Source organism: Cupressus sempervirens, chromosome 10, assembly GCF_028749045.1.
Source record: "Cupressus sempervirens isolate cs-2001-9-10 chromosome 10, ASM2874904v1, whole genome shotgun sequence".
In the NCBI taxonomy this organism is placed as follows: domain Eukaryota; kingdom Viridiplantae; phylum Streptophyta; class Pinopsida; order Cupressales; family Cupressaceae; genus Cupressus; species Cupressus sempervirens.
In genome coordinates, this window is record NC_143127.1 from 396,246,833 (window position 1) to 396,388,393 (window position 141,561).

At 35.5% G+C, this 141,561-nt stretch overlaps 1 protein-coding gene across 1 annotated transcript; it reads left to right on the forward strand.

Annotated features, from left to right (window-relative positions):
* The first annotated feature begins 60,956 nt into the window (after positions 1-60,956).
* LOC149534344 (uncharacterized) lies at positions 60,957-120,936 on the forward strand. The gene is made up of 16 exons (XM_089804703.1): positions 60,957-61,491; positions 75,813-76,016; positions 76,134-76,315; positions 79,561-79,687; positions 79,827-80,039; positions 88,096-88,182; positions 88,357-89,709; positions 89,825-89,944; positions 103,928-104,010; positions 107,721-107,772; positions 107,882-107,968; positions 108,053-108,093; positions 119,094-119,168; positions 119,256-119,392; positions 120,214-120,377; positions 120,458-120,936. The coding sequence occupies exons 1-16, from the start codon at positions 61,387-61,389 to the stop codon at positions 120,488-120,490; spliced, it is 3,063 nt and encodes a 1,020-aa protein (XP_089660829.1). The 5' UTR covers positions 60,957-61,386; the 3' UTR covers positions 120,491-120,936.
* The last annotated feature ends 20,625 nt before the right edge of the window (positions 120,937-141,561 follow it).

Below are 141,561 nucleotides of genomic sequence, written 5' to 3' on the forward strand. Positions count from 1 at the left end.
GGAAAAATGACCCTTAAGATAGGTTTAGATTGACATTGTCCCCAACAACGACGTCAAAAATGCTTGGTCAAATGATTGGTCTAGAAACTAGAGCTTTGTGCTAATAGATTTGACATCCTAAGTAGCATCCAAGTACCCCATCAAACTCATTTAATTTATCAACCACAGATGTAGACTTGAAATGGTATTTGCAAAGTATATGCTTTAAACCCTCCTAGTTACCATTACTAATCTATGAGAGTGGAAATGCTCTAGACTTATTGGAAATGAAAGTACTAAACATATTTATAGAATTAATCAATTAATCTAGAGTGCATAAATTGAAATACAAATAGGATTCTACTATGTTTGCCTTTGTTGCAGGGACAACCAATAGTTTCTATTACCAAGGGTTGTAGGAGCAACAAAGCTCTATCCATTCTAAGAACAATGAAAACTACTCCTACTAACTAAATTCACTCACAAAGTGGGGAACCCTTGGATAAGTGAATGAATATAAACTCAAGATAAAATGCTAATAAATAACAATTTCATCTTTGTTGATATATAAACATCAATAGTACAAACTAAAAATAACAAACTATATATTGAATGTTGTTATGAATACAATCAGTTCTAAACTCCCAGAGGTTCGAACCAACAACTTATTTATAACATCAAAGGAAAACCATCTTCCCTAAATCTAGGATCCTTCAACAACAAGGATTTAACAACATCATTAATGAAATACAACAACATAGAACATGTTCTTCCTAATTGAACAAGTCTTCATCAAATGTAGCATGTCATAAATATGGATTTGTGCTTCAGCAGTTGATAGTCACATTGACCTAATCTTCAATTAAACCATTGGCATAGGGAAACTACATGATTTTTTCATTACTTCCCTTGATTGTGCTCATTTTAATTCCCCTTGACTTGTTCTTACAAGATATTAGTACACATGTCAAATATTGAAACATATATCTATCTCAATAACTCATAGAAAGTATTAAATGCACAAATAGACTAATCCTTGCTCACAACATATGGCTATGGGACCAGGTGGATGTTCAAAACTAGGACCAAGAGGATGCAGACGATAGGAAGACCAATGAAGTTGTAGAGACCCTACAGGTTCTTGATAGAGAGAACTGATAGTTAGTGCTACTTTGTTGTCTTCCTTGTGTAGTTGGTTCTTTCATGTTCTAGTGTAGCTAGTTTTTTGTTTCCTAGCCATGTGCCTGTTGTTTATGGTTGGCTTTTGTTAAGCAGTTTCTCTATAGCTTGACTTTTCTTAATATTTCTATTTCAGATATGTTGTAAAAACTTTCAGGTTTCAGGATCCCTATAAAACCTATTTTACTTAATCAAAAACATATGCCTACGGGAACCTATCCCATAAAAGTTGAAATGAAGGAAGTATTTTATCTGCCAATATATATACTCATATGATCCTATTTACCACATGTAAGTTTTAATAGTAGCATTATATTTATGAAACCATATGATGTCTTCAAAACCATAGAAAAGCATACTAATTACAAGATTATTCAAAGTATATAATAAAAAGTATTTTGAACTTAAAAGGAAAAGACCCTTAAAATTACCATAAAACCTATAAAGCTATACTATTTCATAGCCCCATCAACTAGTCATGTCTTTAGAACCTCCCCTTCCTCCATCACTCCTTCTGGTCTACATGTCATGCTTTCTACGGTTGTTGTAATGTTTAATTTCTATTGATGAAATTGCTATAGGTTTATTTGATATATCCATTTGTTTTGATGAATGCTCTATTTTTTTTTTCATATTTAACTTTGCAAGTTTTGGAAAAATCTTCCTTATATATGAATTCTTTTCAAATGTCTAAACTTTTGATTTTTTGAATCTCTCTTATTTTCTGATTCAAAAGTATAATTTGATGAATCTGTTTATCATACTTTTCACATTTCAAGTTGTAAATGGATCTCTTGGTGATAATTTTAATTTTGTTAGATTCTTTTTGTTCTAGTTTTAAGTTTATTAATAAATTGATTTCATTAGTATATTTATAGTCAGCCTCAATTCTTAGGAATTTGCCTACACATTATCCTATTCTTTTTAAAATTTGAAAGTTTAAAAGCTCTATAGGAACGTCCTTAATTCCTACCCAAGTTGGCATAGTTAATGATTTTTCCATATCTATATCAAAGTTTGGTCTCCATTTCAAAAAAAATTACATTGTATCCATCTAAGAAACATATTGAACCGAAAAGAAGACAATATTTAATATCTATGCTCTTGCAGTGTAAATAAATTAAGTGAGATGCTAAGATAGAGATACTTACATGTTCATCGCAAAATTCATCTATCCATTTTGCCAATTTTGATTTCTTAGCTTCCCGCCCATTCTAGAAGGCAAAAACAACTATATAGTTGCATTTGCTCCATCAATTTTCACTAAAATTATTGTTGCTTATTATTGTATTTTGGTTATTTCAACTATTATCCCTTAAGTTCTTTTTAGCCAATTGGGGTTTCCCTTCTATTGCATTATCATCACAGGTGATAGTCAAGTTGTCCTTGGCTTTTTCTTGTTGATTTGCTAGGGAATCTGTATGAAAACCTTCGACCTTAATTTCTCTTGTCCTCACTTTTGGTGTTGAAATAGGGTTTTGTTTCTTAGATGATAATCTTTATTTTTACTTAGGTTGGCTAATAGTCAATGTGGTGTAATGTAAACCTCGTTAGATCTATTTTCCCTCAATAGATTTGGTTGCTTATCCAATGTAGCATTGTTTAACGAATGTGTCCTTGTGTTCATTCTTTTATTTCCCCCTTTTGGAATTTTTTTATGGTCTATATTTGACATGGTCACATATTGTTCCTATTCCAAGATCTCGAAGATTCTCTTTGTTTATAACCCCTAACCTGAAAATTCTTTTGCTGCATAGATTTTGATCATGCTTGTACAAAAGGTTGTTACTTTTTGTTGACATTTACACATGCATCTTTGACAACATTTTTATTCAATTTATTTTTCCCAACTTTTATCCAGCCATCTTAGATTGAATTTGATACATCATTTTGTGGATGGTATTCATTTGTATTATGTATTTGGTCATCATTTTTTTCCTTTGGAATCCCATGAATCCCTCAAGCGTAGGAATTATCTTCCTTATCTAGGAGACTAAAACTATTTTGGCAAAGGAGAAGAGAGTTTTGATTAAAAAATGTCTTTCCATATTTTGTTTGCACAAAATGTGCTACTTGTTTAGCGAATCGCAAGTCAGTACTATGAGTATCTTCATAATTTTTCATTTTCATGAGTAGAGCTATTTTTTTTATTCCCTTCTAAAGGACTATCTAATCCAAATGTTTCAACCTCATTTTCCACGATAATACCTTCTAATATGCCTTCTCAACTATCTAATTTCTTGTGATTTTGATTTATTTCAATTTTAAACCACCCCCCTCCCCTTCCTCATTTAATGTAACTAAAATACCTTCTAAAAGCTTATTATTATTATTTCCTACCTCTTTTCCATCTAGGAAATTTGTCATACCAAATTCCTTATCTTCCACAATCTCCCTTGCATCTATATCTAAAACATGATTCCTTGGGCCTTCTTCTTATTGTAATATATTCCCCTAATAGCTTCAAATATTAACCTTTTTTTCTCTCCTTTTTCCTTCCAAATCTGCTATTAAATATGATTTAAGTAATTATGCTCTAATTTCATAAACTTCATGTAGACTCTTAAGAAAGACCAGGTTTAAGAATTTGATATTAATATCCATGTTTACTATTATTATGCTATCAAATAAAGGAAAATTTTTTTCTAGCATTCCTACATGCTGGCCTAAGTGATTCCTAATTTCCTTGAAGAATTCTAAGTTTATTAATTCTACTCAAGTGTTCAGGATAAGGATCGCTCAAACTACTTTATCTTTTTCTAAATTCCTATGGTCAATTTTTATTTGCCAGTTTAAGAATGTAAAATTGCAACCTTTAAAATTAGGGTTTTCATCCTTAAGAAAAAAATTCTTAATCTCAATAGAGTTGCATTTAACAAAAAAAAATCCATCTGAAATAATCATGATAGTTAACTTATCCTTATATTCAAATACAAACCATTTGACTATTTCCTTCATAATAATTCCAAAACCATTCCATCTTGCAAAAATGTTAAATTTCTTGCATAACTCCATTGTTCTTTCAATTTTGTTGAATCTCAATCTTATCATTAACTCCTCTGCTAGACTTGCTTGCTTTCCTATATTACAACTATTAAGAGCTTGATGTGGAGAAGTGATACCATCAAAAAAATTATTAGCCAAGACATTGAAGGAAATTTTGGACTAGATGCAAAGTTGTTGATTCTTTCTTGGTTAAACATTGTTTTCTTCCTTTTCTTTTGGTTTCACCATAGCCCATTCCTTATGGCTTGTCTCAACTTGACATGATTTAGGGACATGAAGATCATGTTCATAATATTTCTTAACATATTTTGTGCAATTAAATATGAATAACTAAGCATTTAGTCTTTCCACCAAGAAAGCTCCATTTTGCAATTGTGAACCCTCCCCTAATGGATAATTTTTAGCGTGTTCCTTTTGATAAGGTTTGTGGAAGTAGAAATTGCCTAGTCTACCTCTCCCTATTTCAAAACTAATGGCAGATGTAGTTTTGTTTTTGTTGTGTTTTCTACAGGTCGGAGAGAAGAAAACCCTAGGATGTTCTTCTTCCATATCTGTAAGGAAATCCAACCCTAGAACACCTGGTGGTTGTGAGGGTGGAAACCTTGATTTCCATCTAGGGATATTCTAAATATTTGCCCAAAAATGTGAAGCCACTCATTTTATTATTATTATTAAAAATTATTTATTTTATTGTAAGACTAGTCTAATTATTACTCTTAAACCTTAAACATGAAATTGGAAAATTTTCCTTATATCATTGATAAATATATTAATCAATATATTGTTGAATTGTCACAGTAGATCACTTACTAATATGAATGCAGTCATCTTTAATTAAATTGGATGAACTTATGATTAGATTTTCTAAGGTCTCATAGGAACTCACCTTAATTGATTTTAACCCTAGGTGTTTTTAATCACCATTTTTGTTAATCAGTATCTATAAATTCATATCTTATATTATTTGCAGTTCATAATTGAAATAATCTCTAACTAGAGCTAGGACTAAACATTTGGTTTAAAGGGTTAATAGCTTACAAGCTAGCACACTCTGCTCTTTACCTACATTCTCGACACAGGCTTGTTGGTTTAACTTTTGCCCCTTCGGCTCCTCCAAATGGTTTCTCTTCTTCTAGCCTTAATGGTAGTTTTTATATGAAATCCAAGGAACCATTTCCAACTTGGAACTCTTTTTTTGCTTTGATGGAGGATCATATGGCTTCAACAAAGAGGAAAGTGATTTCATTTTATATCCTAATAACTCAAAAGTTGCTCCAATTGGTCACTTTGCTAAAAAGAGGAGAATTGAGGGAGAATTTTCTCAAAAAGATGAAGTTTCAAACCCTAATTCCAAACCTAGGAATGATCAAATATGGGTTTTTCATGTTAGCTCTTCCTATAAGGCTTATGGGGCTAATGTTGTTCCACTAGGTATGAGAAATTGGGCTCCTCACTCAGTTCAACCCTTTCCAAGAAACCATAGCGAGGATAAAAATTTTGTGATTGAGGATCAAAATCTAGTGTCAAAGGTAGGGATTTGACCAAAGCCCCTTAAGGTTTCTTAGGCCCTGCTTCCCAAGGAGCCCTAAACACTCGTTATTAGTTTGATATATATACATATATACACACACTAATGGGTTATGGGATTACCATCATTCAAATGGAATTTTTATTAAATGGAGCAGTGAGGGTCCATCTAGAACCCTCATTTAGGATTGGCTTGACTCATCCTATGATGACCAGGTAAGAATTTCTTCTCTTAAGAAAGATGTTTGTTTTATTGATTGTTCTTCTTTAGATTTAAGAAAGAAATTACTACATGGAGATCTAATCTTTCTAAAAGGTTTCCATTTAAAATTTATAAAATGGGAACCAAACTTTAACCCATACTCTTTTAACAATGTTAAATTACTGAAACAAATTCTTCTTAGAGATATCCCGATAGAATTATTACGAAGTGACATTCTCTGTCGAATAAGAAAATCCCTGGGATCCTTTAGAGGTTTAAAAAATGATTTTGTCTCGTCAAATAATGTTAAATTGCTATTTGAAATGGAATTTTCAACTCTGAATTTTGAGCAAATAAGGTTAATTATAAATAATTCTCTTTATTACCTAAAACCTGAAATCTATAGAGGCAGAATTTCAGACACTATCATTTGGAAACCACCCCCATGCAAGAAATACAATAAATCTAAGGATTTTAAGACTCTAGATTCATCAGGGATTCTAGTAGCCATCCAAGACCTCAATATCTCCTTCAATCCCTTGGGTGGAGGAATTATTATTTCCAATAAATCATCCCTTCCTACAGAGGTTGATCAGGGCTCACCTCTAGATCCCATTACAAAAGAAGGGGAAATTGTTGAGGATCAAGGTTTGTGGAAGTGGCCCCCTCAACCCTCTCTCCATGGTTTAGGTTGACATAGGGACTTCTAAAGCAATAAATTATTTGCCCCCTATCCCAGATCAGTCCCAAGGGTATAAGGAAGGTTTAGAAAGAGAACCTTTGGCCATTCCTTCCCTTAGATTTAGAATAATGAGGAACCTTTCTTAGTAATGACCACTCATTCACCTTTTGGAGTAAGGGCTTGTTTATCTGAAAATAGTAATAGATCCTCCATCCATGAGTTAAGTGAGGTATAAAAAGAGGGCTTTTGTGAGAAACTCACATAAGATCTTTTCAACACATTTACTGTGGAATCTGTCTAGGATGGTCTCACTATTGAAAAGAAAAAAACTAATCGAGGAACTCCTTAAGTTGGGAGGAGAAGGATAATCTCGTGAAGATCTCAAAAATAATTTAATAAGCATGGAAGAAGTAGATAATTTGAGAAGACTGGAAAAATCCTAGGAACCTCTGTCCTCTCCAAACTTAGCAAGGATCCCAAAAAAGGTAGAAAATCCTTCAACGAGCTAAGAACTCAAGATACAAAGGTTGAAGGCCTAACCAAATTAACCTAACTATTTGATGCAAGGAAAGGGAAGCTCATTCCCAAGGATAAATGAAGGTCTTAACATGGAATGTTAGGGGCCTTAATGCCTCTAACAAACAATGCTCTCTTAACTATTGTCTAAGTGAGTATAAACCTGATTTAATGACTATCTAGGAAACTAAAATTGTAAGAATTTGACTTAGGCCAGAATTCACCCAAGAACCAAAGAACTCAATACAAGCACACAATAGACCAAAAGATAGAGAGTATGATCAAAATGATGATGTTCATTCAATATGCTAGGTTGAGAGTACACAAGGAGTGCTTGTATATAAAGGCCTCAAGAGAGCTTCTAGAATGCATAGAAGTCAGCAACATGATAAGTCATACAACCAGGCACATGTCCACCAGATATGGGTTATCCTCCATTAAGCATGGAATTAAGTGTGATGATGTGAGGATAAGCCTACAATGGTGTAGCATGCAAATCAGTGGTTTAGGCAACATGTGCTAAATGAGGAGTGCAAATAATTGTGTTGTCAACTTGACAACTCAGTGAATGATGCAAACTCCTGTGTTGTAGACACCATGTGCATAATTAGAATTGCATAACTCATGAGAGTACACAAACTCCTGAGTGTCTCACCTAATAAAATAATGCAAAATAATTAAATAATGCATTAACCTAAGTAAACTTAAGTAAGTGGAATAAGTAAATACGTATTTACACCAACACCCCCCCTTAAGTGCAACTTAGGGGAATGCCCTTAAGCTTGCGAAATCTAGGATGCAATGCAGAATGGGTCCCGACTACTAGGCCATTTTAGGTACCCATGTACATAATGCTATGCAATCTCTCATAAAGAGGAGAAAGAGGGAAAACCTCATGGGAAAAACCCTCCCTCAAAAAGATAGATGAATAGGGATGCATGGATTGATGGAGTAATCAAGACCCCCCCATTACAACATACATCTAGTATATACATAAGAGAATGATGAGAAGAGGAAGAGAGATAGGATAGGCTCCACCCCTAAAGAAGAATGTTGAATAGTGACTGCTTCGATGAAGAATTTAATCCAAGACTCCAAAATGGTGTTCCTCCCCTTAGGAAGAAACAATGCCAAGGGTACAAATGAGATGCTTTCGTTGTGCGTGGAAAGAATCCCATGGATAAGTGATGTCTCTAAAACTTGCTCAACTAGTTGAAGAACTTGTCCCAAAGAACTTTCTGACTCTGCAACTGATGAAGAACCCTGTTGCAACTGTTGATCATACGTATCCACAATCACTTCAACCTGTGATAATCAATCATGTAGAGAATGAATAAGAGAGTCAGATGGAGCCCTTCTGACAACTGAAGAAGGTGTTGCTGCATCAAGAAGAAGAGGAATATCATCAATACTGTCACTAAATCTGTACCTAGAAGACTAGAAGTACCCTGTTGTGTTGGACCTATCATTGTGGCTATATATGCATGTGGACTAAATTGATGTAATGACCTCTCACTGCAACTATCGATTGAACTCCACATGTCTAAATCTATTGAAGCATTATCACTGGTGTTACTATCAATTTCCACATTGTATGATGTGCAAAGAGTAGAGAACAAGCTTGGTGAAATTTCCTCAAAGTATACATCCTTTTCCACAAAAAATTGATGTGTCTTTGGATCTAGAAGTTTGTATGCCTTCACACTGTCTTCATAACCAATGAAAGTACAAGGCCATGGTGACTATGCCTTGCATCCCCTGGAAGATGTGTTTGCGCATGCAAGACAACCGAAGACTCTGAAGTGTGTCAAAATAGGTTTTCTGCCACACCATGCCTCAAAAGGAGTTTTGCCATCTAAGGTTGGATGAGGAGAATGATTAAGAATGCGAGTGGCACTAGAGATTGCTTCGACTTCTAATGATGGATCTAGAGACTTGACATGAATCATGCAACTTTCCATAGACTTAAGAGTTTGAATCCTTAAAGATGCAACATATGTCTTATGCGGACTGAATGCTAGTGGAGTTTGAAGATCAATTCCCTTGAGTTTGCAAAAGTCCATAAGTCTTTTGTTCACATACATGCTTCCATTATCCATTTGGAGAACTTTGATGCCTTTCCTAGATTTCCTTTTCACAAGAGACTTGAAGGCTAGAAATTTGTCCAACACTTCATTCTTATTATGAAGAAAGTAGACCCAAGTGAACCTTGAAAATTCATCAACAAAGGTAAGTATGTAGTGACCCTAATTGAATGCAAAAGGTCCTGCTAATACCATGCGAACCATCTATAGAACACCTACTACTTTAGAAGACTTCACTCTCTATAACTTCCCTTCTGGATGCATATCCACTGAATTTGTTGAACATTCACCCTTAGAAAAGTTGATTTGAGGTAGACCTTTGACCATTCTATTTGTGCAAAGTTGTTGAAGATAGTGGAAGTCAAGATGACCATACTGCTCATGCCATAATTGCATGTTTGAATTTGATTGTGATAACAAGGCCTTTGAAGGAGACTTGGGCACAAAATGGGAGAAAGAGTATAACCTTTTGTTATGATTCACTTTCCCCACTACAGCCAAGGAATCATCTTTATGACTATGCACTTTTACTAAGTCTGGAAGAAATTCAACTCTATGTCCATCTCCGAGGTGAGTGATTTGGTAGATTGATAGGAGATTTGAACTTAGGTTTTGAACATAGAGAATATTTTGAAACTCTCCATGTTCCATTTCCATGTTTCCTTTTCCTTCAACTTCAATTTTACTATCATTTCCCATGAAGACGTGTGGTACCTTTGAGTGCTACATTGAAGAAAAATCCTCCTTCAAAGAACCCATATGATATGAGGCACCTAAGTCAAATATCCATTCCTTTGAAGAGTTTGAATTAGCCATGAGTGCTTGCCCTTTGCCCTTTGAATATGAAGAAGACCCTTTCTCCTTGAGAGCATTAGGCAATGGAACATTATGTTTTTTCATGATGTTGGTCAACTCATAAATCTTTTTTAGATAACACTCATGCTCTTCATGACCTAATTTCTTACAATAAGCATACTTCTTCTTCTCCTTATTGTTATCCCCCTTCTTATTGGAATTCGAGGACTTGCCTTGTTGATTTGATTGTGGTGTTGTCTTTTCTGCTCCTCTGATTTGTTCTTCCATTTTTTGTTACCCTTTCCTTTATGTGAAGATTGTTCAACTAAATTTTAAGAACCCTAATTGGTCACCAATGCTTTAGACTAAGGTGATTTGAGAATCCCCATTGATTTCAACTTCTTTTCTTCATCATCCAACAGTTTAGCATATTCATCAAAAGTGACTTTCTTGTAGGCAGACCCTAAGGTAGTCTTTGAGGTGTTAAAAGAAGATACAAATGTGGAATACTCCGATGACATCTTGTTATGAATAAGATAGATCAGTCTATCATTTTTGATAGAACTCCCACAATCAGTAAGCTTTGTCCTTATTTTATTCACCTTGATGATGAAATCCTGTATTGAGTCATATGACTTAGGATCTAAGGAAACAAGCTCATCTTCAATTTTGAAAACATCCTCTTTAGACACTTTACCATAAAGGTTTTCGAGGGTATCCCAAGCTTCCTTGGATGTAGAACACTTCTTAATTTGATACATGATCTTATCATCAACCCCAAACATATATCACCTAGTGCTTTCCTATCCATTGCTACCCAAGCTGAAATATCACTTTCTAAAACTTTATCACCTGCTGGTTTAGGAAGAGTACCATCTACATAGTGTGAAACTCCATTATGCATTAAGTGATACCACATTTTGATTGACCATAAAGCATAGTTATGAGGAGTTAATTCAGGAAACTTAAAGTTGCCCATAATTCAAAAAATGAAAGAAAAGTGTAGAAAAGAGAGAACACAACACCAAGAACACCCCCCCTTTTCACTAAATCACGAGACCCCCCCCCCAAAAATAGATACTTTGGGCACTTTATCAGTAGTGCGATTACAATGGGCCACTTGCCAATTTTGGCCTTCATGGACTCCAACCTCTTAATGGATTACAAATCTGGAACTTTATAATGTGCTACAATTTTGAAGCATTACAAAGTAAAGAAAGTCCCTATTGCTAAAAGTGACACTTCTGTCCACACAACACTACAATTTGACTGTAGATCTGGAAAGTAAACAATAAATAATGCACTTTCAAAAAAAATGGAACCTATTTTGACTCCAGATGTGCCTGTACGAAACGTTTGAAGTTGCAAAATATAGGACTATCCAGGTATAGTCGACAAAAAATGCAATTTCTAAACAATCTGTGCACCAAAACTAGAAAAGAGCTACACCACTAAAAAATTTAGAAAATTCTACCTAATTTCAAATAAAAGTGCACCTGATTTCGAGTTTGGATGTCTGAGTTATGGCCTCCCAAAAGTCAAACTGCAAAAACTAAAATCAATCTAGAGAGGGGTTGTATCAGTGAATGACGGGGTTAAATTTGATGGTCATACAGTCATCCTAGCAGTTCTAATTTGGCATGTTTTGATGGTCAGACAATCATCAATTTTAAGCTAGTAGATTGATGACATTAGCATCCCCTTGGTCTATGATGATGTTAGTGTTGACATCATCTATACAGATGGTGACATCAGCAGTATGATCCATATGGACTATGCAAAAAGAATTGGCGTGGCTGGGTACATGGCATAAAAAACTATAAAGATGTTGACTGTGTTGATCCAGTCAGATGCTGACTAGGTTGATGACTGGTGTCCACATGTCAAATGGTTAACGTGGCCTACAAATGAGTCTGCAAAGTTGATTTGGCAACCTTGTCGTGTGGCAAGGAGCAAGCCACTGAATTCACGCCTTGTGTTTGAATTTACATTGTAGAGTTCTTGCACAGGAAGCAAACTTCGACCACTGGAGTGTTACAATGATTGTCGGAAGTATATTGTTGTGGCCAAGAAACTTTGAAAAGGTTGTCAAATTTAAGTTTTCACTTGTTGAAGGGTTCAAAGGGTTAATCCCACATTTGTGGGGTAAGCACCTAATGCACTTGTTAAATTGTAACCTCCACTTAATGTAAAACAAAAACAAGCACGCCAGTGGATTGTTTTAGGCCGCTCACTTCGGTGTTTGGCTAGATTTTGCAGAGGTGTGCAAAGTCTAGATTTAATATGGAATGACCCACAGTAATAATGCTCAAGGATTATAATAAAACCCCACAATAATAAATATAAAATCCATTAAAAATAGAAAAGCCAAGCTGGGGTGTCATTGCCCGGTTCGGCTAAAAAAAAAATCTCTGCCTATGCTATAAAAAAATCTGAAAATACCAAAATCAGAAAATAAATTGTAGAGAAGAAAATTAATTCATATCTTAAATACGATAATCAGATCAATTAAATAACCATACCCGTACTATAAATAGGGGCCTCTGAGTTCTGATTTGCAAAAAAAATTTGCCTCACGATCAAATTTCACCCAGTATAGGCAAATTTATAGTTGATCTTCATCGAATCGACGCTTTGAACACAACGGTGAGGTCAGATCTAGCTCTAGACATTTCCAATTTTTGCAGATCCTTTGGATTCGAGTCAAGGTGCTGAAGCATGAACGGTCTCAAACGGCTATGTGTAGAGAATCTCCCTTAGTCTGATACCATGTAAGAATTTGGCTTAGGCCAGAATTCACCCAAGAACTAAAGAACTCAACACAAGCACACAGTAGACCAAAAGATAGAGAGTATGATTAGAATGTCGATATTCATTCAATATGCCAACTTGAGAGTACATTAGGAGTGCTTGTATATAAAGGCCTCAAGAGAGCTTCTAGAATGCATAGAAGTTAGCAACATGATAAGTCATACAAGTAGGCACATGTCCACCAGATATGGGTTATCCTCCATTAAGCATGGAATTAAGTGTGATGATGTGAGGATAAGCCTACAATGGTGTAGCATGCAAATCAGTGGTGTAGACAACATGTGCTAAATGAGGAGTGTGGATAACTATGTTGTCAACATGACAACTCGGTGAATGATTCAAACTCCTGTGCTGTAGACACCATGTGCATAATTAGAGTTGCATAACTCATGAGAGCACACAAACTCCTAAGTGTCTCACCTAATAAAATAGTGCAAAATAATTAAATAATACATTAACTTAACTAAATTTAAGTAAGTGTAATAATTTAATACTTATTTACACCAACAAAAATGAATCAAGATGAGTTAGAAGCATTTCAAAGAAGGCTAGTCTTTAGAAATATCTTTCTAATCTCGACATCCTTGGTTGTCTAGCTATCCTTCATATTGGAATGTTCTGGCTTTGGAGTCAAAGGACTCGGTTAGTGAAGAAATGGTACTCGATCATTACTGGTTAGTTTGTTGTTGTTGCGTTAACCAAGTGACTCAGTTAATGGAGGTGCTTGATGATGCTTTTGGTACTCGACATACACTGGGAGCTCAGTTATATGTGGTTGTAGTGTTGACTGAGTAGCTAGGTCAATGAAGGAGCTTAGTTGCTTCTGGAGGACTCGGCACATGCTAGTGCTCGAGCTCAGTTATGACTAGTGGGATACTGATACTCAATGTGGTTTTCTCTGATGCTCAGTTTGGTCTTGGTTCTATGTTAACCAAGTTATCTGTGGTCAACTGACTTATGAATTTAATTTGGGTTATATGTATTTAATTTCTATTGTGAGTCGACTTGTGGCTTGAAGGGTGTATTTAATGTAAGGGTTTATTTAATTTGTAATTGGTTAGGCTAGCTTGTGGCTTAGTTGGGTATAAGTGGAGGTGTTTTGTGGAGTCTTAAGTCATTATTCATCTAGCTTGGAGAAGAGGATTTGATAGAAGAGAAATTTTTTAGAAGGGCTAGTAGCTGAGGCTTGGGAAACAAGGAGATTGCTTGATGGGCTTGCGAGCACAAGTTGAGATCTTCCTTAGAAGTTTCTATGAGAGTGTGGATCTTGACTGGCTAGTGTTGGGAATTGGATCTCGAGGGATCTTGTAGAACTATTTTTGGTAATCGCTATTGTATCTAGCCCTAACCCATAAGGCCTTACAACCGGGCACATTACATGGAAATAGTTGTTATATGAATAAAGTATTACATTTGTTATCATATTGTGTATCTTGTGTTGTATTTATGTTGTGTGGTTATTTTTAGGGATCTAGATTACCTCCAGTAGGGGTACCCTTAGATTATCACTACATCAAATGGTATCAAAGCTCAATTGTTCTTGAGTGTGTAGATCGAGCACCGAACTAGAGGTTGTTTGCACTAGGACTTGGGTAAAGGCTGGAATTGAAGGTTGATCTTATGGAGTTGATTGATCTTCTAGATTTGTGGAATTATTGCTTTGGGTTTGCAAAGGATCTTGGAAGATTCCTACAAGAAGATTGGACCCTAGGGTGATTGATGATCTTTATGATGTTATGGAGCAAGGCTCTCGGAGAAGATGGAGTTGATGAAGAGTGATATGATTGCTTAAATTTTGAGTGCTTTGGGTGGTGTACCTCGGTGTGTAAGTACTGAAGATGGTTATGAGGAAGTTGTTGAAGATTTTGAAGTTGTTGGATTGAGTGGTCAGGATAAGATTGATCATGTGGAAAAACCTACTAGAACTAGGGCTAGTTAGTTTGCCAGACCTAGATCTTAGTTGAAGTTGAAGCATAACATGGAGGTTTCTATTTTCTCAGGTACTTTGAATCTTGAAGACCTGATTGATTAGATTGGTGAATTGGAATACTACTTTGAGCATGAGAATATTGAGGATCCACTTAGAGTAAGGTTAATGCAAACTAAGTTGAAAGGACATGCTTCTCTTTGGTGGAATGAACTACAAAGAGACAAAGAGGAAGAAGGTGAAATGAAGATCACTAGATTGAGGTTGATGGTAACTAAGTTGAAGGCTAAGTTCATTCTTGTTGATTATGAACTTTAGTTGTTCAAAAGTTTGCAAAAATTGAAACAGAAAGATATGACTATGAAATATTACATCGAGGAATTCTATAACTTGACTATTTGGCCTAGGCATAGAGAATTGTCAAAGAAGAAGGTAGCTCGATACATTAATGGTTTGCAATTCAATATCCAAGATGTCATTAGTATGTTAGAGATTGATTCGGTTGAGGATGCTTATATGTATGCCCTGAAGGCAGAAAAGAAGTTGAAGAGGAAAAGTCAAGGTAATTCCAGAGGGAAGGAGAAGTAGGACTACTTGGCAAAAGCTAAATTAAGTGCAAAAGATGAACCAAAACCTGTTGATCAAAAGAGAAGAATAGGTAGAGGTGAGTTTAAGAGTATTTTTTTTAGATGTCATGAAGAGGGACATAGAGCTTATGAGTGTCCACAAAAGGCTGGCGATAAGAGAGTTGCTATTGTGAATGAGGTTGAAGACCATGAAAGTCAAACTTAGCAGGAGAGAAATTGCTAGCTCGACAAATACTGGTTGGTCAGAAGACATTGGAATCTTGTCAAATAAGTACTTTTTTCAAGATTTGTTGTAAGTATGGTGGTAAAGTCTGCAAGGTGATTGTGGATGGTAGTAGTATTGATAACCTTGTTGGTGAGGAGATGGTTCATAAACTTGGTTTGAAGAGAGTGAGACATCCTTATCCTCACGAGATTGGTTGGTTGCAAGGTGAACATGCTTTGGAAGTGAGGGAGTAGTGCCTTATTGATTTCTAGTTTGGGCAATCTAAGGATCAAGTGTTGTGTGATATTGTGGACATGGATAATTGTCATTTTTTGCTTGGTAGATCTTAGTAGTATGATTGTAGGGTTGTGCATGATTGTGTCAAGAATGTGTTTACAATTGTGAAAGGTGGAGGAAGCATTCCCTGATTCCTTTATAGAATGAAGAGCTCGATGGAAGGAACCTAAGTATTGGTAGCCGAGTGGGATTTATGTGTTAAATCCCATAAGATTCTCTTCTAGTGATTAAGAACATATTTTCAAATCTAGGATGTCTAATGCAGGAGCATCCTTGGTTGTGTAGCTATTCTGCATGTTGGGGTGTTCTAGCTTTGGAGTTGGAGGACTTAGTCAGTGAAGAAAAGGTACTTAGTCATTACTAGGTAGTTTGTGGTTGTTGCGTTAACTGAATGACTCAGTTAATGAAGGCGTTCAATGATGCTTTTGGTACTCAGTGTACGCTAAGATCTCAGTTATGCTTGGATGCAATGTTGACCAAGTAGCTCGGTCAATGAAGGGGCTCAGTTGCTTCTGGAGGATTCAACACATACTAGTGCTTGAGCTTACTTATGACTAGTGGAATGCTAACACTCAACGTGGTTTTCTCTGATGCTTAGTTTGGTCATGGTTCTGTGTTAATCAAGTTGTCTATATTTAGCTGACTTATGAATTTAACTTGGGTTATATGTATTTAATTTTTGTTGTGAGTTGACTTGTAGCCTAAGGGCTGTATTTAATATAAGGGTTTATTTAATTTGTAATTGGTTAGGTCAACTTGTGGATTAGTTGGGTATAAGTAGGGATGTTTTGTGGAGTCTAAAGTCATTATTCATCTAGCTTTGAGAAAAGGATGTGGCAAAAGAGCACATTTTGAGAAGGGCTAGTAGCTGAGGCTTGGGAAACAAGGAGATTTCTTGGTGAGGAGCTAGTAGCTGAGGCTTGGGAAACAAGGATATTTCTTGGTGAGCTTGCAAGCACAAGTTGAGATCTTCCTTAGAAGTTTCTATTGAATACAATTATTTAATTTTATGTTGTCTTTGATGTTACACAAATGTTAAGTCTTTTACTAAGCAATCATTGTCAGCCAAGCTCACTCAGGCGTTGAAGGAAGTTTCATGTGTATGTCAAGCATTCTAGGAAAGACATTACACAACTAGTGTTAACTGAGTGCACTCAGTTATCAAAGGAAAGTTGGCATGGAACCAGTGTTAACCAAGCTCACTCGATTACCAAAGGAAATTTGAAGGAAAATCTTTTCTTAGTGTTGACTGAGTTGGATCAGCTAAAAAGGATTTTCCTGTATCAACATATTAGATCTAAAAGTTTTCTTGGTTAGTTCTCTATTTGTTTGAAAGTGTATTCAAACCAACTTGACAAGGCAAACCATATAAATATAATGTCAAGTTGAGGATTGAATATGAAGAAGCATGAAATTGAAAAAGATAAATTAAGGAAATGAATTAGAAGGATATCAAAGTATCTATGTTGATTGAGTTGCAAAGAACATTCTGATCAAAGAGGATCAAGTATTCAAGCTAGAACAGAGATCTAGAATCACCAAAGGTAGTTGCATCAGCAATCAGGTCAAGTCATTGTTACTCTCTAATAATTGGAGTAGTGAATCAAATCTCTTAATACAGTTAGCCTAACAACTATTTGCCAAATCCTTTAACAAGGTGACATTTCTAGATTGAAGTGTTTGAAGACCTCCAACAAGGCCACTCCTAACAAGGTGAGCTAAATCCTTTAATAGGGTCATAGCTAGCAGTGTGTTTTGTAACCTTTAACAAGGTTGGCTCCTAATAGGACTTACTTCAGAAGAGTGAAAAATAGTAACTAGTTGCAACTGGTGGTTTTCCCAAATTGGGTTTCCATGTTCAATCTTGGTGTGTCTTGTGTCCATGTTATTTTCTTTATGATTCTACAACTAAGTTAATTAAGGTTAAACACACTAAACATCTTAAAAAGTGATTATTTTAGTGTTTACCAAGTGACAATAATTCTTAGTGTAAACCGAGTGTTCTTGTGTTAACCAAGTTACAACAATATTTCAGTTTCAGCAGAGTTTTGGTTTTGTATTGTATTGACATCTTAAGGGATCTTGGATTTATTTTTTGTGGTAACTAATTCACCCCTCCCCTCTCAGTTGCTCCTCTTATATTTCTAATAATTGGTATCAAAGATTTTGGTGCTTATAGAGAAGGTTTCAAGGACCTAAGCTAAAGATCAAGACATCTTACAGAAGGGAGATTCCTAAGTTGAACAGAGATAACTTCCAAGCATGGTAGGAACTCATGAAGCTCCATTTGGCAACAATTGGTGACACAGGCCTAAAATATCTAGAGAAAAATTATGTGGCACCTACTAGAACTTTGACCGTGGATCAGATAGTAAAAAGAATAATCATAACATAACAATGATTGACATTGCTTCCATTCTCAGTTATGTTGAATTTGATGAAGTCAAAGATTGTGCTATTGCTCATGAAATATGGAACAAGCTAAAAGATATCTATGGAGGTGATGACAACGTGAGAAGAGCTAAGGTAGAAAGTCTTAGAGGTTAGTTTGATCAAATATAGATGAAAGAAGATGAGAACATTGCACAATTTAGTGAAAGAAACAAAGCTAGTGTGAGTGCTGTCAAAGCCTTGGGTGGGAAAATTGATGATGTAATAGTGGTCAACAAGGTACTCAGAACTCTTGTTCCTATTTATGCAGTTAGAGTTTTAGTTGCTCAATAAATGAGATGTGATCCTAAGAATGATATAACTTTGGATGCACTAGTGGGAAGGTTGACAACCTTTAAGTTAGATAACTTTGATAATTATGTTCCTAACTCTAGTAACTTTGAGTTTGCATTTCAAGCCAAACTATCACTCAAAAAGAAAGTTGCAAAATCTAAAAGCAAGAAGTCTGATAGTGAAGATGAAGATGGTTTTGATGGTGATATTGAATTCATTGAAGCATTGCTTGCAATAAGATTTCCTAAAGGTAAAGGAAATTCAAAAGGAAAAATTCCCTTGATCTACTTTTCTTGTGAAGAAGTTGGTCACATTGTTGCAAGGTGTCCAAACAAAGAAGGCAAATAAGAAAAGAAACATGACAAGTACAAAGGCAAGAAAGATTTCAAAAGCTAGAAAGACTACAAGGATAAAGGTAAGAAATATTGTTACATGGCTAAAGATTCTAACAATAGTGATGAAGATGAAATGGTTTACATTGTTGTCAAGGATGAATTAGATGATGAGAATGATAAGATGACCCTCATTTCTCATGTTAGTAAGAATGATACATGGAGCATAGATAGTGCCTATTCTCACCACATGATTAGTGATAAATCTAAATTTGAGTATTCGAAACACTATGATGGTGGGAGTGTCAGATTTGGAAATTATGAACCTTGTTATGTGAAAGGAAAAAGGTTGTATTGCACTAACCAATGAACTCATATGTGATAATGCTTATTGGGTTGAAGGACTAAAACATAATCTACTTAGTGTGGCACGATTGCATAACATTGGATTCAAGGTAGAATTCATGAATAGGAAAGCCAAATTGTTGGATGGAAAAAGAAATCTAGTTGGGACTGGCAATCAAACAAGAGGTAATATGTTTGACCTAAATCTAACTGAAAATTCATGTTTCATAGCTCAAGTAGAAGAAAGTTAATTATGGCATAAAAAGTCATGTCATGTGAATTTTGATAAACTAGTCAACATAAGCAAGAATAAAAGGGTTAGAGGCATTCCAAGGCTAAAGAAACTTGATATGGGCATGTGCAAAAATTGTCAAATTGAAAAACTTCAATATGTAGTACACACAAGACCTAATATTGCATTAGTAGTTGGTATGGTGGCTAGATTCTCTGCTAATCCTAAAGAAAATCATATGATGAGAAGAGTAAGGTCAGTGGTATAAGAAAGGAGGCAACTTTAAATTGAAAGCATTCACTAATGGTGATTGGGTACAAAGTGTTGATGACAGGAAGAGCACTAGTGGTGGAGAATTATTTCTTGGAAAGAGGCTAGTATCTTGGACAAGAAAGAAGAAGAATTGTATCTCTCAGTCTACAACAGAAGCAAAATATGTTGCAACAACAATCAATTGTTCCAACATTGTTTAGTTCAAACAACTGTTGTTAGGTATAAAGGAGGAGATCAAGGACCCATTTTTTATCTTTTGTGATAACACCAGTGAAATCAACATATCCAAGAATCCAGTGATACATACCAAGACCAAGCACATTGCAATAAAATATCATTTTTTGAGACAATTGGAGCAAGACAAGGAGGTGAGATTGGAATATGTGAATACAAAAGAACAGATTGCAGACATATTCATCAAGCCATTTCCTAAGGATTCATTTTTGTATCTAAGAGGTAAGCTAGGGGTCATTCCCCTATATAAATCTCACTAATCAGATTTTAGTGATGCATCAATCGAGCACGTTGAAGATAAGACAAGTTGATGCAGTATTGACAGAGGAAATTGCATGTGAATCAGTACATCAAGTACATGGAAAATACATTGATTGTTATATATGGCATAAGATGTTAAAGAGGGAGAGTTTTTCATAAAGAGAATTTTTTAAATTTTTGGTATCAGTAAAGAGAGAGATTTTGTCTATCAGAAATCAAAAATTTTGAGTCAAATGTCAAAGAGGAGAGTTTGTTGTCAAAAGGAGAAATCAGAGAAATCAAAGAGATTGTTGTCAGAGGGAGTTCACATTGATAGAGGGAGCTCTCATGGATGAGAATCTAAATGAACCTAAGGATATTATCCTTACTTTTATTTTTTATCTAAAAATTTCTTTGTATCATGACATGTTGTGTTGTCATCAATGGTAAAGAGGGAGATTGTTGAATATAATTATTTAATTGTATTTTGTCTTTGATGTTACACAAATACCAAGTCTTTTACCGAGAAATCAATGTCAACCAAGCTCACTCAGGTATCGAAGGAAGTTTGTTGTGTATGCGAAGTGTTCCAAGAAAGACAACACAAAACTAGTGTTAACCAAGTTCACTCAGTTATCAAAAGAAAGTTGGCATGGAACCATGTTAATTGAGCTCACTTGGTTACCAAAGGAAGTTTGAAGGAAAGTTTTTTATGAGTTAGTGTTGACTGAGTTGGATTGACTAACAAAGAATTTTCTTATATCAACATATTGGATTTGACAATTTTGTTGGTTAGTTCTCTAGCCGACTCAAGGGATGAATACTATTTGTTTGAAAGTGTATTCAAGACAACTTTACAAGGTAAATCATATAAATATAAGGCCAAGTTGAAGATTGAATATGAAGAAGCATGGAATTGAAAAAGATAAATTAAGAAAGCGAATTGGAAGGATATCAAAGCATCTGAGTTGGCCGAGCTACAAAGAACACTCTGATCAAGGAGGATCAAGTATTCAATCCAGAACAAATTTCTAAAATCAACAAAGACAATTGCATTAGTAATCAAAACAAGTCATTGTTACTCTCTAATAATTATAGTAGTGAATCAAATCTCAAGTAACAAAGTTAGCCTAACAAGGTGGCATTTCTAGATTGAAGTGTCTGAAGACCTCTAACAAGGTGAACTAAATCCTTGATTAGGCTCACACCTAATAAAGTGTTTTGAAACCTTTGACAAGGTTAGCTCCTAACAAGGCTCACTTCAAAAGAGTGAAAAATAGTAACTAGTTGCAATTGGTGGTTTTCCCAAATTAGAATTCCACATTAAATCTTGGTGTCTCTTATGTCCATGTTATTTGCTTTATGATTCTACAATTAAGTTAATTAAGGTTAAACACACTAAGCATCTTAAGAAGTGATTATTTTAGTGTTTAACAAGTGACAATAATTCTTAGTATAAACTGAGAGTTCCTATGTTAATCGAGTTACAATAGTATTTCAATTTCAACAAAGTTTTGGTTTTGTATTGTATTGACATCTTAAGGGATCTTGAATTTATTTTCTGTGGTAACTGATTCACCCCTCCCCTCTTAGTTACTCCTCTTATATTTTCAATAGTTTCTACTAGAGTGTGGATCTGGACTAGCTAATGTTGGGGATATGGTCTCGAGGGATCTTGTAGAACTATTTTTGGTAATTGTTATTATATTTGGCCCTAACCCAAAAGGCCTTAGAGCCAGGCACATTAAATGTAAGCATTTTTTATATGAATAAAGTTTTGCATTTGGTATCATATTATGTATCTTATTTTGTGTTTATGTTGTGTGGTTATTTACAGGGATCCAAATTACCTCCAATAGGGGTACCCTCAGATTCTCGTTGCATCATACTAATGCAGGAGCATCCTTGGTTGTCTAGCTATCCTGCATGTTGGGGTGTTCTGGCTTCGGAGTTGGAGGACTCAGTCAGTAAAGAGATGGTACTCAATCATCACTAGGTAGTGTTGGTGTTTGAAACTACTGAGCAACACTATACTCAATATCACAATGGAATTACTCGCACAATCTAAGGATTAGCCAATTCCTAGTAGCAATTATATGAATAAACCACTTTGACCCAACTTCAACAAAACCATAACGGTTTGGTTTCCTACTCTTTAGGCTCTGCTAAACCAAGGTGGGTATACCTAGGGATGATTCTAATGCAAACTGCTATGTAGAGATTCTTTTAGTTTCATTACGATTCTCATCTATTACCCACTAATACATGAGCAGTTTACTTCACTTCTTTTAATGTTCTCAAACTTGTATGCATCCCTTATTAGCAAATCTGGTCATAATCCTCCTAGGATTTACAAATATTCCTGGAAATAGCAGCTACCTAAGATTCAAAGAATAGATATAAATGAGTAGTGACCAGCATTTAAAACTTTGAACAAAATGGAATGAAAAATGATTTTGATTTTATAATTGGTTTGATATGCAACAACAGAATTCATCCTTGTTCACTTCTGACTTATGTGACCAGTGCCTTATCCATTGGGCAAAAAATTGACTATTGACGAGAGATCTAATTCAAATAACTTATAAATGAATTGATCAATTGTAATCACCCATTCCCATTCTTATGAAGTATTCCTCTCATAAACTTGTAAACCCTACTAATTCATTGAAGCATTTCTACAATTCTTTGAATTAAAAGCAACAGTGACATCAGTATACAACCCATCCAGATTGCATTTAGCTAAGTTAAACCTTATTTAAATGACTTCAAAGTAGACAAATCCACAAAATGGAGACAAAAATTGATGACACAAATATAGTGTAAGTACCCCTTTGTATTATCCTTTCAGATGACTAATACAATGACCAATAGAAATAAATTGGAAGCCCAGAACAGATTGCTATTTCTGTCATTTCAATATATCATCAGAAAGTAAAACTAGAAATAAACTCAAAAAAACTACACACTATTGGACCGACTGTATTCTCTCAGAAGGCTAAAAATTATACAAAATTCAGACCCTCACATTGCCTTGAAAACTCATTTATATAGGCATGAGTTGCAACAAGCAAAGGGTAGATGTGATTGACAGGTGTCCTTCAAAAGATTTTTTACATACACCTGTAACAAAAAGACAAAATGCAAATAAAAAAAAGGCTAATACATCGAACATTCCTTTGTGGGTTCACTTTTGTTATTTCCTTTGGAAAGGAAAAAATACTTTGATCGGATTCCTTTAGCGTTCTGGTTCCTCGGGATAGGTGGCCATCAAATGTGACAGTGATGAGTCATCTCTTGCTACTTGAGGGTCCTCTTTGTCTTTATCATTAGTAGCAGAGGTGGCTTCTACTTTTGTACCCTCTTCTTTACCATCATCCTCCACCTCATCATCTCCTTCTGTTTGTTTTGTAGACATAAATTCTTCCTTCCACTTATTGTAGGTAGTGTCCTCCGGCCAGTCAAAATTTAGAACTTCTCTTTGTATAGTTACTAAAGAATTTGCATTTGCCTCTAAATCAGCAAAATCTTTTCTGATGATATTGTAGAATAAGTATACTTTTACCAACTCCTCATTTGTCATTGCCCATACCAAATGGCTCGTTTCATTTATAACCTTATTTATTCTTTCACAAAAGACTTCATCTAGCTCCCTCTTCCAATCTTCCTTTTCCTTTATTTTATCAATTGTTTTTAGAGCACAAGGGAATAAATCAAATTTTTTCGCAAAATACTTGGAAAAGCAAATAGTTAATCTTTTGTAGAAAGAATCTTGCTTATCATCAAAACCTTGAAACATATTTAGTAAATAAAAAATTTCTTCTATCTGATGATATATTTGTTGAATAACAAATATACACATAGCAGTGATATCTTCATTTTTTCTCTATCCATTTCTGTAGAATGGGTTTGAATATAGATTAATTTCTTTTCAATTCATCCCTAATAGCTAAAATCCCTACTAATTGATCAAAAAATGTGGGCCATTCTATCCTGTCAATTAAATACATGATACCTTGCCTCAATTTTTCTTCATACTGATTATTAAGTTCTACATGCATTGCATATAACTTATTTTTCTCCTCTTCAAAATCCTCTACAGTATAGAACTGAGGCCTTTCTGGAGTATCAGGTACCTCAATAATTGGTTTTGATTTAAAAGGCTCAACAGGTGGCCGTGGGGGGTATGCAATCCTGGGTTTACTAGTCTCTCCTATTTTCTTTTCCCAAGAATCTTCTCCATCTGAGTTACTTTATTTTCTAATGATTGTATTTGCATACCCCTCTCCTCATATGCTTTCAAAATTTCTTCAAACCTAGCATTGAGTTGGGAAAATTTATCTTCCTCTTGGCTAGACACCATGCTACCACATTTTAGCATCTCTGATGCCATCCCAATCATTTGTTTACTACCTATCTCTCTAGCCCTAAACATTTTCAATGCACCAGTATGCTCTACAGTGGGAATCTCATGCATTCTAGTATTTTCCCTTTTTTCCATGGACCATATAACAAGAGCTTGGTGGTCATCACTAAATTTGACACCTCTATGAGCCTGTAGTATTTCTTCAACAGTCCTTAGTTGAACATCTCTCTGTTTCCTTACTGAATAAAAAACAATGGCATTTGATATATCCCATTCTGGCAGAAGGAGGACTCCTGACTGTCTAACTATCTGCCTCCCAGCTTTAGGAGTAAATTGAGCAAAATCATTCAAAAATTTAGATTTCACCTCTTCCTTAATATCTGAATCAAGTTTACCTGGTTGCTCAGTCTTGATCTTCTCACAGGTTTTCTCAAAATTTCCCATGTTTAATCTCCACAAAAATTGAGAAAAAGTCCTAGATTTTACAAAATTCTCATCATTAATAAAACTTTTAGAGGCTTGGGCAACTATCGAATCAATTTCCTTATCTTGGCAATCAGCAACAGTTAAATCCAAGGAAGGCATAGGAGGTTCTTGTGGTTCTCCAATTTCCAAATCTGTGGATGTAACAATTACATCCCCTTCTCCACCAATTTGTCTAAGTTGTTCCTTTAGAGATGAGCAAAAGTCCTAGATTTTACAAAATTCTCATCATTAATAAAACTTTCAGAGGCTTGGGCAACTATCAGATCAATTTCCTTACCTTCGTAATCAGCAACAGTTAAATCCAAGGAAGGCATAGGAGGTTCTTGTGGTTCTCCAATCTCCAAATCTGTGGATGTAACAATTACATCCCCTTCTCCACCAATTTGTCTAAGTTTCTCCTTTAGAGATGCTTCATCATCTATCTAGATTGGGGACTGGCTTGGGGAGTATTGTTCTTTTTTAGAAGAAGAAGACCCCTACTCTAATTTTTGCCTTTTTGGACAGCTAGCTGTAGATGGACTTCCTGACCTTGGCCTCTGATGAAGGGGTGCCTGTTGCACACTCTGAACCATGACATAACCTGCCCTTCTCTGTAATCTATATTGCTCAGGAGCTACTATATTTTTGCTGCTTATCTTCCTTTGTACTTCTGCAGCCTTATCTGGATATGTCTCAATATACATGGCTTTCTTTTCATTCATAGTTTGGATGATCATAGCAAAATTATTCATTAATGCTTACATTTTGGCTCCCCAATATTTTTTGTCTTTCAATGGGTCATACTGGGGGTCAAAATCATTAATAAATTCTAGGGTCTTGTTGAATACTATCCATTTTTCTTTCCTTAGTTCTTGTTCTTGCAAAGTAAAAATATTTCTGATTATATCCTTCAAATAATAAACTTGTTGTACCATGCGAGAAGGTTTCACCCTCTCTCTTAAGAGGTCATAGAATCCTTCAGGATCAATAAATCTGGCATGAGATTCTGCCATGTTATATCTATCTAAAAACAAATTCAGGTGCTTCCACCCCTTCCTGACAAAGACAAAATCATGTACCACAGTAACAATTGGAAAAAAGGTACCCTTCTTAGACAATTCCCTCTCATTTATAGTGCCTATTTGCCATAGGAGCTCAGTTATCCCTATCTTCAAGGACACATGAAAAGGCAACACATGTGGCTTCCCCACAAAACCATATACTCTTATTACAGTTGAAACATTATCAGGGATTATATCCCCCCAATTATGACTAACCAATAGTCCTTGTGCATGGTCCTTGGGTCTGACCAATTCTAACAATGCTTGTGGAATTCTGGGGCTGTCCCCTTTCAAAAGCAACCTGAGATTTGATGCAAAGTATCTATCAAATCTCACATAATTGGCATCTGTAGCTTCTGAAGTCATATCTATACTCCATAGTTGCACTGAATTCCTCTCTCCCTCCCTGGTCACTTCTAGCTCCATACCCTTGGAGAAAAAGGTAAATCCCTTGTACAAGCATACATGCATAAGCAATGCATACCAACATAATGGTTTGTCCACTTTTCCCCGTGCTACCCCCACCAGGCCATTGTGAATTTCTTTCACAAGAAAAGTAGCAAAATCCAAAATAGTGCTCATCCCAAATTGAAGAGTTTGAGCCATGATAAGGACAATAGAGCTTAGGATTTGATCAACTTCATCCATCCCAAAAATCTTGCAAAGAGAAAAATATAATGCTTGAGCTCTCAGGTTGAAATGCCTTCTTAGCAATGGCTCTGGGGTGCTGGTTGTAATCACAGGCAAGGTGCCAATTTTAGCAACATGCTCCTGCAATGGTCCTATTCTTAGGTAAATCCTTTTGTGCATCATACCTTGCTTGAAAGTCATCCATATCAATAGTTTCATGCATAGCATGGTTAGGATTGAGGTTAAAAACCTCACTAATTAATTCAAAGAAAACCCTAAAGAGATTCACTCCAGCATGGTTCTTTACCCACCCTGTAATCAGATCATATTTCTTGGCCAAATCCATCAACAAATTACTATCAAAGAAAACTATGGGAACTATTAATTTACCAATGTCAAATTCCCATACATTGCTCATAGGAGTGTCCAGTTTTCGCTCTAAAAACCATTTCTTAAACAACTCCAGACCCCCATGGAAACTTGGGCATCTCTTATCTAATTTGCTTTGTCATAAAAACCTTCTGCTACAACTACTCTCGGGTGTTCTGGAATGAGTTTCCTCCCCTTAGTTATTTCATGTACCGATAAGGGGAATTGTTCAAGAAAATCATCGTGCACAGAACGCTTCAAATAATCCGTTTGTCTGGTGAACTCTTTTCAGGGAGGCATTTTGAATAAAACCCTAGAAATTTTATAATAGCAGATACTTGAATTTTTTAAAGAGTCATAGAGTACTTACCCGCTAGAATTCGCACCTCTACATTGTGTGATTTCTTCTGCAATTTTACTGGATTGCTATCTAAAATTTCTATGCCTTAGCTCTAAGAATTTTGTATGCCCTGATGTTCTTTCTGTGCTTTGGTGATTCATTAATGGTGAGACCGTGAGTTCTTTGCATACATTGAAATTGCATGAAGGAATTCTGAACCATATTTACTCTCAGTAATGGTTACCTCCAAATTGCAACCAAATTTGAATCCTATCCGTAGATTTTCACCAGATCAAATGACTTTGATTTAAAAGGCAACAAGCTTTATGGCTTTAAAAAACAAGGCTACGTGTCACAATACCGCTTGCCCACATTTCTTAAATTTCTTGCACCTTAGAATTGTGGGGAAGCACCACTTGTTGATAAAGACAAGATCAACGATCATATCAATTCACATTTGAACAAAATCTAGTTAGCTATACTGACCAATAGGAAGCCTTTATATGAGTTTGTGCCTTCTGACAACTTCCACGCCAGTGAGTCCCATATCTTCTTCTGAGTGAGTAGGTGCTTGATGTCATTATTTCCACGTGTCAAGCTGGTGCATTTCTGCTTTCCTTATTGATTGAGCATTTCCTTATTGTGGGATTGCACCAGCCATTGATTTTTGAAAGATCAACGGGGACACTAATTATACCCTGCAGAGCTTCTGAGTTAAAATTTTAGACATTACCATGGACACGTGTCTGCATGGCGCATACCTGCTTTACTTAAACTTCATTCAAGTTCTTAATGCAGGCAAGCGCCCCTTGTTGATCAGGACAAGATTAATGGTGTGAAATAACTCTGCATTTTGTGCTTACATCATCCACTTGGGCCAATGAAATGACTGCTTTCAATCTGCGTGCTCTGACTCATCTGACTATTACATTAATTTTTGAAACTTTCCGCACCCACATCATAAGTATTTCCAGCTAAGCACAAGTGGCAAACCACATGGCATGACTCAACATTCTTCCATATTTTGGCCCCACTGTGACATGCGTTGCAAAGGTGCATACCCACATTCCTTATTTGACTAGCAGCTTCATAATGCGAGTGTGCGCCAGCCCTTGATCTTTAAAGGATCTACGATCTAACAAAACTTTAGGTGATCTAGCAAATGAAACACTCTATTTGCATAACTGGTAGTACATATCAGCAATTGTTTTACAGCTTGGCACACCACAACGCACACTGACAATTTTTGACCCCACCTTGCCATATGTCAAAAAATCACTTGCCTGCATTATTTATCTCTTGTGCAGCTTCAAAATGAGGGCATGTGCTGGCCTTTGATCTTTGAAGGATCTACGGTTATAGAATCAGGTACCTTAAACACCACATTGGCTGGAGTGACGAATACAAAATTTCCAACCATCCCAACTTGTCTAACACTTGCCACGGAAGACATCTCAACATCATCCTTGAGAACGACGAGCCCATCTTGTCAGGCTATGCCACTTGTCCTATTGACACTTCCCCGCGTCATTTATTTCATGAGCATCTCCTTCTTACAAGAAAGCGCTAGCCCTTGATTCAAATGAAATCAATGGTTGACACTTCTTGGTGATAAAGGCATATCTTTGTTAGTAACTCAACCAATGATATCACAGGAAATCTAGAACGTGCACAAAAAGTACTGACAAACTTGAAATTTTTTTTGACAACTTATGACTCCCCACAAACTTTACGGTTCACTAAAACTTTAAAAAAAAGCAAGGGCTACGTGTCACCGAGTCACATGCCCGTATTTTTTAAAAACCTTGCATCTCAAAATTGTGGGAATGCAACACTCGTTGATCGGAACAAGATCGATGATTATAAAGACTTTGTGTCATCAGAGGTACTTCCTAATAGAATGATCAAACAATTTACAGGCCAAGCACGACCGTGCAAAGTTTAGACAAAATTATAATGAATTCATGCTTGCGCAAGCCCTTCCTTGGGGTAAAAACAATAAAAAAAATTTGAGGGTTTTTTAAACTAGGGAAATCTAAGGGTTTGAAAAATACAAGGAACAAAACCCTAATTTACAAGACTTTAAGACTCAAATGTTTTTTCACTAGAATTTTCCATAATTTTTGCATTGTGAAAAATCAGACCAACAGTTAGTTTGTGGTTGCCATGATAACCAAGTGACTCAGTTAATGAAGGTGTTCAACGATGCTTTTGGTACTTAGCATACACTAGGAGCTTGGTTCATACTACTAGGAGCTCAATTATGCTTGGTTACAGTATTGACCGAGTAGCTCGATCAATGAAGGGGCTTGGTTACTTCTAGAGGACTCGACACATACTAGTGCTTGAGCTAAGTTATGATTGATGCAATGCTGACACTCGGTGTGGTTTTCTCTTATGCTCGATTTGGTCTTGGTTTTGTGTTAACTGAGTTGTTTATGGTCAATCAATTTATGAATTTAATTTCTATTGTGAGTCGACTTGTGGCTTGATGGGCATATTTAATGTAAGGGTTTATTTAATTTGTAATTGGCTAGACCAACTTGTGGCTTAGTTGGGTATAAGTGGGAGTGTTTTGTGGAGTTCGAAGGGATTATCATCTAGCTTGGAGAAGAGGATGTGGAAAAAGAGAGAATTTTGGGAAGGGCTAGTAGTTGAGGCTTGGGAAACAAGAAGATTGCTCGGTGGGCTTGCGAGTACAAGTTGAGATCTTCCTTAGAAGTTTCTGCCAAAGTGTGGATCTAAACTAGTTAGTGTTGGGGATTGGATCTTGAGGGATCTTGTTGATTTTTTTTGGTAATTGCTATTATATTTGGCCCTAACTTGAAAGGCCTTACATTTGGGCACATTACATGTAAACAATTGTTATATGAATAAAGTGTTGCATTTGGTATTAGATTGTGTATCATGTGTTGTGTTTCCATTGTATGGTTATTTGCAGGGATCCAAATTACCTCTAGTAGGGGTACCCTTGGATTCTTGCTGCATCAGATGGTATCAAAGCTCATTTGTTCCTGAGTGTATAGATCAAGCATCGAACCAAAGGGTGTTTGCACAAGGACTTGGGTAAAGGTTGGAAGTGAAGGTTGATCTTGTGGAGCTGATTGATCTTCTAGATTTGTGGAATTATTGCTTTGGGTTTACAAAGTACCTTGGAAGATGCCTCCAAGAAGATTGGACCCTAGGGTGATTGATGATCTCTATGGTGTTGTGGAAGCAAGGCTCTTATAGAAGATAGCATTGATGAAGAGTGACATGATTGCTGAAAGTATGAGTGCTTTAAGTGATGTACCTGGACATGCAAGTATTGAAGATGGTTATGAGGAAGTTGTTGAAGATTTTGAAGTTGTTGGATCGAGTGGTGAGGACATAATTGATCATGTGGAGAGACCTATTGGAACTAGGGTTGGTCAGTTTGCTAGACCTGGATCTCAGTTGAAGTTGAAGTATAAGATGGAGGTTTCTAATTTCTCAAGTACTTTATATGTTGAAGACCTTATTGATTGGATTCATGAGTTAGAAGATTACTTTGAGCTTGAGGATCCACTCATAGTAAGGTTGGCACAAACTAAGTTGAAAGGACATGATGCTCTTTGGTGGAAAGAACTACAAAGAGACAAAGAGGAGGAAGGTGGAATTAAGATCACTAGATGGAGGTTGATGGTAACTAAGTTGAAGGCTAAGTTTATTCCTGCTAATTATGAACTTGAGTTGTTCAGAAGGTTACAAAATTTGAAACAAAAAGATATGCCTATGAAAGATTATACCGAGGAGTTCTACAAGTTGACTATTTGGTATGGGCATAGAGAATTGTCAAAGGAGAAGGTAAGCTTGGTACATTAATGGTTTGAGATTCAATATCCAAGATGAAGTTGGTATGTCGAAGATTGATTCAGTTGAGGATGCTTATCAATATGCCTTGAAGGCAGAAGAGAAGTTAAAGAGGAAAAGTCAAGGTAATTCCAGAGGGAAGGAGAAGTAGGACTACTCGACAAAAGTTAAACCAAGTGCAAAAGATGAACCAAAACATGTTGATCAAAAGAGAAGGATAGGTAGAGTTGAGTTTAGGGGTACTTCTTTCAGATGTCATGAAGAGGGACAAAGAGCTTATGAGTGTCTGTAGAAGGCTGGTGATAGGAGAGTTGTTGTTGTGAATGAGGTTGAAGACCATGACAGTCAACCTGAGCAAGGAGAGAATTTGCTAGCTTGACAATTATTGGTTGGCCAAAAGATACTGGAATCTTGTCAGAGAAGTAGTTTGTTTAGGACTTATTGTAAGTCTAGTGGTAAAGTATGCAAGGTGATTGTGGATGGTGGTAATATTGATAACCTTGTTGCTAAGGAGATGGTTCAGAAACTTGGTTTGAAGATAGTGAGACACCCTTATCCTCATTGGATTGACTAGTTGCAAGGTGAACATGCTTTGGAAGTGAGGGAGCAGTACCTTGTTGATTTTTAGATTGGGCAGTATAATGATCAAGTGTTGTGTGATATTGTGGACATGAACAATTGTCATTTGTTGCTTGGTAGACCTTGGTAGTATGATTGCAGGGTTGTTCATGATTATGTAGAGAATGTGTTTACAATTGTGAAAGGTGACAAGAAGCATTCCCTAATTCCTTTGCAAAATGAAGAGCTTGATAGAAGGAACCTAAGTATTGGTAGCCAAGTTGAGTTGGCAGATTCTAAGAGGATTAGAGATCATTATGGAAAGCAAACCCATGGAACACTGAGGATCGATGTGAAGAAACACAAAAACAAGGGGAAGAGTGTATAAATTGAGGACTTGGAGGACATGTATGTGAAGAACCAATTTGGGATTTATGTGTTGAATCCCATAAGATTTTCTTCTTGTTATTAAGAACATCTTTTTTGAACCTAAGGTGTCTGATGTAGGAGCATCCTTGGCTGTCTAATTATCCTGCATGTTGGGGTGTTTAGACTTTGGAATTGGTGGACTCAGTCAGTGAAGAGATGGTACTCGATCATTACTAGGTAGCTTGTGGTTGTTGTGTTAAGTGAGTGACTCGATTAATGAAGGCATTCGACAATGCTTTTGGTACTTGGTGTACACTAGGAGCTCAGTTATGCTTGGTTGCAATGTTGACCGAGTAGCTCCATCAATGAAGGGGCCCAGTTGCTTTTGGAGGACTCAACACATATTGGTGCTCGAGCTCAGTTATGACTGGTGGAATGCTGAAACTTGGCATGGTTTTCTCTAATGCTCAGTTTAGTCTTGATTTTGTGTTTAACTAAGTTGTCTATGGTCAGCTGACTTGTGGCTTGAGGGGCATATTTAATGTAAGGGTTTATTTAATTTTTTATTGGCTAGACTGACTTGTGGCTTAGTTGGGTGTAAGTAGTGGTGTTTTGTGGAGTCTAAAGCTATTATCATCTAGCTTGGAGAAGAGGATGCGATAAAAGAGTGAATCTTGAGAAGGGCTAGTAGCTGAGGCTTGGGAAACAAGGATATTGCTTTGTGGACTTGTAAGCACAAGTTGAGATCTTCCTTAGATGTTTCTACCAGAGTGTGGATCTGGACTAGCTAGTGTTGGGGATTGGATCTTGAGGGATCTTTCATACCTATTTTTGGTAATTGCCATTGTATTTGGCCCTAACCCGGAAGGCCTTACAGTCAGGCACATTACATGTAAACAATTGTTATATGAATAAAGTGTTGCATTTGGTATTAGATAATGTATCTTGTGTTGTGTTTTTGTTGTATGGTTATTTGCAAGGATCTAGATTACCTCTGATAAGGGTACCCTCAGATTCTCACCACGTCAACTTATCAAGGATCCCAAAAAAGGGGTATAAAATTCCTCAATGAGCTAAGAACTCAAGATGCAAATGCTGAAGGCCTAACAAAATTAACTTGACTATTTGATGTAGGGAAGGGGAATTTCCTTCCTTAGGATAAATGAAGGTCTTAACATGGAATGTTAGGGGCCTCAGCACTCCTAACAAACAACACTTTCTTAGGTGTTGTCTAAGTGAGTATAAACCCAATATAGTGATTATCTAGGAAACTAAAATGAATCGAGATGAGTTAGAAGCATTTCAAAAAATGCTAGTACTTAGAAATATCTTTCAAAGCCTGGCTTTGGGAGCTTCTGAGGGCTAGAAATTATCTGGAACTCTCAGATGATCAACATCACTCCCTTAAGGAGTGAGAGAAACTAGATATCTTCCGAAATCAAGTCTCTTAATTCCATCCTCCACTTCACTATAATTAACATCTATGCACCACTCCCATAGTAGATAAAAGAAATCTATGGTCTGAAATAGGTTGTTATATGCTAACCTTACAAACCCTTTGTATATTAGGAGGGGATTTCAATGCAATAACCTCACCTTCCGAGAAGAGGGGTGGTTTAATAAAATAAATGGATTTTAACAATTGGATAACATGGAATGCCTTATTAGATATTAAATCCAAGGATAATTCTTTCACGTGGAATAGTAGAAGGTAGAATTTTAGTCAAACTACAGAAAAACTAGATAGGTTTTTTATATTGGGAAATATTCCCAATGATATCTCTCATTTGGATGTTGAACTCTTCCTTTCTTTTGATCTAATCATTGTTCTCTTAAATCTGGAACTTAATTGCACTCCAGGAAGGAACTTATTTAAATTTGAATCGTTATGGTTTAAGGATGAATCCTCACTTCAAATACTAGAAGAATGGTGGGTTAGCTCGAAGGTTTTTGGGTAAAAAATGTATAAGGTTGTTAATGAGCTTAAAATTATTAAGCAAAAACTCATTCAATGGAATAAAACTAAATTTGGCAATATCTTCTCTACCAAGGCCGAGATTGAATTAGATCTAGCCAAGGTTAATCTAGAAGTCATGAAACGAGGGATGTATGAAGGTTCATATATCAAAGAAAAGAGCCTAAGATTGAGATTAGAGGATATTTTAGCTAAAGAATAAATCTTCTAGAAATATAAATATTGAGAAACATGGCTAAAACAAGAAGATAGAAACCCTAATTTTTTCATAATAGTATGAAAGTGAAATGAGCCAGTAATAAAATCTCAAAGATAAAAACCAAGGAAAATGTTATGCTAGAAAAGCCTAATGATATTTCCCATGAGACAATACCCTTTTATGAAGGAATGTTAAACAATCTTGAAGGATCATCTTTAGCATTTCAAAATTATTTCCAAGGCAATATTCTTAAACTAATCATAGACGATTGGAACAAAATTATACTTAATAAAATTTCCAAGGAAGAGTTTACAACAATCCTCTTTCAAATGGACCTTGATACTTCCAAAAGTGCAAGAACATTTTGTTGAATGGAGTCACTAAGGCCCTAGAAGGGTTCAAAAACTCAGAGGGACTTCTCAGAGAAGTTAACCATACTTTTCTTGCTCTTATTCTTAAGAAGGACTTTGTGGAGATTTTTAAGGATTTCAGACCAATTGGATTATGTAATACTTTATACAAATTAATATCCAAAACATTGGAAAATCGTATGATAGAAATATTTCCTCTCCTTATCAGTGAGGAACAAATTGGTTTCCTCTTGGGGAGATCTATTTATGATAGGATAATCATGGCCCAAGAAGCCATCCACTCTCTTTAGTATAATGACTCTCGTAGTATGCTCATCAAACTAGATATAAGAAAAGCTTATGACAAGGTGGATTGGATATTCCTATGTAAATGTTTGGAAGCCTTTGGCTTCTCCAAGAAATGGATGAATCTAATTTTTTAATGTATTTTCACTCCCAATTTTTTTGTTTTGGTCAATGGAACCCCAAAAGGCTTCTTCTCACTTTCTAGGGGAATAAGGCATGGGGACCCTGTTTCCCCTTCATTTTCATCCTTGTGTTAGAAGCCCCAGGGAGAGCTTTTGACAGTTTCAAATATAAACATTCCCTTAAGGAAATTCAATTATCCAACGAGGAAGAGATAACTATTCACTATCAATTTTTTGGCAACACTATGTTGTATGGGGAAGCTAGTATCAAGGAAGCTAAGGCTTTCAATTAAAAGAATACTTCAGACCTATATGCTAGCATCTAGTCAAGAACTAAATCTAAGTCTATAATTTTCTTCTTTAACACCAGGGAAGCCCTGGAAACTAAGATTAGTAGAATTTTGAGCATAAAAGGGGATATTTCTCTTGTAGATATTTGGGCATACAATTAGAAAAAGGGAAAAGAATATCCACTAGTTGGTATACTCTTATTAGTAAAATCAAAGCCAAGATCCAATCCTAGAAATGAAAATGGCTCTCTTTGGCAAAAAGAATTACCGTGCTCAAATCTATTCTATCTAGTATCTTGATTTTTCAACTATTAATTGTAAGTTTGCTGACCCCAAAAAGGAATAATATCAACAAAATACAAAAATATTTCATATGAAAAGGATTAGAGAGCAAGAATAAAATATCCCTCTTGGCTTGGAACAAGGTTTTTCATCCTAGAATGGAAGAAAATTTTGGCATTAGAAACCTGAAGGATCGAGTCATGGGCCCAGAGGCCAAGCTAATCTGGAGAATGAGCTGTTACCCAAATCTAAAATGGGCTAGAGTGATTTTCAATAAATATATCAATCCAAATGGTCCACTTAGTATTCTTAGAACAAAAAATCCACTAAAGAGGTCAAACTTGTAGAATTTTATGCTCAACTATAGATTCTCAATAAAGTAACCTAGAAAATTGGCAAAGGAAACCAAGTTTGATTCTAAACAGACTGCTCAGGAGGGTATCAGATAATTATTGACATGGCAAATCTACAATCCTGGAGAAGGATCCTAGAAAATGGTCTATGCTCATACCTAATAAATTATGTGGAAAAAGATGATAGCTTATTGGAAGGGTCAAAATGGAAGTCATTCTCATGTTACAATATCCCTCATAAGGAAGTTGTATACATAGAATCCTTATGGGAAGAAATATTACCTTGACTGACCTCAAAGATATGTTAATCTGAAACGAATTCAAGATTGGTGAATATAACTCCAAATATGGCTATTAATACATTTACAACCTTAGACATCACCTCAAGGTGATAGTACCTCAAGCTCTCTATTGGTCTCCCTTATGCTTGCCCAAAGTTGGAGCTTTCTCCTGGTTAACTATTTAGAAAATATTTTTTACAACATATAGAATTAGAAGGATTAGTTTTGAAGGGCCATCTAGATGTCCTTTGTATGAAAATGTTGAGGAGGATGTTGACCATATTCTATTGTGTGAAAATGTCAAGGAGGATGTTGATTGTATTCTATTGAATTGTTCATATATTGTTTCCATATGGAACTAGTTTTGCAATGAAGTGAACTATAAATGGGCTCTGCCAAACTCAATCTTATCCTTATTACAATCCTTGCCTAAAATGAATTTAGATTGTATATATCAAGGTTTATGGATCATATCTCCTTCCATAATACTTTACGAATTATGGAAGGAGAGAAACATGAGAATCTTTAAGAATTTAAGCATGCCTCATGCTTCGCTTTCTACTAAAATATAGGCTTCCATTATTGAAACATTGAATAGTAAAATCCTTAATCTTAATAGGCCAACACTACCCATGACCTCTTGGGATGACAAGACGAGAAATAGGTGGCCTGGTCTTAAATTCCCACCTTTTCATGGGATGGGAGATAAAGATAGTAAGGAGAAAAGGGTTCAATGTGTTTGGACCCCCTGCAACAAATTGGGTCAAACTCAACTTTGATGGAACCTCAAGAGGTAACCCTGGAACAATGGGGATAGGTTTTTGTATTAGAAATCATTGTGGGGAGATTCTTGCAAGTTTTTCAAAAGAAATAGGAAAGGCTACCAACAATGAAGCAAAAATAAGGGCTTTGATAGAAGGCCTTTGGATGTGCTTTAAGCTTAACTTTAATCAGATTAAAATCAAAGGTGATTCAACTATAATGATTAGTGCCTTTAGAAGGCAATCCAAGCCCAATTGGAAATTGAATACTTTGTTAACCAAAGCCTTGGAGATAACACTTTTTTTTATTTTTTAAAATATGATCATTCACATATATAGAGAAGGTAATAAGATTGTGAACAATTTAACAAACAAGGGGATGGATGATATTATTAAATCCATTTTATTTCCCCATCTACAACCCCTTTGACCCACAATATTTTAATTATTAATCTAAACTATATTGCTAATACCAAACATATTCATTAAATGACATGATATGACTCAAAAAAACTTGGGTGGATTCATTCGATGTACTTGGGACCATTTTTATGTTAACTAAGGCTTGGGCTAGGGTGTCATGTACTTTTCATGCATGACTCATTCCTTCCTATGTTCGAGTCTTAATTACTCCCAACTCCTCAAGGAGTGATAGCATTGATTTCCTCTTTTAATTCCTTGTTTGTTGGGGAATGTTGGCTTTATTATGTATTTTGAAAGCCACGGATACCCCAATCAAGCTTACTCCTCCATCATGTCTCACGACTTTTGATAAACCTATTAAGTTAGAAAAGATAATGCAATTCATATCAATGAGAAATAAGGTTGTTTGGAGAGAAGTTCTCTAGTGCTTGGGAATTTAATATATTAATTGTCTCAATAGGTTCCACTCCTATGCAAACATAGTGTCAATGTTTATAGTTGTAGCTTGCCATTTCTATGTTGATAACAACCTCATTGCAAGCCTTTGCTAGGAGCTATTTGAGGAACAACTATTGGGAAGTCTCGGTATAGTACTAATGAATATCATAGGGACCTCGTGATTCCCCTGGCCACTTACTATATCGTGCTATATGTAAGGGGGGAACCAGTCCCAACATACCTAATCATTTTCATTGAAGACCCAACAAGTTTTTGGGAGGATCACAAGGTTTACCAAAGAAACCTTTAACTCCTCCTCTTCTTCTTTGTCATCTTGGACCCCATTGAAGAGGATTGGTTGGAAAAATACTTTGAGGAGGAAGGGATTGTACATGAACAATCCCTACAAGCTCCCATTGAGGATTTGTGAGCAGTTTTTAGGGAATAATAATGGATGCAGTTGTCTTAATTTTGAAAAACTCTTCATCTTATTACTAGTTTTTTTTTGTTTTGAATACACAGACATCTTTTAATCTTGGTTAATTGTATAACATTATGAACATTAAGGAAGTATATAAATAGTTTTATAACCCAAAGAACAATGAAGACTATAGTTTGGTGAAATTTAAAGTCATAACTAAGTTTTGAAGTATTTATTCTCTAAAAATCTATTATTATTTTAAATCATCTAGTTTTGCATAAATGTCAAACTGCAAATCGAGAAGAAATTGTTTTCTTTTAATAAATAAATTAGAACCTTTGGATTTTAGCAGTTATCATCCTAGGCTACCCTAGCTCATTTGTAAGGGTATTCTCTATAGCGAAACATAATATTGTCAATTTAGAGAAGAAAATTCATGGGTTTTAATTTTTTCATCATTTTCTTCAACACAACTGTAAGGTTTTATTATTTTTATGCTTCTTGCATACAAAAAGATCTTAGTCTTGGGGATTCGACTCTATACCATTCTAGATGCTTTTGGGCTGAAAATAATGGTGGAGTGATCCTTTTAAGTATACAAAGGACCATTGGTAGATAAAGAGACAACTTGGGAATGCTCCTCATTGTTTTGACTTAAAAGATATGGGTTTACTTCATAATTTTGTTAAGCAACCAAAAACTTAACAACATCCATGTAAAATTCTCATTCATTAGTTGTGATAGTTTAGTTCAATAGATTAACTAGCTAATTGGTTAAATCTGTTTAGTTCCTTCACAAGGTAAAATTGGATAAACAACTGTCACTTCAGAACCTTGGCTATGGCTCCAAGTGGGTGAGTTAAAATCTATTGTTAATCTTATGCAAGCTTCTCTCAATTTGGTATTTTATAACTCTAACTATCCTTCAAGTGTGGAGAAAGGGTGTTGTGTTTTGATAGGTTCTCCAGCAACTACAACCCTGTTGAGATTATGGGTGTTGCATACATTGCATAATATTTTTATATTGTATTATTTTATTTTATTATGTAATATTGTACCTAGGAGCACCTAGATGGATGCACGATATGTAAAGATTCCCGTGGTATATACTTGATGAGTTGTATTATAACATTGTGATAATATTTGATGTAATTATTTTAAAATTGGAGAAAAAAATTAAATGTCCAATATTAAATGTGGGGTCAATGGGTTGGGTAGCACATGGTTTATGTAATACCATTTGGTGGTTTTGTGGGACTTGCCAGCCACAAGGGTAGTTGTAGAGACAAGACAAAGGGCAAAAGGAAAGTCGAGCAAGACAAGGCTTGACGAGTTAGCCAAAGGGAGCATTTGTGAAGGTTGGAAACATTGCATGGGATGTGTGGATTCATACTTGTTCACATGGATTGCTTGGTTGTAGCTATGGCTTTGAAGGCTTCCATGGATGTATTGCAATGGTATTTTTGTTGAATAATACATGGTGATGGATGCTTTTGGGGGTTGGGTTTTTCCCTCGATGAGGGTTTCCTAGGGTATATCTTGTGTCACCTTTTTGTGGGTATGTTGTCTATTCTCTTCCAGGTGATTGTAATTGCATATTTGTTTCAAATCTATTATGGGTTAAGTGGAAACAATAATATTTTGGTTGTATGTTTCCTTACAGGTGGTATCAGAGCTATGGTACATGAGTTAGTTATAGAGGGTTCATTTGAGAGATGGTTTAGCATTGGTTATCTCCTTATGCACATGTTGTTATGTTGGTTGTGTAGACACCTAAATTTGATTACACTATTTTAGTAATCCTATTTAGTTATCTAAAAAGGGCATTATTAATTAAATTTCTATTTAATTAATCCTTTGTCATCCCCTAGTTGATTAATTTAATTAATCATCTATAGTCCTAATTGATAAATCAAATAATCTATTATTTATCAATTGAATCCTATTCTTCTATCTAATTCCAAAAATCCTCATTTATTAAATAAATCTATTTGATAAATGAAATCCTCAAATTCAAAAACCCCTAACCTATCTCTAATCCTCCATTTAGCCTAATCCACCCCATCCACCCATACTAACCAAGCTTAGCCACTAACTCACCCTCCCTCATTAATGCCATCCACTTGCACATCTCTAACATCCCTAATCTAATCCTAAACCCAAGCCTAATCCACCCCCTAATGTTGTCACATTCATTAAACAAGTTTAAGACTTTCCTAATCCAAACCAAAGTGTCCCCTCAAAAAACCCAACCACTAAGTCATGAGTGCTCTTACAAAACATGAAGACTCTTACAAGCCCACTCATGACTCTTACACCCATCTTCCACACTCTTCCCTCTTCCACACTCATTCCTCTTATATCCCTCTTACATACTCAACCCCACTCATCATGCCTTTAACCAACCCTTTACCTTACCCTCTCACACTCATCCTCCTTATGACAAGTGTCACCTTCCCATTGGTGCTAAACAAGCACAATCCATGTGCTCCCCTTTGAGTGCATCTTAGCCCTCCTTAAGCCTTCATCCATCCTTGCATCTAAGCCCTCCATCTCTCTACCCCTTAGCCTATAAATTGAATCCCATCCCAAGCCATTTCATCAACAATCTTTGAGCTAAAGTTACCATGCTATTTTGAGAACCAAAGCCATCAATATTACCCTTATAATGCCAAATTGAGAGCTCACAAAGCTACCAATTTGCCATTACCCATCTCCATTGAAGCAACTTTTGATCATCTTGAGCATACATCCACAGCAAAAGGACACATCTACAGAATCAAGAAAGCATTTTTCAACTTTTTTGGCGCAGTTTTGGCGTCTGCAACCTATTCTGTCTGCAAAAATCGACGTTTGCGAAAATCCGCGTCTGCACAAATCGACATCTACAAAAATTTGCGTCTGCGAAAATCGACGCCTGCGAAAATCGACATCTGCGAAAATCCGTGTCTGCGAAAATCGTCGTCTGCGAAAATCCGCATCTGCGCAAATCGGGCGTCTCACCTGTGTTCTGTGCTACAAATCTGTTTTGTCCTCTTCGTATTTTGGCGTCTCTGTATTTCAGCATCTTCATATTTTGACAGATTGTCTTCTCTGCTTGCTTATGTTCTATTTCTGCGTTATTATTTCTGCACTTTGTAGCTAAAAAAAAAAAGAGTATAAATCAAAAATTGACTTTTAGTGGTTCCATAGGATTTAGACCATTTTAAGCATTTTTACGCGTAGAAAAAACAACAAAAAAAAGTTTTAAAAAAATTTCCCATAGTTAAGCAACCACTAACCATGTTTCTTGCAGGTTTTCATGTTGCTAAAAAATGAACTTGAATGGTTAAACACATTTTTCATTGAATGAATGTTGCTCAAAAACACACTCTTGAATGTCATGGGTTAAAATCAACTTTCTTTGGAATGCATGCTTAAAACAAAAAAATCCAATCTTGAATGCCAAGGATCAATTAACCATTACAAATCTCTTTTTCACATGCAATCTAGGTAAAGTTTGATTTTTGGACATTTAAGAAACTTTGTTAAGTTAAAATACAAATTTACAAAAATCAATTTGAGTAGTTCCTTGGACTCACCTCTTTTCTAATCACCCATCAAATATTAACCATTGGTTGCAATCTCAGCGCCATTTATGGGGATGGGTCTACTTGAAAAAGGTGTTAAATGCTCCACAATCTAACTCACTCACTTGGTCTTTGAACGTTTGCTTTAACTTTATCAAAATTCTTAAATGACCAAAACTCTAGATTAAATCGATCACACTTCAAGTTTGGGCACTAAAATTGAACAACAACTGACGTGGAGAGCCTCCGGGCGCGCGCTTGAAATCGAATCTCACACACTTTTGTTTTGGGCTTAAAACAAACTCACACTCAATCTTGAATGCCTTAAAGAAAATTAATCGATACTTGACGTGGAGGGCCTCCAGGCGCGCGAGTTTGCTTTTGTTGACCCTAACTCTTCTTATTGTTTGCATTCTTCGATCGATTTACTTTTGTTGGCGCTTCAAGTTGGAATTGAACATTGTCTCTTAAACATGAGTGCTTGCAAAGTCTAGATTAGCACACATAAGAGTCAGTTGTTAAAAGAACAAGTGTGTTTTTTAGCCCAAGGTCATCTGAGTCTTCTCTCCCCTTGTCGTCTTTCGAGGCCATCTTGGGTGCATAAGATTAGGATCCAAAACCTTGTTTCTTTTTAGGAGGCCTGCTTGGGGATTTCATCACCCCTTGGACGACCTCAACTCCAGCGCTTCGGCGGAGTATAAGAATCGGGAGGTGAATCGAAAGACACCTCTCTTGGGATCAAGATTTTGTCATTCGGGCTAAGCCTCAAGGAACTTTATACCCTTGAGAAGTGAAAGAGGAGAAGTGGGTCACCGCTCCTCTCGGCTGCGCGACATCCTTTTGGTCTCATCTACGAATTTGGGCCTCACGTACCTTGCGTATATCGAGGACTCCCTAGCTAAACCAATTGTCAGCCTTGCAGAAAACCATCTAGGATGTTAATGTGTTTGGAGTGATTGATCGAAACATTTGTAGAACATACACACTCCTTGGCGCAAGTATCACATTCTGAGAACCACAAACTTCTATCTGGGTGTTCCTATCTATTGCTTGTTTTTATTTTACTTGTTGAATGAATGTTTGCCAAACTTAGTCAATCCTAGCTTAGGGCACACTTAGCATAGTCACTGCCTATTTTGGAAGTTGAACAAGTTGAAGCAAAAAAACTGAGATTTTTTCCAAAGCCAAGCAAATTCAGGAATTTATGTTGGAACAACCCAAACCCAAACAGAAGTTTCACAAGGTCAAACTCAAGCCATCTCTAGCATACCAAGAACTTTCAGCCAAGAGAAAAGAAATAACACCAAGCCCACGAATTTCCAAACTCCACAAAGCAGAGGACAAAGCTACCGACGAAGCACTTCAAGAGGCCTGGTTAGAGCGCACCATCAAATTTAGCCAACATCCAAGAGTTAATCCTGCTTATGCCTTACCAACTAGGCATGATTTCTATGATTAGACACCCTTGTTTCTCCACATCTTCTTGGATAAGCTTCACTTTAGAGTCATCTTTGTAGAAAAGCCAACCATCTTAGGTTATCCCCTTAAGCATTATTAGCTCATCCATCTCATTTAGAATCAAACCATCTAGCCAGCAATCCAAAATCTGCACATCTAAACTTTCAAAATTGTTGTCACCTTGCTAAAAGTTTGCCATTCCTAAAATCTTCCAAATCCACCAATCTCACGAAGGTTATCCCTTTGACAGAGCTTTGTCTAGGGTAATCTAGCTTTGTCACTTGTTATCCCTCATCACCTTGAGCTAAAGGTTGGGATTCACAAGTGGTCAATCTCGTGTTCTTCCTAAAGGATCATCAGTCTATCCTTAAGTTGACACAATCACCACCAAGCTTGCACATAGGAAAGCAGACCTTTTGTGCTTTGACAACATATCTTTGAAGTTAGAATCCCCAACCCAACCCAATCCTCCTTAGGTTTTGTCATATAGCTTTGCCTCAACCTAGGAAATCATTTGCATAGAAAAGCCTTCCCCCTTTTTGCATCCATCAGCATTATTGCATCTCATCCCTAGGAGCATTTTTCATGCCACCCGTCACTCGCTTAGCCAAGAAGAAAGAAGCAATGGAGCCCTATCATTTAGATCAAACAGCCTCACCCCCCTTGAGCACTCAACCATCCTTCAGCCCAGAGCCAACTATGCCATCACCTACTGACATTGAAGCTTTCATGAACCAACCAGGAAATGCAGTATTGGTAAACGCCATTATAGACAAAAACAAAGAGACAATCATGGCTAATTTTCGAAGGGACAATGTAGGAACCTTTGACTTTGGAAGACCCCCTCCATTATCAGATCCATCTCACCCATTGTTTGGGCAGCTACCACCACCCATAGGCTCTTATGATCCAAATTATCCTCAATATATTCCAAAAGAAGAGCCTCCAGCCAATCCATACGACCCAACAGACCCAAACATACCATCATCCACCCAAGTTGAAATCTCCATGCCGCAAGCCAACCCAGCCACCACCACTCCATCCTTGGTTCATACCTCTCCACTCCAAACCCCCTTTACCCAAAACATCTCACCATTCACCCCATTCACTATTGTTGCTGCTCCCACACCTAGCCTTTCAAATCCACCCATCTCCCAAATTAGTGCTAGCATCTTTGGCCAACCTCAGCAATATACAACAGGGATGCCACCCATGGGGCCAAGTAATCAACCTTTCATCGCCCCCAGCTTGTTCACCACAGCCCAAAGCACAATCCCATCATTTCCATTAGGTCTCGGGAGCTCAATACCACCAGCCACAAATCCACAAGCTACTACCTTCACTCCATAAAGCTATCAAAACCCACAAGCTACTGCCAATCTTCTACCAAGCTCCCAAGTGACCCCAGCTCCCACCACCACTCTACCAAGCTTCCAAATCCAGCCACGAAGCTATCAAACCCCATCAGTTCCATTCCCAAGCTTTCAATTCCCACCACCTCCACCACCAACTAATCCATTACCTCCAATTACCAACTACTTTTCAATACCACTTCTAGGAGGTAATCCACCACCCCAGCCAACCACCAATTATTTGCAGATGCCATCCCAAATGGGGGCACAACCCACATATATTGGTCAAATCCCACAAGCCCTCTGATCCTTTCCCCAAGCCTCACAACCATCTTATACCTTACCTCCACAAAGCAATCCATTTACCCCACAGCCAGCTTATGTTCCTCAATCCCAACCTCAAATCCCATATCAACAGTAAGCCCCGCAGCACATGCAGCAATATGCGCCACCTCCCCCTCAACAACCCGTCATCCACCATGCAGTTGCCCAAACAATGTACAATCCCTATCAGCAAATCCCTCATAACCATCCATATTCAATGGCCCCATCCAGCACATACCTACCTCAAGGCACTCCTACATTGGGGGCACCCCAACCATCACCTATCAATTCAGAGTGGGAGCAAATGAAGACAGGTCTGAAAGCCATCCAAGAAGGGAATGATCCAAAGACATTCAAGTTTGAGAATGTGTGTCCTTACCCATTTGACAGAGCCATTACCACGACACCATTTCCCAAACACTTTGAGGTACCTAAATTTGACAAATTCAGAGGAAAAGGAGACCCTGTCACCCATATCAAAGAATTTTACATGCATTGCCAGGACGTGGCATACAATGATGTCTTCCTCTTGCGCCTTTTTCCCAAAAGCTTGGCTGGACCAACTCTTGAATGGTTTTATAGAATCCCCTATGGCACAATTAAAAACTTTGCTGAATTATTTGAGGCATTTGTAGCCCAATATGCCCATCTTGTTGAAACAGAGCTATCAATAGTTGATCTTGTCCACACCAAGCAAAAAGGTGGAGAAAGCCTTGCCGAATACCTGCAAAGATGGCAAACCCTTACCACCCGCATATCCTGCGCCTTGCCAGAACGCCATGTGGTGAAAATGTTTATTGATAATGCACATCCCAGCTTGGCTCACCACACGACCATGAACTGTTTGCAGACCTATAAGGATATCAAAGAGAAAGGAATGATCCTTGAGCAAGGACTCATCAAAGATGGTGTGGTAAAGATTTACAAAGAGGCCAACCAAAATCAATCACATTCCAATGACAAGTCTAGGTATTGGAACAAAAACAAGCATGTTGCAACAGATGGGGTTACTGACACCAGACATGTGAATATCGTTGGTCCTTCTCAAAACCAGTCTAACCCACCATATCAAACAAACAACCAACAAGCTATCAATTACCAACAACGAAATAACCAAAGCTATCAAAACCACAATACAAGACCCAACTTTCAAGGGTCTAACAATCAAGCTAATGCCATCAATGTAGCTGTAGGGCAAAAGCCCAGATTCCAACCTGCACCTAGAAACTATACACCCCTTGGTGAGCCATTGGATGTTATTTTTGAGAAATTGGCTAAGGAAAACCTCATCAAATTTCCTCCTACCCAACAAATTGATCCAAGCCAATCCAAAGCTGCATGGTACAAGGACAATGAGTATTGCAAGTTCCATAGGGTAAACGGTCACACCACCCTCAGATGCATGAAACTGAAAGACTATGTGCAAGACCTCATTGATCGGAAGGAAATCACTGTTGGTGCCCAAACCTCTCCCAATGCAGGCTTACAGATTTATCAAAATGCTTTTCCTCCACACAACAACCAAAATCCTGGAAAAGCACCTATCCAAAACAACACCAACAACCGCCAGCCAAACCAACAGCATGGGAAGAACAATGACCACACTTCATCCTATATAGACTATGGTAGCCTTATAGGTTGTATATTTGAGAAAGAGCCTTCTGTCAATGTTATCAATATCCGAGGACCAGACAATGAGTGTGCGGTCACCACTCGAAGAGCGCAATTTAACATCGCAGGCCCACCAGTTTCATCAACACCATCAGCTCCATCAAAAAGCCGGTACAATATCTTGGAACACCTTGGGAACATGCCAGCCCAAATATCCATTTTAGACCTTCTCCGCACTAGTCCTGTGGACAAAGACATCCTTGACAGTGCTCTCATAGAATCCCATGTCCCTTCTGATATCAATGCTACTGATTTTCGTAATCTTGTTGGACACCTTTCATCCTCATGTGCCCTATCTTTCAAACCCACCGACATACCCGCGGTTGAGCCAGATCACACCCTTCCGCTTCGCATAGCCATCATGGTATCCAATTTTGCCGTGAAAAGAGTAATGATAGATAATGGATCAGCCTTGAACATTTCCACCCTAAAATTCATAAAACAAGCTGGGTATACTGAGGCAGATATGATCAGTGAGGTTATCACCATCAAAGCTTATGACAACTTGGAAAGGACCACAGAAGGGACTATTTTGCTACCAATCAAGGTTGGGCCAGTCATTCAAGAGACAGTTTGCCATGTTGTTGATCTAAACCTACCATTTAACATCCTCCTCGGTCGCCCATGGATTCATGCTATGAAGGCCGTTCCATCCACCTACCATCAGTGCATCAAATTTTCGCATCAAGGCACTGAGGTAACCATCCATGCCGATCCAGAACCCTTTGCTTACTGCAATGCGGTTGAAGCTTCATATACAAACCATTGCCCTGGAATAGACATCAGCACAGCCATCGCCAGCTCATCCCACACTTGTAATGACGCAGAAACCATCCTTGCCTCCACCCTATCTACTGTAAAGATCAACAACAAAGGATGTGGAGAATATAGTCTATCAGATGCATTTGCTGTCGGAGCAATCCCACTTGATCCACATACCCATGGACGACCAACATATAAAAAAGCTAAGGAGATTCCACCTCCTCGATACAAACAGTTTGGCCCAACCACCTTTGTGTCCTCAAAAACCCCTCTTCATGAGGAGCTCACTCCAGATATCAACAATTGGCTACATAAGGATGCACCTCCAAGAAATCAAGCACGCCTTGATCACTTCAGCCAGAAGTATCCCCAACAACATAAGCTTGTCACTGAAAAATAGAACTATCAAGGAGGTGGACTAGGACCAGAAGAAAGGGGCATGCAATGTCCCATCGAAGCACATGATTGGGAAATAAAGTTAGGTCTTGGCTTTGGCATACCCACAACTGGGGGCACCAACGAGAATGGTCACGCTTTTTCAAACATCCACCGCGACCTTGTCGAAATCGAAGACATTCCTGAGGAAGTTGAAAAGAGAGCCTACGACGATATCCCAGACCAAATCTTCCTAGGAGACTCTGTTCTCCGAGAACTATCCATCCATCTCATTGACCTACCACTTGCTCATCCACAACTCATAGATTGGGACCAACCAAGTGTCATACATATTGATGAGTTTGCATCAGAGGAAGCGCTTCTAAGATTCATGGGAGCTGAAACTCCTCATAAGAAGACAAAGCCAGATTCTGCCTACATCTACAAGCTAGATCCTAAGGGGTATTTTGGAGAAAATCCCCAACCTAGTTTCGATACACCCAAAACTGGAACTAAGGTAAATCTGGGACTAGCTAAGGCAACGAAGAGAACCCCTCAGCAAGAAAATCTAGAGCCACAAGCAGAACATGAGGATTTCGTATTGCCTCCTCAAGATAATCGACTAGAGGTGTCTTCTATTCTAATAGAGGATACTAGAGAAGTCAACATTGGTTCTTCAGAGATCCCTAGAATTGTTCACATTGCTGCATCCCTATCACAAGACCAAGCTGACCTCCTCTTTGAGGTTTTACGAGAGAACATTGGCCGATTTGCATGGTCATAACAGGACATGCCAGGACTCGATCCAAAGCTTGTAGTTCATCATCTTGCAGTCGATCCAAAGATCAAGCCCGTCAGACAAAAGCTTAGGAAAATGCACCCCAAGGTGGCATTACTAGTCAAAGCTGAACTAGAAAGAATGTTAGCTGCTAAGGTTATCCGACCTATCGACTACTCAGAATGGATCTCCAACACGGTCCTTGTCACTAAGCCTTCCGGTGACATCAAAATCTGTACTGATTTTAGAGATCTTAACAAAGCTTGTCCAAAGGATGATTTTCCCTTGCCCAACATAGATATGATTGTAGATCTTACAGCTGGACATGAAATCCTGTCCCTTATGGATGGATTTTCTGGGTATAATCAGATCAAGATTGCAGAAGAGGATCAACATAAGACAGCATTCACTACCCCCTGGGGAACCTTTTGCTACACCATGATGCCTTTTGGCCTAAAGAATGCTGGGGCTACCTATCAAAGAGCTATGACAACCATTTTCCATGATCTTATCCATAGCATTTTGGAAGATTATGTGGACGATATCCTGGTCAAATCTCACACCTTCATGGATCATCTTGCTGACCTGGAAAAAGTCTTTGATAGGTTGGCCCAATATTATCTCATGCTAAATCCCAAGAAGTGTGTCTTTGGGGTCACATCTGGCAAGCTTCTAGGCTTCATAGTTTCTAAACGGGGTATAGAGATCGACCCCAAAAAGGTCAAGGCTATCTTAGACATGCCTCCTCCCCAGACACTGCGACAGCTTCGCTCTCTTCGGGGAAAATTTCAATCTGTCCGGCGCTTCATCTCCCAACTTGCAGATAAGTGTACACCATTTTCACACTTGCTAAAGAAGAATGAGAACTTCAAGTGGGATCTTTTATGTCAGCGCAGCTTTGATCAGCTCAAGCAGTATCTCACCAATCCCCCTATCTTGGTTCCACCAGTTCCTGGTCGTCCCTTGATCTTGTATATATTAGCAACACCTACTGCTCTAGGGGCACTTCTAGCACAACATGATGATTATAGCAGAGAGAGAGCCATCTACTATATCAGTAGAACCCTAGTTGGTTATGAACTCAATTACACTCCTATGGAAAAAGCTTGTTTAGCAGTTGTTTTCTCAACTCAAAAGCTTCGCCACTACATGCTAAGTCATACCATCCAACTAGTCTCCAAGATTGACCCTCTCAAGTATATGCTCTCCAGAACAGCACTTACAGGCCGTTTGGCCAAATGGGTTATGCTACTAAGTGAGTTTGACATCCAGTATGTGGACAGAAAGGCAATCAAAGGGCAAGCTATAGTAGATCACCTAGCTGATGCACCTCTAGTAGATGCATATCCTTTGCTCACAGAATTTCCAGATGAGCATATCTGTCTAATTGAAGAATAGCCCCCATGGAAGCTTTATTTTGATGGCTCATACACCTCTCATGGATCAGGGGCAGGAATATTATTAGTTACACCTCAAGGAGATTACATTCCAAAAGCCTTCAAGCTACAATTCCCTAGCACCAACAATATAGCAGAATATGAAGCTCTTGTAGCAGGATTAAAGATAGCTGCAGAATGGAATATCACTGAGTTACAAGTCTTTGGTGATTCCCAACTCATCATCAAACAAGTCTTAAATGAATATCAAACCAAAGATGAAAAGCTATTACCCTACAAAGAGCTAGTTGATCAGCTGACCCAGCATTTTACAAAGCTTCAGTTTACACAAGTGCCTCGAATGCAAAACAAGGCAGCAGATGCCATGGCCACTATTGGCTCGCTCTTGGAAATTCCCCAAGAAGCTACGTAGTATGAGTTTTTAGTTGAGCAGCTCCTCACACCTGCCTATGCGAATGAGGATTCAAACCGTGTTTGTATCTTGGTTGGTCCCCAATCCCCTTGGTACCATGAAATTCACGCTTACCTTAACGATGGTATCATATCCCCTCACCTCACACGTACCCAACGCCAGAACCTCATCTGAAAATCATCCTGCTATGTTATCATAGCCAATACCCTATATCGTCGGGGTTATCACAATACTCTCTCTCGATGTTTAGATGAAAATGAGGCCGCGATGGCATTAAAAGAAGTACATTCCAGACTTTGCGGTGCCCACACGAGTGGTATTGTCCTAGCACGAAAAATCCTTAGAGCAGGCTACTATTGGCCTACCATTGAAGAAAACTCTTGTGACTTTGTCAGAAAGTGTCTCCCATGTCAGCAGCATGCAAATCTTGTGCACGCTCCAACACAGGATCTACAGCCTATTGCACCACCTTGGCCTTTCGCTTGTTGGGGCCTTGATCTAGTTGGAACTATCACACCTCTCTCATCTGATGGACATAAATGGATAATAACAGCTACAGACTATTTCACTAAGTGGGTGGAAGCAGTCCCCCTAGTCTCAGCTACAGGAGTTCAAGTCTCCAAGTTCATCTTGTACCACATTGTTTGCCGCTTCGGCATCCCATCCACCATCTTCACTGACCACGGAGGTAACTTTGAAAATCTCAACATGGAAGAATTATGCACTTCCCTCCGCATCCATCACTGCTTTTCTAGCCCATATTTCCCACAAGGTAATGGCCAGGCAGAGGCAACTAATAAAACCCTCCTCAAAATCCTAAAGAAAGTTGTCAATGATTCCGGCCGTGATTGGCACCTTCAAATAAATCCGGCTCTATGGGCCTATCGAACTTCCTTCCGTACATCCACAGGCACAACTCCATACTCCCTAGTCTATGGTGCCAAAGCGGTATTACCTATAGAAGTTGAACTTCCCTCACTACGCATATCTTTGCGAGGGCAAATCTCAGATGAAGAATACAGAGTAGCTCGACTCACCCAGCTAGATCTCTTAGATGAGAAGAGACAACAAGCCTATGACCATCTCACGGTCTACCAAACTCGTCTCAAAAGGAATTTCAACAAGAAGTTGCTCCCACGACACTTTCAGCCAGGTGATATGGTCCTCAAAGAAAATATGAAAGTCCAAGCAGATCGAGAAAAGAAAGGCAAGTTTGAACCTACATGGCTTGGTCCCTATGTGGTTACTGCCTCCTTTGGCTCCGGAGCCTATCAATTATCTACACCAGAAGGAGAACTCTTGAATGATCCCACTAACATCATTCATCTCAAGAAGTTCTATGCTTGAAGATCCTTGGTATACCCAGCTTTTGAAAAAATACAAAAAAAAAATAGTAAAGAGAAATAAGCGTCCAATGGTAAAAACTTGGCAATTCAAGCACCTTGGATAGGTACCTTGGTAAAAACCTGGTAATTCAGGCGCCTTGTGTGCTAAAGACTAATCCATTATCTATCACTATCCTATCCCTCATCCATCCACCCACCATCCCATAAAACACCTGCTTGTTCCCTTGGTGTTCCAATCAAATATCCAAAATCTGATGGAGCTTGTCAATACCTCCTGTACAACTTGTAAATCTTGTACCAAAGCTTGTATTATACCTTGTAAATCTTGTACCGTACCTTGTATATATTTGAATCTTGTCCAAAGCTTGTACCATATTCCATCTTGTAAATGATCTTGTATCCTAGCTTGTATCCTATCACATGCACACACAGAATCCCATTTTCCTTAAGCTTTTCACAAACCATCTACCTATCCACCTATCAACTATTATAGACACCCCATCCTTCACAAACATTTCCATCTCACAAAAAACCAAAACATGAACAAACTTGTACATTTGTAACATATCTTGGTCTGTCAGCTTGTACATCCTCTTTAGCTTAGTATCATTGTATCTATCCGGCTTTCGTGTTAGTTCATCCTTGGTCAACATCTTGCACACATCGCACACCTTGGTTAGATATTCCAATGCATCCTTTAGCTAGATCTCCTGTCACCAAAGTGTTATCCTTCTTAGTTCAGCTTGCCAGACGCATCACTCATCCCGATCCATCAGCTTAGGTGCTCTCCGATAGGTCCTTGCAGGATATAGCTTTTCTCATGTCTAATCTTGGTCCGTTAGTACCTCGTCCTACCCATCTCGTTGGCAAACAATTTTCTTTTGGATTTTCACTTTCTTTTGATTTGGGATCTTCCCTTTTGGGTCTTGAAATATCTTTTCCAAGCAATCTCCTTGTTCCCTCCTCAAGGTTGCCATGATCTTCCATATCATGGTATGCTGCGAATGGGGCAATTAGAGCGTAAGGTCTTGATCAGGTCTTTTGCTTGTTTTCTTTTTCTGCTTGTGGGTTACCTAGTGTCGTTTCCACGCTGCTTCCTCTGGGATTCATGTGTGATACTGGGGCAATCCTTGTGTGTTTGTTTTGAGTCAGTTCGTCAGTCCTCTGGATAGTTGGTGAAAAGGCCTTGATGTTCTTGGTAACCTTGGCAATTAACCAACAGTCCTATAGCAAATCTAGTGCTCAACTACATGGTGGTACTTCTATTTGAAGTATCCCCTCGCTCAAAAAGCTTCAATGGATTCCCTTCATCTCCATTATCCCCCATCCATATCCTACATCTGTCGCTCCTACCCTAGCTTATGCATCAGTATCTCTTTGAATCACTCCTCACGCTTAGCTTTAGGGATCCACAATCCTAGTCTTAGGGATCCACCAATCAAATCAATCCACCAAGCCTCATCTTTCGAGATCCACAATCCTAGTCCTAGGGATCTCCGAAACCCATCTTCCGCCAATTTGACTCTTTGAAATCCTGTTGCATCAGCTATATCATTCTATCATCCATCTCCCTATCATGGATTCCTTTTATAACGCTCCGCTCCTCCATCTCCCCCCCCCCAATCCTAGAAAGTCTTAAGCTTGCTTTACTATTGTGCCTCTGATTTCCCTTTATCATTCTCCTTTAGTGAGAGTTTGAGCTAATTCAGCCCCTTTGCCAACCTGCGTCTCAGCTCGTCTCAATTTCTTGTAGTTTTCAAGAAGTCGTCGACCCTCATTTCTTTCCTCGCCGCCTTCTTGAGGGGGCATCATCTAAGTCTAGTCTCTCCTCTTCTTATCCGAGACTGGGGCAACCTTGTTGCTAAAACATCTTCCTCGTGTCGTCTTCATTCAAACTTCTTTGAAATAGTGTTGTCTCAACACTATGTCAAAGAGGGGCAAAATGTAGACACCTAAATTTGATTACACTATTTTAGTAATTCTATTTAGTTATCTAAAAAGGGCATTATTAATTAAATTTCTATTTAATTAATCCTTTGTCATCCCCTAGTTGATTAATTTAATTAATCATCTATAGTCCTAATTGATAAATCAAATAATCTATTATTTATCAATTAAATCCTATTCTTCTATCTAATTCCAAAAATCCTCATTTATTAAATAAATCTATTTGATAAATGAAATCCTCAAATTCAAAAACCCCTAACCTATCTCTAATCCTCCATTTAGCCTAATCCACCCCATCCACCCATACTAACCAAGCTTAGCCACTAACTCACCCTCCCTCATTAATGCCATCCACTTGCACATCTCTAACATCCCTAATCTAATCCTAAACCCAAGCCTAATCCACCCCCTAATGTTGTCACATTCATTAAACAAGTTTAAGACTTTCCTAATCCAAACCAAAGTGTCCCCTCAAAAAACCCAACCACTAAGTCATGAGTGCTCTTACAAAACATGAAGACTCTTACAAGCCCACTCATGACTCTTACACCCATCTTCCACACTCTTCCCTCTTCCACACTCATTCCTCTTACATCCCTCTTACATACTCAACCCCACTCATCATGCCTTTAACCAACCCTTTACCTTACCCTCTCACACTCATCCTCCTTGTGACAAGTGTCACCTTCCCATTGGTGCTAAACAAGCACAATCCATGTGCTCCCCTTTGAGTGCATCTTAGCCCTCCTTAAGCCTTCATCCATCCTTGCATCTAAGCCCTCCATCTCTCCACCCCTTAGCCTATAAATTGAATCCCATCCCAAGCCATTTCATCAACAATCTTTGAGCTAAAGTTACCATGCTATTTTGAGAACCAAAGCCATCAATATTACCCTTATAATGCCAAATTGAGAGCTCACAAAGCTACCAATTTGCCATTACCCATCTCCATTGAAGCAACTTTTGAGCACCTTGAGCATACATCCACAGCAAAAGGACACATCTACAGAATCAAGAAAGCATGGATTGTTTTCTCTTGTGAGGTTTGCACTTCTTGTTTGCTTTCTTTGTCTAAGCATATATGTGAATTTAGTTTTTGGTTTGTGAATGTTTACTTTATTTGTTAATGTTCTTTGCACACTGATTCTGATTCTACAGGTTGAGTTTGGGAGATGGTTTTATATTGCGCATATTCCTTGGATTAGGAATGGTTATTCCTTGGTTTAACAATGGTTTATGAGTTTGATCTTCTTGTGAGAGGCTTGCATCCATGATTATTTATACAGTATGGTTTGGGTGTGGTTATGGCTTCTTGGTTGGGGTTTTATGGAGGAGATCTTACTTGCACAATTTACATTTAGAGGTGTATATAGAAGGACATGATACATGCTATGATTTGTTTGGTTTCTCTTTGGTTTCAGTTTTCTTCCTGGATGTTTAGTTTCACTTACATTAGATCTGAGATTGGTTGGAGATTGTGATCACTAGTTTGTGTTCATGTATGTCATGTGAGAGATGACATGGTTATTTCCTTATCTCTTTCCTTTGTTAGTTTTGGAGAACTTGGGAGAGTTTTGGAGACTTGTCATGAGAGTTATTCTTGCAAGTTATTGGTCTTGTATTGTGGATGTCCTTTGTACTACATGGATTCACTTCTATGAGATGTTGTGAGTGGATTGTTTACAGATTTGTCATTATCTTTTACAGTGGGAGCTTCTTGGTAAATATGTGATGGGCATTTCCCTTGAGGCTTGTGATTATAGGTTGCAGATTGGATATATTGATGTTGCAAGATTCACTTGGTATACCTTGGAGGTGTGGATAGTTGGATGGGTTTGGCACTTACTGTGGGTGTTATTTTAGCTATGAAGTTTTGACAACTACAGATACATGTGATTACCTTTGGATCAGATGTTTGTGCTTGGCATTTCAGTTGGTACATAATTTTATGATTTTTTTGTGACAGGTTGGGTGGCTTTCTCTTTGGATGACTTTTATGCATGTCTAGTGGCAGTGACATAATAGGAGGTGGGATCATTTATGTTTGAGATGTGGAATACTTTAATTTTTTTGTGGGTACTAGGATGAAGCACATGGCATACTTTGATTCATGATGGTGGATGTGCTAGGAGGGATTGCTTCTTTGTTCATTTATGTGGCTATAGATTGACTCTATGCACTATATACAGCAAGTAGAAGATTGTTGAGATTATGGGTGTTGCACACATTGCATAATATCATTATATTGTATTATTTTATTTTATTATGTAATGTTGTACCTAGGAGCACCTAGATGGACTTGCAATATGTAAAGATTCCCATAGGATATACTTGATGAGTTGTATCGTAACATTGTGATAATATTTGATGTAATTATTTAATATTAGGGAAAATAATTTAAATGTCCAATATTAAATGTGGGGTCAATAGGTTAGGTAGCACATGGTTAATTTAATACCACTTAGTGGTTTTGTGGGACTTGCTACTATATGTGCAACCACAATGGCAGTTGTAGAGACAAGACAAAGGGAAAAAGGAGAAAATGAAAGTCGAGCAAGACAAGGCTTGATAAGTTAGTCAAAGGGAATGTTTGTGAAGGTTGGAAACATGGCATGGGATGTGTGAATTCATGCCTGTTCACATGGATTGCTTGGTTGTAGCTATGACTTTAAAGGCTTCCATAGTTGTATTGCAATGATGTTTTTGTTGAATAATACATGGTGATGGATGCATTTGGAGGCTAGATTTTTTCCTCAATGAGGGTTTCCTAGGGTATATCTTGTGTCACATTTTTTTGGGTATGTTCTCTATTCTCTTCCAAGTGATTGTGATTGCATTTTTATTTTAGATCTATCATGGGTTATGTGGAAACAATAATAGTTTGGTTGTAAGTTTCCTTGCAAACCCCAACACCAACTACAAGATAAAGATGGTTCTTCATGGCTCTAAGATCACTATCTTGATTCTTGACAAGGGATAATCCTCGGTTAATATGAAAACTTTGTAATCTCTTCTAAAGGAGTACCATGTAATATTGATGTACTTTATATTATTTTCTAACTTTTGTATCTCTTGATAAATTGTAAAAGGGGGCATGCCCCCTTCAAAACTTCAGTCCTAGGCAGATGCATTCATATAGGACTTCGGTCCTAGGGTACACTAGGGATTTTCTTTACCTCATTCTTTTTCTCCGATGCCTGCACTTTTTGTAAATATTTCAATATTAATAAAAATTGGGCACTTTCTTTTTTGTCTTTTTTGGTTTGACTTTGAGGCTTGTGGTCTTGTTCTTTGGTTTTAGTTTCTGGTCTTATGATTGTGTGTTGGTAATTGGTAGCTTTTTCCCTTTGGGGATTTTGATTTGTTTGTAATTGTATCTATTTTTAGGTTTTAGGTGCTTATAAAACATGGTTGTTATGTTGGTACTAAGGACACATCTTTTATGAATGCTTAATTTGTATGGGGTTTCAAGTCCCCTCAAAACCTATTTTTACTTAATCCAAAAAAATTGGCACTTGCCTCTTATTAATTTTTTAAAAAATGATTTCAAGAAAATAAAATCATTTGTAGTAAGGAAAACAATTGAGCTAGCATCTAATTACTAAAGCTTGAAAGTTTGACAGAGCATTCCCAACGAATATTTGTAACAAATTTTTATTTTAATTGGTTTGTAGATACCTGATCTACCTCTAAACTGATTGTAAGGATAAAATTTTCCCATAATTATTGTTTTTAAAGAGAATTTTCCAATAGGTGTCGATCTATCAATGAATCATTCTAAAAGGTATTAATTAGTTTTCCCTAGTATATCCTATGATATGTATCTTGTGTCAGTGGTCGTGACACTAAGCCAATTGCTCGACTATCAATGAAGCTCAAGCTCGGGCATTGATCTTCATATCACGGTGAAGGACTGAGAGTTGCACTTCTTGAGCTCAATGATTTGTCTGCCAATGCTCAACATGACATTCATTACATTTCATAGATAATGGTGCTTGTAGGGTTGCATGTGCATTCCTAGTCAAGGATTGAGGTGTGTGAATTGACTTAGTTCATCCCTTCATGTTCCAAATCAGAGGAGGACCTAAGGCCTCCACAAAATGTCAAAAAATGTTCATTGTTTGCCCAAAGGCAACATGCATGTCACCCTTTTTTCAAATTGATATGCCAAATATCTCTACTACAAACATGTGCCAATGAGCCTGCGTGGGTTATCAATGCAATATTGCGAAGTTGTCTATTTTGTTCAAAATTGTTGTCCTCAAACTTGGATTATATCTCTCCCATTTGGATTTTCCACCCTATAGTCAAAGTCACTACCTATGGAGTAAGATTATTGCTATAGAAGTGGGGATTCATTGTTATTGGAGAAAGACATATCACTACCTAAAATGATGAAAAAATTGCTTTCTAATCTTGGGAATATCAAAGGCTATATTTGGGAATTTCATTGCTAATAGTAGAGTAGAACTTTGCTCTTCTTGATTCAAGATTTTATAGATGTAAAGGGGATTTATATTTGTATTGTGGTTGAATTTTAATGAATATTAATAAAATTAATATTTATTAAGAATGATGGGTTTTTTTCATTATTGGTATTAAGTACTAGTTTATTTAATTTTATACATGACAATGAGATCTACTTGAAAAATACAATATTATTATTTTATTACTAAACACTTTGTGCATTATTGTGCACAAGACTCTTACATGAGCATTTTATAGCTAAACAAGACCTTAGTAAACACTTGTATTTTATTACACATCTGAGATTGAATTTCTGATTTATCTATTGGGTGTATTGGGTGCTTTTTTGGCAATGTTCATATGGGAGTTAAGTTGGCCTTAGGAATGAGGCACTAGTGACTTGAGAATTTTTACCTTTATGGTGACATGTGTGCAACAGTATACGTGTTAATGATGTGGTTGTCTTTTTAATTTTTCTCATCCAAAATTTGATCAAGTGTACTGTGATGTGTACTTTTAAGAGCATTAATGATATTATGGTTTGAGGACCAGTATGTGATCTTATTGTTGCTTATCATAGTTTTATGATTATGATGGCCCATAATGATTTGTGAGCTCAGGGGAGGTTATCTTGGTACATCTTAATATAATGGCTTAACATAGGGGTACAAGACCCAAAGTGTCCAGTTGTAGGATAACCTATCATAAGTTTGTTAGTAAGTGATAGCTTAGTAATTAAAATTTGTGGCACACATTAAAAATATAATGAGTGATATCGACTCACCCATGTCTTCAGTGCTTCTATAAGATAAGGATGAGAATGAGATGATACCTAGAGAGCAGGTTTGAGTAGTATTCCTCATCTTTATGAGAGGGTATTTTGGTTCCACATGGGTCATGTTAAGGGTTTGAGGTCTCCAGTAACCAACCAAGGGTAACTCAATGCTCAAGGGTCTATGGTCTAGAGAGAGACCAATCTAGGGTAACTTAAGTAGTTGATCATGTGATGACACTCCATAATATGTAGCCTAAGTCTACTCAATAGATTTTACATTTGCCTATGGTGGCTGTTATTTATTTGGCAACTAATATTTATTTGGCAGTTGTTATTTATTTCCTAATAGATTTTGTATTGGAAATTGGTATCTGGTAGTTGGTTTTGGTATGTGTTATTGCTATTATTACTTGTTGGTGGTTTGATATTTGTTATCTTTTCTTTATCATTAGTTGTGGTATCCCTTGAGATAGAGAGTTTTCATAATCCCTTGCGTGTTATTGATTTTGTGGTTGTTATTTGAGTGAACCTCGATGTTACTTCCTCAACATTGTGGGAGTGGGCCATTTAGATTCCACGTCATCAAGTAGTATCGATTCTATTATTGTTGAGATCTAATGAACTTGCACAGGTGCTAGATGATCATTGTTGCAGTTGTACCATTCTTATTTATATCACTTGGAGACTTGCTCTTATCCTAAATTGATGTACCTATGTATCATGTACTTTGTATCTTTGTGATCCCTAAGGGACAATGTATTATATTGTATTGTATTTGGTTTATCATTACATACCCTACAATATGTGTGGTGGATGTTTATATTATTGGATATAACTTGTGATATCATTTGTACTTTATGTATTCATTTATGAGATTGTGTATTTAATATTTCTGCATGGGTGTGAACATTGTATTTATGTTTGAATCTAATTAATAATACTTACATGATGTGATTCTACATTGCGGAACCCTTGAGAAATGTAATTCGTTTTGATTTGCATTCATGTGTATGTAACTCATTTTCATTATATTGCATTTTGCATTGTATCAATGATTTTGTATAAACTTTTGAGGAAAAAAATTATTCAACAAACTTAGTAACATGTTTAGATTAATTTCTCTTAGGTTCCTTAGCAGGGTGTTACAATCAACCCCTAAAACCCACGTTGCCAACTTGGATGAAGCATTTACTGGACTATCAATGTGAGAGACTGTGCATATTTTCTAGCAATCATAAAAATAAATTGTCGGAGGATAAAAACTTCAAAGTGAGACATTAGGATTTTATGTGGGGAAGTCTCCTCATAGGTTGCCTATCAACTAACAAGACTAATTTTCAGTAGCATGAGTTTTATTTGTTATAATGCTTGTAGAAAAAAATAATGACATCTATGCATTTAATTAATACTTCCATCAAATACATACAATCTATTTGTTTATTTGAATTCTTAGTCTAATATTTGCAAAGACATTTTCCACTTTTTTATTTAGAATTTTCATTCCATGTATGTTTAACAATCACCCATATTTGTCCTTTTATAAAATGGTAACCTTCCTTTATATACCAATAGAAAAATAATTATATCTAATGTAAGTATTTTACATGAAAAATACAATCTCCATAAATTATTATATAATATTTTTTTTTTCAAAATGTCTCTATAGAATTTTATAACTATTTAAATGTTAAAATTTAATTGTATGAAAAACTAATAATATCTCATATTTTACATATATTTTTAAAAATATGATTATGCTACTAGATACCTCTAAGATATTTTTGAATTTTTTTTTTACAAAATTTTTCTCCACCACCAATAGTATATTGAAATTTTAAAACTCCTATTTTAAAGGTAAAATGGGTAAAGCCAAAGTACTTCCCTGAACCTTTTATTAAACCCTCGGCGTTTGAAAATAGGTAGCTATATCATCCCCAAGGTTCCCAAAAATAGGAGGCCGGACTTCAAATTGGCCCCAAAATCACAACTTAGGACGAGCGGTGGAGTCCGTGCGGATCTGTAAGCCTCATTTAAACTGTTTGTTTTCGTCGACCTGTGAAGATTTTTCTGTACGCGTAAGGTAGAAAGGGAAGAGGCCAGAGACACAGCGTCTGTGGCTGTGCAGATTTTAAAAACTGAAAGAAAAAAAGAGCGCACAAATGCGAGGCATAAACCCAGAAGGCGCATTTCTAGGCCGAGCCAGGGTTTTAGCCTAGAAGGGAAAGAGCAAGGAGTGAAATAATTTGTACTTGACTTTGGCGGGCTTTGCATTCAATGAAGAGAGTAGTATATTGGTACCGTTGTTGGTAGCTGGACTCGAACCCTAGACTTTTGGACGTTTGTTTATTTGTTAATTGCCGTGAAACCCTAGACTAGAAAGGGTGCCATGGCGTTAATAAGTGAAAAAGATGTCGAGAGGAGGCTTTTACAAGCAGGGAAAAAACTCGAGCGTCCGCCTCAGTCGAAGGATGAACTTCTCAGCATTTTAGAGGTAAGCCCTTCACGTGAAAAAATGATACCCCAGTATGTTTTATTTTTTTAATTCCTTTATCTTTGCGGAGTATTTTTTATATGCATATTTCGGGGAATTGAATAGACAGGGTCATTTGCAGTACCTTATTTTGATTTCGTGTTGAGTATGTTTAGTTCAAGGTAGGCAACCCTTGTTTTGGGGTTCTTACCGTAATGGAAAATCAGGGCTCAGGTGGAGTCCAATTCTTTGGATTGTGCGATGTAGTTTTTTTTCTTGTTCCGGAATGACAGGTGGGGGCGTTTTAGGTTTTGTTTTCATTTTCCCTTTTAGCCACTGCGGGAGCATTCATTTGCATTAGTTTCTATGAACTCGAAGTATCAATTTCTCCAAGCTCAACCAAGATTGAACTCTCGAAGTTTTCTTTGAGGTTGCTTATGAGTGCGATATTTTATTAAAATGTATGTATGTTTTTGGGATTTGAACCTGGAACTCTGTCCAGAAACCAAAATGATCTGCTACTTCAGCTCATCGGAAACGCTAGTATTCTCTTCTTTCTCGTTGCTGCATCCATTTTCTCGAATTTGTTAGATCCTGGCAGTTACCATCTTTTGCCACAAATTACCTGGTAACCATCTTATGTTTCAGGCTTGCTAAAATAAATGTAAGATACTATCTCGAATTTAGCATGAACAGCCACACTGAAATGGGATCATGCTTATTAGTGTTTAAATGTAAACTGGTGTTTTTAAGTTAGAAAAGCTTCGACTCCTCACTCTTTACTATTTTGCAGACACCCTGAAAAGGGGATCATGCTTATAAGGATTTGAATACAAGCAACTGCTTCAAATGTTTGAAAAGAAGTGCTCCAACTTTTTACTGTGTGCTATTTGAGGTTTGTGTTATGTTCAGTATCAAATGAGAGGAATGAAAAAATGTAGCTTGGAATTTTTTAGAATAGCTGTGACACATGGTATATTGGAATTGCTTTGCTTTTTCACCTTAAAGTGATACTTGTATATTTGTGAAAGGTTAAAGTGATTTTTAAATGTCTGTTCCGCTTAATATATGTTGATTTTTACTGTATTCATTTTTTTCTGCAAAAATGGAAATGTAGTGGTGGGGATGCCACTAGCTAGCTTTGAGGAATACTTCTTTGGAAAGACATTAGTAGTATTCCATTTATTTGGAATATACAAAAAATTACGAATGTAAATCAAATTTAATTGCTCAATTTCAAAGTGAGAAAAAATTCACTATCTCCAAAAATGCCTAAATACCAAGGTTTCTAGGAGACGGGGAGACTTGGAGGTCTCTAGTACTGGTACTGGTATGGCTGTTTTTCAAAAAAAAAGGTGACAGGGATACTTGGAGACGACAACTGTTTAATAGTTTAAAGAGTCAAATACAAAATACAAAATAGTAAAATTGTAAACCTAAAAGACCAAAGTAAATAATAGTAGTAATGTCACATTAACATAGAATCTCACCAAATCACATTACTGTAATTCATGGTCATATCTGATTTCTGAATATTGTATATGATCATCATCATATCAGATTAATAATTGCTGGGATTGCCATTGCATATTCAAATTTTAAATTCAAAAAAATATAGTTGATGCTAAATTGCTTCAATATGCAAACAAAAATGAAAAATACCTAGTACTGTGAACAAAAATCAGAAATCTGTCTATTATATTATGATGATGAGATATTATCATCTACTTTACAAGGTTGTGATCATCCATCTCAAGGTCTTCAGCTTTCATGGAATTCAAAAAATCATCTCTCAATGTTGGATTCCATTTTATTATCGAAATGAAGTTTTAAATATTTCTAATAATTGCTGGTCGGGTTGGATTCTCGAATAATTTTTTTTTAAATTATTAAAAGTGTTTCTTATGTTTTTCATGTTATTAAATAAAATATATAAATGATTAAATCATTTAAATTGTTGCTGGTTTTTATTTTTGCATTAAAAACAGTAAATTAGGCCCAAGATACACAACAATAATTCAATGTTATTTTTTACATTTTTTTTATTAGGAGACTTTGGGGAGACTTCATGACACCTTTTTGAGGTCTTTGGAGATGCAAAAAGTCTTTGAGACATGTCTCTGTCTTTGAGATGCATAATGTGGGGGGGGATAAGTCTCATGAAACTGCACAATACCAAAATAGGGCAAACTAAACAAATATCATCTTGTTAATTTAAAATCTAAGATCCTTACAATTAACGAGATTTAAATCTTCAATTTGACTACTTGAACCCAAGACCTCCTAGATAAGAGGCTCACAATTTATTGTTGTATTGTAGGCTCTTGCCTTTACATTTTATGTTTATTATATCATTTATAATTAAATCCTATTTAGAAAGGTAACATACTTTCTACAATATTGTCTTTCGTAGTTAAATTTTTTTTTCCATTCATTGCTATTTTATTAATTTTTATTTATTATTAATTTTTAAATCTTATTATATTGATAATGGATTAATCATATTATTGTTTTTTAATATTTCGTTTAATTATTATTTACATAATAATAATAATATTTTATTATTATTTCTTATATTTTATATAGTTAATTATAATATATAATTTTATTATTGCTATTTACTTAATAATATTTTGTTATTTAATTATTATTAAAATTATATCTTAATGACAATCCACTCTTTCTTAAATTGCTTGCCCTCAAACAATGACAATTTTCACATAAATCCTCTTTAATGATTAGCTTTTGTTGTGTAACTTGAGTACAACTTGTTTCACTTTATGATTTCCAATATAGATTCATACCTTTGATTCTTTCAAACTTATATTCTAACTTAGCTAACATAGAACTACATGGAACATATACTTGAAAATATAATATCTATTCACATAAATATATGAATTTACAGTGCATGAAGACATGAAGAATTCACGAAGTAGACACATGATGCATGAAGAAACAAAGCATACATAATGTATACAAATAGTGAAAGGTTAGGAGTAATAATTTTCAAATATCTATTATAATTCTCATATTCATTTCTTATAAGAGTAATATTTATTTGGAGGCTAGGTCATCTAAGGTTGGCCGAGGAGATCTTAGTAATTTCTTGGGTAGAATCTTAGCCTCTTCTCCAAGACTTCTCCTGAAGTGATTGCAAGTAGTGTTTGTCTCGTCATCAAGCCTAAGTGCTATATCTATTAAGAGCAATGTTAATATATAGGATAGGTCATCTAAGATTGGTCATGGAGACCTCACTACACCTTTGGGTAGAACCTTGGCCCCTCGTCCCATGCTTCCCTTGATTTTCAATGGGTTCTCTCCTTCCATAAGCATGGCTAGGTGCTATACCAATAATGTTTATATATAGGCTAAGGTCATCATGTCTAGGTACTATAGCTTATTTATAGGCTAGGGCATCATGTCTAGGTGCTATACCTTACAAGAACAATATTTGTGTATAGGTTAGGTCTTCCTACTTAGGTTCTATACTGTATGTATAGGCTACGACATCATGCCTAGTTGCTATACCATATTGGAGTATCAATAACATTGCAGTGGGGTCCCATGGCTCGATTAGTTTAATTCAAGAGTGTGGAATGCATATCCCTCTTGCCTTAGAGATTAGCCCTACCCTCTCCAACTATGATTAAGTGAATTGATAGTTCATTATGTAATTAAGACAATACTCATAAAATATGGAAACCTTACTAGCCTTAACTTTTAATATATCAATTTTTATTGATTGAGAAGTTTATTCAAATGATTTTCTTAATCAACATATTGAGTGATGCATACTTGTTTCTTGATTCTTACCTTATCTTTGTGAATGATTCGTTGTTCTTATATGCGGGTCACTATTTTATCTTTACCCTTCAAAATTACAAGATCATGCTCTGATATCACTGCAATGTCCTCACCTATATTGCTTATATAGATCTTGTATTACTTGGTTATGAACATCAAAATTAGGAGTGATTATCTTTTTGTTGTTTTTTAATGCTTATAGTCCATTTCTAATAAGAATAATATACATGTATAGGCTAGGTCATCTAGGGTTGGCCAAGGAGACCTCACTAAGCCCTAGGGTAGAAGTTGGTCCCTTGTCCAAGGCTCCCCAATGTGACTTCAATTGGTTTTTGCCTTCCTTCATAAAGCTTGGGTGCTATACCATACAAATTTGTTACTAACATATTAGTGGGGACCCAGGGCTTGATTAGTCTAAATCCAAGAGTGGAATACACACCCCTCCTTCCTTAGAGATATCTCTTGGAATATCTTCCCAATTTTACTTTCCCTCATGCATATTAAATATTCATAGAGTCTAGTTCATAATCCATATTGTTAGATTCATTGTTATTGATCAAAATCAAAGAATGGTAGTTGCATCTTTCATGTTTGGGGTTGGTAGGAAAGTCTCTAGAGGGTGCCACTAAATTGCTCACAACCCAACTAAGCCCAAGAGCATGCAACTCCCTATTTTGACCATTCACCTCTTACTCACAAGAGTTAGGAATGCTCAAATGTGACAATTCCATTCCCTAGAGTGACATACTCAGATAAATTGTTAATCACAATTCCCTTACTTAGCATCAAAGATACAACACCAAATCAGCGAAAATTCCTCTAATATACGAGGTTGAGGGAATAATGTAGACAACACAATATCTTAATTATTATACATAATGGCATTATAATGACAAGTTATTTTTCAATATCAATGCATACGTATACATTAAACAATATTTAGATCATGTAAAAGCTATCACAATTTGATTGATACTAAATCAAAAACCATTTCAAAAGATAATTAATTAATGGTTAATGATGTTTTTTGCTCCTTAACTTTAATGCTTGCTAACATACATAGAGATATTTTACGATAACAATTGAAATAATACTTTTATGGTTTAATATTTAATTATTTGTAGCTCTAGCATCAATTTAACTATATATCCAAGAGCAATGACTAAACAAACATCTAGCACTAAATGTAGTTACACAAGAAAGTGAATCAAAGTTCCCAAACACAAATTAGAGCATGGTCCTGTGGAGGGTTATTACATGTTGATGCAAAACATTGTGAAAAATACCCTTTGAGGAAAAAGTGATTTGTTGAGATAACATCCCATGGTTTCATTTATTAAAAAATTGCCATTTTCACCGAATTTTTATCAGTCAATTTCTAGATAAAGACCATGAATTTTATTGTTAAAAATATTGCCCAAAAAAGCACCTAATGATTTGATACCATGAAATGATTGAGCTAGTTGATTGTATAGAGGAGAGGAATATCCCTTAAATAAACGACTTAAGAAGATCTTTCCATAATAGAAACAATTGAGACCAAAAGACATGAAAAAAAGTTACGAAAAGCTATGTAAATGGCTAAAACAACCTAACAAGCTAAATAAATATTACTTTAATAGGATTCCATCAAAAAAGATAGTATTTTAATGTTATGACAAGTGAATGGTCAGTACTTTGAGGTATCTTTGGTCACTGTTCATTGTTTATTATTTGTGTCTACTTTATTTGGCTTAATTCTATCAATACTCTGGTGCTAGGATTTCTAATGGTACCATCAATATGTTATTACACACTGTTTAATTTTATGTCTAACTATATATGCAAAATGTTAAATACAATCTTCAATGTGCACACCACAAGGATCTATCAATTAAATTTGATAAGATAGAAAATGTTAGTCTATTTTATTTTGGTGAGATATCCATTCAAAGAGTTTTTTTTTGTTATAATAGGTGAATGGTCCATATTCTGACTCATTTTTGCCCGTTGTGTGTCTCTATGTTTTATTCCTACTTCATGTTTTATGTCTTCTTTTATGATGATTTTATTGTGTCAACTTCTTATCTTGATTTTGTGCATAACTAAGTTGGTTATTTAGTCCAAAAAAATGATGGTATATCTTTTGCTATAGAGGCTTGTCAATTAGATCTCTAGAAAGAACCAATCTATATTCTTGGTTAAATGGATTGAATTTAATGCTAATTTAGGCCTATCCTCATATAATTTTGCCTTGTATGTGTTTTTGCTATAGAGCCTTGTAAATTAGCTCTCTAGAAAGAAATAATCTATATTTTTGGTTAAAAAGTTTGAATTTAATGCTAATCTAGACTCTTACTCGTAACATTGCTTTGCTTGATGAATATAACAATGTTATAGTTTCATTTTTTACAGACTCATTACTATTGTCTCGTACAAACTCAACAAACTCATTGGCGACTACATTCTCCAATTTAGGATTAAGAAAGAGTCTTAATGCTAGCTTGTATCCCCCATTGAATTTCACATCTTTGTATGGTGAAATCCTCCACAACAAGGAAAAGATCCTCATGTTGGAATATTTGGAGTCACTTCATAGATGCATATTTCAATGTGTTCATTGGCAATGTCTTGAGATTCATTTTGGAATTCTTTCTCCAATTGTTTATGCCCCTCTGTTCTCATACATGTAATTGCCCCTTCTTGGTGTGTGACCTAAAATGGGGGCTTTCTACCACTACTTAAGGAATATTGGGGGAAAAAGTTGCCTTCATTGCACAAGTTCCTCTCATTGCTGAGGTATGACTTGTTTTGTTGCCAATTACTTATGCAAGCATCTACTCTTAAATATCATATAACATTTTAGATGTTGGCACAATTATACTTCCTCTCTTTGGTATGCTTTGATGTCTTTCTATAAACATCACAAAGATGAAATTATCACTTGAGTGCAAATCCAACTTACACCCCATCACTTGGAACATGTTATATAATGTCAACATATTTCAACAATGATGAATTTGGCTCCATTTGAAGTAGGTTTGGACCACAATCAAAATTGATCGATGTTTTATATTTTAAGCATGAAAAATGAAATATTACAATAGAGTTTGTTTGTAGGTAAATAAATCCATTTTTACTGATATATCATCTACTTGTACTTGACATGAAAATGGTTGAGGCAATAAGTTATTCAAGCTAGTAACTTCCAAACTCACCCACAACTGTGTTTGGTATAATCAGAGCAAGGAAGATGTGTTGCATTTAATTTTTTATGTATCACTAAATTTAATCTTTGTATGATGACACCCTAGTTTTAATGCTTAGTAATTTTTTTTACTTGTATAATATTTGTAAGAGGGCGTGTCTCATTAGATGAAATTATGTTTTATGTTTTTTGCCCAAACATGGCTGAGTCATATCAGTGAACATGATCATAGTTGTGATAGTCTCTTGAAAAATTTGACATATAATTGACCTTAGTTCTCCAATCATTGCCTAGGACAAGTGCTTTTGCATTGTGTGCCATCTCTACACACATCGAAGGTTGGTGATTATTGTAGCAATTACTCTTTCACATTCACAAGGTGTTTTAAGTTGGATATTGTTGAGGTGTATTGAGTCTTAGAACATTAACATGGTATTAAAAAACCAAAAGAATTTTTAAACAATATCCAAGCTTGAGAAAATGATAATGTAAAACAAAAAACTGAAAATAAAATTGACAGCATTAGAACTGAAGTTAATAAAAAAATATTGACATTTCAAATAAATTCTCTTCAATAACATTAAATTTGAGGACCTAAAGATGGCTTATGACATACAAGCCATTGAGTTTGAGTAATTCAATATGGTGTTAGCAAAAAATGGACAAGTTATAACATAGATAATATAAAATAACATCATTTAAAAAAAAAAAAATTCAAAAAGTTACATTCAATAACTTCTAATCTTGGAGGATGTAATAATGGTTTACCACATTTAATGTGAATCTCATTAACCTTATGATAAAATGTGTGTGATATGCTTGCAACTTTTGCAATATCAAGATGAGGGAATGATTGGCACATGTTGCTTAAAATATATGCTCATCTCTCAACTCAACGAATTGAAGTTGATAATTTTGTAAGTTTTGGTGTTGTATGTCATGTTTTGAACAATATAACTAAAGTTGATAGTTTTGTGAGTTTTGTTGTTGTATGTCATGATTTGAACAATATTCTAAGTTGACACCTCCTCTATAAAGGTGGGAAGAGACCATAATCTGGTCATGACCAAGACATCAAGGGATCCTGAAGATTGATAGCAAAGAGAATGAATATTAAGGTTTTGAAATGTAGTTGACAGGGCCTGAGTAGTGCAATTCTAATGCCAAAGTTCATTTTGAAGTAGAATTAGGTGTGAACATGAGTTGTAGTAAGGAAAATGATATCAACATTTATCCCACTAATATTTTCTTCATAACCATGTAGAGAAATAGAGTCTCCAAATAGGAAGACACCTTTCATTACTAGATGAAGCATGGGTTGATTATTTTGAGTAGGCTAATATGAGTAGGAATTAATGGACTCGTACATGGATAAAAGGAGAACTGTATGAGAGCAGGCGTAGTGGCATAATTTTTTTTTAATTAAAGAAGGAGAAATCGAACCAAAAAACTCAATGCCAAGGGATAATAAAAGAGAAACTAGAAACTCAAAGGTGAAAAAAGTGCATGGCCTAGAGGATTTTCATGCGACTGAAAGTAAGAGAGTTTGGTGTCCCCAAGTGAGTATCCAAGTTTAGCCCTACATTACAATTTTTTTTATAAAAATAAGTAAGGTTTAGAGATACCTTTGACTTTGATTGAGGCCTTGCATTATAGTTAGGGATTATTTATAGTTGTAATTTGTAGTCAGATTTCTTTAAATAGGAAAAAACATGTATGGGGAGTGTAGGTCAAATCAATAGATTGTTAGAATTAATTTTAAGATGACTGAACCAGTCAAGTGACAAGGTAGGATGAGTTGGTGAGGTGCCCCAAAGACCCCCCTAGTCTAGGCCTAAGAGTGGATATACCTTTCCTCTTGGCCTCATGAGAACTATACTATATGTATGAGGTAGTGTACCTAGTGTGGTGTCCATCATCAATTTCCTCCATCTTACCACTCCTATTTTGCATAAAATGAGTAATTGCCGATTTGCCATGATAGGGATTATGCATACCATTCACTAGAGGGTGCTGGGAATGCTCCTCCTTAAGTCCAAAGGTATTTCCCTTGTCCCCCTTTAGCCCCAACGGTACTCCCTAGTCAAATAATACAAGGTGGCGTGCTTAGACGGTGACCTTATCACCATTTTCCCATCTGTGATGCCCTCATTTCTCCTACCATGGTTTAGTTCAGGTAGACAGAAAACATGATATTTCACTTGCAACATTCATGAGTCAAAAAGAAAATGCATATGAGACCACTGGTATGCAAATGTATATATGAGTTTGTATTTGTATCTACATATAATAAGTAGTCATGTATATCTACGTATAACAAGTAGTCACATATATCTACGTATAACAAGCAGTCACATGCTAATATTATATCTCTGAAATGCATAAATAATTCAAATAGAGAATGCTCATCAAAGTATTTTTTATTTAATATATGTATGTGTGCGTGTAATTATGTAATACTCATACCAAGGAATCAACAATCTGAGTGATTATTAGAATCTGTTGTTTTTGTTAATGTCTTTTTGCTTCTCTTCCGATGATTAAATGATTAATATAGATTGGCCAAATGAACCTTTAATTGCAACTCTGGTTGCTTGATTCCCAATTAATGTAGGAATGATTTAATGATTTCTTTTGATTTGTTGATTCAATATGTTAGTGAATGATGATTGAATGAATTTACAAAGAATGGGGGAGTGATGATAGATAATAGTCATTGAATGATTGGAATGGCTTTTGCTTTATACCTCATGGGTGAAAGGGTTTCCACCTTTCATAAGATTTAAGTCACTACATTTCATTGTGGCATTTGAGATTAATATATTATTAACCAACTTTATATCCCTTGGATGCACTCCTCAAATGAAACTTTCTCCTCTTTATATTTTTCATTATGAGGAAGAGTTGCATCTTTTCACCGTATCTGCCTTTTGCGATGGTTGCACCATTTGACAATTACTACCTTTCTAAAGGGTCACAACCCTTCATCATTGCTGGCCATCCTCCTTAATTCCCATTCTCTCTTTTAGGCAGATCAGAAGTGTGTCCTCCTTAATTCTCATTTTATCTTTTAGGCAGATTAGAAGTGTATTATATTGAAGAACATAACTTACAATGATTAGCTTCCTTGTGTTGATCCCTTCTTCCACACCTTCAACAAATGACTCTCCAACATAGTTATATTTTTTCATGGGAAAGTCACAACCATTCGTTATTGCAACTTTTCAAGAGAGTCAGAATCCTCGGTACTCTATGTTGTTTGAAATGGTCACAACCTTTCATAACTACCATTTGTTTAATTATTTTAATACTTTTCATTTTTGTATATTTGTTCAATTTAATCTTTGTTGTTTATTATTTAATCCTATATTAAGAAGAGGACATGCCAATCAGCTGTGCCCAAGATTCCTTGTGCTCAAGCAATAATAAACTAAGGTGTTTTCTAAGAGAACCATAATCAAACACGGAGCATTACACTTGGATATATGCAAACATGGGACACATGCATCAGAGATACGAAAATATCCAAACATAGAGTATACATATGAATATATGTAGACATGGTTCACTTGGTCCAATAGGTAGAAATGTCCATTAAGGACAAGATTCATCTCTTCGGGTACTTAGTCTACAAGAGGGAAGAGCGCCGAAGTGGGACCAGATTCATCTCTTGGGAGTAATCAAATCAGCATAATACTATTGATGGTGGGTTTGGTGTGAATACACTTTTAGGAAACACATGTCAAATAAATTAATGGTGGTGCACATGGAGATCCTTAAGAGAAATATCACTAATAGTAAATACTATTGACAGTGGATTTGTTGTGGATACACTTTTAGGAAACATTGTTATGCCTAATACATTATTAGGAAAGAAAGAGCTGAAGACACCTTAACCAAACATGAGAAGACCAAGTGGTTAATCGCATTAAAATGTTAAAGGAAGTAATAGTGGTGCACATGGTTACCCTTGGATTAAATCTCACAAATACAATTGATGGTGGCTCCAGTGTGAATGCATTTGCTAAAGACACTTGAAGAAGTCTAAGCAAGTTGACTACTTGGGTCCAAACTTTTCAATTAGTGGGTGTAGATGCACTAGGAATCAAGTTGTTAGGAGTCAACTGGCATCTCATTACAAAAAATGTGATGCATTGTTGGGTTGGAGTTGGCTAGTAGTAGTCAAAGTTGACAACAATTGGAAAAAAGAACTCTCTCGAGAGTAAAAAAATGGTAGGAACTAGGAAGTGTATAATTGTTTTGTAGGACCCAATAGTGAGGAAGTATCATCCTTAGTTTTGCTAGATTCAAACTTTGAAGAATAGTTGATAGAGAAGTAGGGGTCAAGAGCCAAACATTGAAGGTATTGTGGAAGTATAGTTGTTTTTGTAAGATGAGGGAGACTCTTTCTATGGATTGGTTCATTGGAAACATATGACAATGAAATATTTCAGTCAAATTATAATTTTCAAGTTTTTTGAACATATGTAGACCCAATATCGTGCAATCACAAGCAACCGATGGAAGATTTGACTTTCAAGGCTGGATAGTTTACATGCTATATGTGGTACAAGATTGGCAAAAGTCCACAGTTTTGGTTATATCAGAGGCACTTAACTTCATTGAAGATTCAAACATAAATGAAGGCATGCCTCAAAATAATATTATCAAAACATCAATAAGTTTAGAGCCTAGGGGTACTGGTGGGCCTAAACGCTACAAATTATTATACGTTTGGTGCATGTTTCACAATGACTTTGAAGTTAAACTTGAGCGAGCTTCACAAAATTTTTATTGAATATGGAAAAAATGCTACACACTGGGTTTGACAGGAAAATAATGTTGGAAAATAGAAGTGCATCTTACTGGAAAAAAGATGTAAAAATAACAATGATTGAAAATAAAAAGTGCATCTTACATGAAAGTAATGTAAAAATAATAATAAGGGAAAAAGGACTTTTGTATACAAAGGAAAAGAAAATTGAATTAAATAATAGAAAAGTATGACATTCATAAGTAGGAAAAATTTAGGTATCCTATGATCCTTTTATTCCATTCAACAGTTTGCCTCTGTACAACCCTCAAAACCTTTGTTTGTTGCATAATCATTCTGTCATTATCACAAGGCTTCTTGGTGTGTAATGTCCCTGTTTTGGCGGTAGTTTGATTTAATTAATTAAATTAATTAAGTTGTCCAAAATAATGAATATTTTATGAGGATGACTAATTAATTATTTTAATTAAATAAATAAGTGGTATTAAGTTAATTATTTTATCAAATAAATAAATATTAAAAAGGTAACTTTATATTTAATTAATTTAATAAAGTGACTTGAAAAATATCTTATAAAGTCAATCAATAAATTTAAAAAAAAAAGTTCTAGAAGTTTCTGGAGAAAGTGGAGAAAAAGAATAAATAGGCATCCTGGGCTTCATTCTCATCATCCAGTTTTTATCATTTCTCTTGACATTAGATTGTGAATACAATCACATGGTCTATTGTGAAGCCAATGGTTTTAGATAGTCTATTGGTCTTTGGGAATGATACCTCCCAGTAGATCGCATAACTGAGGAAGTGAAAGATCTTTTGAAGGGTTGCACTTTGGAAGTGGTATTCAGCCATTTCAAGTTGAGCTTAATTTGTATACTCAGACTACCTGAGGGTTTGAGTTTTTTTTGAAGCCGTCCGAAAAAGCAGTCCAAAAAATCAGTTCGAAAAAGCAAAGCGAAAAGCAGATCCGGAAAAAACAAGTAAAAAGGCAAATTAGAAAAAGCAAAGCAGAAAGGTAGCACTGGAGAAAATTATTACAGCCATCTACAATCAGGTTTCTTTGGATATTACATGCATTGTTCTTATCATTTAGATGCATATTAGAAGGTAAGGCTGTAGGTGAAATGTTGTAACAGATTTAAGCATTATTCATGCGGATGTAAGCCAAGAGTCTTGGCCATTTCATACTAGCATTGTAGTTGACATTTTATGTGCAATTAAGGAGACATAAGTTGCTGGTTTGATATAGTGTAATTGAACATGTATTTATCATTCATAATCAGCTTATTAGTTTGCACGCCAATTGTTTGACAAAATGTCAATTGGCTGTAGGTTCTCTTTTTGGTATAAATAACGTTATATTTCTGCATTCCAAGTGTTTGTATTAATGCCACTTGGCTATAAGTGCATTAACGCCATCACAGGTTGCATCCCAAGTGTTTGTCAACATTACTAGTTGCTGTAGCTGCATATTGCAAGTAGTTACAGTCACATATATGCATTGAATATTGTCAAAATAAGTTGCACATTCATGTTAGGTCATTGTTTAGTCAATTCAGAGTCTTCTTGCAAGCATTCTTATTGACGCTAAGTGAAGGAAAGAGCCATAAAAGCAAACGGAAATTTTATAATAGTCATATGACCTTTGTATGCAAAGTGCTTTCTTGAACCTTTATCAGCATTTTGGGATCAGATTTGAGCAGGGTCATTACATGGTGGTCATGACATTCAACCCTATCCTACAGTCGTCCTCTATGCAGTCCTTCGATTTGATTTTTTGGCACCAATTTCTGATCCTGTTGTCATAAGGTCTTCTTTGTACGCCCTGTTGCCAAGTTTTTGTTTCTCTGTTTTTGTTTCCGATGTATTCATTGGTGCATCTCCACTGTACAAGTAGCACATGCACCTCATTGCCGCAATATGACCATCCTTGCTGCCATATATAGCCCCCATAATTTTGCATTCTCTGGCTAATCACAGACCATTCTGGATTGCTGAAATAACTGACAAAGAGCTAGGTTTGATGAAGACAAGGTGGATAGTAGTCAAATTTCATTGAAGTGTCTGTTGGTTCTTGAAAGGGAGGAGTCATTGTTACCAACATCTATCATCAAAAAGGGCCTGTACACAATCTAGTAATGATCAGTGGGGTATACTGAGGGTTGGTGGGATCAACTATGGTGGTGGTTGAAGAAAAGATTCTTTCTACAATCTCTACCAACGTCCCAAGAGTGGTTAGTCTCATTTAGAAGTGGAGAAACTTTAAATAGGGGAAATCACTTATTTTGTTTTTTTAAAGACATTTTAACCAACAACTATTTATGAATCGCCAAATAAAAGAATTGCAGTTCTTATAGTTCTAGCTGTTTTTGAGCTAAGTAACAATCCTTACCCTCCCACGGTAACCAATGATATTATGGAGGCAAATCTCTTAGCAAATGCAAGATAATTACCTCGGGTAATAGATAATTATAATTGATGTTGTTCAATTGTTGTACATCTTTGCCCTCATGGCCATGTTAAAGGCTACTTTTCTTCATTTGAATTAAAATAACTTTTGATAGCTGTAAATGTCAGGAAGTGGAGAATTGCTTATCTATGGTAGAACAGTCACCTTCTGAGACAATGCAACTTGCTGTGGCCCCATCAGTTAATTCTTTGGTAAAGCCTGAGCTTTTGAGACATCAAGACAAAGATGTGAGGCTTGTGGTTATCACTTGTATCAGTGAAATTACAAGAATAACAGCACCTGAAGCTCCATACAGTGATGAAACAATGAGGGTACATTTCTGTCCATGCAAGCTGCAGTCCAGTAATTGTTAATTTTATTTCTGTAACGTTCTTTTAGTTGAGTTGGATGCATTCTAGGATTTCAATATCATTTGAATATTTCTGCAGGAGATATTTCAGCTTATTGTTGCAAGTTTTCAAGGTCTAGATGAGATCAAAAGTCCCTCATTTGCACGGAGGGTAACAATTTTAGAAACTGTTGCAAAAGTCAGGTCATGTGTTGTGATGCTGGACCTTGAATGCGATGATCTCATTCTTGAAATGTTTCGGCATTTCTTTGCAACTGTCAGGTTTGCGGTTTCTCCTTCTTTTATGAGACATTGGAAAAGGATATATCTACCATGTATATACAATTTTCATATCTATATATATATTGTTAAAACTTTATGTACATTTTAATTCTTAATTCTTCTATTATATTTATTTGAGATAAAATGATTTCTGTATATATATTCATGTAGATGGTATGATGTACAATGACTTTTGGTATCTTGTGAATGTCTTCCAGAATAACTTTTTTTCATAATTGTGTACAATGAACATTGTCTGATTTATTAATCAATGTATATAAGGGTTTTATGTTCTAGTTTTATCCATGCTAATTATAGATCAAGTTACTGATAGAACGAGTGTTTGTGGTGTATCCATACGCTCTTCCTTTGTCCTATTCAATCCAACCACACCAGGTAGCCATTTATTTTCTGTGAACTTTTCCTTCTTGCTCGCCTTTATGCGAGTCCCAAGACATTTGCATACCAATTTTACACACAACGTTACCTAGGAGGGAAGTGGCGTGTCCTAGTGTATTGTCCCACACTAGATGATTCCCATCTTACAACAACATTACAGTGACAATGTACAAGGTTTACAACAACATGACAGTGACAATGTACAAGGTGTACAACAACATCGCAGTGACAATTTACAAGCTTAGGAATCATTAGTTCTTTATATGAGTATACATGTCAAAGATATGCTAAGCAAGCTAAGGGGTAAAGAACAAGAGTTAGAAGAGTTAGTGTTGCTCAATGTTTTAACTTTTTAGAAATAATGTTTTAACGTTGAACACCTTGCCTGATTATTATTAGTCCCTAAGGCAGGAAACTAATGTTTTCAGTTGTGGTACATTAAATTTTATGATCACGGTCCACTTTATTGTTAAAGTTCAAAATTGTTTTATTTTTAAATTAATTTCTATTTAGTGATTGGCTGATCCCCATTTTCCTAGGGGTAAAATTGAATTATTGTCCAAAAAAATTATCAAAAAATATATTCCAGTAAGTTCTTCAATATGACGGCCTTATTATCACTGCCTCAAAATCCATCCATTGTTAGCCTGCAAGCTGATCAATCCCATTATCCTGCACATCCCACAGTTGGCTCCAATCTCGGTCTTACTGCAAACGTGTGAACCATGGCTTACACACAAAGATGAATAGGAAGGAGGGGATCTACCTCATCAGTTGCAGCAGCTGTGTAACTCTCCAAACAACTCAATTAACAGGATGAAAAGATGCTGGTTCAAAATATTCGTTTGATATTATAAAATAAATTCATCCTTCCATCATATACATTCTACACTACCCAAGGATAGTCTGCTCAGCCTCATAACTGCAGTGGAGCAAATCTGAGCCTGAAAGTAGTCTATATGATAAAATTCATATTAGTAGAAAAACAAATATATGATGATCACTTAATGAATTTCTACAAACAAATCCAATATTGTTGACTTATAATACATGTGACCCAGTATTATAACATTGGCAAATGAATGATACAAAACAATATTATATTGTTTGTCATTGCGCAAGTTGATAGCTGTGAAGGAGAGCTGTGGAGGAACAATTCATCCCAGGCCTTTGATGGCAAAACAGAAGCTTCAGCCTGGAAGTAGAATGATGAACATATGATATTGGATAATTGTGATATGACCAAATTGCCAAAATTTATTCTTTTCCTGAGATCTCGAATCTCCAAAACCCATTTTCAAAACGAGCACAAATTGTAGCAAGTGCAGGAAACTTCTCATTTTCACTGCATTATTTGCTAGCCTGGCATTTCCTTACATATTTGTCAGAATTGTCTGGTCTCCAATGACAGATATTCACTGTTTGGAAGTATTTTCTAGAGTTTGATCTAAATCAATGCTTGTTAATCAATTAAATGTATTGCTCATCGTGCACAAATCCATCCTTGCCAGTCCGTGAAATGTTTGGCTTAGCCTGTCCTAAGCCTTATCACCTCGAAAAAATAAATTAGATTATGATAGTTGAATTTGGCAATTGTGTCATTTTCAGGCATTGTACGCACGACAAAATTTAATGTTAAAAAAGGTGCAAAAATTTGTCCAGCTGTTTTATGTAAGGTTTAAAAACTTTTTGGACAAAAGTTAAATAATAATTATTCCAAGAATACTTACAAACATTCAAAATATATTTTTTATTATGCTTTAAAGGAAATTCAAATATTTGGTTTAAAAAATATATATCTCACAAACGTTGGTTTTTTTAAAATTATACTTCAGATTCATTGTTTTATTAATTATTTTTAAATTTATTTGAACATTATTTATTGTCATGGGAAATAAATATTTCATGGAAATAACGTTATCACATTTGAAAAATAATTAATTATAATTCTAAATTGAATTGGAGGGTGCTACAAACTCTAATATATGAGAGTTTAAGATTATTTTAAAAGTATGGAATTATTTTTGCGAAGTTTAAATTATTAGAATAAATATTCCAAAAATAATATATGAAAATAAGAATTGAAAATTGTATATTAAAAATTTTCTAAATGCATTTTATGTCAACAAACTTTCTAAAAATTCATTTTTCAAGTCATCTCTAACAATATTAATTAATGAAAACCTCATTTACTAACAACTGTTTATAATTGATAGAATTACAAATGACTGTAAATGCTTCTTCTGATAAGTTTTTTTAATGTTTTTGTTGCTCTTTGCTATTCAATCACTGTGTCTTACTACACACAAAAGCACCTTTCCATTCCTTACAAAGCACCCTTCCATTCCTTACAAAAGGCAGGAACTCTAGCTCTCTCAGAGCTCTTGTTTTTTGTTAATAACAGTAGGCCTGGTGCTATTTTTGCGTTACTAAAGCATGTTCTGTTTTTGATTTTTCCATGTTTGCAAAACTGTATTGATGCTTCCAGCATTTTTGGATATTTGTTTGGTGATATTGTTTTATCCATTAATGCAAGCTATTTGTATTTTATTTGAAAAAATAGGACATTGTCTGCTAGTGGACAATGTAGCTGGAATCTGTCACTTATTCAGCTTCCTTGCATGTGCATCTCTTTCATTCTTTATTTTAAAATTTTATATTATTCTGAATTTGCTTAATAATGCAAGTGATGCATATTTACATTCAAGCTAAAATTTAAAATAATCTACACATGTATGCTATATCCATTTTATGCAACGGTTATAACCATTATAGTTAGGTTGCTTTTACCAATTCAGTAACAATTGTATTCAGTTGACTGATTACATGAACTGAAATGGTTGCAGCAAGAATCATTCAGAAAATGTGGTAGCCTCAATGCAGACAATTATGGTTTTGGTTCTTGATGAGAGCGAAGATATTTCACAGCAACTATTATCTGTTTTGTTGACTAGTTTGAGAAAAAATGAACGGGTATGTGTTAGAAGGTTATTGTTTTGGATATTAACACTCGTTTTGTTTTCTAATATTCAAATTGGGCTGTTTTTTAAAACATCTTACTGATTTAAGTTTGTTGTATTATCATAACAAATTTTTAAACTGCATTTTCCAGGAAGTTTCACCAGCTGCCCATATGCTAGCTATCAATGTTGTTAAACGATGTGCAGAGAAGTTGAAGCCGTATTTGACAGCAGAAATGTCAGCTGAGGGACTTACTGCGAGTGATCTGCAGAAAAAATATCATGAGATTGTTTATGAAATTTGCCAACATGAATCCCATACATTATCAGTGCCAGTTGTTCCAAACAATGCAGAACACCTTTTGGTATTGACTTGTTTTTCTTTAAAATATTGATATATTTTTTGTTTTTTTCTTCGTTAATCTTCCTTGAGCTGTGTGTGGATTGGCTTGAAGGCCATTCTCGTTTACATGTATTAGATTTTAAAAATGAATTTGATTATGAATTTTAAATTGCATATAGCACTTAATTGGGCTGTTGGGCATTTAAGCATTGTGATTCATTAATTACCAATTAGATCAACTTATAAGACTTTCAAGTTATATGACTCATTAATCGCCAGTTAGATCAACTAATATGACATTCAAGCTATGTACTTTAAGCACAGTTGAAATACTTGCAAAAATATGTGGTTAGTTGTGAGCAATAATGTCTGGACACATTTTACAGATTTAAATTGTGGATTGAGTTCCTTGATTATGATGACTTCCACGAAGGAGAAAACCACGGAGTATTGAAGAGTATAAGTAGAATGGTCAACCAAAAAGTACATCACCAGACTAACCCATTTGTGATTGTAGGTATTGCAAGTGTATCATCAGCAAGATTATCTCCATATTCCATGAATATTCTTTTTCCCAGTTTAGTAATTGCGAAGAATAATTCTGTAGTTTAGCCTATTCTAATCTTTGAGGAGCCAATAGTAGAAAGTCAATTAAATTAGGTTGAAAATCCATTGATGATTCCAGCAAGATCGGTAGCAAGGGCCATACAGGGGAATCATTGTCTCACTAAACAGCCTGCATGTAGAGTTTGAATAGTGAAAATAATTTTGGTTAGATTTTATGGTGGACAAAAGAATTGGGATGTGTACAGGGATTTTTCCGACTAATAGTATGGTAGACGCATGTACAACCTGTGTCATGGGGATTGCCTAATTTCAGCTATGAAGTTTGGAATATGGTCAAAACTCTACTAAAAATCTTTAAAATTTGTCCGAAATTTTAATGGATGAAAGGTACAATTTATTTAAATAAAAATATAAAAAAGCATGTTTTCAGGGCTTTTTCAGGTCAAGCAGTGTGAACGTGTTCGGCTGTGAATATTTTATCAGCGTTTTCAATATTGAAAAACACGAATGAGTGTATACACCGTCCATCACAAAGAAATAGCCCTTTTACATGGAGAGCGGATGTAACTGATAATATCGCGCATAGAAGCTCATACTTCAGCCTGTGAAAACATTCTAGTTTGATAGGCATAAAGGGTTGCAGATTAAAAGATAAAAGTTTCGGCTCCTCTTTAAATATTTAATTTATCGTGATAGGTTCTACAAATGTAGCTTATCTTTTAGTTTTAAATAGTTAGATTTATATTTTAAGTTTTGTTTTGTTTTAAATTTGATTTAAAATAAAGATTTAATGTCTTGTTATTAAATCTGCTAGATTTGTTTTTCACATATATATTGAAGTTAAAATATGATTTAAATTATAATATTTAGTATATAAAAAATTACTATTTTTATTATGTTCTAAATCATTAGATTTTTTATTAAAGTTGCATTTTTTTAAATATATAAAATTTAAATATATTAAATATTTAAACTAAAATATATTTATATTAGAATTTTTGTTCAGAATGGCGAAGTCCTTAAATTGGTCCCCCAACGAGGTGGACATCTTTGTTTTGACAGGATTACTACTGACACTTGAGCAAAGTAGTATATTATGATGTATGCTAATCTATTTGTATCCCGTAAAATCTTATCCTGCACAAGAGATACTACATGGTTTTTCATATGCTGGATATCCTTAAACTGATACAGCCATGATACTGATGTTGATCAAATTATGTTTAATATAAAATATATTTATATTAGAAAATCTAATATATTCATTACCATGTATTAGTAATATCTAAATTAAGTTTTAAAATCTTATCATATGAATATATATTTTTAATATACTTACATAAAGTTGAAATTTAACATAACGTATTTAATTATGGATTTAATTTCTATGTTAAAATAAAAATTATATAAGACGAATATAATAACAATGTTGTTTTTGGAATGTTATGCCCTGCCCAGACTTGCTCAAATTATATTTTTGTTGAACACTGTTAACAAAACAGGATCGATTTATCTGTAACTTGTTATAACACTTGTAAACTTTTATGTGTGTTTGAAGTTACTTTCTCAAAGCACGTGTATATGAATGCAAGAGGCATGTCTTGTAGAGACATGTGTCTTTAACTCTCATTAGTTATCAATAACATTTGCTTATTGTCATGATTAAGAGAAAGATTATACACACACACACACACATTAAATGAATTAAGTATATATCTCATATATATACAAAGTATTTAATTTATATACTAACATCTTGAGTGCATTTTATCTGACTGAAACTACATTAACATTATCACTCCCTTTTTGTTAGGGAGGATAAACATATAGGCAAATATTACTCCATTTGCAATATTTAGGAATGACACATCAAGGAAATCTTTGATCAGAAGATTTCCATTATATGATATCATAGAAGTATTGGCCTATAAGGATATTAACACATGATATTCACCAAGTACTGGTTTGCTATCATATTAGGTTACATGAGCATTGACCTATCTGAATATCAACATATGATATTCACCAATGATCGAGTAATGGCCTATCAGAACATCAATAATTGATATCCACGAAGTACTCAATACGGTAATGGCCTATCAGAACATCAAGGCAAGATATTCACCAAATACCTATCATATATCTATACAAACACCTTATAGACTGTCAATTTAATGACATCCAATACTTAGTTGTTGATTTACAAGATAAAACCTTTCATGATTTATTTCAACATTTACATAAAATGTATATCATGATTTAAGTTATTCTAAGATTGTCACCTCCCAATAACTTCTGCAAATACAAGTGATAATCATTTAGAAGTCATCACTTCCTTATGACGTATACAGGGGGCAGGCTCATACATGCATGACATCAAAAGTCCACATGAAGTCGCCACGGATACTGTCATGTGGTGTTGTTGTGACATCCACCACAAAACATATCAGAGAACAAGGTTTTCACCTCGAACTTATCTCTCATAGACAAGAATGTTATACAAAGGTTTTCCATCTCAGTGCAATAATTCACACAGTTCACGTGGTAGACATTAATCTGGAATCACACAAACTTTTGAAGCCCTCGGTATTATTCTATGCAGCATTGACTGATCCATTCGCAAACAAGTTTGTTTCTTACTACAATGGTCTGACTTTTAAGTTGCTGGAGTAATATTTATTTTTCCAAGCAGAATCAAATTTTTTAATTTTGGGCATTTTAGCGCTATCCTGGCCATGGTTAGTTCCTCAACATACCCTGTTCGAATGCAGCAGATCTTCAACTTGGCTCTGATACCATGTTAAAAAAATAGGATCAATTTATCTAATCTGTAACTTGTAATAACACTCGTAAATTTTTATGTGTGTTTCAAGTTAACTTCTCAAAGCATGTGTATATGATTTCAAGAGGCATGTCTCTACAAGACATGCCTCTTTAACTCTCATTAGTTATCAATGATTTTTGCCTATTGTCATGATTAAGAGAAAGATTTTCTATATATATATATATATATTTGTATGCATAAAATGAATTAAGTATATATCTCATATATATCAAAAGTATTTAATATATATACTAATATCTTCAGTGCATATTATCTGACTGAGACTAAACTAACATTAACAAACACAAAATCAAACTTGAACCTTATGACATAGGGTACACCAATGGTGTGAAGTTACATCGTTAAAAACTGCTGTTGCATGGTAGATACAACAAAACATCAAGGTCATACGACATGCAAAAAATGATATGTATGACAGAATCATGTGCTTGTCACTTGGACAGTGTACCATGAAGTCTTATATGGCTTGTATGATATAATTTGAAAAGTATGAGGTTTTATTATTTTTCTTTCCTACCATGGTGAAGTAAGGAGCTCTTAATTAATTATTATTTAATCACTGAATCGGGGGTCATATAGTAGCATACGATGGTCTTTTTAATTTTTAATTTATTAATATTTACGTTTTTCTGACTTGAACTTTTATTAGTATTGTTTTGCTTTTTAAATGTGGTGCCCACTTTTTAAATTATTTTTTGTTGTACACAGTATACAATAGTTTTGCCTTTTGTATAATATTCTCGTGAAATTGATTTGGCTGGATGACAATTATTTTCACGTTCAAAATCAAATAATTTAATATTATTAATTCAAGATATACCTTTATTTATTTTGTAATCTTGCTAGAATCACAATTACCATCCCTTGCATTAGCATATATCTTTTGCAATTGCACGTTGTATTTGTTGTTCAAATCCATGGGACTTGGATATTTTTTCTCTAACTAGTTTTTTTAACAATCTAAATTTGAGGATTATTTGTTATTTAAGTCAATTATATTTAAACACAATCCTCATTTTCAACTCATAGTATATTATTCCAAGCCAACTCCAACTCAACAATGCCTTGGATGCTTTTTTATCTTAAGCGATGACCACAAAATTTGATAGAAAAGTTTGATTTGAAATGTTGATGTATGAAAATCTACACAATCGTATACAGAAGCAATAACAAGATATTTCATTGTTTGCGGTTATCTATTAGCATTAACAAAAATGTTAAAATGTTAGGTGGTCAGAATGGATAAATAATAAATATGTATGTTCAATATGATATTGAATTGTAAAAACTATAGGGGATTATTTTGCGTAGTGGTGAATTAGTTCTGTGGTGCAACCAAGGTTCAAATCGCTGGCTGGCCCATACAATTTTTAATGCGGGTTTGGCCCAGCTTGGTAGATGATTAGGAGATTGATGGATAGTATGACATTGGTGGTTCTGCCAGGGGTCGTGGAGGAATTTGGAGGTGGTGGTTGTGTGAGGATTTGTGGAGGATGGTGTTGTAGAGGAGTTTAAGGACTTACCGGGATGGAGTACTCGTGGGCCTTGTGCTGGACAATGCAGGCTGTGTACTGTTCACAGATCCAGATTCTCCTTGGTAGGTGCTACTTGCAGACTTTGTGTGGGGACCCATGCGAGTCTTTCATGACTGGTGGTTCTTATCTGATCCACACAGGTTTTTTCACTGCTTTAGGCTTGGGGACACTGACAAGCTTCCATGCCTGTGAGTCTGGATTGTTAAGTTTGGGGATAAGGTCCCCTAGTTTTTGGCCTCATTGGTTCATAGCTCGAGTCAAATGCACTTCCCATAAAAAAATTGTAGAAACTGAAATGAAGGTAGCTCAAACATTGTTTCTGTTGAAGGGACATAGAACATAAAAGTCTTATCAAAATTCAGATACTAATAATTTCAAATGTTAGGTTCCAAGGACATGTTTTCTTTAATGCTGGAATGCAATGCATGTAATCATTTCCTCGTGTAATGCTATTGGAGGAGATATTTTAAATGTCACCAATATGATCATTTCTAATATGACAGAAATGGAATGTTAAAATATGTATCAAAGGTGCAGCTTCTCAGGCTCTCATTCTACAGCTCTGATGTGAAATTGTTTGTAAATGCTTGTATACGGTCTTGGTGATAATAAGAGCAGGGGTACAAGTGGAAGAAATGAATTCGTTATATCGGTGAATTCCTGTTTGTTATACCTTTTCCAGGACGAAGAGAAATCTGTTTATATTTGGGTTGGATTTTCCTTGCTTTTGGCATCACCCCTCACAAAGTTACAGTTCAAGTGTAATTTTTGTAATGATTGAGATAGACCTATAGATTTCTGTTCCAATTTTAGTCAAAAGTATTAGAATACAAGATCTTGAGCTTTTGTTTTCCATGCTTGCTAAATTTTGCTTTTTATTGTTGATGAAGATTCTAATTTTTGCAGGGTGAAGTATAAGTAGAATAAACCACATATAAAAAACGAAAAGAAAATCCCATGTATTTTACATGGCCTCTTTGTGTCAAGTTGTCTAATTGAAGAAACCTTGTGTGTGAAGTGGTTTAATTGAAGAAATAATCATACCAAATAACATCATTATTATATGTACTTGAGATGTGTATAGACGTGGAGTGGAGCATGAAAAAGTCATTACTGCATGAGTTGAGCAAGTGGTGGATTTTCATAATACTCATGCGATGCTAGTTGTGAATCTTTGGAAGTAATAGCAATGAAGTTGTTATTTTTACATTCCTATGCTTGGTAAACTTGAAAAATCTGTAGTTTAAAAAGCAGTTACACCTGGGAAAAGATATAGTTTTCAGAGTTCGAAGACTAGGACACAAGAAAAAGTCCCCAGTCGGAATTTCTGGACTCACACTACAAGAAAAATTCACCAGTTAAAATTCACCAGTTAAAATTTGGCTCACACTTGGACTGAACACAAACCTGTAAAAATATTGCCTAGGTAAACAAAATACTAAACAAAAACTCAACTTAGAGTGCACAGTTTATTCTGATCCCTGTAGCATTCCTCCTACTTGGGATTGACTTGGTAAAGTACAAATGATATTCACTTGGCATTCACTTGGTAAAGTATAAATGGTAGTCACTTGGCATATAACTGGGAGTCTAAAATTCTGAAAAATTTATAATAGTGGGGCAAAAAATGCTGCTTTTGCAGGTTACTTTCAAATGAAGGTAACAACTCTGCTTCTCCGTATGGTGCTGCCAATATAATTTTTGTTTATGTTTTTAAAAATCTGAATGGTAGTCATGGGCATTGTATGAAGCACTTATGCTGTTGCAATCCTGGGCAGGGTTGAATGTTGGAGCCTTGGAGTCTCTGTCATGAGGTCCAATTTAAGCCTTAAGGCCTTTGAGGGCGCGAGAATCTCATTAGGCATGCTATTTTTCATATAAACCAATCATTAAGAACTTGTTTTAGTCACTTGACAATCATTTCATACTGGATTTTATCTAGGGTCTGCAATGTTTTTGGTGGCTAAGCCTGTATGGAAAAAAACTACAAAATGTCACGAGCTTCAAATGTTTCTTGGTGGAAAACTTGTTTGGTTACTACTTTCTGAGTTTGCAAACTATGATAGTTGTGTTAGATGTCGCATCTAAATTGGAGATACAATAAAACTGTGTGAGATATTTTCGTCAAGTTTTCAAGTTCCATTGTAGAGGGAAACTAACATTGTGTATTTTCTCTGAATCAACTGATCTGTGATTTTTTCTAAAACAATCCCGATATCATATTATATTTTATACTGAATTCTTAATTAAAAAAATGGTTATTGTTCACAAAGAACTTTGTATTTTAATTGATTATCATTATGCTTTTGTGGACTGTAACACTTTAAATTGCCAATTTGTTCTTCATTTAATGTTTTGTTAATACAATGGATTTTTTAAATTACCAATTATCATAATTATTTTGAGTCTCCCTTTTCATTAATGTTAATAATGTAGGATACGCAGGGACAAAACCTTAGTTTTATTTATCAACGAGGGATGTGCAATCTATATTTAGATTTAATTTATTAACTGACAGTTGCTCGTAGTTTGTTGTTTTCTTTGTGGGATTGCTGGGTGCCTTAGAATAGAGCTGCATGCTGTTCAAAGGCATACAAAGTACAGGGGGCCCCACTGGAAATTCTCAGAGGGTGAAGGGAGTGGGTCTTTACACTGGGAGATTTGTTGAATGCAAAAATGTTAGAAGTGTGACTTAGTGAGTATTTGATTATCTTTTGACCTCTATAATGTGCGGTACAAGCTTATATAATTGGAGGAATATGTGGGTCATGATCATGTTTGTGATCTGCCTGTGGTGTGTTGAATTTGCTGCATATCTCTTCAAGTGAATAAATGACAGCCAATATGCTTGTGGTATGTTATACATAGATATTGTATACGTATCTAAATATCGATCCACATGTACAAGGATAGTTTTGTCATTTTTGCCAGCAAAATAACTTAAATGATTATTAAACCTATTGCATGACCAGATATATTTGGTAGTTTATTTGAGAATGATGAATGACCTTCACATATTCAGTAGAATGTTAAACATACTTGTTTTTAACTTTATATTGTCATTATTTTTTTCTTGATTCCTTTAAAAAAAATCTTTTTATTGATAATGTTATATGTTGTATTCACTTCAGGTAGATGGAGCTCATGTGATTGCATCAGTTGTGGGTAATGATTCACCATCAAATACCCAAACAACAAACATAGACCCTGTTGCGAAGGTAATAATTTCAAGTTTTAATTTTAATTTTTTTTTTATGAATGAGATTGGAAAACCTGGAGTTTCGACTGTCCTTTGTTGGAATGCAGAATGTTGTGTACTTTATTAAAAGTATGTAAATCCCTTAGTGTGCAATGTAAGGGCTCCTCACATTATAAATTTTTTAATGTTTCAGTTTGCTGATGATGAGGATTTGCGGAAGAGTGAAGCTAAGCATAAATCTTCAGGCGATGAGAATGGCCATAAGGAAGCTCCTCTAAAAATAAGTGAAAAGAGCGTCAAAGATGAAGGAAAGGAAAATGTGTCGCATGATAGACCTTCGCCAGCAACAAATAAGGCTAGTAAGGGTCGTAGAAGTGTTCCGTCTCGAAGACCAACAGGCACAATAAAAGTTGAACCTGATAAATCATTGGATTCCAAGGCTTTGGAATCAAGCAAGCCTACTGTTGAGGTCAAGGAGGGGAGGAAAGGTAGAAAATCAGAAATTTTGCCTGAGATAACTAAGGTTTCTGATGAAAGTGTTGTTGCAAGTGACAGTCAATCCTTGCCCTCATCAAAGAGGAAAAGAGGGCGTTCAGATAAAAATAACAAGAACTTGACTTCCATCACCCGAGACACAAAGGAAACAGGTGAATTCAAATCAACAGCCCAATCTATGGTTGAATTAGGAGATTTGGCATCAACAGATCAACCGAATGAGAACATGGCAGATTCTGTGCTAGATCAACTGCACGAGGACCCTGTCGGTGTGTCATCCACAGAGCAAGCACATAAAGAAACGGTAGGCTTGCCCACTTCAGAAGCTCAACCAATTGAGGACAATGTTGCAAGTTCTCCAACACAATCTAATAAGGAGGCAGTTATCATGTCTTCTCCTGGCCAATCTAGTAAGGAGGCAGTGGGTGTGGCATGTCCGGCCCTGCTCAATAAAGAGACAGCAAGCTTGACGTCTCCAGTGGAATCAACTAAGATGGTGGACAGTTCAATTTCCCCACCGAGGTCAAACAAGGACACAGAAGGTTTGACTTCTCCAGCTCGTGCGGCAAAGGATCGTATCAGTTCGCCATCTCGAACAGGGTCTACGAAGGAGGCAGTAGCAGTGGCCTCTCCAACTAGATCAAGCAAGGAGACAGCAGGATTAGCCCCCCCTAATGAGAAACATGTGCCAGAGGATGATGACACTGGCACAGAGTCATCTCGAGTTAAACGAGGGCGCTTGAGAAGTGCTGGCAAAAAATCATCTGTCAAAGAGGAGTCGAAGTCTCAGGGTTTGCCAGTAGGAGTAACAGAAAAGGCGTTGGAAAGTGTAGCAACAGGAGAAATGGCACCATCTTCATTGCCAAACACTGCTGATAATTCAGAAATAAGCAAAGATTCAGATACAAGGTCGAAGCGTTCAAAGAGGAAACTGGATGTAAATAATTTTACCCCAGCAAAGTCAGAAGAGGCAATTTCACTCCGGAAAAAAGGTTCAAAAGAGATGGCTACTCCGCATGCAACCCAAGAAGATGGTCATCGGCCTAAAAAGGTTTGACAGATGTTTTTAAAGATCCATTTCAGGTTGTAGTAGAGTTTTTAATACTAACTTACATATTTGCAAATGTGTTATTGACACATACTATTTGTTTGTAAAATTATTTCAGATCCAGAAAGTTGTTTCTGTAACAGAGTCTGCCGAGAAGAATGTAAGTGAAACTCCTGAGAGTTCTAAGAGGACTCCAAGAAATTCTACAAAGAGGAAGAGTATTTCAGTGTTGGAGAAGGTAACCAACTTTATCTGACAATCAATTATAACTCATTTCTGTAAGAGCATATTTCTGTTTTATTTCCTTGCCTGATAACATGCATATGTACTGTCTTAGTTGCTAAGTTAACTATTTTTACCCATAGGATGCAAGTTAATAAAAAATAATATTTCTACCATACTGTTTTTCACGGTGGCTGGACTGGTTTAGTGGTAACATTTTTTCTCATGCTATTATAACATGATGTGATGTCATTTTGCTCAATGTATCATTAATTAGATAAATGGAACACAATAGTATTGGGTAGAAATGATTAATATGAAAATAACTACCATCTTTCAGAATTTCTAAACAAGAAAGATTGGAGGTGTTGTTCGCAGCCATTACTTGTGTTATCCATTTTAGAATGATTGAGTGTAATAGGTCACAGAATTTGGGAAGAAGCTTTGTATGGTTGTCCAGATCATTGGATTGCAGATTGAACATAGTGGTTTATTCAATGTTATGCTAATGTGTTGAGTTGAGATGGCCTAAATCATTGTTAATATGAGTTGAGATCCATATATTTTTTGCTTGGATTGGTTATGTGAGTAGCCATCGTAAAATCAAGCTGCCTGAGAGGCAATCGCATGAAACCCAGAAGATCAATATGATAGAATAACAATAATATATGCAAAGCAGGCAGTCCGATGTGTCAAAATGGACGAAGGATCCATTTTTATGTAATAGCGCATACAAAATCTGACCCAGAATCTCAATATTGTCAAACAATTTGTCTGTGAGGTTTGTTATGAAATTTCTGTGATCTTATTATAAGCACAAAGTTATTGTGTAGATGTTATGTCAACTCTTCACTATCTAATGCTTCACACTCTAACCTGATCATTCTGAAATAGGCAACACGAACAGACAAAAACATTTAGACTGATCATTCTGAAAGAGGCACTGAACCAACAGAAAAATTATATTGAACACTATGCATACAGTTGATTTAATTGCTCAGAGATTACATTGAGAAGTACACTGTCATCGATTTAGGATGAAAGGTATAACATTGAACAAATATATAAATTCAAACAATTCGTCTTCTTTCAGACTGATAAAGTTTGCAGATTTACTGTTCTGCTCAGCTACCTGGCAAATATGACATATTTGATGAACATTCTAATACAGTTGATATACATCACAATCACAACTAATTAAGAAGAGAGCTATTTTTCCTACTGACAATTAACATTTTCCAGAGTATTCACTAATATATTCTAGCTGCAACTCTGACCTGTACTGATGCTACACTGATGCCACAGACTGAAGTCAATGCCTTCCACACGATAACCACCTCTACTCAAGCACAATGTGTGCTTATACAGCAGCAAATGGAGGCACATTACTATCTTTTCCAATCAGATATGTCATTTCTGGATGCAGCCAACTGAAATTCTTCAGAGTACAGATCTTTTCTCCAAATTGCACAGACCAATCTTATAGCAAATCAGAGAGCCAATATCTTAATCACAACACAAGAACAAAAAGATGCAGAGATATACCCTGGGGGAATCCTTGTGCTCGAGAGAAAAATCCAGCCACACTCAGAAAAGATTCTCTTTATTCAGATGTCAAATCAAAGAAAAAGATAATTGCTTATGAATGAAGTCTATGAAAGCATTCAGTGAATAAGACTGTTAATTCCTCAAAAATCTTACAGACACCAAAAAATAGGCTGATTACAAACAAAATATATAAAACTCTGCGCTTATGTTCTGACTATCAAGGAATAAAAAAAACTACACTGAATAATGCTCTCCTCTCTCTCTATTTCTGACATCATAACCATAGCATGAAAAATGACACTCTTCAATGATTATTATACCAATGAACAACCCAAGAGCTCATCCCTCTAAGAAGAGCAATCATTAGCCATTATTGAACAAAATCCCTGTCTTCAATGAAAACGGACAATCACAATCAACTGACCGTGACAAAACATTCACGGTGACTTGGTAACAACGGTATCACTGAATTGATTGCAATAATGCAAGAACTGATGATGCTTGTAAATACGATCTCCATAAATGAATAGACAACCAAGGGTAGAAACCAACAACAACCATATATTGTTGACCATATTGACCATAATGAAAGAAGCAAAGGGTTATTAAAACAATATTTGTGACGATCATAACAAAACGGCATCTAGAGGAGAAGACATAAGAGCAAATGGAGAAACCGACTCGCAAAGATACTGATGCCAAGCCATCATCCACCTGAGCTTGGAAGCATGTTGCCAGCAACATTATGATACAAGGTCAGAAGGTCATAGGAGCCATGTCATCACATGATGAACTTAAACCGCATTTCTCAATCCATGCAAGACAAAGACCATGGAAGAATAAGAACCGGCAGTATGATATATCTCGCAGCTACACTCCTTCAACAATTAATTGTTATAAAAGCATTTCAATGCATTACAATGGTTGCCACATATTCCTTGTTTGTTGCAGCCAAAGAAGTGCACATGGACTTTAAGGAAGTACTCACCTTTTCCAACTACTCCCTACCTTCATCACCCAGCTATAAAAAATACGGCAATAAGGAAGAAATCCAGCAGTACTCCACAAGCTCTGTTACAATTGAGTCTTGATACCAGCTTAGCCTCTGTTGTTTGGAGTTGGAAAGAACCTCCGCTAAGAATAGGCAACAACCATGAGAGTGAAGAAGACCCTGACCAGAGAAAACAAGCACTCCTATAATGATATTGTTGAAAGTAATTCATCCAACCTTTGGAGGATTTAGACATTCAAGAAACCCATATGATTCACAAAGAAATACATTCAGATTCTTTATCTAATACCACAAACTCCAGTCTTCATGGCAAATGAAGGTGACGTTCCTTAAATATCCTGGCCAGAACAAAAGCATAGCGTTTGGTTGTGAAAAATTTCACAAATACAACCATTTCCTTAATTGAACCAGACATATGTCTTAACGGGAAATATCAGTGTCTTTTCGACCCAATAGGACTAATTCCTCTTCAAATATTTCCTCTTTAAATACAATGCCAGAACATTATAAAATCGCATGGGAATATGATGCATCACCCAGAACTTTAGAAGAACTTGCCTCTCCTTCAGCTCTTAAAGCCTGCACCAGGAGATGTTCAATCTTCCAGCTGCCTGTCTCTCGACATTCCATTCCTTTGTCTCCACATGTTCCCTCTTTTAATTTTTAAAGTAAACTTTGAGGGAAATATTTTAAAAGTGATTTTTTAATTATTATTTTACTTTCTATTAAATTCATAAGTATTAAGTCACCATATAAATATTTCATCCATTTTGACAACTTAATTAAAAAATTAATTTAATTAATTGTGGCCAAAGGTAAAACATACAACAAAATAAGAATATGACAAGTATTTTAATTGTATGATTTGGGGCACAAAAAATGGATATCATTATAATTTTAATTAACTGGGTGTGAAAATGAACTAAAGGGGAATTGGTTAAGTGACAAACCTGGTTAAAACCATCACACCACTTTAAGTGCAATTAAGGGAGGACAAAATGTAACAACATCTTTCATCACAAGAACAAAAGAGTCCCTAAAAAGGGAGAAAAAGAGAAAAGACATAATTAAAAAAATACCTCCCTGAAATAGAGAGAACATGATGACAACTATGAAACCTCTCTCAAAGCTGTCCCTGAATGATGAGGAACATTATCATGAATATCTCTATTGAGTCATTGGATTCCGTCAGATTTGAGAGGAAAATCTTTAAAACGTTTCAAACAGTCATTGTGTACTCTAATTGAACCCATGAACGATTAAAGTAAGAATCTGAATCTGGTACGCTTTGTTCCTGAAATTAGTCTGTATATGTATTGATTTGTTAACTTAGTATGATAGACATAATCTAGTTTATAATCTTTGATAAATATTGAAATTCTAAATTCAGTGTAATAATTTGAGAGATTAATTTTAACTATTTTCTAAATAATCGAAGTTTGCCATTTTGGATTTGGGTTTCAAATTCAGGATTAAAACATTCATACATCAGAATGCTAATATTAAAGCAACATAGCAAAATACACCACCCTATGCATTATCTTTTTAGTACAAATGGCATAATGTTTTTTAAAAATACACCATTGTATCAATGTTTCAATTTAAAAATAATAATGTTAACATGACCAATTTGCAATCATTGATCAAATATCAGTTGCCCAGTTCTCCCCTTAGCCCTTTGAACCAGGCAAATTTCGAATTGGTTCTTGGTCCTGGTCCTGGTTCCCTTTTGGGTTCCACTTGGGTTCAAATCCAAGCAAGTTGGTTCCTCCAGTTTGAACCTAGGTCAAACCAGGGCAGACCCAGGTAGACCAAGTGTGAACCAGGTACAGTTCCATCGGGAACATTCTATAATTTAGTGCAGAAAACAATAATTACAGGATTTGAATAAAGATTTTAACATTTCAAAACAAAATTTGCTGAAGTTACAAATATTTATTACATCAAATTAAACTAGCCCTCAAGATTTCTTCCAGTGAATTTTTTATATCCAATTGCTGATAATGACCACTGTCTGAATAATTGGAAGTTCTGTATAGTGATAAATCATATTGGAAACATTAAATAACATCTTCAATAGGTGAAGGGAGTTACAAGCTACTTATATAACATTTTTCAAGTAGGATGCTAATTACAAGCAAACTAGCTCTTTGTACAATGAAAAAATAACAACTTAATAAGCATTGGCCAACTTGGAAACCAATAATGTTATTGGTGTAGTTGATCCCGATAACAGTGACAATGTTTGTGAACCAACTAATGCCTTTGATGAAGAAGAAGAAGATGAAGACTTAGATAATCCATTAGATGATTGAAACTTAGTATACAGTTCTAATTGTTGAAAGTCTAAACAATTATAACTGAACTCAAAATTATTTTATAGTTTGGTGTTGATAATAGATATGATGCGAAGATTACAAGTTTGTAGTGTTTTTGTTGATTTTGTGATACTATGTAGCATTCTAATCTTAATTCATTTTTCTAGGCTGCATATATATATATAAAATTTTTACTTGTTTTTGTACAAACAAACCCAGAGGAATCCACGACCCATTTCAAGATTTTTTTGTACTGTTCTTCGAACTAGAACTTGAACCCGAACTTGAATCATTAACTTAGTAAAAAATCATTAAACATATTATCATCATCATCATCGTATTGTTGCATTTATACTACCACTGGCATTTGTACTACCAATGCCATTCTTTGAAGTAACCTCAACATCAGTAGGTAGTTTGTGATTATCATCATCAACTATAAGTAGATCAAGGTAGATAATTGGATCTTCCAACTCCGCATGCTGTTGTTTGACATTTCAATGGTTTTATCTCCCCTTTTTTGTAGCCATTGTCTATATGATATGAGCCTTAAGATTGAATGCACACATACCAAGTCTTATGCCTACTTGGGATCTAGTCTATTGTGTTTCTTGAGTGGATGGAGTATGTGCTCCAATTCCCCTCAGATGATGTTGAACAAGCAATTTATCAATATTCTCTATTCTAAAATTAGAATTTAATTGTTCTTAATAAAAATATTTAAAATATAAATTCAATATTCATCAACAAGAGTTTAGAAATTGGAATTTTGATAGTTAAGAGCATACATTATTTGTATATTATGAGCCTTAAGTTGGAATTTACACGAGACTTTTGCGTCCATAGAAAATAGTCTATTGTGTTTTATTGAGTGGATGGAGTATGTGCTCTACTTCCTCATGGATGATGATCAACTAGTAACTCATCAAGATTTCCAATTCTAAAGTTAGAGAGTTAAATGCTTTTAATAAAAAACTTAAAATATAAATTCAATCCTCATCAACAAGAATTTAGAAATTAGATTCTTGATAGCTAAGAACTTAGGGCCTGTTTGGTTGCAGGGATAGGAATTGACAATTGGGAATTGCTATTTTTACAATTGTTATTCTAGAATTGTTATTTTGGAATAGAAATTTGCTTTCTTTGTTTGGTTAGATAAAATAGAAATTGGAATTAGAAAACACCTTTAGAACAAAATTCAAGCTGAAGATTGCTTAAGTAGAAATGAATTCAATCTTCAAAAAATTGTTTTGCTAACCCTTGTTCGCACAACCCACCAAACAGATTATTCACAAAATGATTACTAGGCAGTGGTGGAAAGACATGAATTCTTTCTACTTCGAACCATATCTCTACTCCCAGAAGAAAGCATTTGGCTATGATTTTAATTCATCTCATCGCAGAAATGCTTTTATTTGGTGCTCGATCCAGAATCAAATTGCCTTGTTCGATCTAGAACAATAAACTCAATCCAAAAGAAGATTGCCTTGTCCGATATTCTTATGGGGCTTGAAGAATGGAGAGTTGAAATTGTTAATGCTGCTTCGTTTGTGAATGATAAAAACATTTGCCATACAATACACACCAAGGTTTAGATCGATTGCAACCCAATCGATGAATGATTGATGAATTTGGACACTACCCCTTTGCAATAGAGTTTTGTTGCATGTTATTACAGGCCACATTCACCGTTTTTGGAATTTTTTTTTTGAGTGGATTTCAAGTTTTGATCAAATTAGCAAAAGTCCAAATGGGAATAGGAATAACTGTTCCAATAATAAGTTTTTTTTTTTGGAATGGTCATATGCTTATATTGGGGCCAAAATGGGAATACACATTCCTATTCCCAATTTCGATTTGACGCAGCAAAAGGAGAATACAAAATGTATTCCATTTTTGAATTCTTATTACGATTGTATTCCAATGACCAAATGGGACCTTACATTGTGATAAAATTTTGATGGCAATAGTTTGTAGGTGCTTGTGAAACTCATGAATTCAGCCCTCATGTAGGCCATGTCTTTGAAGGGCTCCCTTGTACAAGTGAGCAACTCCAAGATTTATGTATGGGACAAATCTAGTGGTACTTTCCTTTAGGATTGACAAAGCATAGCATTTAGGGCTCAATGCTTTTGACGAAAGGAAGTTTTCGATTGATTGGGCATGCCAGATTGAGCCCTTTAGAATAGTAGGCTTGCGGGTTTAACTTGAAATTTCTAATCCCAGTGGTGGGAGCAACTTGTTAGGCAAGAGGCCTATAGATAATAGGGCCATTATTCAAAGACTCGACCACTATCTCACTCTGCATGCACCACCCTGCCTATCTATATATTGGGTCATGCTACATAGGTAATATGAAATCCTCGGTGGTCTTCTGATGCATCCATCCACTGGATGGGCAGAGCTCTACCGATAGAATGATAAGGCCCTCAACCAGTTAGAACCAATAGGGTGGAGTCATTTTGCTCCATCTCCATAATGATTTTTTGTAGGTCCTTGAAGAATGTTTCTCAAGTATCTTGCTCTTTTTCACTTAAGATATTTTTAATATCATGGAGTCAATGCAATCATGTACCTTAGCTAACTATCCATGTGTGTGTATCGAATCGTGCTCATTATAGGCTTAGTAAATCTTAGGATGTACTTAGCATGATCCCACCAAGAGTCATTTAGTATCTTTGTCTTGATGAGATTTACCCTTGTACTACTAGATTATCTCTATATGTTTTGTTTAGCAATAGTTACCATTCTAGACAACACCTCTTTAACCTTCATAATGTTTCTCAAAATAATAGTATTGGATGCAAAATGGGTCTCTAAAACCTTTAAAATTGAAACAATAGTAAATTAAAGTCAAAAGTAGAATTAAAATTAAAATTTTGAATCAAAGAAAGCTTACTAAACTAAAGTCTAAAGCATATTTAAATCTTAAATAATTGAACATACCTTCAAGAGCTCTAATCTCGAGAATTGTCTAAATATTCCTTGCTTCATATTTTGGTTTATGAAGAACCTTTAGATCTTGTGGGCATCTTCATACTTTTTTTTGATCCACTCAGCCATTTTTCCGCAAAAAAGGGTTTAGTGAGTAGACAACACAAGGTGTACAAAAAATGTGTTTGACACACTTTTCAGCAGACGATCTGACATCCCTACATTTTTTGACATTTCCCATTGATACTTGAACAACATTTTGAGGGCAAATTGCTCGGTGACTTGGGTAAAAATGTGTGAAACATAGTAACACAAAGACATGTCCCCCCTCGCCCCTGTACTCTTTCCCCCCATCCTCAATGACGCTACTAGATTGTACCACCTCCATTGAGGATGGGAGACGTCTCGTTGTTGACTATTTGCTGGTTCGACTATTTATGTTCAAGTTTTGATGTTCCAATTCAATGCATTGTACAAATATTTACTCTTTGATATCTTTATATCTTATATTGCAATGCATCTTTTCATACCTAGAAGTTTAAGTACCATATGTATAGTATACACAACCCCCTGCTGTCCCCCATCGCCACCCCCCATTGTCCCCAAATTAAGGCCCCCTTGTCCCCACTTCCATGAAACTTGTTCCCTTGCTCCCTTGTCCCCCAGGGCTGTGCAACCATGCTTTGCAATGAATGGACAACTTGTAAAAACATGACACCTCTTGGACACAAGAATGGATGGCCCATTGTGGGTGTGTTATCCATTTTATGTGGAAATTGAAGCCACAATTTTTTAAAGTTGAGTAATAAATTGTCTTAAAGTGATATCAAATTCATTAATCATTGGATATGTTGTAATAAACTTATATGCTATTTCTTGAATATATTTGTTCACAATATGATCAATAAAGGTTTTATGTAGTCTCTCATCAACTCTTTGCTTCGTTGTACAAAACATAGGATAAAGCACAAATGTGGTTTTGATCTTTTGTAAGAGGTACTATATTCCTTGTTGCAATGGTTGCAAACTCTAACATAACCTCTTCCATTTGACATTTACTAAATCATTTTCACATGTTTCTTTTGTGGAGAGCACGGGTCTGTTTAGAACTAGGAGTTCTTGATGCTAGAAACCATAGCTCAAAATATTGTTATCGACAACTTATCGCCAAAGGCAAAAAAATATCGGTAAATATCAGAGATAAGCCTTAAACTTTTCGCATAACTTCTTAGGAGCTGAAAAAATGACTTCAATTTAATTAGAAATGTATTTTTTTTTACAAAAATCAATAAGGAGTTGCATCTAGTGAGTTAGCAAATGAGTAAACAAACCAAACTAACTGATCTAGGTAAATATATAAATGCAAATATGTAACAAAATCCATCCTAATGTGGAATGTTGATGGCTGGTAGCCATAGTCTGATAGTTTGATTGCTGAAGCAAACTGAAAATACCAATTTGTCTTTGTAAAACTATAAGAAAATACAAATGTCAAGTACAATATCAAATAGTAAACTAGTCCGTTGAGGATGTGTCACCTCTTGCATAACTGACTGGGACTTGACCCCTATTCTAGATGTAGATGATGCTGACATTGGCGATGACTCCTCATCATTTGTGACCACAAGATCATCCTCTTGAATGTCATACAATTTCGTTGTCAATCCACCCTCCTCCATAGCTTGCCTCTCCAAATAATAGATGTCATTGTATGAACAATGGAGGCAGATCTTGTGATGTCCAGTCATAGTAAGGACTATGTCATCAAAGTCAAGTGGACCAATTGGTCCTAAATCTACTTTTCTTATGCCCAACTTATGGGATGCTTACAACTTAATGAGCTACATTGATGACATAAGATGCGGAGGGTAAGATTTTGTAAATTTGGGACATTTTCACCTCAATTTTGCTGCTAAGCATCAACAAGACAAGTATTAAAGAGTTAAAAAGCAAGGTGTACTCTGTCCATTAGGCTTCTTTGAATAATTGGAATCTAGCTATGGTTGGCTCACAAACATTTGCTTCAAAGAAGTCAAAGAACTAATAACACTTTGCAACGGTTGAAAATCATTGCAAATTTTGTGATCACAAGTCTAACCGACTCCTTCCCATTGGTGTATTCTCTCGTCAAGCAGAGAACCCAATGGTGATTATAGATATATATTGTTACCTTTCTTGTATCCTCTGTAATTGGTCTCACCCAATCTAGTTTTCCTATGTTTGCTAAAAGGTCAAGGAAATATTTTGCACAAGGAGATCGAAAAAGGGTGCTATACTTATTTTGGAGGATCCTACCCAATGTCACAAATGCTGCCTGCATTATTGGTTATTATCTGCACCACATTAACAACCCCCCCTTTTATCAAAATTTTCTCTAACATCAGAGTCAGAGTCTCAGTGGTCTTTACCTTGTCCGAGGCATCCAAGGATCTCAAAAAGACCACTTGATCCTTGCAAGAAATAAAAAATTGATGTCTCTTCCATCTATCATCCATTTGAAAGTATAGTGCAATAAAATTGTTCCCACTTCTACCATATCATTGGTTCTAGAAACAACATTTCAGAACAAACTACAAGCACAAAATAAAAATAACATTGAGTACATAACTTTGATTAAAAAAAGCTTACATTCATAAAAAGTAAGGAAGTTGGAAAAACGTGAAACAATTAAAAATTAAAATAAGTGAACTGATCTCCTAGTCAAGCTTGTAGAAGTAGGTGCCTTGTAGCTCTTTCCCACCACAACAATTCCTGTTACAAAATTCAGCCAATAGGGACTTGCTACAACGTTCAAGGGGAAATTGTTAAATAACCAAAACTCGGCCCACTAATGTCAACTTGCAGATGCACATTTTTGTTCCATCCAATACACTCCAGTGATAGGGGACTTGCTACAATGTTCAAGGGGAAATTGTTAAATAACCAAAACTCGACCCACTAGTGTCAACTTGCAGATGCACATCGTTGTTCCATCCAATACCCTCCAGTGATGGTTGTGGTCCAGGTGTGTTTTTGTGCACAAAAAAAAAAGTATAGAATATGTCTGTGGCAGTGGTCTACTAGAACCTGTGGAAGTGGAAGACGAGGGGATCCCTCCAATGTGGTATTTCAGATGAGATATGGCTCTACTAATTAGTTTTTCACAATTAATGCGTATCTCAATATTATATGCTGGTTCTTCAAAAGTATATGCCTGTGCCTTAATCTCTAGCCCCTTTAGGGTGTGTGCCTATGGACATAACACTATTTGGACACCGGTGGACTCTAAAACTGACCCAATTATAGATTTATCCCTCTATGCTATCCAATGAAGAATCAATCTAACACGTCACACACAAAATGAGGGCACAAATTTGGAAATTTAATAAAGAGATTTAGAAACAAAAGTAAGTTTGTTTAAAACTTTAAACATAGCTGATTTGTTTTTAAGAAAAATTGAAATTTTTGGGAAACTATGAAAATTTTGCTGAAAATGGTGCTAGATCTTATTCATAACGTTCTAAAATGAGTTAAGAGTAGATTGGAAATGGCATTATAGATTTAAGATGGACATAATTCTGTTGGGGCATTGGCAGACCCTACCTATATGCTATTCCACAGAGAATCAATCCACACACGTCACACCAAAATGAGGGCAGAAATTTAGAAATTTATTGAAGAGATTTAGAAACAAACTAAGTTTAAAACTTTAAACAAGTTACATAGCCGATAAAATATGCAAATTTTGAGAAACTATGAAGAATTTGCTGAAAATGGTGTCAGATCTTATTCATTACATTCTAAAATGAGTTAGTAGATTGGAAATGGTATTATAGAGTTTGTATAAACTTGGATGCAACTATTACAAGAAAATGGTTTAAAAACAAAAGAGAAATAATTTTAAAAATTTGTCAATCTGAATTTACTTGAAAAATCTCTTCTGATCCACTTCAAATTCACAAGAAATCGACTTAGAACTATGCAAACGATGATCTTTCTCCTCCCTACCCATTTTATCTCTACAAATCTCAACCGGCAATCAAAAAGGTGTTTTGGCCTTTTTGCTGGGATGTGTGCTCTTAGCAATCGCATGGATGCAAGAAAATGTTAAAATATTGCGATTTGTTGACAATAGATTGGTGATAAATCATCATTTTCTTGGCGATAATTTGCAACTTATCAGCCAACCATAACTTGACAAAATTTCATGAGGTCAAATGCTTCTTGAGACAAGTTTTTGTAATGCCAAGATTTTGGTGATATTCTGAACTACACTATGAAACACTTGCCATTCTATGAATCTACAAGCAACCTACAAAGCCACAAACGAAAATGAAAATAAAAATAAAAATTAGAGACCTCATCTCATCTTGTAAAAAAAAGAAATACAGAGAAAATTGAAAAGCAAACAAAATCAACAAAACCCTATTTTTTCGAAATCTTCCTCTGTGATGTCTTTGAGGAGTTATCCACATTTGCAACCATGTAGGAATAGCTCGCAAATAAGCTTAGAGCATGCAAAAATCACCTTTCAAGACTCCTTGAACAATTACAACCAAACAAGAAACTTTAGCAGTGGAGGCAAGACATTTTCTTTTTCATTCACAAATGTGCAAATGATATATAAAACATTCTCTTTGGCTTTTTTTAGCAGTCTCTCTTATGGAGGTTCAAACAGACTAAATTAGGCAAAGAAGCACTTAAGAAAAGTCAAAAAAATTGTTTTGAATCCGTCAGGCAGCATTTTTTTTTCAAATTCCCCTTAATTCTGCTGAGGTTTGTTTGACAGAATTTGGAGTGAATGGAAGCTGAGTTACTGACTTGTGGCACCCTGTCTTGAAGGCGGAGGCGGATGCTTGTGGGCACAGAAGTACATCAGGATGTCCTGTGGATGCGCGCCTAGAGCATCCGGATGTGTTCTGGAAGCCCAAATGAGCATCCAAATTACATCTGAGCATCCACAGGGTATCCGTAAGCATCTGAATGCCTCCATGCCAAAAATGCCCTCAACTCAAACTTTTACCCAAAAACAACTTAAAAGCACATTAAAACATGTGCAAGATATCACTTTTTAGACATTATTTTTGCTCCTAATTTTGTATATTTCTGTCATTTCTTTAATTTCTGTATTTCTTGCATTTCTATCAAATGCAATACTATCAAATGATTTTATTTTGTATATTTCTGGCATTTCTTTGTGTATATACATGCATAAAAAATCTTACCTTCTCCCCCTCTCCAAGAAAAATTTGTGCATCCATTTCTGGCATCAGCATCCGATTCTCGTATCTGCATCCAATTCAGCAACTTAGAATGAAAGGCCTGTGGCCAGTTTTGGGGAGAATTTGACTCAAACCCGAATTAGCAGTGAATCAAACCCAACTTTCAGGGTTGTGGGAACAAGTGTGGTAATAGTTAAAACATTGCTAGTATAGTGTTCATTTGTTTATTTGAGGATGAAATCATTCGAGTCTGGAAACTAGAGGATTAATCCCCCTTGGATTCGTGCAACATTCTCATTTATGCAACATTCTCATCCAGGGACTTCATCTGTGATGAGAGCTGGTTTGTAGGCTAAAGCACTGGTAGGCAGTTGTCATTGGTTTAGATACAGAGAATCACTTCAGGTTATTTTGTGGTTGCATGTTATTATCTTTTGATGTAATCCAATTAATTTTTGTCAGTAAAAGCGAGCAGTTTTCATTGTGATGTGATATGTCTGACATATTGTAGAGGTGTGATATGTTTTTATACTTTTTTGTTGTTGATATCACAAATTGAAATAGCCACAATATTGTCCTCAACATGGTATTGTGACTGGAGAACTATAGATACTCTCAGCAACTTTAGATCAAGTTACTTGATATAGTAAAAATCCAAGAATTAGAAAGTAATCTATATGAAATCTAGTTTTAGCAATTAAGACTTTTACACGAGTTGTTGGTAATATTGATTTGAAATTTTCTCAGTGCTTAACAAACTGTAAAATGTGCATTGATTGACCACAATTTTATTACGTCTTTGTCATCATAGTGGCTAAAACATTTCTGGCTAAATTTTCTGATGCCATGGAAATAAAATTGCTTGGTTGATACTGTTTGGGTGGTTTAGCATGGTTGAAGAGTAGCAATTTTAGTAAGTCTTTCCCAAATACTGGGTAGAAGGTTTTTACTTAAATTTCTGATTTTTTCTATTGTTCTTGGATCAGACACCTGATACTGTTGAAAGAAATGGTCTAGACGATAACTTGGTTGGTCGGAAGATCAAGGTTTGGTGGCCGAAAGATAAACAGTAAGGCACTCTGCATGTTTTTCTTAAAGTTCTACTTGTCAAAGGTTGATTTTCAAGGGCTTTACTTTTTAATGTTTACCTTAGCTAATTGTTAGTTTTATTGTTTGTTCTTGTACACCGAATAGTTTGTTGAAGTCCATAGCAGAAATGGCTGTTATTTAAAATCACAGATATGTCTAACTTTTCTTTTGAAAAAAAAAATCCTTTCAAATTTGCCTGTAAGAGCCCTGCTGGCACACTCAAGAATTTTGCTGGAGAAATGTGTTCTTGTTTATGAAATTTTACAATTTTTTTGGTTTTGAAAAGTATATGCTTTTCTTGTGATTTTTTTAGATATATAAGAATGCTAGGGAAAACAAATACAATTACTGAAACAAATTGCCACAAATGCTAACTTTATTTACTAAGTTGCCGGTTCGGATTCTGGTTCGGCATTCAGGTTTGAAATTCGATCAAAATTTTTTGGGGCTGGGTTCGTGTTGGTTTTGTGTTCGTCTGTACAAGAATTTTATATTTATATATATTTTTATATATATGTAAAAATATGCTGCAGCAAATAAGTTCATACACCACTATATGAAGTGCGGGCAGGTTTTAGGGTTTGGTTCGGTTGGATAAGAAATCAAATTATATTTAAACCAAAAAAATGCCTTTTCAAAACAATAAAAAGTCAATTTCTTTGGTTGCACACCCAAATTTGCTCAAAATTCACCGTCATTCCTCTCAGTCTCTTCTGTCAACTACAAAATTCGCTTGGCATTTGCCCAAATTTGTCGAGGGTCCGAAAAAGAGAATCCACAGGGAATTCATCAGACAAATGACGAATTTGACAAGGACCTGGACCGATTTCGAATTGGGTACGAATCAAATGTTGAATTCGCATGCCAAGGGGCAAATATGGTAACTTAGTTTATTTAAGCACAGAATCTACCAATTGCAATTTGTAAGAGCAATTTGCAGCTGTGCATGTAATTTTGCGCCAGTAAATAGCAGATCGTTCCTCCTGGACTGAAAATAGTGTCAAAGAAAGTGAATGCAGCTAACAAACAGTTCGGAAAATGAACTTAGATTCAGACACAGCTATACTGGATTCAATGCAGCTACAGCAAGGTAATTCGCAGCTTATAATGGTGCCTCTCAGTGATGCTATTTGCCCACAATTTGCAAGTAATTCACCTCCCAAAGAACAGTCCCAGTCAATTCTAGATTCCAGAAGCATATAAGAAATAAAACTAGAAAAGAATACCTCAGATTTCTGTATGATAAATGCAGACTAGCTCAATTTATTGTTGTTTACAATATGCAACAATCTATGCTTTTCAATTTGCAGTAGATGAAATTGAGAGGTATACAACAGCACCTTCAATTCCTTGATTCCAAACACAATCCAAGAACAGCAGTAGAATCACAATTCACTGGTATTTTAACCCAATCCAACGTGTCAACAAAAAATGAGGAGAAAATTTTGACTTATCCAAAAGCTTGCCCAAACCCTTGCTTCATCACAATCAAGAAAATATCAAACCATTGAGAGACAATAGAATGAATTGCTTTTTCGCAAAGCATTGCTTTTATAACATTTCAATCCCAAATAGCTTCTATTTTACACTTTTCACTTAAAAAGCTTTATGCTTACACTTTTCACTTGAAAGGCTTAATGCTCACACTTTTCACTTAAAAGGCTTAATACTCACACTTTCACTTAAATTATGATTTTGCTTTTGGATGCATATTCAACTTTTTTTATAACTCCTCTATAATTCAATGCCCAGTCTTCTAGTGCACAATTTCCACTAAAGAGGTTTCTACAATACACCATTAAATTAGAAATAAATATCTGAAAGTATGTAGGAATAAATTTTTAATACATAGAAGCATAAATTGTTTGGAGAGTAAATCAGCAACTAGAGTAGAATTTTTGAAAAGCTTGGGAAAAAATCAGATTTACAAAAAAACTGAAAATTTGAATTAAATCTGTCAAGAACTACATTTTTTAAAATTGAAGGACTTTTCTATAGCATAGATGATAAAGTACTTATGTAATGATTTAAAACATTTGAACGAGCTCATCCTAGTATATTGTATATTAAAATTTTGAAACTGCTTTATAATATTGATTATAAACTATAGGGGTTTGCTGCCTGCCATCAAAGGGAATTCTATAATAGGGTATTATAATTATAATTTTAAAATTAGTGTTTAATATTAATTATATAGTTGACCTCATGAGATCCATGTGGCAAGACATGCAGATAGCTCAGGTCATATTGAAACCAAGATTGAAGTCAAATTCATTGGCTCCTTTGATAATATTTCACATGCCCCAGACAAGTTTTAGGCCCTTCCATTTTTTGTTGATGACTGCCATTACTCCACTCGTTCCTTTGACTAGGGTTTCCAGAGGTCAAAAGAGAACTTGAGGGACAAAATAATCAATTCTTTCCAAGCAGATTCCTAGTTGACTTCACTTGTCCTAAAATCAACTCTATTTTTTGTGCAATTTGTTAGCCTCCTGTTTTTTATGGGTCTGTAGGTTTTGCAATGATTTTTCAACTTTTTTTTTGCCATTTTAGGGATTTTAGCATGATTTAAATGCGCTTCAAGTGTAAAAGGGTCATTGAAAATTGGGTCAACGATGTATTGTTGAATTTGAGATATTTTCAGGGGGGAAATCAGAAAGCTCCAAGATTCAGGATTAAGTGGATATAATCGAGATTATTTTCAAAAGAGAACTTGAGGGACAAAATGATCAATTCTTGTCAAGCAGATTCCTAGTTGACTTCACTTGTCCTAGAATCAACTCTATTTTTTGTGCAATTTGTCAGCCTCCTGTTTTTTATGGGTCTGTAGGTTTTGCAATGATTTTTCAACTTTTTTTTTTTTTGCCATTTTAGGGATTTTAGCATGATTTAAATGCACTTCAAGTATGAAAGGGTCATTGAAAATTGGGCCAACGATGTATTGTTGAATTTGAGATATTTTCAGGGGGGAAATCAGACAGCTCCAAGACTCAGGATTAAGCGGATATGATCGAGATTATTTTCACAGATTTATACTGTTATGGTTTACTATGCATATTAGCCAGAATTTAGGAAAGTTCATATTTAATAGCTCATACCCTGACGGGGAAACATGAGAAAGCTTCGGGGTCATTTGTCGGAGTACCCTATAATGATATTTAGAGGTATGAAGGTGGTATAAAATGTTAATATATCTAAAAGGTGAAAGTTCAGGAAGTTAACTCTTATTTAATGTAAGAGTAATGCAGATTGATGTATATAGGCAAGGAAAGATGTTTGGAGAAAGATTACTGAGCTATAGAGTGCTCAAGTGAGGTTCTTGTATTTAGAAAGTTTTTCTGGATTTAGTGCATGTGATTTTACATTTTCAGTGCTCAATGCAATAACTAGTGACGAGTGTAATGTATATTTCAACTTGAGGAGTTGATTTTGTCATTTCACAATTGGTATAATTGATCAGTTAATCTAAATATGCCACTGTAATTGTCCTTGGTTAAACTTGGTTAAATGAAAAAGTCTTATGTATTTTGTTGAGAAAGTCCGGGAGACAAAATATCTTTGTTATTTGTTTCTATTTATCTGCTGTTTGAAAGACCTGCTATTTGCTTTAGCTCTTTAATCTCTCAAACAGATAGGCTGAGACTATGCTTGAGCTCTCTAATTCTAATGATGTTTATATCATTCTTGCAGATTTTACGATGGAACTGTGGATTCGTATGATTCTAAACAGAAGAAACATAAAGTAAGTCTCAATTGCTCCTACTTTTTGGAATGGTATTTTGTTTATACTTAAAAATCTGTGTGAAATTTAAGCCTGCTAAGGTCATTAAATTGGTATTTTTGTATGGTAGGTAATATATACTGATGGGGATGTTGAAGTACTTAACCTTCAGAGGCAAAAGTGGGATTATATCGATGACATTCCCACAACTGAAAAGGTACTTTGATTATTTATGTCAAATATTGTATCCTTTCGTATTTGATGATTGACAATATTGATAAGTAGTTTTGTTGTTTCACAGTCGTCGAAAGTAGATGCGAGTCCAAAGATGGCTGAAGAGAAGTAAGATTCAAATTCTTATTAGCATTTTCTTTACATGCGAAAACCATTGAGTGTTCTGATGTTAATATGTTTTGCAGGCTTATATATCTCAATTTTAATATATAATTGTGATAACTACTACTTATTGTTGGACACTGCTTTATTTTTGTTTATGTCAAGCTACCACATTTTAAATGTTGTATGTTGCTATATATTCCATTCTGGGAACTGGTAAACATTAAGCTGTGATATGGTAAATTTTGAAATCTAAATTTTAGATATTTAATATCAGCGTGTTCCCTTATTGGAAGGTAAATTAAGTTTGAAATGGTTATATATTTCTATGCAATTGTAACTTATTTTATTGTTAAAACTTATTTGACGCCTTTTTGAAACAAGTTATTTTGATTCTACCATTGAATTCATCTTAGCGTTTATTTTTGTCAATGTGCCTACATGGTACTTACCCTAGCCAAATGCAATGTGCTGCCAAGTTTTCTGGATAGGGACCTGTTTCAGGGGTGGAATTTTTGTTGGCCAGTTGTGTGAATGGCAAGGGACATCAAAGAGGAGATTTAATTATTAACACTACATACACCAAAATGCCCAATGCTACCATATTGGACTTAATTTATCCAAGCATGTTCTCAAATATTTCATAAATCTCCTTAAGACTTGGAGAATGAGTACCAACATATCTAGCGACATTTGCATTTAGTGGAATGGACTAGCAACCTATTAAGATTTTGAAATTGGAGAGTTATAAATTAAATGAAATTTTAAACAAAACAGTATCCTAAAAGCAAGATAAAGCATATTCTTTTATGTAACTATGAACTTCTGATAAATTTTTGATAACAATATTAAAGTAATCATGTAATGTTCATATAAAAGGTAAGGTTTTTATGCAAGGGATGATGTTAGGTGAGGAAGCATAAAATATTAATTCAATTATTCAAAGTTCCCTTGTATCGAAGCTACGTAGTTAAGGGCATGGAATGGTGGCTGTTACTCCTAGTTGACAGGTATGACACACTTGGCCGAAATTCACATTCTTATAGGGTGTGATTTGTGAACTGCACTAGCGGGAACATCATGTTTGTCTTAGTTCATGTCTTAGTTCAAGCGTTTTTGCAGTTGTAATGCTCTATCAGGCTCGACCTAAGTTGAGATTGGAGGTGGTATGGGTATGGAGAAGAAATGAAAAACATGTTATTTACAACTTGGTAATCACCATTGAAGGGCGAAACCCCTTCAACTATGGTGCATGCAACTATGGTGCATGCAACTTGGATGTACATCCGGTCGTGACTTTGGACTGGTCTTTATCTGATGAAGTTGGTGTCTGAAGGAAGTTGAACCATTATTAGAGGAGGGAACTGTTGTGATTGTTAAAGACTTTGACATAGGAGCAACAATGGCCGGTTATTTAGAGGAATCAACATAGTTGATATCCATTATTAGTGGAGGGAAATGTTGTGATTGTTAAAGACTTTGACATAGGAGCAACAATGGTTAGTTATTGGGAGGAATCGACATAGTTGATATCCAGGGTTTGATATCGACAATATTGAGAAACGATGTTTGCGTGACATCTCTGCTAGACAATTTGACTTGTAGCAAGTCCCATCACACATGAACTGGAGTTGACATGATTGTGAAAGTACATTGTCTCTAGGTATTGCATGAATAGAGTTGTAAGGAATATTGAAATCTCCTTCCAATCATTGTAATCAAGTTGGCTCCTAAGATTACCTGTGTGGAGTGTATCCCATTTACTCATATTGCAGATAAATTTGGAGACATCGGGTTGGCTACAATGCACTCTAGGTTCTAATAATTTGTTTTGAACGAGTGTTTCATTTGTAATTGGCAGTAGTTAAAGTGTGGTACTTGAGTAATATTGTGAATGCATGAATTCTTTATTGTTTAATTGATATGTTTTGATTATCTTTCATAAGACAATAAATTTTGCAAATTCATATATGTCATCTCATATTCTTGATTATTATTGCGATGCTATTATTTGAAATCAATCTTTGGGAGCTTAATTGAAAATGTTTGTACACAATTGCAAGGTTACAAGTGTCTTTCTTGTAGGAGAGAAAGGCAACAACTTCACTGTTAAACTCACCATATGCTTAAGAATACCAAAGCTCACCTTACATTTAGAAAGTTTTATTACATCATAATTGGGTAAAGTTATTGCAGTGGTATTAGAGCAATGAGTGTGCTTCTTAGTGGGAAGCTACTTTGAATGCATCAGTATAACATGGAACCATTAAGAGTTTGGAGACTCTTGACAATCCTAGAGGGAAGGATAGTATCGAAGATTGTGGGAGTTAACTCAACTGTTGAGATTGTTGCAAATCAGGCAAAGGAAGCAGATACAAAAGCAAATGAATCATTGAGAGGCCTTAGGGAAGGACATAACCATGTTGCTAATGTATTGCAACAACTCATGGAGGCAATACATCAAATAAATACCACACCAAGAGAAACCCCAAAGTCATCATAGTGAAGGTGGTAGTGCAACTGGAAGGAACACCACAAGGAGTTAGAGCACCTACTCATACCACAAATAGACACTTGATGCCTATATTTGCGAAGAATAATGAGGAAGTTGAGGTTGTTAATGCAGGAGCAACAATGGCTATCCTAGAAGATATTATGGCTATGCATGTCGAATGGATTTATTCGCAAAAAATGATAAGGCAGATTTGAGCTTTGTTCACTATATGGGGCAGTGAAGGGAAATGGTAAGAGTTGGACAAAATAGGAGGCCTAGAGGTCCAAACAAGGACTTGAAGCATGCTATGAATAAACCAACATTACCAGTATTTGATGGCAGCGGGAAAACTACAACTAGTGCTTGGATACATTTCTCACATTAGAACTCAATATTGAAGGTGAGGCGATTAAGTTTGCTACTATGCATTTGGATTAGACGACCTATGATTGGTGACATCATGGCATTGTCACTAAAGATCTTATCATGATTAATTCTTATGAGGAGTTTAGTTACAAGTTGATAGCTAGATTTGGTAGGAAGGACAGAGAAGTTTATTGTTGAGAGTTAGCTTATCTTAAGCATAGTGGAGCTTTGCACAATTATATTGACGAGTTTCAACGGATATCTATTGTGGTTGTATTGATAGGTTTTAGCGGATATCTATTGTCATTATATTGATGAGTTTCAATGTATATCTATTATGGTTCCTAACATGTCTACAAATAGGAACATGATGTTGTCTGTGGAGGGTTTAAGTGAGAGATTTAAAGGGTTGTTTTAAGTGCTGAAGCCCAATACTCTGCAAGATGCCATCAAGATGACACTTGATTTTGGTAGTTCATCATCAACCATTCCGCCCGCTAAAAGGCCTTTCAAGGTGTCAAGGACCAATATGGAATCTTCAAATCATAACAATGCTACTCCATGAATGAACTAACAAGGAAAAATTTGTGCTTCACATGCAAAGAACCACAAACCTTTGATCCTAGATGCCTTAGAAAAGTTAAGATTCATTATATTTTTGTTTATTATTATTGTTTTTTGTGATAAAAAATTGGGGACGGATGGAAGTCCCCGGAACGTCCCTGTCCTTGTCCCTGAAATGCTGGCTTTTTTTTCGAGGGGGGGGGGATGCGTCCCCGTGGAACATAGATAAATGCATATCAGGAATGGTAAGAAGAAACATACAAGAAGTAACTGGTGAGTCTTTAACTAGTTGTGCAAGCCTTGGCTTTCGGTAAGAGGAGAAGCATTGACTTAGGCTTAACCTCCCGACCTCAGGCCATATTCATCCCCACACAATCTATAGAATAGAATGGCTCTCCCTACCTTGGGATAAGGCTTGGGATACTTCTATTCCAGCCACTTGAGCATTTTCAGTGTCTAGAATGTCCCCACAGTTATGGACAGACATGTCTAAATAATTGGTACTACTGACATCAAGTGATCGATGGCAAACATGCCTTTAATGACTTTGGCCAAGGTTTTCGGATGGGTTCAATTACTTGATCACCGCCGCTCGACTTGACAACAACAGAACAATAAGTATGAACATGCATGAGCTATTAAATGATTTTCCTTTTAAAATAATTAAGAATTGTTATGTCATGTCTGATTTTTATTTCCATGTTATTGCAGATTTCTATCTCACCTCTTCACCTCTTCCTTGGCTATACAGCCGAGTGAGTTCCAGGTGTTTGAATCTCAGAGCAGCCAACTCTTTCTGTTGATCCTCAACTGATATAAGAATATTACATGTTTTCAGCATATCACATTTCTGTGACCTGAGAAATATAATCTTAAGACTTGCAAAATAAATACCATTTGATTCTAACATTTAACAATAGAATAAAGATATGATATCATGACATGAATATTTGGTCTTGACTCATCATAAGAAGTTCTAACCTAAGGAGGAACTATTTGATGATATTAAAACAAGGATGATGTACGACATATGCTGGAACTGTATCTTACTGTTGTAATTACAAATGCAGTAGTATATTATAAAACACATTATAATCATTTGGATATGGGGAGGCAACCACATAATTTGGTAAATTCGGAAGGTAATTTAGTCTTGGCTGGATGCTATCAACCAACTCCCTCACAAAAAGAAATTTGAATGCAATCTTAGTGTGATTACCAATCGCGAATTTCAGCAAAAGTCTAAATGAAATGGGAATATCGAGGCAAGAAAATATACAGAGGGAAAGACCGTAAGGAAAAGTGCAGAGAGATATATTGCGAGGAACGAGACTCAATGGTCTTATATCATCTTGGTTTCTCACGACTTCCATAATAAGAGGCTTTCCAAGATCGTTAGCCGTAACTCATGATTGGTTTAAAAAGATATGTTTTGTTGATCCATCGAGAATCAAATGCCAAACGTACATTTCGGTTTCAAGTAAAGAATTGAATAGATAAGGAAAAGAATTTGAAGGATATTTATCAAGGATAAATTGTAATGTATTTATCTACTTGTACGTAGATGTATTTATAAGATTGGCATCATATTCTATGTTTTTATCCAAGGTCGTATCTCTCATTAATTAATATCTAAATACATGCTTTATTTGGAAGATTATTTTATCTTGTTGTACATGTATTTAAATGTAGGTATTAGATAGAATCTTGTATAAAAACTATATTATGGCGTCACCTTTATTTCTATATCTATGTGCACGTACATAAATATCAGTTACAAAATGATGGAAAATGTCAACCAAAAGTTAATAAAGGTATGTATTTCAATTAAGTAAAAATCATTAATATTTTTAATGTTTATCTAATAGCTCATGCATGTCCAAATGATTGTACCCTGTTATACAAGTCGCTAGGTCCTTACCAAGTTAGTTAGAGGTCATATTTGTCGACCAGATAAGTGGACTAAGATAGTACCCCATTTCGTTGATCTCATTTAGCAATGCTGCTCCCCTTCATCCTCACCCGTTGAACATTTTCCACGATAATAACAAGTTCCATGATAAATCCATAATAACATTTAACGTAGATATTAGCAAGGAATTTAATTATTAACCATAATTTCAAAACCAAGCAGCTGCTAACTATTATCATCATATGACAAATAATGGATAACAACCATCATCATTAAACAGTTAAACAAATAATGAATACAACGGATATATTTAGCTACCCTTTTCACATGATTATGAAAGAAAATCCATTCAATTTAATGACTATAAATAAATTTAAATTAGGTCAAAATTTGGGATGTAATATTTACAGTGGCTTTGGACTCTTGGCAACTACCCCATTGATCATGAGTAGAAGCAAATAAAGTTTATGCTAGGAGGTCGACAGATCATTCTTAGAGCCATGATTGATAAAGATCCCATGATCGTCTCAGCTCATATGATGGAGTCCATATTAAGATACGATGACACATAATGAGCAGCTCACTACTTTATCTCTACTGAATGCAATTCGGCTTTTGGATAACAACATTACATAAATTCAATTAGTGCTAGATAAACACAATGGTGTTTTTGGTGATATTCCTTAGGCATACCTCTTAAGTGTGGGTTTAAGCATGTGATAGACTTGGAGGAGGGTGCGAAGCCAATTGTTACTATGGCTTATCCTCACCCTAGGCATTATAAGGACGAGATTGAGAGGAGAGGATCATCAAGGAATTACAAGACATAGGACACATTAGGTCGAGTTCGAGCCCATGTTCTTCATCAATGGTCTTGGTAGGAAAGATGGGACTTTGCGAATGTGCATTAATTACATGGCTTTGAATAAGAGGACTGTCAAGATCATGCATCCCATTCCTTGCATAGATGAGTTTGTGGATGAGTTACATGGGGCCATCTACTTTTAGGAGAGCACTCAAATTCAGGTTTGTGAGGAGGATGTACATAAGACAACTTTTGGATATTGATATAGACACTAAGTTTTTCGTGATGCCTTTCGAACTCTCCAGTACACCTGCTACATTCTAGTCATGTATGAACCACATATTTAATAAGTAGTTGTGTAAGTTTGTGTTGGTATTCATTGATGATATTAGTAGAACATGGGAGGAACACTTGCAACATTTGGAAAAGGTTTTTAGTGTCATGGAGCAGCATTCATTGTTTGCTAAAGAATCAAAGTGTGGATTTGGCTTGACAAAGATCTTATACATTGGGCATGTTATTGGGGCCAAATGGGGTCAAGGTTCATAGGAAAAGATACAAGCTATATTGATTGGCTGCTACTGAGGAATGTTTCGTAATTGAGAGGATTCCTTGGGTTGTGTAAGATTTTTCCTAGCTTGCGACACCTCTTACTAACTTGACCAAAAAAGGTGCATTTAGATCATTCGAGGATTCAAAGGTGATATTTGATAAAGTTTAGCTGGTGATGAGTATGTGCCTTGTGCTAGATTTCACAGGCTTTTTGTTTTAGAGTGTGATTCCTCTGGTGATGGGATAGGAGTAGTACTTATGTAGGAAAGGCATCTTATTACCCATGAGAGCAGGAAGATTAAAGACCACAAGAAGTTGTACCCCACCTACAATAAGGAGATGTTAGCCATCAGGTATGCTCTAGCTTAGTTCAGGCAATATTTGTTGGGTGGATGATTTGTGGTAAGAACAGATCATAATAATTTGCATTACTTCTAGGTGTAGAAGGATTTAAATGAGAGACAACAAAAGTGGTTCAACAAGGTTCATGCTTATGACTTTGACATTGAATATGTCAAGGGGAAGAATAACTTAGTAGCTAATGCACTTTCTAAGAGACCGGCCAGTGCTACCTATTGTTCTATGTTAGAGATTTTAGCTGATTGGAAGTCTCAACTTTTAGTTGAGTATTCCAAGGACACATTTGCATGTGAGGTCATGGATGGTTATATTCAGAATGGTAGATACACTTTTATTGATGATGTCATCTCTTACAAAAATAGAATATATTAGTTTTTTAAATCCAAACTTTAGGAGCAAATCTTGTAGGCAGTACATGAAAATTCGATAGCAATTCATCTCGAGTACTTTAAGACTCAAAAAACTTGGGCAGATATTCCCTTGGAAGAGTCTTAAGGATGATGTTCTCAATCATGTTAGAGGGTGTTTGATTTGTTAGGAGAGCAAGTCAAATCATGTATACTCGACTAGTTTATTGCAACCCTTACTGATCCTTGAGCATAAATAGGAGACTATATCCATGGACTTCATCAAAGGGCTCCAAAGGTGTAGGGTAAGGACAACATATTTGTGGTGGTGGGCAGGGTGACAAAATACACTCTTTTTTTGTAGTGGCAGGTGATTGGACAACCTCTTAGGTAGAAGCAGTGTTCTTTAGGGATGTTTTCAGATTATATGGTCTACCGAAGACTATTGTCAATGACAGGGACAATAAGTTTCTTGACATATTTTGGTAGGAGCCATTCAGATTACCTGGGACTCAGAGGACCCCTAGCACCAATTACCTCCCTTAGACAGATGTACATACATAGGAAGTAAACAAGTGGATAGAAGGTATTTGCACAACTTCATTTTAGGATAGTAGCGGGCCTAGGTGAAATGGTTGCACTTGGGCGAGTATTGTTACAAGTCGACATATCATATGTCCATTGGCATGCCCCCTTTTGGATCATTCTATGGTTATGATCCTTTGCCTCTTTTGGATTTAGCCTTGACAGAGAGGTTGCAAGAGTAGCAGGATATCCTTGTAGTCCTTTGAGAGAATATGTGGCGAGCTCATAACAAACCGAAGATTCATGCAGATCGATACAGGACAGAGAGATCTTTTGAGGTAGGAGACATGGTGTTTCTATGACTTCAGCCCTATAGGCAAATCGCATTGAAGAAAAGTTGTTCAAAGAAGCTTAAGCTTAGATTTTATGGTCCCTACATGGTGTTGAAGAGGATAAGGGAGGTAGCCTATGAGTTGGAGATGCCAGAGGATGGATTCATAATATTTTTCTTGTCTCATGCCTCTAAAAGGCTCTTGGACAACATGTTATAGGCGCACCCGGATTACCCCCTCTTGATGAGTAAGGGAAGTTGGAGTTGGTGCTTACCGAGGTGTTAGAGTTAAGGGAGAAACAACTATGAAACATGAATGTTAGGGAGCATCTGGTAGGATTGAAAAATTTGCCAATAGAAGATGCAACGTGGGGAGAGTGAGCGGATACTTCAGCACTCGACACTTCGATTGATTCAGGGCAAGCAATCTTGGGAAGGGAAGACTGTCATGTCCCCTTCCTTAAGCCGAACACTAGCGACTCGGTTAGCCTATTCTTTCATTCCGATAGGCTAAGGTTGTTATGCAAGGGATGATGTTAGGGGAGGAGGCATAAAACATCAATTCAATTATTCAACGGCTCCTTGTTTCAAAGCTATGTAATTAAGGGTCACTTCCAACATGGACTGGTGGATGTTAGTCCTGGCTGACAGAAATGGCACAGTTGGCAGACATTCACATTACTTCCTGGGTGTGATTCCTGAACTGTGCTGGCAGGAACATCATGTTTATCTGAGTTCAAGTGTACTGCAGTTGTAATGTTCTATCAGGCTCGACTTAAGCTGAGATAGGAGGTTGCATGGGTATCAAGAAGAAAATAGAAAACAAGTTATCTGCAACTTGGTAATCACTCAAAGGACGGATTTCCTTCAGGTATTGTGTCTGCGACTTGGAAGTACATCCGGTTGTCACTTTGGACTGGTTTTTATCCAATTGAGCTAGTGTCTGAAGGAAGTCGAACCATTATCTATGGAGGGAACTGTTATGATCATTCAAGACTGACATAGGAGCAACAACAGTTGGTTATTGGAAGGAATCAACATAGTTGATATAGAGAGTGTTGATATTGGCAATATTGAGAAATGATGTTAGTGGGACATTTCTACTAGACGATTTAACCAGTAACAGGTGATATCACACACGAACTGGAGTTGGCGCGACTGTGAAAGTACGCGTCTTCAGATATTGCGTGACTGGAGTTGCAAGGAATACTGAAATCTCCTTCCAGTCATCTTGTTCTTGTTCGAGCTGGCTCCTAAGACTACCCGTGTGCAGTGTATCCCATTCACTCTTATTGCAGAGAAATTTGGAGAGATTGTGTTGACTACAGCTCTCTCCAGGTTTTAATAATTTGTTTTGAACTAGTAATTCAGGTGTAATTGGCAGAAATTTGAACTGTGGTACTTACTGTTACATAATATTATGAATGCATGGTTTCTTCATTGTTTAAGTGATATGATTTGAGTCTCTTCCATAAGACAATAAATATTACAGATTTATAGATCTCATCTCATATTCTTGATTATTATTGTGATGCTACTATTTGAAAATTGAAATCAGTTTTTAGCAGCACACTCGAAAATCTCTGTACACAAATGCAAGCTCGCAGTAGTCTTTCTTGTATCAGAGAAAGGTAACAACTTACACAGTTAAACTCACTATCTGCTCAAGAAGACCAGAACTCTCCTTAGTTTTAGAAAGTTTTATTGCATCATAACTGGGTGTAGTTATTACAAATGATCATTCAGTTAGAATCATTCATTTTTGTAATTGTTTCTTATTTAGAATGTTTCTTTTGTTTTTTTTTTGTTTAATAATGAATATCAATAAATTCTCATTTCATACAGGTTGGTTTTTGGCATATTGTTCCAATAAAATTTGTGGACTATTTATCTAGAAAAATCCTTGAAATTTCTAGAAGCTTTATATAAGATTTTTGTAAAGCAAAATAAGTGTTTTTTGTAGAATAAAGTTAGTGGTTTTCACGTTTTAATTCTGCAGATTTCTTTACTATTTTTTAATCCCATCTCCTCCTCCCCCCCCAGACAGATTTTTAAGAACTGCAAGTGTTCTCTGTTCTTGTGACAGGGTTTCTGATTTTCCTGAAATAAAGGTTTTTGCATGGCAGTTTTTTCCATGATTATTGTGAAGGTTTTTAATAATTGTTTTCCTAGATCTATGATTTTCTTTTTTTTTTGGGGAACTTTCTAGAACAAATATTGTGGGTTTTTAAACTGTCTAGTGTTTTTCTTCCCTCCTCAAAATCATGTGTACTTGCATACTAGTAATTACCTTTTTGGCAAAAGAACACTTGAAAATAGCCAAATTTAGCCTGGGTTTGATCGAAGAAGTATTCTTTTGGTGCAAATACAATTGGGGCCTACCCAGGTGCATCTGGGCCTAATATTGTGGGAACTGTTTGAAACTGAACATAGACGCTTCAACATTTCACATTTTTAATGTGGGAATTTACTCCTGCTGCCCTGAGGAATTGGGTGCTCTTTAAGCCCTTTTGATCAGTTATTGAATACTTGCATTGATTTATCTGTCATTAGAATTGTAATTTATGTTTGGTAAGCTGGATTGTATGAGCAGATAGTTTGGTTGCATTTCAGCTTCGCAAATTTGCATGCAAGGATTTGTAAAAATGGATAATTCTTAATGACAAGCCAGATTCAATTTTTGTCATTCTCTAATTTTAGTAGATTAATCTTATCTTAGATTTTTTACTGTGCTAATTCTTGATTTGCAGGTCACCAAAGAAGAGGGCTAATAAAGTCGAAGCACCAGTGATAAAGGGTGAGACGCCAAAATCATCTGCAAAACGGTATTATCAATTCACATCCTCAATTTTTATTAGTGCTTTTCGTTCAAGTGCCATTGTGTGTTAATCACCTTATGCCTGGGATTGCAGAGGATCACAATCATCAAAAAGTAAGAAGGAAAACAGGTCTCGATCTGATGATAATGGGGCAGTTACAGATATAGTTCTCTCTAAGGATAATGTTGATCAGCCACCTGTTGGGGGCAAGGGAAAGCAACAGAAGCAAGGTAAATCTGTCTTAACATTATTCGTGGTTGGTTTACATTGTGGCATAACTTCTGTTGACTGCAAATGACTTTGTAATGTATGGTATGATTCTTAGCCTTTGCTTTTGTATTCTGGAGAAATTGTTGTTCATTGTATAAAATTGTTTTTTGAATGGTACCATTGCAGATATCAACTATAATGTGTGGTCATCTTCATAGATGCTAATTAGTTACAAGTCTTATTAAGTTACAATGGTGGGTGCAAAATAAAGTGTGATGTTATGGTGTTTAATCTTGAGGCTTCCCCCCGATATCAAAATAAGTTGAGAGAACCAAAAGACTATTCATGTCTATTGAAAACAAATGGAACTATTGATATTTTAGGATATATAATGTTTATTGATTGATTTGACAAGAATTAAAAGTATACAGACAATTAATTTACTCTTCCATAAAATGGTGGATATTGAGATGGCAGAAGATATAGAGATAGGTACAGGAAGAAATGCCCTATGCAGAAAGAATGCTGTGGTTACAAGTTCATGTTGTTGTTATGAAATATGGATTACAAAACACTCTCTTGACAAGTGTGAAGGCTTCTATGTGCAAATAATGGTGATTACATTTCCGTATATTACCCACCGACTAGGACTTAAATCATATCTGGAACAGAATGCAAGACCCTTGCATACTTGTCTTCCCATTTAATTTGTTCCATTTACCTGTGCATCTTGAATGATTATTAGTCAAGCTAGACTCAGTCCTATGTTAAGAACTTTTACTGTATTTCTTGATTTTGTTCCAGCATTTAATGTGATTGTAATATTGGTTTGTAACTGAAGGAGGTCAAAGCAAAAAGAGTAAACAAGTTGCATCTGCGAACACACCTACAAATGGAAGTGGAAGAAAATCGAAGGGAGCTAAGGAAGTGAAAACTATAACAGATCAGGACCAAATAGGGATATCATCAGATACAGGTGCAAGGAGTTCAGATGATGAACCTTTGGTATGTAAACTCCAAAATACCGTTTTTGGTTTTAAATTAAACTTGAGTATGCATTTGACTTATTTTTCCTGAAAATGCAGAATGCATGGAGATCACGTGCACGCACTGATTAGTAGAGTTTGGGAGTTGGGCTTCACTTCAAGAATATATGAAGAACATGCATAGGTTGTCCACCTTTTGGCAGTCTTGTGGGGTTAACTGATAATGTATTAGGTCCCATTTCCATTTCGCTGAGTTTCATGGATGCACATCAATCATTTTGGATCATTTTATAATTTTTTGTGATCCCTGTACTATGGATTCCTCTTAGGCCTTGATCTGTGTATTTTTCTCTTTGCACAGGTGTCCAATAGGTTGTTCTACAGGCTTGTGCTTATAAGTGCAATCTGGTGTATTCTTAAATTTAACGTGCTGTATTTAACACCATCTTTCTTGTTATTGATCTTCTTTATGGATCACAGTTCAATTCTTGTTTGGTTAGATATTGTCAGTAAGCAAACTCACATTTGGAAGGAATGGATGTTCAATCTAACAAGTAAAACCTACAAAGTTTCTCTCATTCTGATGGAGGATGTCCTGAGTAGGAATTTAATATTTATCTTTACTTTATTTACTACAATGTGAAAGTAACTGGATTATTAGAGTTAGATGTTCGGAAGACCATTAGCTGCTTGCCAAATTGAAATGGTAAGGCAGGATACACGAATTTCTCGCGCAATGCATGTCCAAGCATGTTAAAACATGAAATAATTGTGTTTTGACTATCGTTTTGTCTAGAATCAAGCTGTGTGCTAGATAATGTGTTACTAAGCTTTTGAGCTTTTCCAGTTTCCAATGGCAGGAGTTCTGTAAGGCTATGTTGAGTTTTTTGTCATGAAGCGCTTGCACTCCTGATTTACACGAGGCTTTTCTTTAGATATCTGGATTCTTTAATGTAGTGGGTTGTAATTGTTGCTTAAATGAAGCTTATGGGCACTATGGAAATATACCTTTTTAATGAAATCCATGTAGTGATACATGCCCGAAAATTTAGGCAATACTGATACGTATAATTCAGCAATTATGTTCAACATATTTCTAAAGAGAACACAAAGGTTCAAATTTTGTATGACCTTCAGCATGCCAGAGTGTTTTATGGTACTGTATCAAATGGTCTATTTTGATCTCTGTAAACTGCATATTGCCAGTGGTATTTTCCTGAGAAATTTCTGTTTGGCATCGCTTTTTTTTTGGTAAAATTTGTTTAGCTTGGCAGCTTCTATTTCTATAGTAGGCTTAATAGCAACACTCGCCAGTTATTTTCCTCGTTACTTACAAACAAAAGAAGTTTTGTCAGGGACATTTATTAATAGCCGATAATGGCCGGAGTTGGACATGGTAATCCAAGGGGTGTCTCGTCATTTGTTGGTTCAATGTTATTGGATTGCTACTGTGTAAGTACACACTCATGGCAGCGTTTTTGTTAAGTTAATGCGAGGTTCATGTGAACTGTGGAATTCATTGTTCTTTTGAAAGTCAACATGAAAGAAACGAATTTAGTTTCTTTTCATTGGGTCTGTTACTATTGTGCACTTCCGAGAGCCCAACTGTGGCATATTGTTTCCTGTAGAGTACAATATTGCCATGCATTGAATTTATAATGGAATCTCTACGGCTTCTGAATTTTAGGGTAGATTGATGGGCTCTATTATTTATTGATATAAAGTTCATCAGAGTTTATAATTATGTTGATAGTGGATTTATTTGGTGATTTTAAAGGTAAATAATACAGTGGCTCCCTTTAGCTCTGGTAATAAGAGACGGTGTTTGACATTCTTGCAAAATCTTGGCTCACTCCAAATCGGAGATCAATTTAAATTTGGAATAGGTCGTTAAAGTTTATAATTATGTTGATGATGGAAATGTATTTGGCCATTTTACAGGTAAGAATGAAGTGACTTCCTTTAGTTTTGGTTGTAAGGACTGTGTTTGACATTATTGCCAAATCTTGGCTTACTCTAATTCTGAGATCAATTTAAATTTGGATGGGAGGAAAAATATAATTTTGATACCTTTTGAAAGTAGGGCTTATCATAATCGATTAAAAAATGCATTCGATTGTGCTTTTGGTGAACATAAAACGAAAGAACTGGTTATCTCAATTATAAATTTTAATTGACAGCTTGCAACATTTGTTCTTGTCTACAAAATATACCCATTCTTTGGGAAGATGGTAATATCAGCAGCTAATATGAACGAGAACAAAACATGTCGATGGTAATGCATTTCAAAGGCGTTTGAATATTGTTTCTAATCATTATTGGCACTTGCAAATGACTCTTGTGGGAGTCGGGTCTGATTTGTTCTACTGCAGAAGGTGTAATTTGTTTGGACAAACAATTTCTCTTGATTTGGCAGAAGGTTAATTGAGGGAGTGTTGAGAACAAGTGGGTTTTTTTTTGACACTTTTTAGGTACCTGTGTGATAGGTCTCATTTTAAGTTATTTAAGGTTCTATATCGTTGGTTTAAATTAAGGCGCATGCAAATTATTGTAGGACGAAGGGAATTAAAAGCCCTCGAGTTGTCATGATTTATGTATTTGTTAGGTGGTTGATGTATAGGAAGACTGCGTTATTGTTTATCTACGTATTTAGATATGGCCATGTAATTCCCGGCCTTTTTGATCAAAGAAAATGGTGTAATTGCATCAATAGTGGACCTGTATCGGCTACATGGCTATATTTTGTTTGAATGGACTGATTTATGTTTGTTACTGTCCTTTCTTTTTTGGATTAATGTAGATAATAAAATTTGAAAGATTATATATTCGTTTTTCTAATATCATGTATGTAATATAAATCTTTGGTAATATTAAGAATGAAGTTCAAAGGAGTCGTTTTGGGTTCCCATGTGGTCAACTTGTACCAACATGATTGTGTTGCTGGCACGGGCATATAAAACATTTACCCTTTCGTAGAGTAATACTAAAGAAAAGACCTACATAGCATTAAACTGTTTCTATTAAGAATTTATTATTTTAGTGTTGGTATTTTAAAGTTTATTTAATAGAAACACGACTAGAAAGAATTATCATTTTGAACTATTTGGACACTTGAGTCGACACAACAGCACGAGGTAGTACAGTGCATGACCATTTTCGATGCTTTTCTTTTAGATAAAGTTACGTTTTTCAAGGTTTTCTTGTATTACTACTTTGTTTTCATGGTGATAATTATTTGAGTTGATGTTCATCTTGTTTGGAGAGGAGATAATGCAATCTTTTCGAACTGACGGAATGGTTGAATATTGTTATTAAATGGCTGAATATTGTAATTTATCAATTCATAGAAATTTATAAAACAGTGAGTTTAGAATTTTAAATCAATATTAAATAATAATTTAATAACCAATCTGCGGCTGTGTAGACGCTTCCAATCTGGTACGGTGCTCCTTGAATACCCATCATTTTTAGCACCCGTCTTAATTATTTATTTATTGACGGAAAAAAATTTATGATCCTTGTCATGGGGTGAATGTTTGACTATTTGAGATTTTGTCATTAGGATAAGCAAATGTTTATTATGTTGTGGAAAAAACTAATGATCTAATCTGGTTTGAAATTGAAATTGATTCTTTTATTAGCAATAACATCAAATGTTCTTAGACTACTTTGTACTAATATTTCTAAGAATACAAATTCTCAACCATAAAGTAAAATCCAGATTTCAACTTTATATTGATTATACGCAATCCTTGAAGCTGCAATGCTCTATTTAAGTATAAAATAATTGAGATATCTCTTTCTTGTAAAAGTTCGTAAGTAAATATAGACATAAGGAAAGTCTTTGATTTTTTTATCAAATGTTATAGTATTCCGCTTCATTTAAACAAAATCAACTTAAATATTAAAAAATTATAAAAATTTATAGAAGGCACAAAGTTTATTGCGATTATGTGTCAACCCTAGGATCTACCAACAAAGTATGAACTTCAATTTTGTCTCTTTAATCTTTGTGATTATTTAGTAATCATTAATAGACACGAGCTTCAAAAAATATTTCCATTTTTTTTGTTAAGTGGATTACCAAGGCTATGTAAACAAATGAACCTTGAAATTTATTGTTCCTATTAAGTTGTGCAATAGTGTCTCAAGGTCCTAACAAAACTTAAATGATGTTTGAACTCGAGATATTTTTTTGGGTAGTTGAATATTAAACATCTTGGTTGTATTTTAAAACCGTAGTCTTACATTTTGTCGTAATTGGGTAGTTTGATTTGTTGTTTAACGAAGGATCACAAGGTTATTAATTATAACATGAATAAGGTGTGGGCTTTTGGGTGTCAATACATCAAACTTGAGGATTTTGAGATCACATGATTATTGAAATATTTTTGCTCTTCGAATATTTTTGATTATATGGATTCTTAATGCTATGTTAAAAGGCAACCTTGTGAAGTGCATTTTGTATTGAATTATCCAATGGTATGTCGAATGGTAAGTCAGAATTGGAATAATCTACATAATTTGGATCTCCTTTTGTTTTTAGTCTTTATGTCTTGCATTTTGTCATATTTGGGTAGTTTGATTTGTTGTTTAACAAAGGATCACAAGGTTATGAGTTATAACATGTATAAGGTGTGGGCTTTTGGGTGTCAATACATCAAACTTAAGGATTTTGGGAGCACACAATTGTTTAAATATTTTTGTTCTTTGAATATTTTTGATTATATGGATTCTTAATGCTATTATAGATCCTTCCTTGAAGAGAAAAAGTCCAACCATGAATGATATGGATGGCAACAACTAAGGGTAGAGGCACACTATGGGGTCTCACGGATCTGGAGTGGCCAGTGGTAGGGATAGTGCATGAAGATAGGAGTGAGGAAAGGTGTGATAAACTGTATGGGGGCTTGGGTCATGGGGAATAATAGTTGCAAAGTGTGGTCGCAAAGTTTGCATAGACTTGTGGAAATAGAGTGCAAAGCAACATTGATTGGTGTACCTGAAGAAGTTAGAGGGATTTGCACTCTCTAAATAGATAGTAAAATTTCCCTATAATATCACAGTATATGGGGCTTTTAAAAAGGAAGTGGGTTTCAAATTCTGCCTCCGCTATTGTACATAGTCTATTTGGTCCTCTTTATCAATATGGTGATCGACCTGAGTTCAAAGTTGGTGTGAGGCCACTCTGAAGGATCCAAGGTTGATACGAAGGGCATGGGTCCATTGTCTATATATGTGGTTAGGGCGCACAATAATCCCATACCAAATATCCAAGAAGTGCTCGATGTAGAATGCCATCCTCAGACCTAGACCCCCAACAAGATCAATCCAGGTCTTACTAATATACTGCATGTAATTCTCAAGTCTAGCATGCTCGTTTAACTCTTATCGAGAGGGGAGGAGGTGAGTAGAAGCCTCCGATGAGAAGTGGTAGGGAGAGAGGCAGTTGATGTTATTCCCAATCGATCTCAATAGGGTAGTAGCCTAATTGTACCAACAACAAGCCCTAGTGGCAGGATTGGAGTTCGCAATAGTAGCTAAAGAGCAATAGGCCAAGTAAGGTTATCTGTGTCGGCCTTCAACAGAGTTCGTGGAACCATCATGATATCTTCAATGTTTGATTTGCCTTTGTTGCTTTTCATAATGCTGATCATATATTTGCACTACTTTGACCAAACACGATAATTTCAGATCTCAAAATAATAGCTTATCAAATCATAGACATCTACAAACTTCACATCTCAAGTTATGTCCTTTATACCAAGTCATTGCAAAATAACCTATACTATCAGCCTTCATACCTTTGTATGCTTTCCAAAATACAAAATTAACTCTTGCTGACATATGGTTAACATCTAAGATGTTGACCCTAATTAGTCAAGTAATTATTTTGGTAAATAAAATAATTCCTTAACCCAAAATATCCATTTCCTTATCTTTTCCTTGTTTTGTCTACTCAACACTATCTCTGTAAAGTTGGAATATCTCTGTCCGCACTGACTGTACAACCTCGCGCACATTTCTATGCCATCTTGACATATTGTATTTACTATACCTAAGAGTGCATGTGCCGAAAGTGCCTTTGTGAACTGCTCTAATCAAAATATTCTTTTGCTAATAGATGAACTTTGTGATACTTAGACAAATTTCTAAGCCTTCAATCCAAAACTTTATCTTCAAGCTCTACTCATTCAATCCTGATTATATGTTGCCATAATTGACAATCTCATTTATGTAATCTAGCTAATTTGCTAACAATCTTCTTCTTTGGCATTGATGGCAACATGTGAGAAAATTGGCTAATTCCCAAAAACTTCAAAATTGCAAAATTGTAAAACTTGTAACATCTATTACATGACCATTTCAAAATTTTAAAAAATTGTTTAAAAATCATGAATCATATTTATTTATACCATCTTTGTGTTGAGATAATGAATGTTGCACACATTGCATAATATTGTTATATTGTTATATTTTATTACATTATCTAATGTTGCACCTAGGATCACCTAGATGGGCGTGCAACATGGAAATATTTTCGTGGGGTATACTTGATGAGTTGTACTGTAACATTGTGATAATATTTGATGTAGTTATTTAATATTGAAGAAAATAATTAAATGTCCAATATTAAATGTGGGGTAAATGGGTTAGGCAATACAAGGTTTATGCAATATCACTTGGTGGTTTTGTGAGACTTGCTACTATATAAGCATCCACGATGGTAGTTGTAGAGACAAGAGAAAAAGACAAAAGGAAAAAAATAATGTTGAGCAAGACAAGGCTTGACATGTTAGCCAAGGGAGCATTTGTGAAGGTTGGAAGCATGACATGAGATGCATGGATTCATATTTGTTCACATGGATTGTTTGGTTGTAGCTGTGGCTTTGAATGCTTCCATGGTTGTATTAGAATGATATTTTTTGTTGAATAATGCATGGTGATGGATGCTTTTGGAGGTTGAGTTTTTCTCCTCAATGAGGGTTTGCCATTACATTTTTGTGGGCATGTTGTGTATTCTCTTGCATGTGGATTTTAGCCAAATTTATTATGGGTTATGTGGAAACAATATATTTTTCATTGGAAATTTCTTTACAAGTGGTATCAGAGCTATGGTTTTGTTTTTGTAAGCTTAGATTGAATCCATGAGAATGAATGAAAGGATGAAAGAAATGACAAGATACATGGGTTTTGTAGGTTGTTTATTGCAGATATGAGGGTTTTGAATTTTTTGTTATGATGGGATGTCGGTAGATTTTGGGCACGTGAAATTGTGGATCAAAAGAGTTTTTTAGATGTTTCATTTAAATGAGGGTTTTAGGGGGTAGTTTGCAAAAATGACCTCTTGGGTAAAAATATGTCTCAGCTTCGGATTCGGGTTGGTACTTCCATAAATTTTGATATATGATAATGCCCTAGTTTGGCCATGTTGATAAAAAATGCTAAAGATTTTTAGTTTCAGCCTATGATAGCCCTGTCAAATTGAATTTCGTCAAAATTATTGTCAAAAAAAAAATCATAGTGAAAATGGTCAAAATGTTGTCTTGGTAAAATGACTATGACATTCTCTCAAGATATCAAATTTTGGACTTATTATAGTCGTTGGAAAGCTAATTTAGAGCACTACAACTTAGTGCAGGTTTGATTATGTGATTTCGACATTTCGTCAGGTTTTAAGAGCTCAAAAGTTAGATGTTTATTTTTAGCATAGATTAGGACAACTCAAGCATACAAAGTCAAATTTTGGACTTCAAGTAGTCAATAGATAGCTTTTAGAGAGCTCTACACATTGGTTCAAATTTGGTGCAGGTTTGACATGACTTATTTAGTGATTTATTGATTTGAATGGTTTATGATATATATTGACTATGGTAACATTGTGAGCTTATGACATTGTATATTTCGAAAATTTGGATTTGATGTCATTGTATGCTCAACTTATTTTTCAGATTGGTCTCATGATGATATGATTATCAGTGTTTGGTTTGGATATGTATGATGACTTATTGGGTCTACAAGTTGTGTAGTGTTCTAAGCAATCTATACTTATAGGTTGCATTTATGGATTGGTTATGTGTTGTATTTGCCCATTGATGTTTTATTATTGATGCATATTCAAATTGGTTGTCTATGCCCTAAGTCACATGATTTGCTGATTTTTCTTCATGTAGAAGGGATGAGATGTTGTTACCAAGTACAATCATGGTGGAGGATTGTGGTTGACTATTTTATGCTAACAAGTTGAAAACTTTGAGAGTTAGATGCTCCATTCATGGATGTGATTATGGTGTCATGGATTTTGGCATGACATGATTGGATATAGAGATACATCTTTGATGTTCATTAGTTTGGAACACTGATTTGATTTTGGTGGTATATATCTTCTTGGTTGAGGATCACGGTTATTTAGTTTCTTTTGAGGAGCTCATGATGTGCACTTTGAGTTCTTTGATGGTTTGATGCCTTCTCATTGTTAGAGGATGGTTTCTTCATCATAATGCCATGAATAGCTTAAATACACGGTCAAACAAATTTTAATCCTAAATTTGGGTTGGAGATATTGGCTTCACTTGGTAATGCCACTTTGGTTGTGTGTGTGTAGACTTGTAGGATCTCCATATAGAAGATGGATTTATGATGTCATGGGTGAATTGGCACCACTGTTGAGTGGGAGTTTTTGACTTTGATATAGATACATACATACATACATACATATATAGTGTTTGTAGATGTTGGAGGTTTGTCTTAGATCTTATTGTTGCAGAAGCATCTTCGACATTTGCATGGTGCATTTGTTATCTTCATGGTGCATGAAGAAGCTTGCATCTGTTAGAGTAAATGGTTCTTTTTCATTTCACTCTTATATTAAGTTTACTTAGGTGAGCTCATAAATTAGGAGGAATTATATATTCTTGGATATTATTATTAAGAGGATATTGTGAGTCATCATTTGGACTCCAACTACTCCTAAGATATCACATGTGATTATTTCCAATTTGTACACCACCCTTCTAGATTGTAGGTTGATGGTAGGTGGTTGATTCCATCATGACTCTACTTCCTCCAAGTTGAGACACTTGTCTCAATCTTGTCTAAGTATCATTCCAACTCTTGCCTATATAAACATGCTAGCTTTTATGTATTACATATTAGGAAATATTGATGCTATTATGCCTTTGAGCATTTACATTAGATTGTTCTTGTATTGTTATTTTGACAATTCTATTTTCTCTTGATTAATCTATGTCTTTCATTAGATTTTTGTTTCTAGTTATTTTATACAAATTCTAACAACATCTTGAAGATTCATGGGGTTCTTAGTAAAAGTGTGGTTTATGCTTTCATTTTTCCTTGGTGTTAGGATGGTTTCATTATTATGTCATGGTATACTCTTGATACACATTTAGAGTTTTCAAATGTTATGGTATGTTCATATGGAACATGTTATATCTTTGTTTGAGATGGTAAGATCATGCTGTCATGTTTATGTTCTCGAGGCCATGGTTGGAACCTTGACATTGATCTTGGTTTAATTTCTTGGTATTGAGTACATTGATCATTTGATGGATACTTCATGATATTGCTATGTTGCATTTGGAGTTGGTATGAATTGATTGTTTACAAGTGCTCATGGATACTTAGAGACAGTGGTGATGCTGATTTCTGTTGGATTAGAGAAGTAGTTTTTGGGACAATTGATGGTTTCAATAGGAAGTCCAAGGGGCATTCACTTGATATGGACTTGAGAGGAGATTGTTCTTAGAGGAGTCTTGGTTGGAGACTTGGATATCTTGATGAACATTCTCATTTGCTACTCTTTGTCTACACAGTGGTTTACTACTTAGGAGGTATAGCCCATTATTTCTCTTAGGTATATTATGTTTATGCTTATCTTTCATGGATATGGATTTTGAGCTATGGTACATGAGTTAGTTTTGGAGGGTTCATTTGAGAGATGATTTAACATTGGTTATCTCCATGTGCATATGTTATTATGCTGGTTGAGTTTGGGAGATGGTTTTATATTAGGCATATTCCTTGGATTAGGAATGGTTATTCCTTGGTTTAGGAATGCTTTATGAGTTTGACCTTCTTGTGAGAGGCTTACATCGATGATTATTTATATGGTATGGTTTGGGTGTTGTTGTGGCTTCTTGGTTGGGTTTTTTTATGGAGAAGATCTTACTTGACACAAATTATATTTAGAGGTGTGTATAGGACATCATACATGTTAATGATTTGCATGGTTTTTCTTTGGTCTTGGTTATCTTCTTGGATGTTCAGTTTCACTTACATTGGATTTGAAATTGGTTGGAGATTATGATCACTAGTTTTTGTTCATGCATGTCATGTGAGAGATGACATGATTATTTCTTTATCTCTTTCCTTGTTGGTTATGGAGAACTTCAGAGATTGTTGGAGACTTGTTATGAGAGTTGTTCTTGTAAGTTATTAGTTTATGTATTGTCAATGTCCTTGATACTACATGGATTCAATTTTTTGAAATGTTGCAAGTGGATTGGTTATAGATTTGACATCATCTTTTGTAGTGGGAGCTTCATAGTATATATGTGGCAGGTATTACTCTTTAGGCTTGTGATTGTAGGTTATAGATTAGATTGTTGATGATGTGACATTCACTTGGTACACCTTTGAAGGTATGGATAGTTAGAAGGGTTGACACTTTTGTGGGTTATATTTATGCTATGGAATTTTGAGAACTATTGATACTGTGATTACCATTGGATCAGGTTTTTTGTGCTTGGAATCTTGGTTGGTACAATATTAATGATTCTTTTGTGATAGGTTGGGTGGCTTTCTCTTTGGATGGCTTCTATATATGTCTGGTGGAAGTGGCATTATAGGAGGTGGGATCATTCATGTTTGAAATGCTAGATAGTTTGATTTTGTTGTAATTACCAAGATGGAGCACTTGGTGTACTTTGATCCATGATAGTGGATATGCTAGGAGGGATTGTTCCCTTGTTCATTTACATGGCTATAGATTGACCCTATGCAATGTATACAACAAGTGCAAGATTGCTCAGATAATGGGTGTTGCACACATTTCATAATATTGTTACCTTTTATTATTTTATTTCATTATGTAATGTTGCACCTAAGATCACCTAGATGGGAATGCAACATGGAAAGATTCCCATAGGATATACTTGATGGGTTGTAGTGTAACATTGTGATAATATTTGATGTAATTATTTAATATTGGAGAGAAGAATTAAATGTCCAATATTAAATGTGGGAACAATGGGTTAGGTAGCACATAGTTTTAGCACATGGTTTATGTAATACCACTTGGTGGTTTTGTGGGACTTGCTACTATATAAGCAACCACAATGGTAGTTGCAGAGACAAGACCAAAAGACAAAAGACACAAAAGAAAGTTGACAAAGACAAGGCTTGATAGGTTAGCCAAGGGAGCATTTGTTAAGGTTAAGATTGGAATCATGGCATGAGATGTGTGGATTCATACTTGTTCATATGGATTGCTTAGTTGTGGCTATGGCTTTGGAGGCTTCCATAGTTGTATTGCAATGGTATTTTTCATTGAATAATACATGGTGATGGATACTTTTGGAGGTTAGGTTTTTTTTTTTTTTTTTTTTTTTTTCCCTCAATGAGGTTTTCCCAAGGTACATCTTGTGTCACATTTTTGTCTTTATGTTGTGTATTCTCTTGAATGTGGATTTTAATTACATATTTATTTCAAATATATTATGGGTTATGTGGAAATGGTTATATTTTTCATTGAAAGTTTCTTTACACTTTACATAAAGTTACTCCCTTTTATTTATATCTCCCTTATACAATTTTCTTCACTATAATCCCCCTTACATATTAAATTATCTACATACAATTTTCCTCATTCAGCTCGCCTTTGACATCAATGACAAAGGTGATGTCAAAACATATATACAGATCAACATTTTGAACTTCTACCTTTAAGATTGTTGAGTGGGTATTAGTGTGATGCAATCCACAAAATTCTTCTTCAAAATAGAGAATTATTTGTCAAACCTTTCCTTGACTGTTTTAGATTTGCTGAATAATGCACATAGCCCATAAGTTGTAATCTCCACAATGTTCAAATTTGAATATATAAATTTGTCATATGATGCTTTAGCTGAAAGACATTCATCCAATGCTTCTGTGCATAGTCAATTTGTAAAATAAGGCACTTTCTTAGTAGCATAAATCCCTTTAATGTCCTTTCCTTTTTTAGCTCTAACAGTCCAATCTCCTTATGAATTCAGTTAATTTTCCTCTCCAAGTCCATTATTTGCACATTTATACTTTGCACTTCAATAACAAGAGTCTTCAACTCTATCAATTTGACTGATAGCTCATTAAGATATATTTGATAAAATCATGTGATAAAATACATTTTACATATAATTATTTTGCTTTATTCAAGCATCTCCTTAATTCTTTGATGCATTCATCAAGGCTCTTCAAGTCTTCTTTAATGATCTCACAAATTTTTTTGAACATCTCAACATCATGAAGTTTTTGTGCCTTTGTAGCTACAATTTATGATAATTGTGTGGACTCATTGTCAAAATCTTTGATCACTTCCTTTTCTCTTGTTTGTGGGTCAAATTCAATAAGTCTAACTGATATAACACTACAATTTGTCAGTGAATTCAATCAATGAACTTTGCAGATTCTTTACCTTTTTATTCTTCTCAATTAGCTTTCTCAGTGATGATATCAGCTCAATTTTATCATCAATTTCTCCTGATAGAGTTTTCAAGGCTAATTCAAGTGGTGATCTTGAAGAACTTGGCTCAATTTCTCTTTGAGGGGTCTGCTAAATAGGTTTGCTGATTTTTGTAACTTGCCTTCCTGATTTTGCCTCTTCCTTGTGAGTTGTTGCCTCATCTTTCTTTTCCTCTGCCTCCTATTTATTATCATCTTCCTTCTTCCGTTCTTCTTCTTCCTTTTCTTGTTTTTCTGAGCTTGTATAGTCTACCAAATTGTCAAAAATGGAGGGGTTAAAATCCTTAAAAGGATCTTCTACTGTGTTCAAAGTGATTCTTGTACTATCCACATGCATTGTGTCATTGTTTATTATTACTTGTGGCATCTTTGCTGTCTTTGCTGCCTCTTTCATTTATGTACCTTTTTCTATTGTTGCAAGTATAGGTACTGATTTACCTTGTTGCTCTACTTGTACCTCTTCTATGGAGTGATTAGGGATTTCTTCCCTTATCTCTTTTCTTTCCTTTTCTTTTATGGGTTCCACTGAAATCAGAGCTTTGGCAATAGCTTCTTCAATTTCCATGTTGAGTTCTTCGTAGTTTCCTCTCATTATTATTATTTCTCAATATGGGCTTAATGCTCTTCATAATTCTTCCAAGATTCTCACATCTTCTACTTTGCATAATTTTCTTATTAGGTTCTCTCTTATTTTCTTGTCCCTTTCAACAACTCTTTTCTTTTTGTTTACTAACACCTCATATAGAGCTTTTGGAATATGTCCTTGTATGTCTTCAAATATTTTATTAGGCAATATCATATGCCTAATGACTATATTTTCTAGCTGAATTTTATCTATACAAATATAAAAATTGTAATACTTATTCAATTGAAATTTTTTTCCATCATTAATTATTGTGCAATTGATTTTTCCAATTCTTGGCTTTCATTTATTCTTGTCTTCAACAGAGGTTTCTAATTTTTCTTTTTCCTTTTATTTTACTTTTAGAGTCTCTGTTTTTATTGTTTCTATTTCTTCTTCTTCAGATTCTTTAGATTCTAACTCACCTACTTGTTCTCTCCTTTTCTACTTTCCCTTTCATGTAACAAGTGTCTTTCTCTTCTTACATGACCACTAGCCAATTCTTTCACTCTCTTATGTTGGGTGGTTCAATTGGTTCCTATTTTACTTCAACTAGCCTTGCAGACCTTTTGGTGCTAGGTGGAGTGTTTGATTGAATTGTGACTATGCTGACATCTTAATCATCTCATCTCTGAATTGGTAGAACAAATGATGGTTGCACATGTGCAAATTCTACATAGGGTGCTATTGGTGTATGTGCAGATGGTACTACCACTGTCACTCCTTCTGTCGAATTATCAATGGCTAATGACTTAGCAATGAGAGTGTTTGACTGCCCACTTTCTCTCATTTACCTTGCAATTCCCATGGATTCTTTGAATTTCTATTTGTTCATTCCTGATTCCTTTAATTTACTATCTATCTTTTTGTCAAATCTCTTGTTGACATCCTTGCTATGCAACTGAATATATACTTCTTTGATTTTTGCTTCATAGGTTCCCCATCAACTAAGTGGAGGATGAATATGATGGGGATAATGATGATGATGAAGAGGATAAAGAATATTTGATATAGTATGATTTAGCTGAACATGAAGAGATTTACACAATCATTCATAGTATTAGGGAGATGTAAATATTCAATTTGAATGTGCCATATTTTTGCATCAACATTTAGAATCACACTCTGGTGTCGTTTGAAACATTGATAAAAAAATATGGAACATAATCAAATCTATAATCTACAACTCTCTAATAGGATTTAGATTGTTACTTCACTTAAAAAATTCATTGAGGATGTTATGGTGAGGTTTGAATCTAACTCATGTTTTGTGTATGGGCATGTGGAGGCAACTCATGTTTTGTGTATGGACATATGTAGGAAACTATTTATATGGTTTTAATTGTGCTCATGCTAGAAGTTAGTTTAGGTTTGATATTGGTACACTTGGGAAAATGTTTATGTAAAAACTTAAAAAAAAGAGGAGATTAAATGTGATCAATTTTGTCTCAACTCATGGTATGTTTTGTTTTTTTAATTATTATTGATGGGTAATATGCCTAAGTTAATAATTTTACTATTCAAAATTTATAAAATCTTACAACTCAATTTATTGAAGGAATCATGAGGAAATGAATGAGTAAGGAAACCTTTAGTATAGTTCAATATGTTAATGTTTGGTAGCTTCAATTGGATAAACTCATGAGACTAAACCAAAGTTATATATATATATGTGTGTGTGTGTGTGTGTGTGTGTGTACTTAAATAATAAACTATTATGTTAATTAAATATTAATGAATAGACTTGTCCCATGAAGGGACATGTCTATCCATATCTTTTCCATGATATAAGAGAGAGAGATCACTACTCTTGGAAAACATATACCAAAGAGAATATTAATACATTTGTAGTGATCTTGATAAAATAAACAAAACTTTATTAAAGTGTGGATTAACACAAGATTAAAATTCTTGCTTCTAACTATTTTTTACATACAACCAGATTCTAACTTAATAGGTATACATTACTAAACTTATGATCCTTATTGGAAGGGATCAACCTTAGAAGATTACATTCCACACCTTCTCAATTATTTTACATACATTTTACTTTAAAAAATGATGCAACAAAGAATAGAGGATATCCAAAGGAGATGTCTTCCTTGCAATAAGAATATGCAACATTTTAAGTGCTTAAATAAACTAATAGGCATTGGGATTATCATTAGGTTGGTTTGCAAATGCATACGTAACATCAATATACAACTACTACAAGTTCATAATTGATCATCACTCAAAATTAGGAAACTATAAATGAACAAGAATTCTCTCAGTTGCTTCTTAGATCTATTCTAGCTCCTAATCATGTAGCATACTTGCCACTTCTTTCACTACCCTGGACTTCTTGTAATCATCCATTTCAGTCTTGAAAACTATAAGCCCTCTTTCTATAAATTTAAATTCATATACTAGATCATTATTATGCATTAAATCAATTTTGCATAATTATTTAATAAAAAATCCTTGATTGAACCATCACATAATCATTTATTTGATTATATCCTAAATTAGAACATGTTCTCTTTAATTAAATAAAAAACCTCCTTTAGTTAAGTGCACATGAAAAATGCATTTTAAAAATAAAAATAAAAGAAAATCCCACCCACTTAGAAATGCAATTTTGAATGAGTGGAATCCTTTGACTTTTCAAGAAGGCCTTTGCCTCTATCTCAACCACTCATTGTTTTGCCTCTTAATCCAAGCCACTCATTTTTCCTCTTAAGAAATGATCACATGGATCAACAAAGATTTAATCTCCACCATTGCTCATTCTTTTTCCTCTTAATCTTCATCACTTGCTCATTTCTAAATTTATTTAAAAGGAGGACCTCTCCTCATTGTTTCATTTTAGTTACTTCTTGCATCTTATATTTCTTTATTTATGCTAACAATTTCTTGTGCTCTTGCATTATCATTGTATCTTAGAATTTTTATTTACTTTTTTGCACTTAGAATAATCAACCTATCTTAATTAGTATGGAGTACTAATCTTACATCCATGTTAGTTTAGCTTGCATCTTGCACTCTTGCATGCCATTTAGCTTGGTCTTTACATTATTTAATTTATTCATGGAGCTACCTTTATGCTTGTAAATCCTTTTCTTGACATCATTTTGAATCTCCCATTTCATGGTGCACCGTGCATTGATATTTTCTTGGTTCATTTGAGAGCCACTATCATCATGTGCTTGATTCTTGCATGCCATGACTAGGAAACTATAAGCTGCCATTTGAGACTCCATATCCATTGGATCTCTCAAATAAAAGGGTTTATAAAAGTGGTCATATTTTTGACACATCCTTCCTATAACTAGAACTACCCTACATATATACAAGATCGCTAGTCACAAGTTGGCTTATTCGATTATTAATATTTAAGGCAAAGAAACCATATTAAATAAATATAAGTTAGGATCCAAATCATAAGATCCTCATCAAGTGAGTACATCATGCTATACATACAAGAGGGTTGATGGAATGTGGTACAATGTAGTGCAAGCACTATTAAACTATTAGAATTTGAAAAGATTAATAACCCAGAAAACTAGTGCAAAGAATAAATATCTAAACTATGAATACAAAATCAAAATAGCAACACAGAGTTAGTCTCCATGAGAGTAATGCAAATGTTAGAAGATAAATAGCATTAAGAGGAAGCAAAAACAAGAGATGCAAATACAAGCCAGGTAGCATGCTTATATAGGCTAGGAAGAGGGAGGAGGTGACAACACCAACCAATGAGGAGGATGCTCACATGTAGGAAGGTGACACCTCATAACCATTCACCTAATAAGACATGCTTTATTAACCTAAGTGAGATTATTAAAAGTGTAGGAAAAACCTAGCAATATAGGGTAAAATAAATAACCTACTAGGAAATAAAAAACTACACTAACACCCCCCATAAGTGAAGCTTAGGTGGATGTAGAAATGGGTCTCGACAAGTCAAGCCTGATGAGGTACCCATGTACATAAAATTCCCCCAAAAGAGAGAGAAAAGAGACCCGCCAAAAAAAAAGTCAGGACTCCGAGTGAGAGGAAGAGGCCTCCCCAAAAGATGAAGCATCTTGTACCCCCAGAAAAGCTCACAAATGAAGGAACTTTCTCTCAGTGAAGGGTTTGGTGAAGATATCAGCAACTTGCTCAAAAGTTGGACAATAGCAAAGGTCGATGAAGCGACCATAGATGAGCTCTTGGATGTAATGCATGCGGACCTCTATGTGTTTGGTCCATTGATGATGGAATGGATTCCATGAGATCTGAATGACACTCTGGTTGTCACAAAATATGACTGATGGCTGTCTAATCTGGATACCAAACTCAGTGAGAAAACATTGAATCCAAATGGCCTCAGTGGTAGCATTTACAACCCCCCTATAGTCAACCTTACTAGAAGATAGAGCAATAGTAGACTGCTTTTTGCTTGACCAACAAACAAGACCTGAACCAAGTGAGAAGTTGTAACCTAAAGTAGACTTACAATCCTAAGAATCACCCACCCAATCTAAATTTATGTAGCCCACCAAATCAAGCTCAATACCAACTGCGTAGTGAATCCCACAACTGTGAGAACCCTAAATGTAGTGAAGGATCCACTTGGCTGCTTTCTAGTGCAGCTCGTGAGGATCCTACATGAACTGAGAGACCATGCCTACATCATATGAGATGTTAGGTCTTGTATGGGTCAAATAAATGAGACTCCCAAAAAGTTGGTGGTACAAAGTGCCATCAACAAGTGGAGAAGAACACTAAGCCTCAAGTTTGATTCTAGAAAGGAAGGGAGTCGGAGCAGGCTTACAGTCAGCCATATAAAAGCTCGAGAGTAAATCTAGAACATACTTGGACTATGTGACAGTGATCCCAAAAGGAGACTGAAATATTTCAATCTCGAGAAAGTAATGCAAAAAGCCCAAGTCAGTATCAAAAAACTATCCTAGAAGGGAAACTTTGACAACCTTAATGGTGGGTGAAGAACTTCTTGTGATAAAAAAGTCATCAACATACAAAACCAAAAATAAAAGTGAATCACCCTATTGCAGAATGTAGACATTAGGATCAAAATAGCATTGAGTGAACCCAACTAATAGAAGGAAGGAGTGCATCTTGGCATACTAGGTCCAAGGAGCCTATTTAAGGCCATAAAGAGACTTCCAAAGATGGCACACAAGTGAATAATCCTCAAGGAAGCCCCGTGGCTACTCCATCTAGATCTCCTCATGAAAGTCACCGTGAAGAAAAACACTCTTGACATTTATCTGATGTACTTCCCAATGATTAGTTACAACAATGGAAAGAACAAGTCGAATGGAATTCATTTAGGCAACTGGCACAAAATTCTTAAAGTAGTCAATCCCAGGAATCTAGGAGAATCCTTTAGCAACCAAACCAGCCTTGTGTTTGTCAACTGATCCATCTACTGCAAATTTTTTCTGATAGGTCGACTTACATTAAACAAGTTTTCTTCCCTTAGGAAGAGGGACAAGATCCCAAGTGTGGTTTCTCATCAAGGAGCTATACTTTTTTTGCATAGCTGTATCCCACTTAGGAATACCAGAAGCCTCATGAAAGGACTGTAGATTTTAGGTAGTAATAATGAAGACATGTGGAGCATCGTAGAACTCTAAACAAGTTTGCTTGGTGTTTGATGGATCCCCAATCCAATCACCTGCAGACTACAAGGTTTGTCTAGCCCAAAGTGGACCAGAAGATGGAGAATCTAGAGGGGAATCATTAACCTCTAAATGATGACTAGGAGAGGAAGGAGGTGAGTTCTCTAAATCACTCTCTACATCGAAAGTGGAGGTAGAAGACTACTTAGGTGAATCTGACTCATCAAAAGATCTCTCATGTATTCCAAGTGACTCCAATATCAAAGTAGAAGGAGTTGGAAAAGTGAGAGAAAGTGAGCTTGAAGATCCCTCCTCAAACTAAACACTCCTCTCAATGAACAACTCATGTGTAGTAGGGTGGAGCAACTAATAACCCTTCACACCATCAAGATAATCTAAAAATATACAAGGTCTACTCTGTGGATCCAAGGCCTTGCATTTCTCTACAGGGATGTGGGCCCATGCAAGAGAGAAAAAAACTCCAAAGTGCTTAACTGATGGTTTCTAAGTACTCCAAGCTTCAAAAGGAGTAACTCTCTCAAGGCTCAATGAGGAACATGGTTATGGATATAACAAGAATAGTCAATGGCCTCTACCCAATACTATGGTGCAAGAGATCTAGAGTGAATCATACAGTTTGCCATTTCCTTCAAGGATCTATTCTTCCATTCTGTAACACCATTCTGCTAAGGATTATATGGAACTAAATGCTGTAAATCAATCCCCTCTAAAGTGCAAAATCTTTCAAACTAATGGTTGACATACTCATCACCATTGTTTGTGCGCAAAAATTTGATGGCTTTCCCACATTGCTTTTCTATAAAATTTTTGAAATCTTGAAAATGATCAAATACCTTTGACTTTTGTTTGAGAAATTACACCCAAGCATATCAAGAAAAGTCATCAATGAATGTGAGGACATATTGGGGCTTACCGAAAGAAAGATACTGAAATGGACCAACCAAATCACTGTGAACTAACTCTAGTATCTGTGAAGCTCTCCATGCCTTACTTTTGTCAAACTTTTCCTTAGGATGCTTACCAAGAATGCAACCTTGGCAAACACTGCTTGAGAATTAAACCGAAGGGAACCCTATGACCATGCTCTATTGGTTGAGCTGATGCAAATAATAGAAATTAAGATGGCCAAACCGCTCATGCCATAATTTACTCACATCATTAGAGTGAGTGAGCAAAACAATCGAAGGAGGATTAGGAAGAAATTAAGAAAATAGATAGAGTCATGATTGATGATCTGCTCTCCCAACTGCAACTATAGAATCATTGTGCAACTCACGTATCTCCACTAAATTAGGAGTGAACTCAACCCGCTTTCTTGAACTTGTGTGAGCAATTTGGTATGGGAGATTAGTTGATAATGAGGGTACACAAATAACATCATGGAATGTGCCATCCCCCACATCAATAGACCCTCTCCCACACACTTTAACATGAGTGTCATCACCCATCAAAATAGAAGGCATAGTACACAACTCCAAGGATGCAAGTTCTTCCTTAGGTGAAGCCATGTGGTGCAAAGCACTTGAATCAAGAACCCAAGTGGATGGTGCAGAAGCAATGGCAACAAGGGCCTTGCCCTTTCCTTTCCCCTTACTATTTTTTTTTGCCTTGTTAGACCCTTCATTAGAACTTTTTTTGATAGACTCAGGAACACTGATGTTATTCTTCTCAAGAATGTGTGTCAAGTGATCAATTTATTTCTTCAAACATTTATGTTCATCATGACCGAGTGCACATTGGACTTTTTCTTTCTTAGGCTTATTGCCCTTGGAAGATGAGGTATCAATAGTTGCTTTTGAAGCAATCGGTATTTGATCTTTCTTCTCCTTGCTATTATTTTGTTTCTCATCCTTATTATTTTTGTTACTACTTTGTCATTTTTGTTCCTTTGTACCTTGGCTGACAACCAAGGCATGTGACTTAGATGACTTAAGACTGCCCATTTGGATTAGCTTGTCTTGTTCTCGAGTGAGATTGACAGAAAAATCATCGAAAGATGGCATGGTGAATTGAGTAAAAAGTGCACCCTTAGTAGTATAGAAGGTAGAGGAAAACATAGAATATTCTGAACTTAGCTTAGAGAGAATATTAAGAATCAATTTTTCATCTTTCTTTTCAATTCCATATTTTTTTAACTACAACCTTAGTGATTTCAATTCAGTGAAGAAATCCTGGATTCTGTTCAAATTGCCTAGACTTAAACTAATTAC

Coding starts and splice junctions, on each gene's coding strand:
- LOC149534344 (XM_089804703.1), top strand. CDS start 61,387: ATGGCGTTAATAAGTGAAAAAGATGTCGAGAGGAGGCTTTTACAAGCA. Junction 88,183..88,356: donor ACATAGACCCTGTTGCGAAG/GTAATAATTTCA, acceptor TTAATGTTTCAG/TTTGCTGATGATGAGGATTT. Junction 108,094..119,093: donor CCAAAGATGGCTGAAGAGAA/GTAAGATTCAAA, acceptor CTTGATTTGCAG/GTCACCAAAGAAGAGGGCTA.